At 38.9% G+C, this 144,179-nt stretch overlaps 3 protein-coding genes across 3 annotated transcripts; 2 read left to right on the top strand and 1 right to left on the bottom strand.

The window, feature by feature from the left end:
* Positions 1–12,270: 12,270 nt before the first annotated feature.
* Ttr (transthyretin) lies at positions 12,271–19,281 on the top strand. The gene is made up of 4 exons (XM_026400754.2): positions 12,271–12,372; positions 13,267–13,397; positions 15,431–15,566; positions 19,036–19,281. Exons 1-4 carry the CDS (start codon positions 12,304–12,306, stop codon positions 19,141–19,143), a joined length of 444 nt encoding a protein of 147 aa, XP_026256539.1. The 5' UTR covers positions 12,271–12,303; the 3' UTR covers positions 19,144–19,281.
* A 26,583-nt stretch (positions 19,282–45,864) lies between these two features.
* LOC113178581 (E3 ubiquitin-protein ligase TRIM34-like) lies at positions 45,865–47,653 on the top strand. Its single transcript, XM_026382833.2, has one exon. The coding sequence runs from the start codon at positions 45,885–45,887 to the stop codon at positions 47,340–47,342; it is 1,458 nt and encodes a 485-aa protein (XP_026238618.2). The 5' UTR covers positions 45,865–45,884; the 3' UTR covers positions 47,343–47,653.
* An 8,053-nt stretch (positions 47,654–55,706) lies between these two features.
* Positions 55,707–113,055, bottom strand: B4galt6 (beta-1,4-galactosyltransferase 6). The gene is made up of 9 exons (XM_026400749.2): positions 112,502–113,055; positions 97,008–97,124; positions 89,256–89,369; positions 77,157–77,281; positions 71,234–71,350; positions 62,326–62,513; positions 60,154–60,276; positions 59,794–59,895; positions 55,707–59,296 (listed from the first exon to the last, which is right to left on the bottom strand). Exons 1-9 carry the CDS (start codon positions 112,614–112,616, stop codon positions 59,149–59,151), a joined length of 1,149 nt encoding a protein of 382 aa, XP_026256534.1. The 5' UTR covers positions 112,617–113,055; the 3' UTR covers positions 55,707–59,148.
* Between the last annotated feature and the right edge of the window lie 31,124 nt (positions 113,056–144,179).

Here is a 144,179-nt window from a genome sequence, read left to right as displayed (position 1 = left end):
AAGTGAAGACACCATCAAGAGTGGAATGAGGAGCTTTGGGATTCGGAGTCAGACTGGCACCTGCAGTCGAGAACCCAGGAAACGCCAGGGCGATTGTTGACCTGTGGTCAAAAACTTCAGGTACGAGACATAAAGGGCAACGGAAGTTTCAGTGCTCTGAGGGAAAAAGTACAGTCTAGCTGGACAGGAGTAACTCCATTAATTTATTGAATCATTCAGTAAGCATTTATAGAGCAGGTCATGCCATGCACTCTGAGCTGGGGGGGATGCAAAAATGCAGAAGGCTGGCACTTGCCTCCAAGAAAGAGAAATTGTGAGCACAAACAACTCCGATCAAATGCATAACTGTTTTAAGAGGGGTGCAGCTGGGCACAGTGGCACAGGCTTGGAATCCCAGTGACTCAGGAGACTGAGACAGGAGGATTGCAAGTTCAAAGCCAGCTTCAGCCACTTAGGGAGGCCCAAAGCAACTTAGCAAGACCCTATGTCAAAATAAAAAAATAAAAAGGTCTGGAGAAGTGGTTCAGTGGAATAAAGACCCCTAGGTTCAATCCCCAGTGCCAAAAAAAAAAAAATGGCAGGAGGTGGGGGGTGCAAAGCATTCACAGGAGAGTGAACTCTGCCTGGGAAAACCTGTTTCAGGCTTCTCTGACTTCTACCATGAATGCTGGTTTACCCTGGAATTCTATCATTGACTTTTTACTGTTAAAGTCTGTTGGTGACCTTCAAATGCTGGACTCTACCTCACACTGGTGAGCCTGGTTTCTTCCAAGTTCCATCTCCCAGGCTCTCCTTTTGAGTTGCCATCTGGAAATAAATGCCTGCATATCCACCCCTCACCCTCCAACTGTCGTCCAAGACTAGATTCATTTTCTTTCATATTTCTAACTAGAGAAGCTACAGTTCTCCTATTTAAATATGCTCCAAAACTAAAGAAAGCACCAAGTCATCCTTGGCTCTTCCTTTCACTCACTTTCCATGTCTGATGTCTCCAAAGCCTCTGATTTCTACCTCTGTGACTGCCTCTCCTGGGGCCTTTTGTATGAACACTGCCCTCATCAACACTTTCCTGGTGTGTGCTCCTTCAAGAAGTTGGCAGTGTGAGGAAGAATGGATGAGGAAGAGGATGAGGGCACAGGACTGGCCTGATACAGGACTTTGCCCACAGTTCAGCTGGTATTTGAAGGACCATTGCAATAAACCAAGATGGAGCAAAACCAAGTCATAGCCCTCTCTGAATGTCAGACAAAGGACAATCGGACTTATTTGGCTAACCACAGGGAGTGGGGAAAAAGCTTCTGAAGGGAGATGTGATGTAATCAGAGGTATGCATTAAGAAGATTAATTTGGCAGTCGCTTATAGAAAAGATTATATGGAAAACAGATTAGCATTAAGGAGATCAGCTGGGACATAATGGCAAAAGGCTATATGATTAGCAATGAAAGTTGGAACTCGACTGGCAGCTATGGAAACAGAAAGAAATAGAAGAAATACTTGAGAAATCAAATTGATGTGACTTTTTAAAAGTCTGGTGCTAGGAAGAAGAGTGATTCAAGCATAACTCTTGAGGTTCTAGCCCTGACTAACCAGGGGAACAGTGAGTGATTCCACTTGGAGAAGGGGTGATGGGGTAAGGGGAGAAGGCTTTGGGAGCTAAGATTTAGACATGTTCAACTAGAGGCCCTGTTGGGATGGCAAGAGCACTGAGAGATTCAGAAGATAAGGTAGGGCCAGAAAGAAGAGGTAGATGCCCCTACACAGAGGTGACAGAGCAGCTCTGGGAATTAATGACCAAGGTTGGAGACACAGAACACTTTTGGAATTGATGATGATAATAATATCTTGAAGTCCAAAAATTCTTGAAGAGGAAGGGGCCGAGACTGCTGGTACAGCTGTGCATGATGGAACAGGAGAAGAAGGGACCTAGGCCAGCCTGTGGCAGGGATAGGAACCAGAGAGGTGGCATAATAGTCAAAGGCTGTAGAAAGGTGGAGAGGGAGGTGTCGCCTTGAAGTGACATGAATTAGTTTTCAGCATAGAGGCTAGGACGAGATAAGAAGATGGAGGGTAGAAATACAATGAAGAGTAGATCACAGATGATTTCGGAAGAGGACAAAGATTAAGGTCAAAGTAGTCTTAGAAGGATAGAAGATAGGGGGTAGCCTAGAAGAAATAATGTACTCTCTTCTGAATCAAGGGACAAAATCAGGAGAGTCAGAGAATCGTTCACAAAAGAAATGAAGTTTAAGTGTTTAACTCAACTCTTCTTGTTTTTGAAATGGGCATCTCACTAGGTTGCCCAGGCTGGTCTTGAACTCGTGATCTTCCTGCTTCAGGCTCCGAAATCACTGGGATTATAGGCAGACACCACCACATCCAGCTTTAACCCAAGTCTAAATAGATAAGTAGGAAATGCTACAAGGAGTCAGTAAAGTATGAGTATAGATATAAAATTGCCAAGCCTGCAAAGAGGGCCACCCAAGAATTAAATGCATTTATTAGGGCAGGATTAAGATCATTTTGTCACTTTTCCCTTAAGCAAACTTAGCACATTGCCTCCTTCCAGAGAAACTCTGCAATCAGATGGTGCAATCAGACACTGAGGATAGGGAAATGGCAGAAGACGAAGACAAACAGCATTGAGAGTGCCTGGTGCAAGACGGGCTGGGAGGACTGACCGTGGGTCACTGGCTGGGAGGGAAGGCAAGCTAATCCTCAACAGGAATATCGAGGGTTCCAAGGTGTCTTGGTCAGATCAGGGAACTAGTACCACTGACGAAAACTCAAAAGAAGCTAAGTTACTGGGAGAGACCACATTCCAATTATGATGGAGAAGTAGACAGGACACCAGGGCACTGGCTGAGGTTAAGGGGAGTTGGTACACAGTGGCATTAAAGTTATCTGGAACTCAGTGGAAGGAATGGGTGAAAAGTGATCTAAGTGGTTATAATCGAAAGTGAAGAAAGGTTGGAAATTAGAGGGAGGAGTTTGTGTCTGTATGGATAAAGGAGTATACACCTGGTTTCTTTGTCAGTCTCTTTTGTTCACTTAGTAGGTCTTAGAATCCTGTCAACTGGAAAAACCAGTCATCCTTCTCCATCTCCAACTAGTGAAGCAAATCACCCTAAGAGTGTCCTCATTGTTTATTCTTATGGTCCATTTGTCGGGGATAATCTCTTCCAGGTCAAAACCTTGTTTGGAGAAAGCATGTAATTTTTGCAGGGACATCTAACTTGAGTTATATGTGCATTGCCTCCTTAGCCTTTAAATATTCAGTTACTACCCTTTTCATAAATGAAATCTTCCACTTATTCAATTGCTATTTTGATTCACTGCCTTCGTCTTTCTGTCAGAGAGTCCTTCTCTAATCCTCTGAGGTTCTAACCTGAAGAAACATTTCAACCCCTCCATCTTTCTCAACACCCTGTCCTCCAGGCACCGCTCCTTACTTACATTCTCTATTGCACACACCCCTTCAGTCTGTGATGGGTGGCTCTCCATCAGCCCAGATTACTATTGTTGACATTGCAAGAGTGGTGCTCACTCAGGTCAGAGTGTCTCCAGGTAAAGCCCAGCTGGCCCTCTCCCTTGGGGGGGGGGGGGCGTTACCTGGGCAAGTTTGCTAATTCACTGGGCTGATCAATGTCCAAAGTCAACTGTGGAGGCTCAGAACCACAGTTGCATCAGAAATCTCAGAGATGGTTCTCAGTAACCAAGTTTACAAACACTGAAGTATCTTAGAACTCTAAGGTAGCAATATTCCATTAAAAAATCCAGCAGTCAGCCAGGCACAGTGGTGTAATCCCAGCAACCTGGGAACCTAAGGTGGGAGGATGGCAGGTTCAAATTCCACCTCAGCAATTTAGGAAGATTGGGAATGTAGCTTAGTGGTAGAGCACCTGTGGATGAAATCCCCAGCAATGGAAAAGAAAGAAAGAAAGAAGAAAGGAAGGAAAAAAAGAAAGAAAGGAAGGAAGGAAGGAAGGAAGGAAGGAAGGAAGGAAGGAAGGAAGGAAGGAAGAGGGAGGGAGGGAAGGAGGAAGGGGGAGGGAAATGGAAGAAGGGAAAGAGGAGGGTTGGAAGAAAAGTGTCAACACAGATCAGAATGACTAGGAGGTTCTCTTTGTGACATATCTCCACAGGAAGTCTTAGCAGCAATCTTTCTTATTCCAAGGAAAGTTCTGCTAATGAAACTAAATCTTCAATCCAAAAAGCCAATGCCACAACTTCCTTTTTATTTCCCTTCCACTGTCAGCCAGAGATGACTGCCATTTTCTTTACACATGCTGGTAGAGTCCATTAGATTGCAGTTAAGCCTTGCTGACTTGGACACTATTTTTCTCTTTGTTGGGGTCCTTAAACTTGTTTGCATAAAATTAAATATAGGCGATTACAAAGGAAATTAATTACCTAAAACTACGATTTAATTTTTTTTTCAAATTGTGATATAGCAATGATATGTATCTATATTAATTATAAAACTCAGCCCCAGATCTATAATTTCAAAGCAGTGATGAGCATAAAGGATATTTCCAAATATGTCTCTCAACTAGATGTAATATGAAAATATCTATAGTATCTACTGGTAATAAATTCACAGGTACTGCTAATTATGACTCTTATTTTTTTTCTTCATTCATACTTTAAGGAAATGCTGGATTTTAATCAGATTTGTAAAAATAAAGAGGTGGTATTTTTTCTATCCAAATTGAATATTTTCTGATTTCTGCCCACAGACACCAACAATTTGTGGACCTCCAGGTGATTAAGGTGATTAAGCATGGCTCTCTTTTTTTATTATTTTTGTTTTTCTTTTTCTTTCTTTTTTTTCTTTTCTCATTGCATGATGATTTTGTAGTGTTTTTTTTTCCACATCTTAATTTCTAAGTTATTGGGCAACTCATTTCATTTCATATATATAACCTACAGTTGTCAGATGTGTTCTTCATCTTTTCAAGAAGGTATAATTTGCATTTGAAAAAGTATGAAATAATCACCAAAAAATGGAAACAACTGAAGTATCCATTGAGTGGGAATGGATGAGTAAATTGTGTATATCCATTCACTTGAATACCTTTCACAAATTAAAAGTTACTAAAACATGGAATTACATGGATGAATGTTTAAAAGAATTATACTAACTGAAAGAAGCCAGATTCACAAGGGTGGGATAGTTGATTCCATTTGTGTGGCATGTGCAACAGACAAAATCAAAGGGACAGAATGCAAATCAGAGATTGCTAGGGGCTAAGTTGGGGAATCAAATTCACTACAAAAGGAAACTTATTAGAGGAAAATATTCTAACTCTTCGTTCTAGTTTCACAAGTCCATGTATGAATTTTGTCAAAATTCATATAACTGTATTCCTTAAAAAGGAGAATTTTATTGTGTGCATATTATAATGCAATATATCTTTTAAAAGTATGAGAAAATATATGCAGGCCTTCGTCTAATAGAAATTGTTATTTTAATATCCATTGATAGAGAAAATACATATGAAGATAAGACTCAAGATCCATAACCCCAGAAGGACAAGAGTGCCAGTAGATTTGACCCACAGGTTGGATCCTGTTATGGTTTAGATATTAGGTGTCCCCCAAAATCTCATGTGTGGGACAATGCAAGAACATTCCAAGGTGAAATGATTGGGTTATGAGAGCCTTAACCCTATTAGTGGTAGGGATTAACTGAGCGGTAACCGAAGGCTGGTAGGGTATGGTTGGAGGAGGTAGAAATTGGGACATGCTTTTGGGTATATATTGTGTAGCTGGTGAGTGGAGTTCGTCTCTGTTTGGTGATTATCATGTGGGCTACTTCCCTCTGCCATACTTTCTTACCTTGAGTCCCAAGGAATGGAGCCCACTGTCTATGGACTGAGACCTCTGAAACCATGAACCTCAAAGTAAACTTTCCTTCCTCTAAAATTGTTCTTGTCGGGTCTTTTAGTCACAGTGGCAAAAAAGCTGACTAAAACAGTTCCTGCTGATTCATTAGACATCTAAGTGGCCATTCAGCTTCTAGAATTTCCTCCTCCAGCCTCCCTCTTTCTTCTGGCTCATCTTCCTATTCTTCATACTAGTCATTCTACCACTCACGGATCTCAATAAACCCCTTGAAGACTTGTTATTGGAAGGGACTTTGCAGGTCATGTATTCCCAGCTCTAACCATTGTGGATCCCTAAACCCAGTGTGCTTGATTCATGGTCAAGGAGCTCCTACAAGGGTACCCAAAGGGATTCCTCACCTCACAACAGAGTAATGGGAAATAGCCTGAAATTACCAGAAAGGTTCATGTTCTTTCTTATAGGAAAAACACGAGCTTCTCGGGAAAGTTAAAGAGGCTCCACAGTCTGCTCCAAACTCTTTCTGGCTCAGCCCTGGAGGATTGTAAAACCCAACAGAGGCATCGCTGTGCTCCTTGTTCTCTGGCCATGCCTGGTACACTTTTTCCACTTCTGTACCTTTGCTCCTCCTGATTTCATGTCTTGTTAGGAAAGGTTGCCTATCCTATGAGCTCAGCCCAGAGCAATTCCTTCTCCTTCTTTGAAGAGGCTCTAGAGCCCAATAAAGCCAACAATAGCAACAGCAACTATCATGCACAGAACCCCTTAAGACCTCTGTGTGATATGGACAAATTCCTAATCCATTATATAGGGATGGTGCCTTCTGTTCTTGGAATTGCCAGGAGGGACTTTGGGTGGCTGAATTCCCTGGGCTCATCACCTCCAAGTGAAACAATCTCTTCCATCTATGCAAAAGGGCTGTTTTTTTTTTTTTTTTTTTTTTGTGTGTGTGTGTGTGTGTGTGTGTGAGAGAGAGAGAGAGAGAGAGAGGTCTAATTATTCTTATGTGTGTGGAAATCACAGCGTCCAGAAGCCTCTCAAGCCAGAGTTCATCAGATCGCAGGCTTCAAAACTGATCCTATTTTTAACCTGCTTGATCTTTTGTCTCCTTACCATTCCATTACCTCCTGCCTACTTTAAATCTGTCTCACCCTTTAAAACTGATGCTTTTGACAGATTCTATACTTAGTATCTGATCCTAGGTTTGGGGTTTTCCAGGTACTTGGGCCACTAATTTCCCCTTCCACTAAGATCAACTTGAGGATCTCAAATGCTTCCCCACTTGTCTGGGAAAGGAGTTGCACACACTGTAACTCCTTTTCTGCTAGGCAGATTATATTTATCCTTGATAATCAAGCTTAAATCTCATCTCTTCACGTAAGATTTCCATGATCCCAAAGTCATTTCCTCCTAGTGTGGATTATTGCTTCCCATTTTAATGGGACAAATATATTTTATTAATATTTAAATTACAAGCAACTCTAAGGTGTATGTCTTTCAATAACTCCCACCATAGTGGCTAACACATTGACTTATATCCAGAAGGTGCTCAATGGTTGCTTCTTTTTGTTAGTTGAACTTAGCTTATCTCTTTATTAATCATACTTCCAAAGTCAAAAGATACTAGAAGTGGCCAAAACCTAAATCTGTAATTTTGGACTCTGACTTTATGGCCACAGAATCAGCACAGCTGATTTTAAGGAAGCAGTGGATATGGAGATAAGATCAGTCAAATCTTTTTTCATTCTAGTTGGAGTTTTTATCCAAACCTCTGTGCAGACTTCTTGTAAATGGTACTAAGCTACAAAGCATCCCAAGGATGTGATTGGAAAGTTGTCGGTTCACTGCCATTTCTCCATCATGGTGGTTCATGCTTATCCTTCACAGATCACAGCCAGATTGGCTCATCTAAGTGCCACACCCCCTCAAGCCTGCCCTGCCACATTCGCTGGTTGAGAGATGCAGGGCCCGACAAAAAGAAGCCCAAGGAAAGTGGGCCAACTAGACAGAATAGTCTTGAACTTCCTTTTCTGTCTGCATCTCTCCCCCTCAGTGTAGGTGGGTGAACTTTGAGGGACTCTAGAATCCAAAACTCCAACTGCATCTAATGCCTATTTGTGGATAAAGTCCTTAAAATACATAAGATCACCAAGACAGTTGAAAATGTAGACTAAAGCATGGGTGACTTGATTGGGTATCATCTAAGCTAATAATATAAGACAAATTAGGGTCTCCCGGATAGAGACAGGGTAGGTTCTCAAGCTAGTAGTGGGGCTAAGATCACTGCTTTTGATAATATGGCCCCTGAATATGAAATCTGGCAGCATGCAAGATGTCAGTTGTGGAAGATTCTCATCCTAGGGGGTTCTCAATTGCTACTCAACTAGGATGAAGACTTCTAAAATTCAACCACGGGAGTGAAACCATAATTACTAAAAAATAAAAAGGGGTCTAACTTACTAATTACTAAATCATATTGGCTGTAGCTTGGATAGGTAGGCAAACCAGGAAGGCAGGGGACATAAAGGAAAAGATGTTTTCAGTGTTTATGTAACTCTCTGTGGAAGAAAGACACGTGAGATTAGGCACACACAGCCTTCCCAGCCTGGGAAACATGTTCTCTGCAGCGAGGTAAGGAAACTTCTCTGGCTCTCCCACAGCCTGGAGGAAATCTTTTCACAAAATTAGCCAGGTCCTTTTCCTCCAATTCCTCGCTTCCCTAGCAACCATCTAACCATTCATTAAATTGGTATTATGGTTTTAAAATGAGCCTTTTATGATTTGCTTATCATTAATCAAACCCTTAGGACTTATCCACCTCAAGGGGAGCTGACAAAATTGAATTCTTTAACTTACAAAGATCCAGGGCCCCCACACTGTCACTGCCCTCCCCCTCCTCCTCACACCTGGGGAGGCCCAGTCCAAGTACTTGACCAGCCATGTGGCTAATCGGCTTATTCACAGTAATGTTAGAGAACACTCCGAGTGGACAGACCCCTGACTAGCCGTTTGACATGCACCCTCAGAAACCACGTTAAGGAGAAATGGTTTATCTGTGATATGAAAAAAATATATAATAAACGAGGCTGTTCATTAAGAGGGAGAAGAATCTTAAACCAAGAGAGGCCCGAGTTGCTCATTAACCACCACATAGTCTGAAGTAGGAGGAAGAATGTTGTTAACAAATTAGTCTTCTTCACCTCTATTAAACATCTAGATGGTAGCCACAAGGCCATAATGTGAAGAAACACAGTACATGGGGAGGAGAAGACATAAACTTGTAGCTCCAGTGTTGCTCTAAGTCTCCTCTGGTTTCCCAGCCCTGGATCCTGGTTACCTATAGTGTCGCCATAGCTCACACAGCATCTCCAGCAACCACTGAAAACTCCAGGAATGTGGTGACCCTTGACCTCAACTGGCTGTGTTTATCCACATAACCCTCTCTCATCCGCAGACTGCCTCTCAGGCAAGAAGCAATGGACTTCTCTTGTATGTGTCATTGCTATTTATTTAACACAAGCAGCCCTTTGACAAAGAATGCTCTTCTTCTCTCCTTTTCAATTCTTCCTTCCTGCCTCAGCCTTGTTCTCTCACCTAAAGCATGCATGCTTCCTCTCTAGAAACTGTCTGGCTCTGACTGCAGCCTACCTATATTTGTCTTCAATCCTCTGCACAAATTTTTTCTTCTTTTGATATTAAAATAATCTCTATCTCTATATGTTTTATCAATGATTTTCCAATCAGATTTGGGATCCTCCTGTACTCTGAATTGCCTCACTTGCTCTCCACCTCTTTGTCTGGTTCAAATTCAAATTTTATTAATGATTTCCAGATCAATGCAGTGGAGAAGGCAAGCAAGTTGAAGTGTCCAAGGGCATGTGGCTTGGGGGGTGCTCTAACTCAGTGACTGACAGAATCAACTATTAAATAGGATGAGGTGGTAAGTTAAAACTAACTGGATTAGATAAATCCAAGATAAACTTGAGATTCCACATTTAGGTTAAACTGGAAAAATGAGCAAAGCACAGGACAATGGAAACTCCATGGTTATTTTAGATCTTTGTCACCCGTAGGGTCACAATGGGTAGTGTTATAATGAAGAGGTGAGTCATAGCAACTACAATTGTAATGCCCTCAGGGTGCACATTTTACCCTAGTCCTGTGAGTTGATCTGATCTTATTTGGATGATGTATCCAGTTTAGTGCATCACATTTGAAGAGGAACATTGACTAATGGGAAAATGCCAAAGGACAAAGTTCTGGTGTAGATTCCAGAAGAGAAAGCATTCAAAGAAATAGGGATATCTATTTGGCAAAAAGAAAATAAACTGTCATTCACTACTTAACTTGCTACGGAAAGACCCAAAATCACAAACGCTAATTTTCAAGAGTTTGGGCAGGCACATAGACAAGGAAAACAGGACATGCATTAAAAGAACCTCAAGTATGACAGTGCCACTGGAAATATTACCTGGCCTCTGACATGAAGGAAGGTGTGTGAACAAGATGCTGCTGGTTGCTGTCCTGTGGATATAGGCCAACTGCTGCCGTCTTTTCTGATTTCTTAAGACAAGCCAGAAATCCAAATTTTTATGCAACATATCTCAATTTTAATTTTAGCAACTATTTCAAACCGTTTCAAGAAACACTGGTGTCTCTGGGCCCGTGGCAGCCCAGCATTGCCAGTTCACAAGGTCTATAGGAGCCAATTCTTAGTTTCTACAGGGTGTAGTACTAAACGTATGGGTGGAAGATTTCTGGGTTGTGAAAGAACTCTTGAAGATTTAGTATTTGCAGTCAAGGAACAAAAGACTCTATCCAGGTTCTAAGCAACAGGAAATAATCAAGAGGATAATAGATGACAACACATGATATTGAAGGATTTTCTCCTTAGGCATAGATGTTGAACCAAATCATGTTACAATTGTGATTTTACAGCAGGAACATGGTTTCCAGTGTATAAAATGCTTTTGTATCATCTAATATAAAAGTTACTAGAACAGTCCTTTAAAGTAGGTGTTTTTATTTTACAAATGAGTAAACTGAATGTCTAAGATACTAAGTAACTCACTGAAGTGTCTAGGAAACTGAGTAGCAGAACTAGAGTCTGATGATTCATGGCCTCTAACTCCAAATTCAAAACTCTTTCCACTGCTACTTCATCTTCAGACTCTGAGGCTACAGGATTCCAGCCCTAGTTAATGTTCTCCTTTGCTACAGTTAACCCACTCTCCTGGAATCTCCTACACCCATCCATATTCCTCGAATACCTTCCTGTCCCTTCCCCCACACCCTGAAAGCTCTTACCTTTCATAATTTCTTATTAAATTTCCAACCGCACTCTGTCAGCTGTGGGAATGTTCCCCCAACTCTAGTGCTCCAAACTGGACTCACTCTTGAGATGCATTTGTCCAAAATGTTTGTCTTCTATTTCTGATATATTTGTCTTTATAAGGACAAAGACCTGTCTTAATTTATGCATAAACAAAGCCACACAGACATGCACATACACACTAGAGTTGGTACTTATCAATAAATCATCAAATTATTATAATTCCTAGACTTGTAGGTCATCCAGGAGGAAGAGATGTTGTCAACACTAGTTTCTATTTCTAACAATCATCTCTACCTCCTTCCAGATATTTTAATTCTGACAGAAGCCAGCTGGGTAGCCTTATTCTTCCATGTTCAGTGAGGAGACACAGTAAAGATTTGGTTCTCTGTATTTCAGGCTCATCAATGCCAAATTGAAATATGCTATTATTCCCTGGGTTGAGGTGAACCTTATCTGGAAAGAATACACCCTCACATATACACACAATGTAGAGAAATCACTAAGCAGGGCTTCCAAGTGACTAAATGACTATTTGGCTAAAACATGTTTTTGAGAATGAAGCACTGCTGAGGGTTTTTCTTGTTGGCTCATGGACATATATCTAGTGCCATGATGTTTTCTAATGTACTATTATTTAAGCCAGTGCAACCTAATGTCATTCAACACACACACACACACACCAAAAAGAAAAAGAAAAGAAAAGAAAAGAAAAATCACAAATTACATCTGTCATCTAAAATGAAAGACAAAAATGAATAGCAAATGGGAAACATGAACAGAAATAAAGTGGGGGGGGGGTAGAAGATCTCAACAATGCTGCTTCCTTTAGTCAAGCAGGGAGAGGCTAATTTTGCTCTGTTTAGGTTGTGTTTTTAGTGATCCAACTAGTCAAATGACCAGTTAAGAATATTCCACAGAGCTAATGTTCCGATGTTCTAATCTCTGTAGACAAGGTTCATATTTGTGTGGGTTACTTATTCTCCCTTTGTTGACTAAGTCAATAATCAGAATCAGCAGGTTTAGAGTCAGATTGGCAGGGATCAGCAGCCTGGATTGGAAAAAAAGGGTATAAAAGCCCCAAACCAAGAGTAGCCATCACAGAAGTCCACTGGGTCCTGGCAGGATGGCTTCTCACCATCTACTCCTCCTCTGCCTCGCTGGACTGGTATTTGTGTCTGAAGCTGACCCCGTGGTGAGTGTTAATTCTGTCAAGTCCCTTTTGGACATTGCAGATGTAAATTAGATTAAATAGAAGTGACTTCTTCCAGCTTTAACAACCAGTTTGTGTTACTAGGGCAAGGGTACTCAGCACCTACATTTAATATCATTGATTTGAACTTCAAAAACAGCTTAGGGCTTTTTTCTCTGTTGTGTTCTTTACTCTGTTGCTTTAGTGCATTAAGTCTCAATGCCTAGCACACCACTGTCCTCAGACACATGATAGAAATAAAGATATCATCTTAATGAAGCTGATAATATTGAATTTTCCTAAAAGCATCCCTTTATAAATATAGTTAGGGGGCAAACTACAGAGATTATACTCTGGCCCTTTGGCTAATCCGAGTGTGTTTATGGATTGATTAATGTTTGTTTGGTGAACAATATTCCAGTCAGATATCTGACTCTTAAATCCTCTGGAAGAATTAACTAATACTACCAAAGGGGCCAGGAAGTACTCTGACATTATTTGACAAAAGATAGTAAGAGGGAATTACTATAGCAACCACTTATTAAAACGACCTCAGGAAAAACTATTCAGTCCTATGACACATTGCATCTTTTCAGTATTTCACTCAAATGGAGAGGCTGAACAAAGCAACCATTCTCAGAGGGCCCATTTTCTCCTTGAAAATTCATTATGCACGTCCCTGGTTGATAGCAGTGTGTCTGGAGGCAGAAACCAATCTTGCTTTGGAAACAATTATGCCTGTAATATACTGAGTGGGAAAGCTCATTAATTGTCAACACTTATGTTACTGGTAATTGGATCAGCATGTATTTCCGGCTTTGTTGTGGATTTCCAACACCATAAAGAATAAGTCCTTTCATTCTGGGTAATTTTGTTGACTTCTCACATGTCTTTCAGGGCACTGGTGAAACCAAGTGTCCTCTGATGGTCAAAGTCCTAGATGCAGTGCGAGGGAGTCCTGCTGTGGAGGTGTCTGTGAAAGTGTTCAAAAAGGCGGCTGATGGCACCTGGGAGCCATTTGCCTCTGGGTAAGCTGACAGAGAACCCTGCCATGGGATTTGGTTCAACCTTTCCACTTTTTCCATCACCAGCTAAAGAACCTACAAGTACCCAGTGGCTTGGAAGCGGAGGCAGGAGGATTGTGAGTTCAAACCCAGCCTTGGCAACTTAGCAAAGCCTAAGCAATTGACCAAGATCCTGTCTCAAAATAAAACATTAAATAGGGTTGGGGATGTGGCTCGATGGTTAAACGTTTCTGGGTTCAATCCCTGGTACCCCTTCCCCCCCCCAAAAAAAAAAAAACTCTATGAATAGATTGAAAATGTAGACAAAATATGGCCTGAAAAGGATGTCCTCTTGCTTTGCTTAGCTGGAAGTGACCAGAGCATCATTTAGGGCTGATGATAAGAAAAAGAAAAAGATGGAGTGAGTAACTCCTCTACTCTAGCAGGAGTCAAACTTTTCAGGTCACAGACTACTTGAAGAAAGTGAAAAAACTATAGACTCCATTCCCAGAAAAATGCACAATAAACACACTATACAGAGATATACATAGAATTTCAGGATTTGCACAGATTCCTAAGGTGAATCTAAGGTTCCCTAAAGTGACATCCATGTTGGGAAAATTCTTAAAATTTTAAGCATGATGGACAATGTGTGTTAGTTTATCAATGAAAAGAAAGGAATTTAGAAAGAGCATTAAGGGGACACCTAGGTGGAGTTTTATAGAATCCAGGGCTTTTGTACCTATTATGTACAAAACTGGCTATTGTCAAGCTTAATTTAAAAAACAACATCTAGGAGAAGGACATGTAAGGCAAATTCTAGCCACAGACTAATCTCTCCATCACCCATCAGTATGGAAAAATGACTTCTCACCTTTTATTAACCACTTTACCATTTTCATAGAGCTTTTCTACCTCCACTAGCAAGAATTTCAAATGAAATCCATATTAGTAAACCTAAACAAACTAACCAAAGGAAGCATCACTAAGAAACCCTCATCACCAAGCAGAAAAGAAGCTCTGAAGTATTTCATCTCCTGGAGAAGAATTTCTGTTGGGTTTTAATTGATTCCCAAGAACTACTTTATGAATCTTCTTCATCCATCATTAGGAAGATCATTTCCCTCATGCAGTTTTAATTGAGATTTTATTTTTTAACTCACTCATGTTTATGTAAAATGCCAAGCCCAACATGGGAGATATTCTACATGGGAGATAGACTGGACACCAAAAGTATTCAGATGTTCCTATACCAAGACACACACACACAACACATAAAAAAGGAACTGAAAAGTAAAAACAGGGGCAGTCATAATCAAAATCACTAAAGACAACTTCCATTTTTATCTGTCTTAGGTGTGTAGTCTAACTGGGAGCCATTTCTAACATTTCAATGATTGAGCTGGTACCTAAGTAGAAATAGAATTTCCCTAGTATTTGTTTTGGCAAAGAAATACCGAAGAGATCAATCGTATAAAAGAAACAAGAGTCAATATAGGCTCTTCTTTGTATTTTAGATTTCCCACAGTGTGAACAAATAGTACTCTCTGAAAGGCAGCCACATGCCAGTGGGGACAAAAGTGATACCTATGGTCCTGGGGAACAGGAGAGTTCCTTATGGCCACTTCCAGGGTGTGTCCTGAACTTTCATCCAATCACCAACCATGAATCCCAAGATTTTATTGTTGTGGTTGTTGTTGTTGCTCTGAGGATAGAATCAGAGCCTCACACATGCTAGGCGAGTGTTCTACCACTGAACTACTTCCCCGGATCTAAGACTTTTTAAATTAACATTATACCTGTATTTTGTTCTTATAAGAACAAAAATCTACAATGAGATATTTGGTAAGTTTCAAAAAATTTCTTGCCACTTGATTTCAGAGAGTTACTAGTTTGGTTGAAGGGGGAAATATATATATATATAAAATATCACACATACATATGTGTACATATCACACACAAATACATACATACACACACATATGTGTGTGGTACCATTTTGCTGGGCCATTTACTCCCTTCATGCCTAACTTAACCTAGACTTATGTACCTTATAGGAAGACCGGTGAAAACGGAGAGCTACATGGGCTCACAACAGACGAAAAGTTTGTAGAAGGGCTCTACAGGGTGGAATTAGACACCAAATCCTACTGGAAGACACTTGGCATTTCTCCGTTCCATGAATATGCAGAGGTGAGTACACAGACCCTGGAGTTGTTTGGGATTTTTTTTTTAAGCTCCAGGATATGCACAGTTTGCACTTATCATACCATGGAAGTAAGTATACTTTCTTTAAGTGTCATAAGGAAAGTTCTGAATGACCACAGGTTCCCTTGCCCATGTTACCATCAGAAATCCACACTCTGAGAAGCCAACCCTGTTCTGAGTTTGGTGAAAACTCATTTGGCAGCATAAACTTCTGAAACACTGTGGTGGTCTATTCATCCCATCTCATGTGAACATTTGTTTATTTGCCGAAGAATTATTAATGTTTCATGATGAGGCAGCCCTCCCGTCCTCACTTAAGGTGTTAGGTAACAGAAGAAAGGATGCACCATTTTATTTCTCTTAAAAGCTGGGAAATGCTGTATTCAAAACACATCTGGCTCCCCAGAGGTTTGAATAAGCCATTCTTGGCAATGCATAGAAAGACAATAAATCCAAACTAATAATGGCAACACAATAGATAAAAATCACTAAGTGTACATCACGTGTCAGGCGCCAGGGTGTTTTCTATTAACCTAGCTCAACCTCATGACCAACCCACTGAGGTTAGTCCAATTATCCTCACATCCCAGATAAAAGCGGAGCATGGGAGGTTACATGACTCATCAGAAGTCACATGGCTAGTAAGTGGAGGAGCAGGCCTGTTTACCAGCAGGGGCTAGGCTGGGTTTGGCCTCAGTGCTGATGTCCTCACACTGCCTCAGGAAGCCTTTTTCCTGTGAGAAGCCAAGTTAAAAAAAAAAAAAAAAAGAAGAAGAAGAAGAAGAAGCCATATTTGTAAACTTTGGTTCATTCTCCTCTTTTCCTTATGAGGTAAGGATCTACCAGCAGTTATCCATGGGCCCAGTCTCCCTGCCTCCTCCTTGACTGAACTCCATAAGTCATTTAAAACAGATGGCTGTCATGGAAATAGAATCCAGATTTGTTGGTCAGAGTTAAAGATCAAGTAATTCCATCGAAAATAGCTCAGCATGAAAGGCAACCATTCTCTGTGGCTTAGTCATGGTTGAGAATTTCAATTAGCATAGAACAGTTCTTTTAGCAGACAGTGTTACCAAGGAAACTGTGGGTGACTGTTTGACTTCTGGGGCCCACAAGTCACCAAGCGAGTCCCCTCTACCAGGAAGTGTGTCTCTGGCTACTCCTCAGCCAGGCAGCAAGACAAGAGTTTTGAACAAGGGAGTGCAGGGATCAGCTTGGGCACAGCACAGGAGGCTCTCAGCCCTACCCTTCAGCACTGGATTAGCCTCCCTGGGCCCCTTGTCCATCCTGGGTCACAGCCTGAGGGGACCATCTGAAAAGGTTTACCACTATACAGTCCACGAAAGGGCTGCTCCTATTCAATAGAGATCAGCTACTATTCACTCTTGAACGATCATTCAACAAATATTTGAAAAATAGAATCCTGTATGTGTTGAGATACTAGAGATTTGGAAATGAAAACACACCCCTGCTCTTGGAATGGAAGGGAAGTGGATGATATTAGACATAGTAGGAAGAGTCATAAGCCTAGTTTGGAACCTGAAAGAATAAGGGGAGCGAGAGGGAAAGAGAGTAGTGAAGCATGTGTCCCTCACACCTCACTCCAGGGACAGTGCACAGGGCCTTCAGCCATGAGCTCCATTCCTGCAGATAAGCACCTCCCAGAGACTCACCGCCCTTCAGAGGTCACTGGTCCTCTCCTCCTGGCCAGTGATCCAGGTAGCCATATTAGACTTACCAAGGAGAATTAGAAAATTTCCTATGGAACTAATATGCCTCTTCACTTCATGGATTTTTGATTACAAGACTATGCCTTTTACAATTTTAAGGGAGACAGAGCCAGAGGCTATTGTCACCAAAAAAGTTAGGAAACTTTCCCTAGTTGCTTCCAGGGTGAACCTGAAGGAGTCCCTCTCTTCTTCAGAAGAAGATTCTTAGGAGATTCTCACCTCCTTTTGCCTGAATGTTCTTTTTATGTTTGGTATGGTTCACTCAGACATTTTTTTTCCTCCTGTCCCTAAGTCTTCCAGTCTTCTTTGATTGGGACAAAAAGTCTATTAAACACTCAACCCAGGGCCTGCATACAAAAATAAATAAAATTAAATACCCCATTACTGCCCTCCAGCTTTCTCCTCAATCAAATCAACCCCCACCTCCCTCCCTCCTGTCGCCTAGGCCACCTACTCCAGTGACTTTGAGAAGTGTGACTAATGAATTACAACAGCACTTTGATCTAGTCGGCCCAGTCAGAAAGCTCAAAAGCATTCGTACACATTTCAGAATTCCAATAGGCTTTTACACAATCTCTTTGTATTATAAGTAGAATTCTATAATTCTATGATTCTATTATAAGTAGAATTCTTTTAGTTCATATTCCATTCCTTGGTATATACATATACTTGTTCCTTTTCCCTGGGAGGGGGTAGAATCTAAATTTCTAAGCTAAATACAAAGAAAATCTCTGGGTTTGGAGACATGAGACTTGCCTTCCTGGTGGGGCTCTGTCATTTTATGAACTTGGGTAAACTAATTCAGAAGTCTGGTTTTCTTATCTGTAAAACGGGAAAAACAGTTCCTCCCAATCCAAATTTCTAGTTCTCAAAGTAGGACTGTTAGTCAACCTTCTCAGCCGGTCTCTAGTGTCGGGATGCTGGTGTTCACCTTCTCCTCACCTTTTTTCTGAAGCCAAGAAAATGGATAAGAGATGTTAGGCTGTGACTCCCCTCAGTCAGGTGAGGGCCATCCAGACTATGGGGTGAATTGCAAAACAAGAGACTCATCATGCAGGCAGTAAAAAACTTACTTACTTTCTTCTGATTTGTTATACATGACAGAAGAATGCATTTCAATTCATAGCACACATATGGAGCACAATTTTTCACTTCTCTGGTTGTACACAAAGTAGAGTCACACCATTGTGTCTTCATATGTGTACCTTGGGTAATGATGTCCATCTCATTTCACGGTCTTTTCTACCCCCATGTTCCCTCCCTTCCCCTCCCCTTTGCCCTATTTCAAGTTCCTCCATTCCTTTCATGCTTCCCCCCCATCCCCATTATGGATCAGCATCCACTTACCAGAGAGAACATTCGGCCTTTGTTTTTTGGGGGATTGGCTAACTTCACTTAGCAAGATATTCTCCAACTCCATCCATTTACCTGCAAATGCCATGATTTTATTCTCTTTTAATGCTGAGTAATATTCCATGGTGTATATATACCACAGTTTCTTTATCCATTCACCTATTGAAGGGCATTTCTGAGAACTGCACAAGACTCCAGAGGCTTAATCTTCCAGGGTATTTGAATTTTTGCTTTTTGTTCTAATTGTTCCCCCAAAATGAGATAATAAAATAAAAATAATTAATTTTGCACTGGATTTCCAATGATCCCCCTGACTGTGCCTCACACTTCTGGGCTCTTGTTACAAACAGCTCTGTCTGTCCTCTCCCCAGGTGGTGTTCACAGCGAACGACTCTGGCCACCGTCACTACACCATCGCCGCTCTGCTCAGCCCCTACTCTTACTCCACCACCGCAGTAGTCAGCAACCCCAAAGCCTGAGGGGCTTGACGGAGGAACAGGATCCCACACAACTGACAGTATTCCCTTTGTACAAAAGCAGTGTTCCTACTCGATAAGCTATGTTAGAAACTCGGGAAGAGACAATAAAACATTCCCATGAAAGCACCTCCCATTTCATGTGAACTGATTTTTTTTTTTTATCCATTTGTTGTTCCTTTCCCCTGTTGGAAAAAAAAAATCAAAAAAAAAAAAAAAAAAAAAAAAGAATGCTGGCAATTTTCTAACCAGAACTCTGGGAAAGATCCAAATTTCCAATGTCTTGCAAGCAAAGCACATATTAAGCATGATCTGCAGCTGTTAAAAACACAGATTCTGCAAATGAGAACATTTCATTTTTCTGTAACCTTCACTGAATAGCAAAAGATGAATGGTAAGGACCCATTTCTTTACTCCAGGCATTTCTTTTAAGTGCTTTACTGATTTTAAGAGTAGCGCCGAGCCAGCTGGATATATCTGCAGCAACTCAGCCCCTCTGATCCATCTGGCACAATCAGCTGAGTAAGGGACAAAACCACAGAGCCCCTCACATACCCAATGTGCTTTGACGAATCCAAAATCTATGTAGGGAGGACTCTCACGGGCCAGGCACTATTGCAGGTGCTCAAAGCATCAAGAATAAGACTGGATGCCTGCATTTATTTAAAGTGCCCACAACCTTTTAAGAAGATAATTATATCATCCATCCTGCTTTGACAAGGGGCGATGGTACAAAGCACAGATAGAGTAGGAAGGAGGCAGAAGCCAACAGCCCGAAGAAGTCTGAGATGATCTCGGAATAGCCTTCACTCAATCTGAGTTTTGTAGTTAAATAGAAAAGGGAGAAGGGATTCTAGGTAGAGAGAATAAAGACTGCTAGGCCAGGTCAAGGTAAACAACTTGATAAAAAGAGGAAACAGCTTGATTCATAATGTAATTGTGTTAAGGTGGGTTGAGGCTGTGCAGTTATAACAAACCACCCCAATTCTCAGTGGTGTCTCATTCATACCAGGTCCAGTGCAGAAATTCTTGCTCTGGAAAGTCTTCAGGACCTTTTTCTTGTAAATGGTGACTCTGAGATGCAGCTTAATTTAGTCTGTGACTTCAAGGGTCACTCTGGTCACATCTAGCCAGCAGACAGAGGGAAGAGAAAGAGTGTGGTATTAGGCCTCTGTGTGCTGACACAAGATCAAACTGGCGTTTTACTGGTCAGAGCTAGTTACTTGGTATCGTAATCTGTTTTCTGTCGCTGAAATAGAATACCTGAGACAGACAGGATGATTTATAAAGAACAGAGGTTTATTTCGGTTCATGGTACTGGAGGCCAGGAAGTCCAAGAATATGGCCCCAGTATCTGCTCAGTTTCTGGTGAGGGCCTCAGGCTGCTGCAACTTATGGCAGAAATCCAGAGAGCAAGTGGGCACATCTGAAAGAGCCAAACCATGAGAGACAGCCTTGCTTTATAACAAACCACTCTCATGTAAATAATACAGTCCCTGCAGAGGAGGAACTGGCTTACTGTGAGCATTATCCCGCTCAGAAAGGCATGATTCCATTCACAAAGGCTCCGCCCTCATGACCTCAACACCTCCCACTAGGCTCCACCTCCCAACACAGCCTCATTCAGGAATTAAGTCTCCAACATGTGAACTTTTATGGGACGCATTCAAACCCTAGTCCATGGTCCCATCTAGAAGCACTGAGAAATAGGGTTCCTGGCCAGAGCCTTTTCCCAGGACAACTCTGCATTCTGGAAGAGCAGCGTGAATCTGAGTTGGTCAACACTGTCTCTCTCTGCCACAGTAGAGTTGGGGTGGTGGGAAATGAGGTCCCAGTGAAAGCCAGCTTTGCCTGTCACCCACTACAGCTGGAAATTTTATCTTAAAGGCAACAGGAATCTATTGAGGGAAACCTTGTTGTCAGTCACCCCCTGTGGCTAGAGCAAGGAGAGTTATTGCTTGCATAGAGTCTCCAACCAGAATCCTTCAGTGAACCTGAGCCAAACACACAGCTTAGGCCTAAACATCCCATGAAGTCTTTCCACTGTCCTCCAATTTCAAATCTAATATCTTGATACCATCTAGAGAGAAAGCAAGAAATTTGGAAAGAATGAAATGTAAATTTGGACTTTTTTTTGGGGGGGTACTGGGGATTGAACTCTGGGGTGCTTAACCATTGATCCACATTCTCAGCCCCTTTTATTTTATTTTATTTTTTTGAGACAGGGTCTCACTAAGTTGCTTAAGGCCTTGCTAAATTGCTAAGGCTGGCTTTGAACTTACAATCTTCCTGCCTCAGCCTCCTAAGTCACTGGGATTACAGCCACCATGCCCAGCTGGACTTCATAATGTATATTGAGATTTCCTAAAATATGTGGCAAATTGAGTCTCTGATTCTGTTCAATGTTGTTAGCAAATCTTTGTCCCACCTATGTTAGATTAATCCATATCAAATTGCCATTTTTGAAGATTATTATTATTCTTCTAAGAGGAAAATTTGAAAGGAGACATAGGGAGAGCTCCATGTGAGGACACAGGCTGAGAATGGAGTGATGGAGCTTCAGAGTGGGAACACCAAAGATGGACAGCCATCAACAGAGCTAGGAGAGAGCAAGAAAGGATCAACCCTTCCCGCACGTTTTTTGGAGGGAGGATGGTCCTGCAGATGCCTTGATTTCAGACATCCATCCTCTAGAACTGAGACAACACATTTCTGTTGTTTTAAGCCACACTGTTTGTGGCACTGTTACTGTAACCCTAGAAACTATTATAGCCAGATAGCCTCCTATGGGGTTCCTTCAAATTTTATTCTGGGATTGTATTCATTGAAACCTTTGCCACTCTGAAAAGTTAAAAAAAAAAAAACATTTAATACATCTAATGTTTATTTCAACTTTTTATTTATTTATTCACTTTGCTTAGTAATGTTGAATATATTATCTTGTGTTTATTGGGCATTTAAACATCTGTGAATTTCATGGCTACACACTCAGTCAGCCACATAATATAGAGGAATATTTATCTAATCCTGATTATAAGAATTTTGTGTATATGAAAGATAGTATGAATTGTATTTTTAAAGTAGATGTAATATGTAGAGGAATATTTGTAGTTGTAAAAAAAACCACATCAGTCAAGACACCTAATATATCTAGGAGTTTATATTGTCTGTTTTTGTTTGTTTGTTGCAATACAGGGGATTGAACCCAGAGACACTCTACCACTTGCCACATCCCCAGCCTTTTAAATTGTTGAGACAGAGTCTCCCTAAGTAGCCTAGGTTGGCCTTGAACTCATAATTTGCTGGGTTTACGTATGCACTGCACCATGCCTGGTTAGGAGTTGATATTGTCAATATATCATATTCTGTGCCCCATGTTTGATAAATAAAGCCTTATGCAATTCACTGGTGGGGGCAGAGGAGATAATCACAAGGCCGCATGAAAGAAGAATGGGAGAGGAAGAACCTAGAATATACACGACATTGTTGCTGCAGAATTGTAGGCTAGTGAGGATGAAGGACGAAATTCAACTAAAAATGGCAAGGAGAGAATGGCGTCAATACTCCACAGCCCAAGTCCACCAGAGCACATCAATGCAGGTGAACCAGTGTGCTTATTATTCTTTTCAAGAAGAAGAAACACATACCAAGAGATCCAGAAGGCGGCTCACTAACAAGGTGTCAGAGAGGAACTGTCAGAAAATCTGGACTTTGGATGGGTGACTATGGGGAGAGACTAAAGAAGTGGGGGTGCAATCTAACTTGGATGCTGTCAGAAAGTGGGTGCAATTCTACAGCTGGGTATCTACCTATGGGGAGGGCAAACCAGAGCCAAGATAAAGCTGGTAATTGGTCAAACAGCAGTAGTTACTCACTTCAGGGAGATGTAAGTGTGTGGTATTTTATAGGTTTCACAGTAATTTTGTCTTTGTGTTACTTTGTCATGGTCTCAGTGACCTTGTTAGGTGCTGATGTTCTGTGAGATTGTTATATCCAAGGAGACAACACGGCCAGTTGTTAGAGTTAGATTAGCTCCTAATAACATCGAGGCCAGCCCTGGGTGTCAGGAGCTGTTTTTTACATTTCCCTCTTTTGCTCAATGTCTATTTGAAATAGAAAATCAACAGCAAGATCAGTCATAGCTTTGCCGTAGGCTGTGAGAGAATTAGAGGAGTCTCGGGCATTTTTCCAGGCAAGCAGGTTGAATTGGATGAGCAAGTGATTGAGCTCAGGAATATAGGCAGAAGCACAGATTTGTAGTCATTTGAACATGAAGTTCAATTTTAATCAACTTGAACTTGAAGTAGTCAGGCCTGCTTTTAATCTTATAACTTTGAAGTTGACATTGTGTGCACACACAGAAAAGAAAATTAAGATATCTCTTGAAAATAAAAATCATGAATATGAAAACATTTCCTGAAACATTTTGATAGTCCCTGTCAAACAAGGAAATGTAGGGCACTTATGCCTCCAATTGCACTTTTCTACCAAGAGTGACAGCAGAGGCAGCACTTCCGAAGAATAATTTCTCACCAAACCCTCAGTTTTACAGTCAATTCCTTCCTTTTACTTCATGGTTCACAGAACACACCCCTCCTGTAACCCCCTTACTTCTTCTAAATGCCTTTCAAAATGGAAATAAGCTCAAAATCAACTCCATTTTCCTGGCTCCCCCATTCTCTCTGGGTTAGAACTGCCCCCGTTAATTTAAAGCCAAGGCAGATGGTAATTCATCTTCAGCAATCTATACAAATACCGAAGATCTGTTCCAGAACCACTGTTAGCAGAGACAGGTCACACGCAGGTTTTCTTAAATAAACCCTGGAGATGTGCAGCTGCCCTTGGGCTCAGCAGTCACCCACCTGCTGTTGCTGCAGCTAATGTCACTCCCCAGGAGGCTGGAGGTGATGGAACTGGGTAAGAGGCTTGGTGGGAAACTCAGGAGAATACTGGGACTAGTGCAAGAGCCCTGGGCAGCCACCTGTGTACTGAGCTGAATGAATATCACACCCCAGGCTTCTTCATGAAGGTAACACTAGGAAAATATATCAGACACATTCTGGAGAGTACTGCCTAGCAGATCAGTAGGTGATTAATAAACGTTTGAGCCCATGGAATAGGAGTCCTTTCCAATATGTGGAAGGAAGGAATGAAAAAGGTTTTGCCCCAGGTGGGCAAAATGTTCATATCTGTGTCGTTACAGATCCCTGGGCTTTCCAGGGTGTTTTGTTTTGGTTTTGGATTTTTTTTTCCTGTCACACAGACATGTGAGAAATAGAACCAGAACCCATCAAACACAAGAGATTGAGCAGTTTATTGGGAAACACTAGAAAACTACCAGCTCCTTCAGGTAAACCTAATTCAAATGACAAACTCCAGGTTCTGCATACTTGGGCTGGTTTCAAGAGCTTAGCCACTCAGAATATTAAAAAATAGAAGGAGTTTATTTATTTATTTATTTATTTATTTATTTATTTTTATTTATTTATTTTTTTTATTGTTGGTCGTTCAAAACTTTACATCTAACTTGATATATCATATTTCACAGTTTGATTCAAAAGGGTTATGAACTCCCATTTTTACCCCGTATACAGATTGCTGAATCACATCAGTTACATCAATTACATTTCCATTGATTTACATATTGTCATTCTAGTGTCTGATGAGTTCTGCTCTCTATCCTAACCTCTACTATCCCCCCTCCCCTCCCCACCCCTCCCCTCTTCTCTCTCAACCCCCTCTACTGTAAAACATTTCTTCCACTTGGAAGGAGTCTATTTAAAATGTGCTTCTGAGTAGACCCAGGACCAAAAGAATGACAGCTAAAGACTACTGAGAGGGTTTGGACCAGGGTCTTGAAAGGCAGAGACCCTCTCGGTTCCAGGCCTCCTGGCTGAGAAGCAGCATGAGATGGGAGCCTGACTGAATTTGGCACTGTTGTGGGCACAGCCCTGTGGGGGGATTCGGGGTGCACAGGGAGTCCAGGCCCTCATGGGAAGCTGTAGTTCTGCTCAGAGAGGCAGAGTCTTTGCCTGGGGCTCCCCTAAAGTAGACAAACACACAGGAAAACTCACAAATGCTCCTTAATGGATGTTACAGCTACATCACTTACTCCCATTCCATCTCTTTCCACTGAACAGCAATGGAAATCATCTTAGCCCTGAGCTCCTGGGGTCGGGGAGTGAGAATAAGAGGCTGATTTTAGAAGCTGGTCTAAATCAACCAGTGAAATCTCATTTGCTGTGATATTTAGTTTAGGGATGGGCAGGAGAACTAAAATGGCCAAATCAAAGGGGCACTCAGGACTTCTCTTTTACAGATAGAAAAAAAAAATGAGACGCTTCCCAGGAATAATACCACCTGGCTGTCTGGCAGCCACCCTCTGTGATGAGGAGAGTGATCCTCAGGAGGGAGCCAGTTCAGGAAGGTGGAAAGTGAATCTCCTTTCCCTTTGTTCCTCTGTCCCTCCCCCACCCCCTTTTTGTCTCTTATTGGATATGGAACCCCACTAAGCTACATCCCCAAACCTTTTGAAGTTCTGAGACAGGGTCTTGCTTAGTTGCCAAGGCTGGCCTCCAACTTGGGATCCTCCTGCCTCCGTCTCCTGAGCAGTTGGGATTACAGGTGTGCACCACCTCATCTGGATTTCTTCTTTTTATTTGTAAAATGGGAATAATCATAGCATCTACTCCAGAGGGTTGTTTTGAAAGCAGTTTTCATAATACATGTAAAGGATCTCACAACAACGCATAGCACATACTGAGCTCTCAAGAACTGTAGCTTCTGGGGTCCTATTAGTGTCTGAACACTAATATAATACATTCTACGGCACTGCAACCTTACTAGTTCTGCCTATTAACAAGGTGTGGCCACTTCAATAGACATACCATTCTATCTTGGGATTGTGTTAATTTTTTAATTAGTGAAGGTGAACATTTCTCTATTTATTTCTATGTGTCTTGTCTCCATGTTTCAGTAAATAATTTTATGAAGTATGTCTAATACATTGATAGGATATGTGACTTAATTCACATGGGCATATATATTAGTTTCCTATTGCTACTATAACAAATGACGGAATTCAGCAGCTTAAATCAACACAGAATTATTATTCTGCATTTCGGGAGGACACAAGTCCAGAACTTATGGTTGTCAGGGTGCTTCAGAGGGAATCGTTTTCTTGTCTTTTTCAGCTTCTAGAGGTCACTTGTACTCCTTGGCTCATTGCTCCTTCTTATAAGGAAACCTGGGATTACATGGGGTCACCCAAATATTCCAGGAAGGTCTCCCAACTCAAGATCCTTAACTTAAAATCATACCGGCCAAGTCTTTTACCCTGTGAGGTGACACTTCACAGGTTCTGAGATTCAGCCTTTGGGGGGCATTATTCAGCCTATGACAGCATGTATGTCTTCAGCCATTCACCACAGTTATCAAGCACCTACTCTGGACCAGGTACTGGAACAATAAAGATGCATGAAGATACAGGGTCTGTCAGGAACATGTTACTGGTGAAAGAAAAGGAGAGGACCCAGAGGAGAGGAGGAAAAAAGAGAAAGAAACAAAGAAGAGATGGAGAGAAAGGAAGGGAGAGAGAGAGAGAGAAGAAAGCAAGCAAGCTAAAGGGGAAAAGAGGGAGGAAGAGTAGAAGGAAGGCAGGCTAGACAGCCAACTGGTCAACATTGCCATATGAGTATTCAAAATGCTACGGTAGCCTGGTGTGGCTACCGTAGCAGCTTGGGAGGCTGAGGCAGAAGGATCTTAAGTTCAAAGCTAGCCTTAGCAACTTACCAAAGCTCTGACCAACTCCACTCACAAAAAGAGTTCAGATTAAAATTACCCTGAAATACCAATTCTGACTTGTTGGATTGCCAAAAATGCAAATTCTTCACAAACACTATTGATGAGGCCATGGAGAACCAGGCACTCTGAGGCATTGCTGTCAACTGTAAAACATCACTGCCTTTGCAAGGGGCAGAATAGCAATGTCCCAGAAATCTTTTAGGCTTGTGTCCTAAAGACATGTCTCTACAAATAAGAAACGACGTGTTCAAGGTTATTCATGGAGGCATTATTTAGAGCAGCAAAAGATGAGAAGCACTTGAATGTCTCTCCAGAAGGGACTGGTTGAATAAGTTCTGGTCACACACAGCGGAACACTCTGCAGCCACGTAAAGGAGGAGGGGTGAATTCTATGCTCTCATGAGGCGTATTGGTTTCCAGGTTAAATCCACATGAGAACATAGAATTCAGGAAGTGGTGTGGGGAGGAATAAGGCTTAGACACTTTATATAAAATGCTCTTTTGTGAATGAAAGAAGGAGAAATAAAAATATGCATTTGTATTTGTTGTTTTTTACAACAGAGAGAGTGGCAGGATAAACCAGAAACTAATAACCATGATAGTCTATAGGGGTGGATGGCAGTGGGGGCAGGGCGTAAAGATAGGAGACTCCTTTCAGTATCTTTCATATAGTTGTGAATTGGAACCAAGTAAGTGATTTTGCTTATCAAATATTAAATTTAAAAAGCAAACCCAAATTGATTATAAACAAATTTTAGAAAGTATTTGGACAAAACAAATATTTAATAAGTTTGCCATTAATGATTAACCTTAGCAAGTGTAAAGAAAACTTTCATTTGATGATTGTTTTAGCTGAATTATATAGATGTCACTAATACCATTTTTTTGTGTTGTGTATGGTTTTTATTTTTCTTCCTATTATAATTTTGCATTTTTCTTTTCATACAGTTTATTTGATAGTTAATGTGAGAAAAGTAGCATCTACCCTTTGGTGGCCCTATTAGTGGGCTTGGCAAGCACTCTACCACCGAGCTATAGCCCTTATATAAACTTTTTTAGAAATGAATTCCTGACTCTACACTTTAATTCCAAAGAAATCCAGTACACAATGATTGTTCTTAGTCTGAAGGGTTTTGTTGCTTCTATGAAAAAAAAATTGGCATTACTTTTATAGTGTGCTTTTATAAGGACATAAAGCTATACAAAGACATGTTAGACTACGCTGGAGGAAATAATCAAGTAATTTTTCAATAATGATGTTTTAGTAGCTACTTACCTAAAAACCTCCTTTAAAAGTCATTGCCTGAGAGATGTAATTTCACTCTAGGCACAGAAGCTAAAGTACCATAATTACTAATCCCATTAGAGGAACAAATTGAATAGGAATCATGAAATCACAGAATTTTAGATCAGGGAGGAAACTTTAAAGTTATCCAGAGCATTTTCTTTACTTCTTATTAGCTCTCCATTAAAACAAAAGGAAATACAGATGGAATCTTCTACTCTGGGTGGTAGTACCTGCCTTTTAATTCACCATATTCAAACTGTCCAGGGCATGGGACTGGACTTCTGAAAAAGCTGGATGACCCTTCTCACCTTCGCTGGCTTCCCCAACTTCTTTAATCTCTTAACTAAGCTCTTCTGTCTCTCAGGAGGAAATGTTTGAACCTCTAGCTAGGCCAAAATCACTTGCCTTTCTTTCAATATTGACATTTTCAGCTTCAAATTTTTGTCCCTTGGCTATTTCATCTTTTTTCAGGAATAGCTTTTTCTTACTTATTTGCCTGCTGTCTCCTACATATGCTTCTAAGAACCAGCACACTTCTGTCCCTTCTGTGAGTTCCTCTGTTTCCCAGGAATCAGAACACAATTTTTCTATTATACTACCGTAGCGAGATTTTTTTTTTTTTTGTACTGGGGATTAATTAAATGCAGGGGCACTACTTAACCACTGGGCCACCATCCCCAGCCTTTTTTTTTTTTTTCGAGACAGGGTCTCCCCCACATCCTCCCCAGCATTGAGCACAGTAGGTGCTTAATAAATGCCTGAAGTATTGAGATTGGAGAGACTAGAAATCAGGTGGTCAGAAGTTACTAAACAGGCTGAAAGACTGTATGACCAGCCTATGTAAAATGACATTTATACCAAGGTCAAGAGGAAGGGCACGATAAAGTGACCCTCTTTTGCCTGAATGAAAGAGTTCCAGTATTTTATGAAGACTGCAGGAAAATTATAGCCAGCATTTTTCCTGATGCTAACAAAGATGGTGGTGGAAGACGGAAGAAAAGGACAGGTGAAGGAGAAGCTTAGGAGGAGGGAAAACATGTCCAAAAAATGTTAGAATCATCAGAAATTGGATACATTTTTAAAACCACCTCAGACAGCACTTATATTCCAGAGGTAAATGAACACCTTCTCTTCAAGAAGCCAAACAGGCATTTTTAGCACCTGCTCTCAAGCTTTTATCAAAATATTTGTGTCACCAATTTCTTAAAAGCTTATAAAAAATTAGTGTCATGTAATATTCTTGTGAGAAGGGTGGCTTTAAAAATTGTTTGATTATTTTTTAATTTAATAAAAACTATGATAGTGAAATCTTTGCTTTCCTGTAAATATTACTATCTATGCTTAACAGTAAATATTTTTAAACTTTTAAAAATACACTGAATTAAAGAGAGCTTGGATCTCTATTCAGATACATTTGTAGGTGAATCACAGATTTTTAAGATGGCCCTTAATAGTCAAAATACAGGCACTGATCCTACTCAATAAAATCCAGTAGTTATGAAGTAAACCTATTAATGGAACAGTAATTTAGAATGCAGTGGACTTCTTTCCTGTTGGCAAATAGAGCTCGCTTGGTGGAATAATTCCTTCGCTGAGCACTATGCTGGATGCTTGAGTATAAAAATGAGGAAGACAGAACTGCTACTCTCAGAGTGAACAGTCCTCAGGAGAAAAGAAATCCCTGTAATCAAATAAATGCAATGGTGTAAGCCATGCCTTAATGAGGTTTATGTACTGTAGGGCAAGGATACAGGTAATGAGTGGAAAGTTTTCCTTTGATTAGAGGAAAATAATTCCTAGAGGAGGAGCTTAAATGAGTCTTGGGAACGGTGTGGTAGGTCCCCTGGTGGATACGTTAGATGGGAGTTTAAGGACACCAAGATGGTGGAGGCAAGGTATAAGACAGATGCCACTGGAGGATATAAGACAGGGATATGAGTCATGTCCCTGCTTAAAGTAAGTTCCATTATCATGACAATTCCCACCACAGATTCAGTATTTTAAATTGACCAATGCGGGTAAAGTGGGCAGTATTCTAATTCAGTTTTCTAAAGTAACTAACGGGGAAAAATTGGACAATATTCTAATCAGGTATCATAAGGTAACCAATGAGAGCAAATGGGGTAAGGTCTTCAGTCCTGTCTGTATACAAAAAAGAACACCTCACAGATAAGCATATAAGACACTAATTTTCAGACACTGGGGTCTTAAGTCTTTCTTTCTTGTCCCACTCCAGTTTTCCTTAGAGTGCTACTCTTACCTCCATTTTCAATAAATCTGTACTTTTCCTGTCACTTAAGTGTGTCTTGCTCAATTCTCTGTTTGAGACACCAAGGACCTGGACCCCCCGACTGGACACTCAAATGATAACTTATTGGCAAGCCAGCCAGTAGGTAAGCCCACCTAAGTCTCCTTGTCTTTTTTATCAGGCTCTCTGTGAGTACCATATGCAGACTGAGGAGCAACTAATCACATCCTGAGGCCATCAGAAGGCACCTGTGCTCAGAACACTGGACCCTACAGCCTGGAAGAGTGGAGGCCCTGAGACTTTATCAAACTCTGTGGTACTACTCAACCTCCCTGCCATGTGCTTGACCTAGCTTGTTGACATTTTGGTTCGTGGGTTTAATCACTGTTTGTGGGTTTAATCTCCTGGTGAGTCAATGTGCTCTCATCGGCTTTGCTTGCTTATAATGTGACTTTAGAGCTCTTGTCTTTTTTCCACCCTCTCACAGGCACAGGTCAGGCAGCTAAAAGTCAGGAAGACTCCTGGGACAGCATAATCTGGTAGTGAACCACAGTTAGACTTAGTCTGTGCCAGATTCAAGACCAAGCTCACCATTGCAGGCACATTGTACCATCATCCAACTAGCCCAACTCCAAAAGGAAATGAGCTGAATCAGAGCTCAACATGGTGCTGTCTCCACCTCTGCTCTGTTCCCTGCCTTCTCCCACTCCTATGGACTTTCACTCCTTCTCAATCAATCACTTATTTCTCTTGTGGGTGTTACCGCTTCCAAAACACCTATTGTCTTTTCTTAATTGTTCACCTGAAATTCCCTCTGAGGGATGGGGACTATTAGCTATGATGGCTACCTATCTCTTTAACCACCAATCAAAATAAAATAGGCCAAGATAAAATTGGTTTTTCCCCTCTTTTTCTGGGCTTAATAAGACTACAAAAGGTAGGATAGGGACAATTGGGATGCCATTTCACATAGGACTATATGGGTCCTTTTTGGTCCTATGAATAATGAGACGAAACACCACTGTTAAAAAAAAGAAAAGAAAAGAAAACATCAGGGAGTTACATGGCCCCTGGAATGGGGCCAAACCAAACAAAGTCTATATTCAAAAGGAAATGAAGAATGCAGGACTCAGTGGTGCACTTCTGTAATCCCAGTGGCTCAGGAGGCTGAGGTGGGAGGATGACAAGTTCAAAGCCAGCCTCAGCAACTCAACAAGGCCCCAAACAACTTAGCAAGACCCTGTCTCAAAGAAATTAAGAAAGGGCTGGGTTCAATCCCTAGTATCAAAAAAAAAAAAAAAAAAAGGAGTGAAGAAAATTGTGTCCAAAAATTGGTAGACAGGGGGCTCATGGTCCTGGTCACAGAAACTCAAAGGAAGTGGTGCACACCCAACATGGGGGCCAGAGATTCTGACTACAAATATTATTGTGGGAATTCTATGGGGACTCCTGTGAAACACTCAACCTGAAGGCCTTAATTCCCCAGAGGGATGACTTGGGTGGAATTCATGGCTATAGTTACAGGAACTAAAAACTCTCCTCTCTCCCAGCATAGCCAACATGGAGGGATCACCTCCATTCCATAGGACTTCCTGCTCAGATGTATCCTAAGTCATTGGAAATGCTTTGGCCCTGACAATTTGAAAAAAAAAATTCAAAAAAGACATTTTTTTCTAATAATTGTTGGACAAAATGTGAGCTAAGGGATTCAGAGCAATGGCCTCTGAGTAGAAGCCAAAATTATTATACCATCCTACAACTAGACCTCTTTTGCAGGAGACAAAGCAAGTGGTCAGAAGTCCCCTATGTCTAAGCCTTCATGCCCCCCCCCAAATCCACTTCTATGTGATGACAAGATCCCACAAGGGACCCCTAAGGAAACTGCCCCAGATCCTGATGCCCTAGATGATTCATTATTAAACTGCTCTCCTGTTTCTCAGGGGAAGCAACTATGGCAACCACCTCCATACAATCCTTCCAGGGAGGAACCCTACAGGCCATCCCTTCTCCAAAGCTTTTAAGCCCTCAACATACCAGAAGTGGTAGACAGGGAGCTCATGGTCCTGGTCATAGGAACTCAGAGGAAGTGACCTGCTGCCCTCATGTTACCACTCAGGGAGGTGGCTGGAGCAGAGGTGACTGTGAAGGTGCAAGTCCCCTTGGACATTACAGACATCCAACAGGGTAAGGAAAGACTAGGGAAATACTCAGAAGACCCAGATTTGCCAACGGGTCTCAAATCCTAACCATGGCTTTTGTTTTGTTCTGGAAAGACATTTAGTTTATCTTGACAGTATGCTGCACCCCACCAGAGAAGGAACGGGCAGCCTCAAGGGAAACTGATGAAATTTTGGCCCAGGAGGGAAATCCCCACCCAAGGCAGAGAGAGTTCCAACAAAATATCCCAATTAGGATTATAATACTCCCACAGGAATGACAAGGAGAATCCAGATGACATGGATGGAGAAAGGCATACAAAACCCAATAAATTATGACAAATTAAGAAGTATTGGAGCTGGAGTTGTGGCTCAGTGGTACAGCACTTGTCTGACATGTGTGAGGCCCTGGGCACAGCATGTAAGTAAATAAATAAAAGATCCATTTACAACTAAAAAGTATTTTTTAAAAAAGTATTACCCAAGGAAAAATGAAAACCCTGCACCATTCTGTGACAAGTTAGAAGAGGCCTTCCAAAAATATACCAATATAAACCCCTTCTCTTTAGAAGGCATGGCCATATTAGGCCAACATTTCATTAGCCAATTTTCTCCCAGGCATTAGGAGAAAATTACAAAAACTTCAGATAGGACCTCTGACAAGCAGAAACCAATTACTAGACTCTGCCTTTGTGGTTTTCAACACCAGGGATTTGGAGGAAGTTAGAAAGGATCACAGCAAAGATAGATGGCAAACCAGACTTATGGTGGCCATAATTGGCAATGCCTGCAAGACCCATAAACCATCCAGAGCAAATCCAAGAGGACCTCAGAGAAAGACCACTTTAAATGCAAAAGCACAGGGCATTGTGCAAGAGATTGCCAAAGGCCACCACTGGATCCTTGTAAACGGTGTAAAAACACTTCAGAAGACCCCTGGCACTGGGGAGTTGACTGTCCCTATTCCAAAAGAGGGACTAGGTCAATCAAGATTCAAGTGGAACAGGCCCTCCTGGATGGAGAGAAAGCTGATCGAGGATGCCCAAGGTGGCCACTGAAGCCCCCATGTGACATCACCATCTGTCTTGAGGAATCTCTGGTAACCTTGGAGGTTATGGGTAGGCAGATCCAATTCCTTGTTGATATGGGGACTACTTGCTCTGCTAGACCACTTATGCTGGAAAGCCTTCTTCCAGGTCCATTTTTGTGATAGGCCTTGAAGGGATCAACAAAACAAGATACTTCACCCTTCCCATACCTTGCCTACTTGATGATCTTTTTACTCATGAATTTCTTATCCCCAGCTCTCCTCTTCCACTGCTAGGATGAGACATAATGGCAAAACTAGGGGCATTCTTCAATTGGGATACAAACCCCAAACATTCTTTGGGGTCATTAGTGACCCTGTATCTGAGGAGATTGATTCTCAAGTAAATCTTTTGGCTTGGTAAGCAGGAAGCACAGGGAAACCTTTTTATGCTCCCCCAGTACATATAACCCTAAAGGATCCTGGCCATTACTCACATAAAAAACAATATCCTTTAAAGGAAGAGGCAGAAAAGGGGGATTACAACCTATTATCTATGAGCTAGTTCAATATGGACTTCTTAAATCTTGCCAATTTCCCTGTAATCCCCTAATTTTGCCTGTCCTAAAACCTGGCAAGGAATACTGGCGACAAGATCTGAAATTTAGCCGGACGCAGTGGCACACACCTGTAATCCCAGTGGCTTGGGAGGCTGAGGCAGGAGGATGGAAAGTTCAAAGCCAGCCTCAGCAAAAGTGAGGTGCTAAGCAACTCCATGAGACCCTGTCTCTAAATAATATACAAAATAGGGCTGGGGATGTGGCTCAATGGTTGAGTGCTCCTGAGTTCAATCCCTGGTACCCACCTCCAAAATCTGAAACTTATTAATGAGGCTGTACACCCCTTAGTTGCAGAGGTGTACCTATACCCTGCTCTCCCAAATACCAGGAGACTACTTTGTTTAAGGTGCTGGATCTCAAGGATGTATTCTTTTCAATCCCACTGCACCCATCATCCCCATATCTTCTTGATTTTTGAATGGGAAAATCCTTTTAATAAGGAAAGACAATAATGTCCACAGTTAGTCCTCCCTCAGGGGTTTAGGCTTAGCCCTCATTTCTTTGCTAAGACCCTGGCAAGGGACTTGAAGGATCTCAGGCTCAAGCACAGGAGGCATCCTTCAATATGAGGATGACCTGGTAATATGTAGCCCAACCAAGGAGGTCTCCAACCAGAACATCATGGGAACACTCAATTTCTTGGCAGAAAGAGGGTACAATGTATCTGAAAAGAAGGTTCAGATATGCCAACAGAGGGTACAAGTCTCCCTGGACAGGATAGGGGCCATTGTGATTTGGGTCCATCATTAATAAGCAACAGCTCCACTCCATTTTAGGAATGGCAGGTTTCTGTCGAATCCAGATCCCAAACTCGAGCCTTATCACAAAACCCCAAAACAGCCAGACTCAGAGCCTCTAGAGTGGAGTGAAGAAAAAGAAGTGGCCTTTGGGACAATAAAGCAGGCCCTTAGCCAGGCCACAGCCCTAGGAATACCTACCTACCTAAGCCATTCATACTTAGTGTGGCAGAAAGAAAAGGGATAGCCACAGGGGTCCCGACCCTACACCTGGGGGGGCCAACACAGGCCAGTGGCTTATTTCTCCAAGAAACTAGATGGAGTAACTACAGGGTGGCCAGGGTGTTTGCAAATGGTGGCAGCTTTAGTCCTCCTGGTAACAGAGGCCTCTAAGGTTACTTTAGGACAATCTCTTGAGGTCGTCATCCCATACCAGATTAAAGCCTTTTTGGAAATAAAAGGGCATTTATGGATGACAGGAGAGAAATTCACAAAATATAAGGCAGTTCTCTTGGGTAATCCTGATTTCAGTATCAGTACATGTAATACTCTCAATCCAGCCTCTCTCATGCCAACTGACCTCCCAGCTGAACATTCATGTGAGAAAGTAACCCTTCAGACCTATGCCAGACCTTCCTGACCAACCCCTGCCTAACCCCAAGGAGGAGGGGTTCACAGATGTCAGAGGAAGGCTGGATATGCAGCAGTTAGCCTAGAAAAAAATAATAGATGCTTCTCCTTGCCCCCTGGGATTTCAGCTCAATAGACTGAGCCAATTGCTCTAATTAGAGCCTTAATAAAAGGATAGGGTAAAGTGTTTTATATATATATATATATATATATATATATATATATATATATATATATCCAAGTATGTGTTTGGTGTTACACCAAAATGCTCAAAGAGCCCCTCTGACAAGTCGACAGTCCCCCCGTTAAACATAAGAAACAAATCTTGCAGCTCTTGGAAGCTGTGACTCTCCCCCAAAGGGTAGCTGTCATGCACTGCTGGGGACATCAAAAGCATATATCAAAAGCATCCTGAGGCAACAAAAGAGCTGATCAAATAGCCAAGGAGGCAGCCACGAGAATAAGTCCAACCCTGGCTATGGCTTTGCTACCTTTCCAAAGTACACCTAATCTGTACTTCAGGGGAGGAACAGGCTACTCTCGGGGCAGAAGCCACTCAAGGGAAATAGTGGGAAAGGGATGGACAACTTTATTTATCCATGTCAACTCAATGGAAGACCACCTTACATGACTCTTTCCACCTAGGGTGAGGAACGACCCTTAATAGCTACTCAAATTTTTCTGGGTGATGGTCTAAACAAAACAGTGAGGGCTTGCTCTGTTTGCTCTCATAACAACCCCAGGCCCAGGCTCCCTCAAATGGTTGAACCAACACAACACAAGAGAACACACCCAGGAGGAGACTGGCGAATCCAGGGATTTAAATATTTACTTTTCCTAGTGGACTTTTTTACTGGGTGGGTGAAGCCTACCCTACAAGGACAGAAAAGACCACAGAAGTAGCAAAAGCCCTATTAAAAGAAATAGTCCCTAGATTTGGGTTCCCCCAAAGCTTACAGAGTGACAGTGGACCTTCTTTCATGTCCCTTTCAATCACACAAAGGGTTGCCAAAGCCCTGAGAATTAAATGCCACCTACCTTCAGCTTGGAGACCCTAGTCATCAGGAAAAGAGGAAAGAACCAACCAGACCCTAAAACGGGCCCTAGCTAAACTCTGTCCGGAGACTTCTGAAACATAGGAGACCATTGCTCTCATAAGAATTCAAAATGTTTCTAGGACCCAGCTAAATAAAGCCCTTATGAAATGCTTTATGAGGGACCTTTTCTGTCAAAAGAACTTGTGGCAGATCCAGAAGCTACTGAACTCATTAAATACTTAAACAATTTGGGCAAATTCCATCTGGCTATTCAAACCATAGGAAACCAAGTCCTTCAGCTCCTAAAGAGAGAGGGGCCCTATGAGTAAAATCCAGACAACAGGTGTTCATAAAAACCTGGAAGGAAAGATCCCCAGAGGATCAACTGGGGTCAAGATGGAAAGGTCCGTATCAGGTAATTCTGGCTAGTCCACAGATATTAAAGTCTATCAAGGGTGAAGTGAGCACTGCCCTGGCCATCACACCCCACTTGAGGAAACTTGGACCAATTATCCAGTTGAATACCTCAAGTTCCTTTTGAAGGGAAAGTAAGGAATGAGAGATGGAGAAGTGAGAAATGAAAGACTGAGACCAGGCAGAGATACACACAAGAGTTTATTTGTCAGAGCTGACAAATAAAGGTACATCTCTCCATAGATGAAGAGAGGCAAAACAGGCTTGGGGTTTGGGACTTTTATGCGGCAGGCTCAGGGATTAGAGCCAGGTGGGTCCTAACGCAGGCGGTGAAGGGTTGGGTTGTTATGAGGGACTGGTGAGCCTTTCTCAGGAACGCCCTTGGGCAGGAAAGTGAAATTTTTCTTAAAATGGCGGCTGTCACTTAAGATGGCCGTCCAGATGCTAAGCAAGGACCTTACACCTTTTCAAAAAACAACCACCAAAAGATAAGTGAATGTCTCCTGATTCTTTACCCCACCTGAGGTGGGACTCCAATTTGGGGAATTATCATTCTCCATGGGTTTATTGTGTGTGGAATCCTGCTATTCCTAAGATTGTATTGTCAACAATAAGACCTTTACTGTCTCATTAACATGAGGTTACTATTCCAGAGGACTGCTACCATATTTAAAAGCCTCACTCTGCTTTTCCCCATTTCTCTCCCTGACTCTGGCCTATGGCCAGTAATTGGCTCAAGTCAACATCTAGGAAGACTCTTGGATCCAATGTATCTGTTAAAAACTTTAAACCTTACCCACCATCCACTAAGCCAATCAAATACGGGGTTGGCTAAATTAGACTGTTGGATATGCCTATCCCCGACCTCTAAAGAAAACACTGTCATCCCAGCAAAAGGACTCACCATCCTAAACATGAAGGTAGTCCTGCATTCCAGCTAATGACTTTAGATGATTTTTACAACTTCCAAATTACAGAGATGACCAAAAACACAAGGACTAGAAGGGCACTTGAGCTCCTCCAGTCCTATCAAAATAATATGACTAACACTTCATTTTATCTGCCAATATCGGGACCTATTACAACCCAAACAAGGCTCAAGTTCCAGGTGTCCTGTATCAAAGGTATAAGATTCTGGGTAGTACTTGGAAACTTTAGAAAGCCACCTTTTCAATCCTACCTTAAAAATTATCCCACAGGCCAGGTGCATGGGCAGAAACACAGGCTTTGGAACGGGAGTTCCCCATGTTTCTCCTTTGCTAGCAAAGCAATAAACTTTCTTTTGCTTTTTTTTTTTTCCTCCCTCAAAAACTGTGTCCTGGTTACCGGATTGGCATTGAGGACAAGGACCAATGGAAACACCAGGAATCTTTTTCTTGTGTGGAACAAATTGGGTTACTTGTGTCTACCAGCCAACCGAACGGGGACATGTACGCTGGTATACCTAGCCACAAACATAGATACAGCCCCTAACGATCAATCTCTAATCACACTTTTAATGACATCTACTAGAGCCAAAAGAACTATCCATTGGATTCTGTAACTTTATGCTTTGAATATAACTCTTGCTGCTCTGCCACTTGTTTTTAAAATGGACATGTTTCTTTTTCTTCCTCTCTCCCAGCTCCTCCCTAATATCTCCCCCTCCCTAATCTCAAGGGAAATAGGATTACTTTTCTTCCCCATCCTAGATGGATTATCTGTCTCTGAGTACACACCCACCCTAGGAATGAAGTAATCCAGACTTTGGGGCTGGTGCCAGAAGATCTCAGAAATGACCATCTCCCAAATTAACAAGTGAATTACAACTCCAACAGAGAACACATGGAATATAGTCTTTGAGTCACCTCTTTAAAAGCCCTCTGTTCCAGCTCATGGGCAGAATCACAGGCTTTGGAGCAGGAGTTCCCCGTGTTTCTCCTTTGCTAGCAAAGCAATAAACTTTCTTTTGCCTTTTTCTTTCCCCCCCCCCTCAAAAACTGTGTCCTGGTTACCAGATTGGCATTGGGGACAAGGACCAAGTTTTCGGCAACAATTCCCTTCCTAGTACGACTGGTAATAGCTGCAAGAGTTGGCACAGGGGTAGGGGGTTAACCATTTCCCTCTCCTATTTCCAGAATTTGTCTAAAGATCTCTCTGACAGCCTAGAGGAAAGAGCAAAAAGCATAACCACCCTCCAAAATCAGATAGACTCATTAGCAGCACTCTCCAAGATAGGAGGGGACTTTAACCGCTGAAAAGGGGGGATTATGTCTCTTCTTGGAGGAGAAATGCTGCTGTTATGCAAACCAATTTGGAGTTGTTATGGATGGAACAAAAAAAAATTAATAGTCAGTGCCTCCAGATTCTGACAGCCATTGTCAGAGTCATGGAGATCATGGTCAAAATTGTGAAATTGGATGTCTTGGTTACTACCCCTGACAGCATCCCTTTCCATACTCCTTCTGGTTTTGTTGTTTGGACCCTGCCTGCTAAACCTACTAACAGGGTTTATTTCTTCTCATTTAGAAGCCCTCAAACTCCAGCTGATACTGCAGCATGGCTACAAACAGATCCTGCAAGTGGACCCAGGTACTCTGCTGTCTCATTTTGATCGGATAGGGCAAGAAGTCTGTGAATCCCAAATAAGCAGGGACAACAGTCCATTGTCAGCCTGCAGCAGCTATCAGAGGAGACCTCCAGCCCCTCAGCTACCCAAAAAGAACTTGGAGATCACTTCTCTCAGGGGAAAATGTTAGGTAGAAGTTCAGGGACACCAAGATGGTGGAAGCAGGGTATAAGAAAGATGCCACTGGAGGATAAGACAGGGAGATGAGTCACATCCCTGTTTATTGGTAAATTTCATTACCATGACAACTCCCACCACAAATTCAGTATTTTAAATGATTAATGGGAGTAAAGTGGGCAATGTTCTAATTCGTTTTTTTTTTTTAAAGTAAACCAATAGGAGCAAATGGGCTAAGATCTTCAATTGGTCCTTATAGGACAGGGAACGCTTCACAGCTCGCCATGTAAGACACTAATTTCCAGATATTGGATCCTTGAGCCTCTTTATCAGTTGGCCCACTCTGCTTTATCTTACAGAGTGTTACATCCACCTTCAACTTCAATAACTTTGCACTTTGCCTATTGCTTCTGTGTGTCTTATTCAATTCTTCATTCGGAACATGAAAGACCTGGACCTCAGTGCACACCCCAATGATAAAAGGTGGGGTATGAAAGATGGTGTGCAAAGGCAGGCACAGGACACTGGCTCCTCAGGGCAGCTGGCAGGTGTTGAGCGGATGTAGAAACAAGGTGGCAGTCCCTAGAAAGGCAGCCAGGGGTTGTGTCATTAAGGCCTGATGTGAGAAGCAGAAATACTTGGACCTTATCGGTACGCTACAGGAGCCACTGAAAGGTTTTAAGCAAGCCGGTGAGTGCTTTGAAAGGCCAATTTCTGTAGCATCTGGGAGATGGATTCAAAGGAGACAAAGCCTTCTGGTAAGAAGAGGGGGAAATCCAGACAGTTGTTGAGGAAACAAAGGACCAGATGGACAGAGAAGTGAGGTGGGGTTAGTTATGACTACAGAGGGGAAAAAACAGATGACTCATGGGTTTGTCTCTTGAGTTACTAAATTGAGGGGAAAACAGAAACAGACTGGATCTTGAAGGAGAATCTGATATATTCAGCTTCATCAAAGTGAGTTTTTGGTTTCTGTCAATAGATGGGAATGAACAATAGATCGATAGTATGAGACAAGAGATAGGAACTATGAGCTGTGCATCTGGACTTGGGAGTTTCCTTGGTAGGGAGTCCATGCAGTTAATGCTTTGGAAGTACAAGAAATCACCTGCTGCATTTTGCTCTTTTAATTTAGTTAAAATTCAACGAGATCCTAAATCCAATCTTCATTCCTGCTACTTACATTTCAAACACTTAAGAACCACGTGTGGCCAGTGAACATTCCATCAGATAGCACAGATGTTGAATTTTCATCATCACAGAACATTCTACTGGACACTGTTAGAAAGTGAGTATTGATCAACAGAGGCAGTGGGAAGAACAGAAGAACTTCCTTGAAGGCAATTATGTACACCAGAGATAAACTATTCTCACCACTTTGGAGGAAATTCTAGCCATAGTTTTCCAGGAAAACTCAGGAGAAATGAAAACCAAACAAACCCCAAAACCAAGATAGGAAGGAGAAAGCAGGTGCTCAGATGCACAGGGACATTTAATTTCTTCAGTTTTGAGGTGAGAGAAACTTCAAGTTACTGGATGCCTCCCAGGTGCTACATACCAAATAGATGCTTCCCATGTTGCCCTTAATTCCACCAATCTCTGAAAAAAAAAAAAACAGAGTCTGGAAGCCAGTATCACATTCATACCAAACTCAGATAAAGACACATCAAGGAAAGAAAACTATAAACCAACATCCTTGATGGACTTAGGTGCAAAAAATACTTAATAAAAATATTAGCAAATTGTGTTAAACAACATATTGAGAAAACTGTATATCCCAACCAACTTGGTTTTATTCCAGAGATGCAAAAATGATTTACCATAAGCAAAACAACAAATGTCTAATTCATCACATAAATAGAGTTAAAAACCACTTCATCATCTCAACAGATTCAGAGAAGGCCTCTGACAAAAGTGAACACCCATCCATCATAAAAACACTGAAGAAATTAGAGACAGAAGGAACCAACCTCAACATCATAAAAACTATATGTGAAAAACCCAAAGCCAACATCATAGTAAATGGGGAAAAACAGAAGCATTTCTTTTAAAATCTGGGACAAGAATGTCCATTCTCACCACTCCTACATAATATGGTGCTAGAAATTCTAGCCATAGCAATTAAGCAAGAGAAGAAAATAAAAGGGATGAAAATAGAAAAGTAGGAGGATCCAAGATGGCAGGCAAGGGGGAGGCAGCATTCTGTGTCGTTCCATGACCTGGAATTCAAGTAGCAGGAATATTACTTCTCTGAGAGATAGAGGACCTCCTCACACACACACATCTGCTCCCATGCAGGAATCACAGGCTGCCATGCCTGTGAAGGATTCCAGGCCTCAGTGTCAGAGCAGCACTCTGACTACCCTGACTGTCCACGTAGGACTCCCAGGTGCCCAAGTGGGACCACTGGCATCAGCACCTGTGCAGGACTCCTGGCCGCCCACCTGAGCAGGAATCCCAGATGTGGATCCCACACAGGACACCCAGCCACTACCCATGCTCAGGAACTCTGGTCGTCACTCCCGTGTAGACCCCCATCTCCCAATGTGCTCCTTACCCCGTTCACCTCCATCCTGGGACTCTGCAACCACTGCCATAGTCCCCTATGCATGGTAGCCTGCCTGTACCTGGGGCCATCACACAGGCTCTGAAGACAGTTTACAGCCATAATACTGAATGCCACAGAGCTACATCTCTGAATACATTGCCCAGTGCCATAATCCGGTCCCCCTACCCCACCCGACAACCCATCAATGAATGCAGCTGCCTCCATCTTAGGTCAACTTCATCACCATCTTTAGGTAGGGCAACTCCCAGTTTGGAATACCAGCTGGCAGGTACCACAGTTCCCAACTCCCCCCCCTCCCCACCTCTGCAATCACTAACCCAGCACAGTGACTGCCCAATAGAAACAGCTCTCCAAGTTAGGTGTGAAGTCCCCAGAGTGCAACCCACAAGACCTTGGAAGAGAAAGGTTTCTAATTAGAAGGTAGAAAGGGAGAGGGTGAGTGAGATACAGTCTAGAGACTAATTTAGAAACCAGGAACTGTGAAGTCTGCAGGCAATATAAGGAGATAAGACCAGGTGCCCACATCAAACAAGTGGGCCCCAAAGGAGATCCTTGGGGTACAGTCTCCCATTGGGGACCAGCAGGCATCATACCCCACTTCCAGGTGCCCTCCACCCAATACCAACCCTCTCACCCTGGTAACAATCACCATCCTGAGGGTGGAGATACGGCTAACAACAGAAAACCCCATACACTGGATAAGAAGGAAAGCAGGAAAGCTACTGATCTCCAACCCAAACAATCCTTGTTTCTTCCTTCAAGATTTTTTTTTCTTTTCTCTCTCTCTATTTTTGCTCCCTTACATCCCCAACATATGTGAAACCAAGTACTTTGCATCAATTAGGATACAGAGGACTGGGATGTCTGAATAGTATATCACAGTTGTATAGTATATTCTTTTATCCCTATTTTTACATTTTTAAATTTTTCTTAATATTTATGTGTGTTTGTTTTAAGTATTCTACTGTCTTCCCATTTACTTGTCTACCCAAAATCACTTCCTCTCTTTTCCTGCTACTCACCATCATCTTTAGATTTCTCTTTCACACTTCCTAAGATATAATAACTCTATATCCTCCCCTTCAACCCCCTCAGCATCTCATCCTACACCTCACCACTTGTTCTTTGTCCACCATCAGAAAAGGTAAACCCTTTTGCAAACCTACTGTTTAGATTGTAGATAATAATTGAAATCATCATTTCTATATATGGTGACCAAACTGTAAACATCTTAATAGCAACTATTTGGTTTAAGGTTGTATATTGTTTGCTTTGGGAGCTGTTAACATAGTTCTTCCCCTCAACAAAGAGGTATTGGAACCCTGCAGGGGCACTATAAGCCTATAGGGTAAAAACAGTAATGCAGTGCTACAAGGGAAGACACACGAACAACATGAAAAAACAAGGGAAGAAAGTGCCCCCAAACAAAGCAAAATACTACATTATTGGAATACTGGCCAGCACAACAGAAGAAATGACAGAGGAATTCAGGATATAAATAATTAAAGTGTTCTGTGAACTAAAGAATAATATAAGAGAGCAAATACAAGGCTGGAGTTGTGCCTAGCATGTGTGAGGCACTGGGTTTGATTCTCAGCACCACTTAAAAATAAAATAAAGGTATGTGTCCACCCACAACTAAAAAATAAATGTTTTTTTTTAAAGCAAATACAAGCAACAAAAGAATACTTTGAAAGGGAAATAGTGGTTTTGAAAACATACCAAACAGAAATCTTTGAAATGGAAGAAACAACCAAATTAATAAACGATAGAAAGCATCGCCAACAAAATGAGACTATTTGGAAGACAGGACCTCAGAAAATGAAGACAAAATATACAATCTTGAAAAGAATGTAGACCACACAGTGAAGATGGTAAGAAACCATGAACAGAACATTCAAGAAATATGGGATACCATAAAAAGACCAAATTTAACGGTTATTGGGATAGAGGAAGGCATAGAGTTCTAAACCAAAGGAATGAACAATCTATTCAATGGAATAATATTAGAAAAATTTCCAAACATGAAGAATAAATTTGAAAACCAAATACAAGAGGCTTACAGGATGCCAAATGTACAAAATCACAACAGATCCACACCAAGACACATTATAATGAAAATGCCTAGCATACAGAATAAGGAAAGAATTTTAAAAGCCACAAGAGAAGGAATGGGATTACATATAGGGGGAAACCAATTAGGATCTCTGCAGATTTTTCCCATACCCTGAAAGCCAGAAGATCCTGGAACAACATATATGAAGCTCTGAAAGAAAATGGATGTCAACCAAGAATCTTATATCAGCAGAATTAAGCTTTAGATTTAAAATATTTCATCCATCAATGAGCAAATACACTTTCTTCTCAGTAGCACATGCATCCTTCGCTAAGATAGACCATATATTATAAAAAACTTTTTTGATAAACAAAAGTTTAAAGAATTTACAACTAGAAAACCTATACTACAAAATATCCTTGGCAAAATATTCCATGAGGAGGAATGAAAAACAACAATGAAAATCAGCAGAGGGAGGGATTATACTAAAGAAAAAAGGAATCAAAGGAGAAACAAAGTTAAGTTAAATAACAAAAATGGCTAAGAACATAAATCATGTCTCAATAACAACCCTGAATATTAATGGCCTAAACTCACCATTCAAAAGACATAGACAGATTGGATTTCAAAAACGGACCCAAGAATATGCTGCCTCTAAGAGACTCATCTCATAGAAAAGACATCCACAGACTGAAGGTGAAAGGTTGGGAAAAATCATACCACTCACATGGACTGCAGAAACAAGCAGGGGTTTCCATCCTCATATTAAATAAAGTAGACTTCAAGCTAAAGTTAATCAAAAGGGATAAAGGACATTTCATACTGCTTAAGGGAATCATACACCAATAAGACATAATGATTATAAATATATATGCCCCAAACAATGGAGCATCTACATTCATCAAACAAACTCTTCTCGAGTTCAAGAGTCAAACAGACCACAACACAATAATTCTGGGTGACTTTTACACATCTCTTTCACCACTGGATAGAGCTTCCAAACAAAAGCTGAACAAAGAAAACTATATAACTCGATAATACAATAACTTGGACTTAACTGACATATAGAATACTTCATCCATCAATGTGCAAACACACTTTCTTCTCAGCAGCACATGGATCCTTCTCTAAGATAGACCATATATTATGCCATAAAGAAACTCTTAGCAGGATTCCACCTCTTGGGTCCCCTTCTTCCTCGGGAGAAGTCTTTTCTGCTGTCCTTTAATAAACTTCTATTTTCCACTCTGACCTTGCCTCGGCGTGCTTCTCTGGTGTTATTCTTCAACATCGGGGAAGCAAGGACTCGTCACGGGTCAACAAAGGTAACATATTGGAGGTTCCCAACTCAGATTCTACACCGAGTCATCCAGAAGGATTTACACAAGAAAAGCATCAGGAGTTATGACCGGAGGAAGCCAGGGAAGAAATGCGATGGCTTCAAAAACCCTGGTGAACACACAAGAAAAGGCAAAATGTCCCATCTGCCTAAAGCATTTAACAGAGCTACTGACTCTAGGCTGTGGTCACAGCTATTGCCAAACATGCATCTCTAGGAACAAGAAGTCTGTGACCAGCCCAGGAGGGGAAAACAGGTGTTTCCTATGTAGTATCAGGAACTTATTTGGAAATACCAAAGCTAATCAGCCTACAGCTGACATAGCAGAAGGACTCAGGGAAGTCAAGTTGAGCCCTAGCACTGTGCAAAATGCAGACTTATGTGCACGCCATGGAGAGAAACTCCTACTCTTCTGTGTGGAGGATAGGAAGGTAATTTGCTGGCTTTGTGAGCGTTCTCAAGAGCACCGTGGGCACCGAACGTTACTCATGGATGAAGTGACCAAGGAATGTCAGGACAAGCTCCAAGCAGTTCTCAAGAGGCTGAGGAAGGAACAAGAAGAAGCTGAGAAGTTGGAAGCTGATATCCAAGAAGAGATCACTTCTTGGAAGTGTCAGGTAGAGACTGAGAGAAAAAGGATACAAATGGAATTTAATCATCTTAGAAGAATCCTGGACAGCGAGGAAGAGCGAGAGCTACAAAGATTGGATCGGGAGGAGAAGACGACACTAGATAGCTTGGCAGAAGCAGAGGATGAGCTGGTCTATCAGAAGCAGTTGGTGAAAGAGCTCCTCTCAGATCTAGAGCGTCGGAGTCAATGGTCAACACTGGAGCTACTGCAGAACACAAGTGGAATCATGAAATGGAGTGAGATCTGGACTCTGAAGAAGCCAAAAACTGTCTCCAAGAAGCTGAAGGCTGTATTCCGTGCTCCAGATCTGAGGGGGATGCTGCAGAGCTTCAGAGAGCTAACAGATGCCCAATGCTACTGGGTGGACTTAACATTGAATCCAGGCAACTTAAATTTGAATCTTGCACTTTCGGAAGATGAGAGACAATTGACAAGTGTGTGTATTTGGCCACTTAAGCGTTATGATTGTGGCATCTTAAGCTTGCAACATTTCTCTTCAGGCAAACATTACTGGGAAGTTGATGTATCCAAAAAGACCAGCTGGATCCTGGGAGTACACTGTAGAAAACGTTCTGCAAAGTATGCTGAGAGAAAAGACGCAAATCATACAAATGTGTCCTCCACATACAGACCTAAGTACGGCTACTGGGTTATAGGTTTACAGAATAACTTTGAATATATAGTCTTTGAGGATTCTTCCAGCTCTGATCCTAAGGTGTTGGCCCTCTTTATGGCTATTCCTCCCCGTCGTGTTGGGGTTTTTCTTGACTATGAAGCAGGCATAGTCTCATTTCTCAACGTCACAAACCATGGGTCACTCATCTACAAATTCTCTAAATGTTATTTTTCTCAGCCTGCTTATGCATATTTCAATCTTTATAAATGTCCAGCCCCCATGACACTGTGCCTACCAAACTGCTGAATTTTCTTATTCCCTCATCTCCTACTTTAGGATTCCTTTTCTAGAGGCTCCTCTCCTGCTTCTGAACACATCTGCACCTTTCATCCTGTGGTCTTTCATCCCTGTGGTCTCCCTTCTGTACTTGAGAATTTCTACTCATCCTTGAGATGAGATACACTATGGTGTATTTGGTTTGAGTTAGGAGAGATGCTTTTGTACCCATTTATTCTTCCTCATATTCTCAAAGATAGACATCGAATCCCTTGTAAAGATGGAGAATTGTTATGCTGAGCGTGGTGGCACACCTGTAATCCCAGGAGCTGTGGCTGAGATAGGAGGATCACAAATTCAAAGCCAGCCTCAGCAATTTAGCAAGATCCTGTCTCAAAATTTAAAAAACGAAAACAGGGAGTTGGGGATGTGGCTTAGTGATTAAATACTCCTGGATTTAATCTCTGTCACCAAAATAAAGATGGATCATTGTTAAAAAAAAAAAAAACTCTTAGCAAATACAAAAAGTATAGATACTACCCTGCATTCTATCAGATCATAATGGAATGAAATTAGAAATCAATGATAAAATAAAAAATAAAAGCTACTCCAACACCTGTAGACTAAAAAATATGCTATTGAATGAACAATGGGTTGCAAAAGACATCAAAGAGGAGATTAAAAATTCTTAGAGGTAAATGAGAACACTGATACAACATATCTAAATCTCTGGGACATGATGAAGGCAGTACTAAAAGGAAAGTTCACTGCATGGAGTTCATTCCTTGAAAGAAGAAAAAGTCAACAAATAAATGACCTAACACTACATCTCAAAGCCCTAGACAAAGAAGAACAAATCAACACCAAAAGCAGTAGAAGAGAGGAAATAATTAAAATCAGAGCTGATATCAATGAAATTGAAACAAAAGAAACAATTGAAAAAAGTGACAAAACAAAAAGTTGGCTCTTTGAAAAAAAAAAATAAAACAAAATTGACTAACCCTTAGCCATGCTAATGAAAAGAAGGAAAGAGAAAACTCAAATCATTAACATCTGTGATGGAAAAGGAAATATCATGACGGACACTACAGAAATAAAAAGATAATTAGAAATTATTTTGAAAATTTGTACTCCAATAAAATAGAAAATATCAAAGGCAAATTTCTAGAGTCTTATGATTTGTCCAAGTTGAATCGAGATGATATACACAATTTAAACAGATCAATTTCAAGCAATGAAATTGAAGATGCCATCAGAAGCCTACCAACCAAGAAAAGCCCAGGACCTGATGGATACACAGCTGAGTTCTATAAGACCTATAAAGAACTAATACCGATATTCTTCAAATTACTTTGTGAAATAAAAAAAGTGGGAGCACTTCCAAACTCATTCTATGAGGCCAATATTACCCTGATTCCAAAACCAGGTAAAGACACATCAAAGAAAGAAAACTTCAGACCAGTATCTCTAATGAACATAGATACAAAAATCCTCAATAAAATTCTGGCAAGTCAAATACAAAAACATATCAAAGAGATAGTGCACCCCAATCAAGCGGAGTTCATTTCAGGGATGCAAGGTTGATGTAATTCATCACATCAATAGACTTAAAGATAAGAATCATATGATCATCTCAATAGATGCAGAAAAAGCATTCAACAAAATACAGCACTCCCTTCATGTTCAAAACACTAGAAAACTAGAGATAACAGGTACTTATCTCAACATATGCTAAGCCCCAGGCCAACATCATTCTAAATGGAATCAAATTGAAAGCATTCCCTCTAAACACTGGAACAAGGCAGGAATGTCCTCTTTCACCACTTCTATTTAACAAGGTTCTTGAAACACTGGCTAGAGCAATTAGATGAAATAATTTAAGGAATACAGATAGGAACTCAAATTATCACTATTTACTGATGATATGATTCTATACATAGAAGACACAAAAAATTTCACCAGAAAATTTCTAATAAATAATAAAAACTAATAAATGAATTGAGCAAAGTAACAGGACATAAAATCAACACCCATAAATCAAAGAATTTCTGTATATCAGTGACAAATCCACTGAAAAGGAAATGAGGAAAACTACCCCATTTATAATAGCCTCAAAAAAATAAAAATAAAAATATTTGGGAATCAACTTAACAAAAGAGGTGAAAGACCTCTACAATGAAAACTATAGAATGCTAAAGATAGAAATTAAAGAAGACCTTAGAAGATGGGAAAGATCTCCCTTGTTCTTGGATAGGCAGAATTAATATTGTCAAAATGACCATACTACCAAAAGCACTACACAGATTTAATGCAATTCCATTCAAAATCCCAATGACATTCCTCATAGAAATAGAAAAAGCAGTCATGAAATTCATCTGGAAAAATAAGAGAATCAGAATAGCTAAAGCAATCCTTAGCAAGAGTGAAGCAGGTGGCATCACTATACCAGACCTTAAACTATACTATAGAGCAACAGTAACAAAAATGGCATGATATTGACACCAAAACAGACTTGTAGACCAATGGTACAGAATAGAGGACACAGAGACAAACCCACATAATTACAGTTATATTAGACAAAAACATACATTGGAGAAAGGATAGCCTCTTCAACAAATGATGCTGGGAAAATTGGAAATCCATATGCAACAAAATGAAATTAAATCCCTCTCTCTTACCATACACAAAACTCAACCCAAAGTTGATCAAGGACCTAAAAATTAAACCAGAGATCCTGTGCCTAATAGAAGAAAAAAAGGCCCAAATCTCCATCTGTCATATTAGGCCCCAAATTGCTTAAAAAGACTCCTAAGAATTAAAATCAAGAATCAATAAATGGGATAGATTCAAACTCAAAAGATTCTTCTCAGCAAAAGAAACAATCAGTGAAGTGAATAGAGAGCCTACAGATTAGGAGCAAATTTTTACTACACACACATCAGGTAGAGCACTAATCTCTAGGATATACAAAGAACTCAAAAATCTTAACACCAAAAAACCAAATAACCCAATCAATAAATGGACCAAGGAACTGAACAGTTACTTCTCAGAAGATGATATACAATCAATCAACAAATATATGAAAAATGTTCAACATCTCTAGTGATCCGAGAATTGCAAGTCAAAACTAAGATTTCATCTCACTCCAGTCAGAATGGCAGCTATTAAGAATACAAACAAAAATAAGTGTTGGGGAGAAAGTCACACTCATACATTGCTGGTGGAACTGCAAATCGGTGCAACCAATATGGAAAACAGCATGAAGATTGCTTAGAAAACCTGGAATGGAACCCAGTTATCTCACTCCTCGGTTTATACCCAAAGGACTTAAAAACAGCATACTATAGTGATTCAGCCACATCAATGTTTATAGCAGCATAATGCACAATAGCTAACTTGTGAATCCAACCTAGATACCCTTCAGTAGATGAATGGGTAAAGAAAATGTGGTGTATATATACACAATGGAATATTACTCAGCATTAAAAGAGAGTAAAAATCATGGCATTTGCAGGTAAATAGATGAAGATGGCGAATATTATGCTAAGTGAAGCAAGCCAGTCCCCCCCAAAACAAATTCCAAATGTTTTCTCTGATATAAGGATGTTGATTCATAATGGGAATGGAGCTGGGGGAGCATGGGTGGAATAGACGAACGCTAGATAAGGCAAGAGGAGGGAGGGTAAGGGAGGGGGCATGGGGGTAGGAAAGACAGTGGAATGAGATGAACATCATTACCCTAAGTACACATATGAAGACACGAATGGTGTGACTCTACATTATGTACAACCAGAGATATGAAAAATTGTGCTCTGTATGTGTAATATGAATTGAAATGCATTCTGCTGTCATATATAACAAATTAGAATTAAAAATAGGAAAGGAAGAAGTAAAATCATAACTATTTGTAGATGATATGATCCTACACCTAGAAGATCCAAAAAAAAAAAAAAACTCTATTAAAAGGCTGTCAGAGCTAATAAACAAATTTGGCAAAGCAGAAGTTTACAAAATCAACATACAAAAATCAATAGCTTTCCTATATACCAACAATGAATCTGCCAAGAAAGAAACAAGGAAAACAATTGCATTCACAATAGCCTTTAAAAAAAATTACCTAAGAATAAATCTAACCAAGGAGGTGAAAGACCCCTACAATGAAAACTATGGACACTGAAGAAAGAAATTGAAGGAGACCTCAGAAGACAGAAAGACTTCCCATGTATAGGCAGAATTATATTGTTAAAATAGCTACACTACTAATAGTAATATACAGACTCAATGCCATCTCCATCAAAATACCAATGACATTCTCACAGTCCTAAAATTCATTTGGAAAAATAAAAGACCCAGAGTAGCCAAGTCAATTCTAATTTAAAAAAAAAAAAAAAGAAGAAGAAGCAGCAGCAGCAATGCTGACTTCAAACTATACTACAGAGCTATAGAAACAAAATCTTAATGGTATTGGCGTAAAAACAGACATGTAGGTCGATGGCACAGAATAGAAGACACAGAGATAAACCCACCAAGAGTCATCTATGTGAAAAGGTGCCAAAAACATACACTGGAGAAATAACAACCTTTTAAACAAATGGTGCTAGGAATACTGGTTATTCTTACGTAAAAGAATGAGATTAGACTCTTATCTCTTACCCTGCACAATAATCAACTCTAAATGGATCAAAGATCTAGAAATTACACCAGAAATATGCAATTCCCAGAGGAAAATGTAGAGGAAACAGTCTAGCATAGAGGCACAAACAATGACTTTCTCAATAGAATCCCTAAAGCTTAGGAAATAATGCCAAAGAGTTATTCAATGGAATGGCATAAAATTAAAAAGCTTCTTGGGCTGGGGATGTGGCTCAAGCTGTAGCGCGCTCGCCTGGCATGTGTGCAGCCCGGGTTTGATCCTCAGCACCACATATAAAGATGTTGTGTCCGCCAAAAAACTAAAAAATAAATATTAAAAAATTCTCTCTCTCTCTTTAAAAAAAAAAAGCTTCTGCACAACAAGAGATACAATTAGGAATGTGAAGAAAGAACCCACAGAATGGGGAAAAATCTTTGCTAGGTACTCTTCTGACACAGGATTAATATCTAGAAAGAAGTCAAAACACCAAACCACCAAGTTAATAAATTAACAAATGAATTAAGCAGACACTTAACAAATGGACAACAAATGCATGAAAAATGTTCAATATCATTGGAAATTAGAGAAATACAAATCAAAACTATAGTGAAATTTCATCTTACACCAGCGAGAAGAGCAGTCATCAAGAATACAAACAATAAAAGCTGAAGACGATGTGGAGAAAAAGGAACACTTTCACAAAGTTGGTGAGGTTATAAATTTGTAAAACCACTAAAGAAATCAGTACAGAGGCTTCTCAAAAGAGTAGGCATGGAACCACCATATGACACCCCAACCCCAATACCACTCCTGGGTACTTATCCTAAAGAATTAATTATGCATAATCATACTTACAGCAACACAATTCACAATAGCAAAACTATGGAACCAACCCAGATGTCTACCAACAAATGAATGGATAAAGAAAATGTGGTATATATGCACAATAGAGTTTTACTCAGCCATAAAGAAAAACAAAATTATCTTATTTATGTAAAAATGAATGGAACTTGAGAGTATTATGTTAACCAAAATAAGTCTAACTCAGAGGGTCAAGGGTCATCGTTTTCTCTCATACACAAAAGCTAGAGAATAAAGAGGAAAAAGAAAAATGTGTGTATGGAGGAGTCCTCATGAAAATCAAGAGAAGATCAGTAGAGGAAAGGGACCAGAGGTGGGAGGTTTAGACGGAGGGGGAAGTTCTGGGGAGTGATATTGGCCAAATTATATTGTTATCTTGTGTGCATATATAAGATACATATATATACAAATGTACAATAACAAATCATTCTTATGTACAACTATAACACACCAATAAAACAATGTGGGCAATAATGTCAACTTTGGGATTACAAATGTGTTTGCAAGTCACACAATAAAACTTAACAGGTGAAAATATAAAGAGGGCTGGGGTTGTAGCTCGGTGGTAGAGCACTTGCCTGGCACGTATGAGACACTGGGCTCAATTCTCAGCACCACATATAAATAAATAAATATATATAAAAATGTATTACATCAGGGGCTGGGGTGGTGGCTCAGTGGTAGAGCACTTGCCTAACATATGTGAGGCACTGGGTTCAATTCTCAGCACAGCATATAAATAAATAAAAATAAAGGTCCATTGACAACTAAAAATATTAAGAATATATGTGTGTGTATGTGTATATACATAAAATTAAAGTATCACTGTAGTGACACTTGTATATTCATACTTACAGCAATACAATTCACAATAGCCAAATTATGGAACCAATCCAAATGTCTATCAACAAATGAATGGATAAAGAAAATGTGGTATATATGCACAATAGAGTTTTATTCAGCCATAAAGAAAACCAAAATTATATTATTTATATCAAAATGGATGGAACTTGAGAGCATATGTATATATGCATATACATATATGTATTATATATACATACACACATATATATACATATATATATTACATCATTAAAAAAGAAACAAAAGACCCTGATTAATACTTGCCACATTTCTTCTCATTACTATACTGACAAATTTTAACTACGTACCTTTGCCAGATTTATTAATTGTTTACATAATTTCATATCATCATCACTGACTCAATTTCCTAGAATTCGAGAATGCAGCATCATTCTTTAAATATTATCCAGAACAATTTGCACAAAAGAAAAGGTGGAAACTAAAGGTGGAAACTGACTTAATATGAACCATGTTTTTGTTCAATGTGAGGCACTGTGCTAAGTGTTTGATTAGGGTTACCTTGTTGAATAATTTCAATGATCTTCCAGTTGTTCCTATCAACCTAGATTGAGAGAGCAGGAAACAGAACTATAAAGCTTTCAATTTTTACTAATTTCTCACAGATAATGACAGGGGAGTCCCCTGAATTCAATTCAAATCAGTCCAACTCCTAAGTCTTAACTTACTATTCCAACCTCACCTTCCACGGTCCTCCTCAAAGTTTACTGCAAATTGTTAAGGCCCATTGCCAAAGAACATTTCAACTACCCTTCTGAAACATATACCCTTCAGCTATACATTTATAGCTGAGAAATATTACATGCCTGGAGAAAAGCTGTTCAATAAACACTGCATTAGTGAAATACAAAACCGATGTTTTACATGGGACACAAACCAGCACCTCATTAGATGGCATGCAGTTTCCACTCCATAGGTTCTGAACGAACAAATGTGGTAAATACCAGTAGATAGGAGTGTTTGATACTGCTTAAGATCCTCCAAAGCACAGAATCTCACTGATGAAACTGGGAAGATTAAATTAGCAATGGATTTCAAGTCTATCAAAATGTTATAGGAATGTGTTAAGAAAGATTCAAGTTTTATTTTTCAAACCATATATTTTTCTCTTAATTGCAGAACAGATGAGTGATCACTTTTTTTTTTTTTCCTGAAAGTCACTTACATCAAGAAGAATAGCACATGGTCCTTAAGAGCCTTCTCCAAAACACATTTTTGTCTAGAATATGCTCACAAACTTTAATACATGTGTTTAAAGAATATATGTAAGTGTGTGTGTGTGTGTGTGTGTACATGGTTATTATATTGAGTTAGCCTGTTCTATCAGAGGACATATTAGTCCCATATACAGGAATCTAGGGCATACTAACCTAATTGAATTTTATGATTTTAAATGATTAAGTGACTGAACTATTATAATTTAACAACTGGCTTTATGTGTGATATATAGTGGTCATATCCTTATAGATCATGCTATGCAAAAAAATTAATAGTACTTAGAAACAGTAAGTTAATAAAAGTCATGATCTCACAATCTAGCCCAAGTACTCGTCTTTTAAATCTAGTCTCTTAAGTATTTTTCAAGATTTGCCTTAAAGATCTTCTTGACTACTGATAGCTGAAAAATGAACTGTCCATAGTTAATGTCAGCTTAGTTTTCTGAAATTTTGCAGGGAGAAGAAAATTTATGTTTAAAGTGAATTCTTAAATATTTGCCTTGATATAACAGATTACCAACCATACTAATGAAAATATTAGTCTTTTTTGACGTACAAGCTATGATGTGATCGCTAAGTGTATTTAACTATGGATGCTTTATACTCATGTTGCAACCCTAAAGTCAACCAAGACTGTCATCAATAACTCACTGGATATTCAGGAAAACAAACAAAATCACCAGCTAAGCTGGGGGAAGGTGGAGTTCCTGAGAGAAAATAATTACATCATCACACAAAGTCTGTAGAACATTATATTTCATAAAAGACAATAATAAAAAAGTACAAACATTTCCATGAGAAGCAAAAAAAAGAGTACAAGAAATTAATAGCATTTATTTCAGTGCATTTATGTAGAAGCCTTTTATATCTTAATAAATAAAATAATTCTAAGTACACTTCCTCTTTCTGATAAATACCATGGTCACTTGTTCTCTTAGTTGGCATACTTGCAAATCCAAGGCAATAATTCTAGAATACTATTTATTTGAAAAGTTCATACAGGAATATAACAGAGACAAGCAAAGGCCAAATAATATGACATTAAATCTGCTTTCACTTATAGGGACCCTCCAAAAGGAGTATATTGCATTGGATACTTTTCCATTTTGTTTTAAAGAGGATATCAATATTGTGGCTTGGACACAAGTGTAAGTTTTTAACACACAAATTTTGTACTTATATAATATTGTTAGTAAGGTTTTTTGAGAGAACATCTTTCACAAAATACAAACAAAAATCTAAATTTAGACTTTAAAAAAATACTTATCATACCCTAGTTTTGGCAAAGAATTAAATGACTATCTTCACTGTGAATTAGATATAACATCACCACTGTGTACACCTTTCCCTTTTCTCTTCTACTGACAAGCCCATTAATTATGATTCCTCCTCTAGTAAAAGGCACTATATAGTTATACAGTAGTGCCATGGGAACCCTTAATATGTCTATGTCCACAAATAAAGGAAATATAATAGATAAGTTATCAGATGATGTCTTCATAATTTCAGAAATGTTTCACTTTGCTTGACTTGATTTGTTTAGAAATGACATAATACTTTCAAACAGACATACCTAGCATTGCACCTGATACAGAATAGGCAATCAATACATATTCATTAATAAGTCTGCCAAACATACCATATAGAAGAGTATTTGCATTCACAATTATTTGTTAATCTTTAGGAAATAAATTCATTGTCATACAATGAAGACAACTGGGCAAATCTCTTTCATTCTTTTCATTTATATGGAAAACATATAAAGGTCACTGTTTATAGCCAAAAATAATTTTAGGTCTGTACTTAATATTTACATCCCACTCCTAAACCAATATTAATGTCACAAGAAAATAAGGCAGATAGTATAGAACTGAGTTCTCTAAAAACTGTAAAATAGGCATCAAAATGAAAAGATGTTTTTGGACAGTCACATTAAAATGAGAAAAATGTTTCCCTAATAAGACTCAGAAATTATCTTGATTTTGCCCACCTTTAAAATATTTGAGTATTACTGGGTTATTTATGCTCCTATATCCCTACTATCTTGTTAGTGGTCAGCAAACATTTGTTATCATTACCATTCTGCTTTCATTTCATCCAATTTAAAAAATTATGTTGGCTTGTGGGAAGCAAAATGACCAGATACACAAATTAAATACAAATATCTTAATTTGCAGAACGTTTGATTTTCACTATTTTGAGTACCACAAAAAACTAAAAGATGAAAATATTTTAGAAAATATTTGAAAATATTTCTTGAAAATATTTCTAAGAAATCAATATGGGAAATCTGTTTGGTATCATTCTAGGCTATCAGTTTTCTCAAAGTATAACAATTCTGATTATTTTATGACTTGGCTTGTGATCATTTGTATTACCAAAACTGCCACAGAAAATGACATTTGAAAATTAACTTGCAACCCAAGATAAACAATCATATTTCTGTTTTAGGTGAACAATCCACAAAACTAATATGACCCAAACATTTCTCAAGTGTAGAATTCTATCATTCTTCATTGTTATTGAAGATTCACTTTATAATAGGTACACAACTTTTTGTCTTAAATTTGTGAAAATACGCAGGCCTGGTGGCACGTCTCTAATCCGGGGAACTCTGGAGGGCTGAGACAGAAGGAACCAAAGTTTGAGGCCAGCCTCAGCAATTTAGTGAGACCCTCAGCAACTTAGTGAGATCCTGTCTCAAAAATCAAAAAATAAAAAGGACAGGGGATACAGTCCAGTGGTAAAGTTTGACTGGGTTTAATCCAGTAACCCCCCAAATATTGTAGGATATTTTAAAGAATCTACATAACTGATAAGTTTCAAAGTAAAAATATTGTTTGGTTTTTGCCATGGAAAACTCTGCCCAATTTTAAGATAAATATACTTGGTATCAGGTAGTTGGAGCAGTCTTCAGAAGTGTCATATTAAAAATAACTGATAATGCATTTTAAGATAACTCTATTAACTTTTACTTTTAACAAGAAAATTTTAGTAATTAACACCCAATTTTTTGAAAATGAAAAAAAAACCAGTTTGAATGAAACCAGCTGACATTAAAAGGGTCCTTTTCAAAAGTGAAATTCTACAAGTCTGAGGATTAAAATTTGTTTTTTATCTAGTAAGCATTTATCTTCATAAAAATAGAACATTTAATTTCTTATCTAATAGTATAACTCATTTATATAAGTACTACTGGGTTTTCCGTAGCTCATTCTTGAAAAAGAAAACTAATTTTTTAAAAATGAAGATACTGGGGATTTTTTTTTTTTTTTGGCTCTTTTGAACTAGAAATAATAAACTGCTATTCATTATGAATTAAAAAAAAATACAGTGTATAAACAACCTTGGAAACATTTTTTGAGGCACAAAATCCCTGACACACCAGAGGTACATGAAAGACATTTAACAAAGAGGTCCTTTATATCATGTCACATCACAACTTTTAAGATTTTCTTGGTAATACTCATGCAATATGCATAAACAATATGGTTGTGATTTAGCAAAATCTGATGAGATTGCAAGCAAGGAAAAAAACAGGTAATCCTGGCAGGAAGAAAAGCTGTTTAAGTCCTTTCTTCTTTCCCTTTAAAGCCCTACAAAAGCTGTGACTTCTTCCATACGAGAGGCTGGAGACCTAAAGCTGAAAACTAGTATAACAGTTTACTGTATTAATTTACTGTCAACTATTGACAGTTCCTTCATTTCACACAAGGTTTAACCTTTGTTTAGTGACATCAATTTACAGTGTTTTATTTTTTTTTCCATGCAAATAAAAAATGTCTATAAAAGTCCAAGGAAAGCATAACCAATTACATGCAAAATTGTAACACATCTTATTTCTCAACAATTTGAACACATTAATTTACATCACATATGTACAAAGTATGTTTAAACGGAAATAAAAGCATTCTCTTGAATTAAATTATAGATTTCAGTATAAAAAAAAAACTTTCTCTTTGTGGGGAGCTCTCTCAACTTCCAATCTCAAGCAACGGCTCTGGTTTCTGCAGTGCTCGCCATGGGGTGTGTCTTGAAGTAGAGAGGAGGGGTGTGTCTCGAAGTAGAGAGGAGGGGTGTAAGAAGGATGAATGTATGTAATCCCACACTGTAAACATTGAGGATTGCTGGCTCTTCTCAGAGATCAGGGCACTGAGACATCCAATCGCTGACCTCCACTAAGAGTGCACTCCAAGTTTATGATCCAGTACTGTGGTCTACCCTGCCATGATAGCTACTTCTTTTAATAGTCTTCGATTGGAGCTAACTCTGGCATGAGGTTCACAGATATATTTGTATACAACCTATCAACCAGTATTTTTGGCATGTATAATAAATTGTTCAACCCATCGATGTATTGACGCTCCTTAGAATACCTTAGTAATTTATACCTACAGTGTGAAAGGAGAAAAAGAAATAACAGAAATATGTTCAAAAATGGAAAGCTGATGTAAAATATAATTCTAGATTAACTTACAATTAAAGCTCTTTATAATTTCAAGTTTTTATGAATAATTAAAAATCTCTAAAACATTATTCTAAATTAGTATTTTTACTGGACCAAAAAAAAAAAAAGCCACCTAAAAAAATTATTTTGCACTCTTACAACTTAGACATCCCTGAAATAAAATGTGTTATTTTATGAAATGGAAACACTTTTAAAACAAATAGTTAACTTAATTCCTAAATATAACATATCTGGGTTCTTTAATATAATGTAAAAAATATGTGTGTATGTATAATTTCTTTTCAAAACAAGCACAAAAAGTGCTTTCCTTCCATAGAGAATATTCTCTTTGGCAAATTTTTAACCTGCTAAATGTTAATGTTAACTTCATACATTAAATACCTTTAAAATGTTGGTATCCAAAGATGACAAATAACTTACCGTCCTAAAAATTGGACTTCCCCTCGATGGTGATGAGGAATAGACTTGTACTTTCCTAGGTCTCCCTCTGGTCTGGTTACATTATATCCAGCATAATGAACTCTACAGTACAATATAAAAATGCATAAAAATACATTTTGTGAGTTCGATTTCAAAATAAAAAATATGCTGTAATGTGTACACTACCTTAATTTCAGAAGGTACTCTTAATGAAATAAGGAAAGAAATGCAAAATATGATTTAAGAACTTCAAAATTTTTCCATCCCAAAGAATTCTTTCTTGAAGCAAACAAATATGATTTACCTAATAAAAATGAAATTTAGAAATTCTATTATCAAGGAATTTGTACCTCAACATACCTGTTCCAAAGGTCATCATCTTCTCCTCCCCATCCCCAGAAGGCATTAGGAAAACCATTGATCTTTCTAAACTGTTCCACTGTCAGTCCACTTACACCACCAAAAAACTCTTTATATGGCAGACTAAAAAAGAAAGCAGAACACAGCATTCTATAAATGAAATCATAAGAGTTTATCACATGAGATCAAATTTTCAGTCTTTCATGTGTTTCACAAAATGTACCTGTATCTTCCAAATAAACAAATAGGCAGATGAAATTGTATTCTGGAAAATGTAAACTAATGAAATAAGAACATGTGTTATGTTAAACACCAAATAAAACATTTGTGGCAACTGAAATTCAACATTTAGTATCATTACTTTATATGATTCAAAACTGTGTTCAAAAAATGCATGATATTTTCACAAAAGCAAACTTGATTAAATACATTCATAACTGTCAATTCAATGTTACATCTTTCTAAACTAGTAACACTTTAAAAGTTAACTGAATTTATTAAAAATACATTATAAGTAAATAATTTATCATATAGAACAGCATAAATATAAATTTTAAAAAACTCTTCCAGAGATACCCCAAGACAGTAAGAACAACACTAACCCTAAAGACACTACCTCAGGAGACCCTACAAGGCCCCCATAAGAGCTCAGGGTGTCTTGAAATAATGCTGGTGGGAGTTCCACAGAGCCAATGTCCAAGCAGTGCTGTCTTCTCCATACCACTTGGACTGTTCTTGCCCAGCTAGTGGTTTGGAGAAAGCCAAAATCATTGAATCTAATATGTGTATGCTTACTGACATGTATAAATCAGCAAGCATATCAATTCTATTAGCTGTTCTGCTGGAGTGGAAATACACAATTGCATTACATACACAATGGGTAAAGATTTGAGAAAATGAGGGTAAAACAGAAAAACTAAAGGCAGAAAATGGAGCGACATTTTTGTAGTATTTATCTTAAACTATCCAAAGTAGGAGAGGTTCTAAATATGGAGGACCTAAGTTTTACATTCAGTAGGACCAGAGTGTGATCAGCACTGTGGGCAGGGATGCTGCCTCAGGCTTCTCTACAATGACTGCAGTCTATACATGTCCAGCCCAGGCCTGGACCTGCCACCACCTTCCCTATGCTACTTTTGAAGGGATAGGAATATTTTGTTTATCAGCAATTGATATTTTCAAGTATTAAAAAATAATTTAGAATTTTTAGCTTATATGACCTTTACGGTATTTTATAGTGAAAACAGTTATCCTGGAACCCATCTGATTCTAGCAGGCTAACCAAATTCAAGTTTCCCGAAGAGCCAAGAACCAGATCATCAACTCTGATGGCCTCTCCCAAGGTTACCCAGAACCTGAAATTCAGATATAGCACTAAGAAGGAAAAGGTGTTTCTAATGACAGTGGGAGGGAGAGAGGGAAATCTTTCTGTTCTGATGCCAATCCATGGGCTTGTGTCATTGAGACTTTGTGCCTCTCTTTATTCTGTAGGTCGGACACCAGCCAAAGCTATGATGCAGGCAATATCTTCCCTGCTCCAGGCAACAGACTTCTATTTTCTCCATTTTCATTAGCCAGTGAATATTATGATCTCTTTCTCAGATTAGACCTGGTTTCTTTGATGTCAATTTAAGTTACTCTCACAGCTCTGAAAAAATAACTTCACATTTTAAGGTATCTCCAATCAGAAAATGGAAAGATTTGTTTCTTATTATTAAAAAACTAGTCAAGAATCCGTGATTTAGGAAGAAGATACACTGCAGAAGAAAGAACTGTCACAAGAGGGAGGTGAAGCAGAGGCCAGCATGCCACACCTAAATGGGGCAGGCTCTGGGCATGTGTGATTCCACAGAACAGCCCTACAGACAGCTGTTCCAATGAAAGGGAAACCAATCTTCAGAGGTCCAGGTAACTAACCAAGTCCTGCAAGTCTGAGAACCTAAATTTAAATCTACATGTGCCTGACTGCTAGGCTCTCCTTTCCCCCACACAGCATTCAAACTTCTACATAAGGGAGGTGCCCAGATAGATGACAAACTACTCTACATCCTGGTTCCCTAAGACGACAGGCTGGAGTTAAAGATGTTATTCTCAAGCTCTCTGATTTAGGTGCCTAATGCTGCTACCATTTTAATGCAACAACTGATACAGGGAAGAGTGCACACTACTTACATATACATGTATTTATCCAGCTTTGCTGCAAAGTGACGAGGCATTTCACCACATCCATAATAGTTTCGGTCATTTTCAGGTAGATGATCCACATCATGGAAGATCACACAGTCCCAGACATTGTCTTTCATGGCCTCCTTGAAGCCCACGTTGAAAAGCATTGCACGATTAAAAGGTTGTGTGCCAGTCTTGAAAGAGCAGAGAGAAAAGCAGAAATGTACTAAGGCTTTGTCATCTTTTTCCTATAGTTTTCTAATTTGTTGACTCGTAGGCAAATAACAATAATAATCAGGCCCCAACCAAATAGATAAGTCACGATCATACATCAGGATTTTTAAACAAAGCTAAGAGTCATGTTACAATGGAGATACATTCTGAGAAATGTATCATTAGATGATTTTATTGTTGTATGAATATTGCAGTGTACACACAGGAACCAAGCCAGCTATGATGTCACCAGGCATGTAACCTTAGGGACCATCCCTGTGACCTGCTGCTGACTGAAGGAGCACTACATAGTATATGACTTACAAGATTATTTTATACTTTGGTAACAACACTTAAATAACTGTTATGATCTAGCCTATTGGTTCAATGTCATATTTATAATATAATTTACATTTCTGCTTTACACCAAACATATTGAGTCACAGATTATGACCAAAAAAAACTTATGTTTTATTTTTTAGTGACACTTTCCATATGCCATCAATACTAAGGCAGGAAAGTGAAAGCAACTCAAAAGGCAGTAACCTTTCTCTTCTCCCTATATCAAAAGCCAGTGAGGTCAAACTCTGCATTACTAATGCTTACAATAGAACCAAGATCATTTTAGAGACAAAAACATCATAATGTACTACATAAACCCAGCTTCCTTTATTACAAACATTTTCCTTTATTAGAAAAAATAATAAAGTACATAGGCAAGAGTTTATTTTTTTATTATTCTTACTTATATAAAAAAACAAGAGCATTTTAATGGATAAAATATAGAGATTTATTACACAAAACCCAACTTCGTATATTATGACCATTTTCCTTCACTTAGTAGTGAAAATATATTGAAATGTACTGGCAATAAAAAAAGGTATTATCAGCATCTAAAGAAAACTAGGGTGCATTTATTAATGTCTTAACATTTCTCAATTCTCCAAAATATAAAAAGAAGGTTACGACAGAAGTGAATGAGACATGAAAACAGAAAGGAGATCAGCAGAGTAAGTGAAGGAAACTGGGTGGAGAGAGGAAGGAAGGTTGTAAAGGGGGAGGTGCTGACAAACAGACACTGACCAAATTAAACTGTTAAATTGTGTGCATGTGCAAATATGTAACAACAAATTTCGCTGTTATATGTAATTATAATGTACCAAATAAAAAGGAAAATAAAGAAATAAAAGAATTGATCTTAATGACACACACTATTGCAGTGACTCGAGACTGGGAAATTACTCATTTTTAGTCCTGGTTCTTGCACCAACTTGAGGTCACAGAAATCACTGTATTGGGCCCTAGGTGCAGTGGTGCATACCTGTAATCCTGGTTCTGAGACAGAAGGATCAACAGTTCAAAGCCAGCCTCAGCAACCAAGCGAGGCCCTAAGCAACTCAATGAGCTGCTGTCTCTAAATAAGATATAAAAATGGGCTAGGATGTGGCTCAGTGGTTAAGCACCCCTGGGTTTAATCCCTGGTACAAAAAAAGAAAAAAAGAAAGAAAAGAAAAGAAAAGAAAAAGAAATCACTTTACTTCTTGAAGCCTCTTTTTCATCAGTGAAATGGAGAAAATAAAAGGGAGATAATTTATAACATTACTTGTACTGGTACCTCAACGTTGGCTTTAAACAATTTTCCTTCAAGATTTAAAATTTTGTTTTTATTAAATGTTGGCATAATACTTTAAAACGCTTATAATAAAAATAAGTTCTATGTTTAACCCATCTTCATCAGCCAAGAGTAATACATTTCAGTTCTTCTGGCTGTTTATTCTGGTATTCATCTCCATATTCTGAGGTAATGAGAAATGTGGCTATTTCTTGCCTTCTTACCATGGAGGTAGAGGAGGTAAACACCACGACTGCTGTCCCTCCCTCCAGTCTCCCACTACAGTTAGAGCACAATTTTTTGTTAAATCAAGAGTTTACTACTAATTAAAACAAAATAAAAAAATTGTAAGTTGAAAAAAAAGCTTACTTTATTAGAACTATGAAAATATTTCTTTGGTAATGAGTAAGTTGTTTTCTTTGTTAAGCTAAGATTAACTATTATTTTCTGTATAAAAGGCCCCATAGATATGCCCTACACTTATTAATAAGTGATGCAATCACAGAAACACATCAGATTATCTCTCAGCTCCTCTCTCTCTCCCAAGCTCAACTCTACTACCGTCATTTCTTGCTGGAAGTTGGACTAGGACCATGTGTGACTACCATCTGGGGCTTCTACTTCATGCCCTAGATCATGCACATCTTTTACTCGGTTTGCTTAATTTGCTGAGGCACAATGTATAGTAACTTTCTAAGTAAGAGAGCTTGGGCAGGGGGTAAAAATGTGTGTTTGTGTGTGTGTGTGCGTGTGTGTGTGTGTGTGTGTGTGTGTGTCTAGCCAAACAGTGATTGAAAATGACACTGTCTACCCTCACACCTGAGTTGGCATTTTGGGTAAAAACTTCTAGGTTGACAGCATGTGCAAGGTCCTAGGCTTAACCCCCAATATCACCCCCACCCCACCCCACCCCCAAAAAAAAAGAAAGAAAAAAATTAGGCCAAAAATTACTTTGCCCTAGAATTTAAAAAGCATGACTCCATAATCTTTTAGCTGTCAGCATTGCGAATTGCGGATCAGTGGCAGTCTGTTCACCTAGCATGCATGAGGTACTGGGTTCAATCCTAAGCACCGCATAAAAAAAATAAAATAAAGATATTGTGTCTACCTATAACTAAAAATGAATTTTAAAAAAAGAAAATTCCCACGTTTCTGATTGATTTGTCATTTTTCCTATAGAACCTTTTAAATATCTTCCTTTTCATTTTTATTCTAAAATTTCAAAATAACATGTTTCATAATGGATCTACACTTCATTCATAAGTGCATGTGGGGTCTCTAAAATCTAGCTTTCACGTCAGGAAAATTTTCTTATATTTTTTTCTTTGATCACTTCCTTCTACTACCAAAAAAATTTCTTTCTGCTATAGTTTTTCCAGAATTCTGATCAGTGAGTGCATAATTATCTCCATCTATTACAAATCACAGCAAAACTTAGGGGCTTAAAAATGCCAGAGGCTATGGCTAGAGCTCAATGGTGGAATGCTTGCCTAACATACATGAGGCCCTGGGTCCATCCCTCCAGCACAGGGTCGGGGGCCACAGTCATTTATTATGCTGACTGCTTCTCTAGAGAGAATTCTGGGAGCAGAGAAGAGAGCCGCATCTCTACTCCCAAGTGCTCAGGGATTCAGCGGGAAGACTTGACTCAGGCAGGAGGATCCACTTCTGAGGCGGCTCACTCACATGGCTGGCGCCAGGTTGCAGGCAGGTCATTTCTTCCTCAGATTATCTGAGCACCCTCATGACATAACAGCTGGCTTCTCCAAGAGCAAGTGATCCAAGACAGCAAGACACAAGCAGTGCTGTCTTTTATGACCTCCCCTCAAAACCCACTTCCACAGAATTTGGTTCCTCAAGCAATTCACTCTTACTCCCAGACCCTCTTAGAAGACAGTTATCCCCAGAATATACAGGTACTCTTAGATCCTCCTCTTTTCTTACCTTTGGGTTCAATCTTAAGCATTATTTTATCTTCCAGCTGTTCTGTTCAAAGTTTTTGGGGTTTTTTTATCACATCTTTTATCTTCAAAAATACTCTTACTCTGATTGTTCTTTATGATGTCCTGTTTTTGATTCAGATTATCTTTCACTATCTTTTCTTTAGTCTCTGTCGATTCTAACTATGAGTTGTGTTGACCCTCCCACCACCTTAAGGATCTTCTCTGATTATCTCTATTTTCCATGCTCCCTTTTATTGGTTGGTTTTGTCTCTATAGTGGAAGATTTCTTCAAAAGCTGGGACCCTTGGCTGCCTAATCATGTTGGAAACTAAGGCACTGCAAAACTAACAGAACTCTACTTATGTACCCAAGAATTGTTTGAAATCCCAACCCACTTGACCCACACCACATACACCCCTAAACCAAACTAAAACAATTAATCTCCACTGCCCTTCCTCCAGCATCCTTCACATCTGCTGCTCAGCAAACAGCAATGTCCTTCCCTGTGCAAGACAAAACCTGGGCATCATGTCTGACGGTCCATCGCTCACACTTCATGTCTACCTTATCAGCAAATAATAACACTTTTAAACCAACACAGCCCAAACCTGACTGCTGCTCACCACTCCCACAAGAGCCCAAGTCATCATCATCTCTCCTACCTGGATGACTACTCAAGTTTTCTCACTCCTCTCCTTGTTTCTGCCCTGTCCCATTTGTAGCTTATTCTCTACACAACACCCAGTGTCTTTATTTAAAAACACTAGTTCAATCATGTCATTTCTTCACTCATAGCCCACGACATCTTTTACCTCACACAGAATACTTAAAGTCCTCACCCTGACCTGATTATTAAGCCCTTCCATAAGAGCTTTTCACCCACTTTTCTGACATCACTGGATGCTATGGTGACGCTGACCTCCCAGAGCAATCCACATGCTAAGCTTCCTCCAGCCCTTACCTGCTCCTTTACTTTGTATTATTCAGGATGCTCTGAGCTCACCTTCTCAAAACTCTCTAGAGAAGGACACACCTCTCCCTACTCTCCTGTGCTCTCCATCCACCTGAAACAAAATTATCTACTCTTTCCTCACCAACAGAATGGGACCTTATCTGGTGTGAGCACTGCAGTACCCTTTTTGTTCAATGAAGGAGAACAGGCTGCAGGGAGGTGACAGTGATGAGCTGCCCTGTTCCTCTGGAGACCTCCAAATATTAGATCTGGAATCTTCTTCATGGGCCTAATCTACTTCTCTGATGAAGTCACCACCACCCATGGCCTGCCCCAGTTGAAGGGTAGAGGAATTCCTACCCGACAGCTGGCCTCAAAGAGTTAAGACAGGGGAAAGACCTGAGGGTCCCTGGCATCAGCCTGCAGACTGACTTACCACTGTGTTTAGGCCCCACAACACAGCTGTGTCAACAGTCAGGAGCTGCTCCTAGTTTCTCCAGAGGATAAACTCCTCGTTTTGTATAGAATACAAGAGAGTAAACACCTAGCACTGAAAGCAAAGCCAAGAAACTGGGGATTCTCACTGTTTTGTAATCAGACTTCTAAACCATCTCCTCGCCACAGCCCAGGACTTCAGCCTATTTCTCAAGAGCAGAGGTTTGACTCCATTCTGGTCATACTCGCCCCCTACAAGAACCTGGTTCTCAACATTCTCTGCTTCTGGGGGAGCGGTCAGTTCCATCACCTACTCCCAATCTCTCTGCCCCTGTGGTTTAAAAGATTTTTTTTCTTTCACTTCCATTTTTGGAGTCTGGAAAGGAGAAGAGGTAAACCCATTCACAATCCTCCTTATTTAACTCAGGTTTCTGAGCTGCTCTTCAATTTCTTAGCACTTCTCCTGGGCATCCATCCAGCAAAAAAAAAAAAAAAAAAAAATATTCTTCTACTTCATGCGTACATATGTGAAGATATTTCTAGTCAGAACCACACATTATCAAACATGTGGTCCTGAATTAATATTGATCAAGGCTGAGATTCAGGCTTAGCTTTGAAGGTAAAAGTATAGATCTTAGTTGTTTTGCAAAGATGTCTTCTTTGCATACACAAAATACACCAAGTAATGGATGAATATGCCTTGAAAAACACAAAGACATCTATGTTCTGTCCAAGTACATGATGGGGAATATAAAGTTAAAAAAAAGGGGGGGGGGAACCTCACAATTGGTAATACTGACCTAGAAATCCACAACTAAGGCTGACAAAAAAGTAGCGGAAAATTCTGACTTTTTATCAAGAAGTTAAATTTTCATAGATGGGTTGTTACATTAAAAAGTACCCAGGGGGCTGGGGCTGTAGCTCAGTGATAGAGTGCTTACCTAGCATGTGAGAGGCACTGTCTTCATTTCTCAGCATTCAACATATAAATAAATAAAAAATAAATAAAGTTCTACCAACAACTAAAAAAAAAGTTTAAAAATTTAAAAAGTACCCGGACATGATATACAACATTATACACAAATGGAAGAAAACTTAAGGATGATTTCCATACACAAAAATATGTTACACTAAATACCAACTACTCCAGAGAAGAAAAGCAGAGGAAAAAAGTTGGGGAAGTCGGCGGGGAGGGAGGGAGCAGATCTGGAATCAACCAATAAAACACAAAGGAGATGGGCTGGGATTGTGGCTCAGCGGTAGAGCACTCGCTTAGCACGGGCGGGACTGGGGTTCGATCCTCAGTACCACATAAAAATAAAGGCATTGTGTTGTGTCCATCTACACCTAATAAATAAATAATTAAATATTTTTAAAAAATACAAAGGAGGAAAAACTAACTTAGGAATAAAAATTTGAGTATCTGCTAACAAAAAGAAAAAAATAGCAATATCACTAGACTACTTTGTCTATTATTCTATTATTTACCTATAGAAAAACAGGAAAATAAATCCTAGCAGGTCCCTTTAACAAGCAGATTCAAGAGAACCGAACAGAGAGATCAGAAAATAGACCTCACAGATGATACATGTATGTTAACTCATTTTCAACAAAGGTGCCAATGAGAAAAAGCTAATCTTTTCTAATAAACAGTGATAAAATAACTAAATAGCCATATATTAAAAAAATGGGGGTTGGGGATGTGGCTCAAGTGGTAGCACACTCGCCTAGCATGCATGAGGCACTGGGTTCGATTCTCAGCACCACATAAAAATAAAGATATTGTTTCCACCTAAAACTAAAAAATAAATATTAAAAAATGTATTACCATATATATGCCCTATATACCATATATAAAGATTAACTCAAAATGGAGTAGTTCTAATTCAAAAAGCTACAACTATAAACTTCAGGAAGAAAACACAGAAAATCTTAGAACACAATTTCACAAATACAAAACAAAAAGCATAAGTTATAAAAAAATTGAACTGGACTTCATCAAAATTAAAATCTTTTACTTTTCACAAGACACTGTCAAGAAAATAAAAGGCCAAGCCACAGACTAAAGATAAATAATTGCAAAACTTATGTCTTACAAAAGACAGTTGAAAACACAAGGAGTTCTTACAAACTCAATCAGAGGACAATCCAATTTTAAAATAGGCAAAGATTTAAATAGAAACTTTCCAAGTAATATACCCAGATAACAAATAAGTATATGAAAAGGTGATCAACATCATGAGTCATGAGGGAAACACTAATTAAAACTTCAATAAGTTACTACTACAGGTACTCTAACGTGCCAAGTGCTGGCAATGACATAGAGCAATTCAAAAGGTCAGTGTACATGAATATAAATTCTGATGCATCACACACAGACGAGGTAACAATGTTAAAAGTGGTATAAGCTGGCAAAGAGACCTGGTCTTCAAGTGTTATCACACCTTTTTTTAGATTTTTGAAACATGATTTTATGCACATTTAAGAGGAACACAGATTAACTAAATTCTTTCATTATGCTTATAATTCACAGCCTTTAAACAAAGACACAGACTATAAAATCAGGTCAAGGTCATTTCAATTCTGTGTAAACCATGTTAAGGGAATATTATTTACTTAGCTTTAACAATATCTGTTGAAAACATTTGGAATAAACTTTTTTGGTTTTGCCATTATTTGCTAAATCCACTCTCTTCTGGTTATTTCTATTTCTAAAAGAATCATGGAACCTCTGAATTGGAAGTAATCCTGGGCATCACATGGTTTGGACCTCTATGCAATGTGTGGCTTTTTGACCTGTCAGTTCACTGGATGCCTATTTACTTGTCAGCTATTGAGATGTGTCTATCCACTGGAAAGGCTAGTGCTCTGCTGCTAACGCCAGGCTAAGCAAGGTTAGCAAATTAAATATGTATGGCTCCAACAGAGACAGACCAAATTCCTCTACCAGGAAAGATGACTTTCAAACAATACAAAAACACAACAGCAAATGTTCAATGTACACCACTTTTTTTTTTTTTTTTAAGGATTAGTACCTGACTTTCATTCAGGTACCCTTGATTACCTAATAAAGTTGATTCATTATTAATTTTCAGGGTTAGCCAACAACTACTTCACAAAAATCACAATAAAAGAACTTATCCTTCATTTTCTATATTTAAATTCAGAAAGCAAAAATGCTCTTTCAAAATTAAATACTATGAATGCATCTCAGGTGATCCTAGAGTGCCTCAGTACAATGTGGAACAGGACTTCCAGTGTGCACCCACTGAGTCCAGAAGCAATACACAAGTTAAGCACTCATGAACAGTTTGCATCAAAAAATAAGCCATTTCTCAATTACGTGAAACTCCACAAAGTTTTCAGGAATAAACAAAAATTATAAACCTAATGAACACATAAAACTGGACAATAGTATGAGTCAAAGGAATATTCATCCTACAAAAATCAGCTATATAGTTATTTGAAAATAATGGTATGACAATACAATATTTATAATGTCATTAAAATATACCATAGCTATCATACTAAAGTCAAACATAACTGCTTGTCAATTCATCTGATCATGTTAAAATTATTACAAGAAAATTATAATAATTACAAGAGAAAAAAATCCAAAATATAATTTTATTTAACTATAAGACCAAATTATTTGCATTACCTCATTAATCATAGCTAAACATTTTTAATCAAGCCATATCTAAGAGTTTAAGTTTTGAAGAATATTAACATTCTGGCTATTTTGAAAAATATTCTCACCTGTTCAATGACATAAAAGGCAAATTCCAGGCGCTGTTTCTGAAGCATTGGAATCAGGTGTAAGAAAAAAATTGGAAGATGTTCATGGCGATTACGGAAAGGAATGAGAACTGCCACCTTTAAAACAAAAGAGTCACAATTGTAAATAAATACAGCAGCAAATCCTGGAGGTAAAGATAAAACAGATCCTTAAAATTTTCTGATAGCTGGGCTGGGGTTGTGGCTCAATGGTGGAGCACTCACCTAGCACATGAGAGGCCCTAGGTTTGATCCTCAGCCCCACAAAAAATAAATAAATAAATAAAATAAAGGTATTGTGTCTGACTACAACTAAAAAATAAATACTTAAAAAAAAATTCTGATGGCTTCAGACTCATACCCTCGTGAATGTTCTCACCAGACAGAAGAGTGAGCCCACACACTCACCTCATGCTACTTATGGTTTTAGAAAGCTGGGAGGTACAGATGGGCTCTAAAGCCATGTAAGAATTGTGGTCTCTGTCCTACAACATCACGGAAAATTATTGAAAGATTTTAAGAGGGTGAAAAATTCAATTTTGTCGTTACCAAGACTCCTGCAGTGGCAGTATAAGGAGCAGACTGAAGGAAACCAAAGCTGGACTCAGGGAGCCGGTTAAGAAATGAACGCAACAGCTGAGGCAAGAGGGAATGGCAGCTTGAACTAAGGTGAGGGAGGAGGAGAGGAGAGGTACGTGAGTTCTCAAAACATTTAAGAGATAAATTAAGAGGATTCAGTTATGTTGCATGTGAGGAGTGAAGGAACGGGGATGTGGCAAGAGTGACTTTGAGGTCTTCAAGTTCATAAACAAAAAAAATCTTGTGAAGGACATTATGTGAAGTGAAAAATGCCAGGCACAGAAGACAAAAATCTCATGCTCTCATATGTGGAGCCTGAAAATGTCGATCTCAAAGAAGAAAGAACAGTGGTTACTAAAAGTTAGGAAGTGCAGGGGCGGGAGGGATAGAGAGAGGTTAGAAAATGGGTACCAAGTACACTTAGATAAGAGGAAGGAGATTTATTGTTCTAGAGCGCAGTAGGATGACTACAGTTTGAAACAATCAATCATGTATTTTATGATGAACTAGGAAAAAGGAGTTTCTAGTCTCTAAATACTAAGAAACGACAAACATATAAGGATATAGAAATGCTAATTATCCCGATTTGATCTTATGTATTGCATACATATTGAATCTTCACACCATACCCCATAAATATGTATAGTGCACTACAGAACTCAACCATATCTAATAGGACCACAAAATATACATTGAGTTTGACAATTACTATTTTCCACTTAATCAAAAGGCACAAATTAAGCTTTTGATATATTTGTAAATTTATTTTAGTGGTAGCATAAACAGTTTAAAATGCAATTGGCAACAAAATTATGTTAAAATGTTAAGCTTAACAAAAAGGATCTGACACCGTGTACAAAAAAGAAAGAAGTCTGTCCTGTATAAACCAAAGAAATTTGCGCTCACCCAAAAAGTAGAAGAAAAAAACATGCATATGAAAATCAGTCTTTCCTTTAATATGAAAAAAATGAGCTGGAGATTTAGCTTAGTGGTTGAATGCCTGCATATCATGAGCAAGGCTCTGGGCTGGAGCCCCAGGACTGCCAAAAAAAATTAAAAATAAAGTAAATTACTTGGAATCCATTAAAAAAAAGTCACCTACATAAAAGGTGTTAACTACTACATGAGAGAGTAAGTTAAAAATTATCAAACATCACTTACTCAAATCCTCTCTCTTGGACCCAACCTTTGTCATACAAGTTAAAAAGTTTTTTTCTTTTTTTACAATTCAGATTTCCCCCTTGAAAAAAAGCTAAAATGTTTTCTAAGTTACTTTCCTTAGCAATTTCTGAGCTAGGTTGTTTTTATTAAAATCTGTGAATTTTCTAATAAAATTTGGAATTAAAACAAATTTTCTACAGATTATAAATTCTGAAATTATTAGCTTTTCAAAGAATCTAACAGTAAATTATATGTAACTAAAATACCACAGTATCACTCTATATTCTGGATTTTTTAATACAATCTAAACTGATTATACTGGAAAATTATATAAGAACATTAAATCTAGAATTGATTAAAATTTTCCCATAACTAATTAAATTTTACTAATGAATGAACACATGAAAATAATTGAGAATTCCTAAGTTTACAGAACCCTACTTATAAAATCAGGGCAACATTAGATATCATCAATCAAAAATAGTAACATTGAGGCTGGGGGTATATAGCTCAAGGTAGAGAGAGTACATTCTTAGCATGTACTACAAGGCTCAGGGTTCAATCCCCAGCACCAAAAAGGAAAAAAGAAAAACCGTGATATTTATCCATCATTCTGTATTATCAGAATCATAAATGGGACAAAATTCTAAAAAAAGGATCAGGGCTGCTTGGACACTAATGTTCTCTTGTTTATATGATTTTTTATTGGGTAGGTGGTAGGAACTAAAAAGATTCTAATATTTGGGCCTGGGGATGTGGCTCAAGCGGTAGCGCGCTCGCCTGGCATGCGTGCGGCCCGGGTTCGATCCTCAGCACCACATACAAAGATGTTGTGTCCACCGAAAACTGAAAAATAAATATTAAAAAAATTCTCTCTCTCTCTAAAAAAAAAAACAAAAGGATTCTAATATATGTCCCTGCCAGCACTATTGTGGTTCCCACTACTATTATTTATCCAATTATGTATATCTTAGCTCAGGAGCCTATGGACCTTGAGAGACTGCCACAGCAATACTGGCCCAATATCCAAGACACCCGTTCTGTCCCCTCTGTATGTCTGCCTGGACTTGCTAATGTGCTTAAGTGTAGTTGGAATACTCAAGGGATTCCTAAATCAGTTCAGGGGCCACTCTTAATACAGGAAATGATTAGTAAAATAAGGGAAGAGCTTGCCCTTCCTGATTTTGTTCTTGGCCACAAGTTGGCTGCCTACGACATAATGTGAATGGGCTATAAAAGTGCTTAAGGCAAATTATAGCTATTGAAAGGAAGCTACCAAATGGCCACAGTCTATATTAATTAAATACAATTAGGCTAACTGGTAAGTTGAACATAAGGATCAACAAAGGCAAAGTTGTAATCCTTAATACAGTAAATTCCTCAATGAAGCACTTAAAGTACCAAGAACTCTTTTTTTTTTTTTTTTTAAATCTTAGAAGTTAACTGAGATAGAGAAAGAAATTACAAATGTCTTGGCAAATTCAAATAAGCTAAATTGATATTTAATAGCAAATAAATGTCCAAATTGTAATGAGATGCCAAAGACTATAAACAATATGCCTAAAGCTAAGATTTTTTTTATTAAAATAAAGCCAGATAGTATCTTAAAAATTCATTTGGCATGCCCCTTGTAGCTGTGCAATGACATTCTCAATAGTTTACAAATTCATTATCTAGAAAAAGACCTCAGTGTTCTGGGATCATTTATTTTAAGGTTTAATAGCCTTTCTTTCAGGACATTCATCCTTCTCTGTGCCCTAATTTGCTGTGTGAGCCATTCTGTTGATACAAACCCAGCGGAGGCAGAGAACATCTGGTCATTGTCTTCTGTAAGAACATCATTTCATCCTCCCAAATCTTTCCACACCACCTCTTATTCAAGCATGATTGATTATCCCATTCAGTTTGTTCCCACCTTCAAACCACTAATCTTACTGAATTTATGCACTGATTTTATTCTTTCTTATTTTCTCCCAAACATGCTATGAAGAGGTAAGAAAGGTGTCTACCACATAAATTTCTTCCACCAAGTTTTTGTCCCACTTTCAAAACTTAAAGCACATGACCAGCTATGTGCCCTTAAACAACGTGGTTTTAGATGAGGTTAGTTTAGGGCACATCTAGCTATTTGCCACTGCGTTAGACTAGAGAAAGGGATACCCTCATTCTCCTGTGGTATTTTCAGTTCTGCCTGCCTCTTCCTCCTTGTTTCTAATACCTACAGGAACAGTTCCCAAACTGGTAGCACTTGATTTTAAAATGCAGGTTCTTGCCACTACTAGAGTCAGAGTATCTCAGGACTAAGTTCAAGAACCTGCATTTTTACTGAATGCCTTGGGGAGTTCTGAAACAGATGGCTTGGAACCATCCTTAAGGGACCTTGGACTAAAAGTTATATTCCTGGTCTCTGTATAGGTAAGCAGCACCAAACAGTTATCTGGTTCTTTATGCCTGTGTTATAAAATTTAAAATCTATCTGGTATGGACCACAGGCAAAAGGACAATAAATCTCAAGTTTTCCAATCCCCAATTATCACACTAATATGATATACAGTGCCCACCAGAAGGGTACATTATAAATCTTATTCATGTCTCAACATCAACCCTCATGGCATTCCATGTCCTTGATAATTGGGTGTTTTTTATTCCATTAGCATTCAATATATACACTCATGACTCAAGTAATAAAAACATTTTTTTTTTGCCTAGAACATTTTAAAAAAGTGGAATGTATGTAAATTAGGCTACATTTCATACAGTCAATGAATCTGATCTTGGAATATGGCATGAGGCAATTATAAAAATAGAATACTTTGCAAAAAAATTGTACTGAAATCCATTTAATCAGATTCACAACTTGTTTGAGGCAATGAGAAAGGTGAGCATTTATTTAATCACTTGTAGCAAAGCCAGAGAGGCATTTATTAGTCTCATGAAGTCAATGCAATAAAACTGTTTCGCTTCTACCTTGTACAAAACAATATGGTCTGCATTAGGGATGCAGATATAAATTTTATGCATTCCTAGACACAAAGAGTTCAAGGTCAATGAAGGCAGAGGATCTTTTTCATGAGTTTAACAACAAATAATTCTATCAATACCAGTGACTTTTGGGGGGCAGGGGTGGGGGGTAGGGACTAACATTCAAATGTTAGAATTCTAATATACAACCAGATATATGAAAAATTGTGCTATATATGTGTAGTAAGAATTGTAATGCAAAAATAAAGAATACGAATAACAATAAATGTTGGCAAGGATGTTGGGGGGGAAATAAATAAAACTTGCTTTCTGAAAAAAAAAATGTTAGAATTCTATTAATATTTTAAAAGAGAAGCTGAAAACTATTCCCAGACTAAGGTTATAGCACATTCTTTTAGGATATAATTTGACTTAATAACCTGTAGTTCTCCTATGAATTACACAAGTGCCATTTCCTACTGAAACATAACAACAATTTCACAGTATTGAGAGAAATTCTAAATCAGGGTTTTCAAAAGTTTTAAGAGCAGAAGAGGCAGACCTATCCCCTTACAGATTTTCAAACAAAACATTAAATAGAATTCTGACATATCAAAAAACCAAATGCTTGTTCTCTATCTTCTGAAACAAGTGAAGAGCCCAATGTCCTCCCTTTCAAGTACTGCAGTGACCTATGAGTGGCCTCCTTGGGATTAATGACTCTGAGAAACAACTTGACAATGCTGGACACAACTGAAAATCAGGATATTAATATCCTCCCAGTGAGTTCTCATAGATCCAGGAATTGGTGGGGCTATGCCTGCAGGTCTATAGTTATTAGGGGCACCTGCAGGAGGCAGAGAACTCAGCCTCCCTTCCAAACAGAAAGGAAAAAAAAAAAAAAAAGAACCAACCAAAAAGGAGGAAAAAAATCTGTCTTCCAAGTCAAATTCAAGTGATGTATTTTTTTTACTGTGGACTCCCAGGGACTGAACACATAAGCGTATGTTTTATATGTGCACAGGAACATTTACAGTCTTCACAAGTAACACTGTTATATCACAGTGGAACCGTAAATGCCTATGCATTAAACACTGAATTTATCAACAGTTAATGATATTCTACTATATATTTTGAACCAAGTGCAAATTTTTTCAAATACATAGTAATAATCACATTATTAAAAAAAAAAAAAAAAACTCACCTTCCATCTGGGTTTACAGTCCTTTGGCCTCCAGTGACCTCCTGGTTCAATATCCAAATCCTTAGAGAACAACTGGTGAACTTCATCAAAACTGACTTCACTTACATTGACACTGAGGAATCCCCCTAGAAGTCGAAATCATGAAAAATGATTTTAATATTTTTTTTGCCTCTAAGATGCACAAAGGACAAACAATGATCAGTAGGGTGATGGCATAATCTAGTTACTAACACAGTAAGGTCTACTACTGTTTTCACCACATAATTATTTCACCTTTCACTTTCAGCTGACAATTCATATGGCCACCCCAAAGAAAGTAAAGTTCTTTATCTAACCTTTTGCTTTTAAGTAATATACTGGATATTTAATATTTTTTTTAAAAAATGTTTTCATGTTGTTATAGCATATTGTTGCAATTTAACAACCATTCAAGTGTTTTAGAACTATTTTTAGGTGTAGCCTTTTCAGCATAGGGGACACAAATGAAACAGTACTTGAGAGTTAAATAAGTAGTCAGATTGAGAGCTGAATCCCAGCTTCTACTGGGACAATAACTTAATATTTCTGCCTGGGCTTCTTCCTCTGTCAGGGAGTGCAGGGATGCCTGTCTCCCACTGTGGTTATATCCATTACGTTAAATACAGCTGGCCCTCTGTATCAGCCAGGTTTCACAGCCACAGATTCAACAATCTTAAATGTTTAAACATTCCAGGGGAAAAAAAAGAATTGCACCTGCACTGATCATGCACAGACTTTTTTCCCTTGTAATTATTCCCTAAACAATACAGCATGACAACCATCTACAGAGCATTTCCATTATTTTTGGTATGGTATGTAATCTTGTTTTGGGATATATAAAGAGGATGTGTGTACATTACAAGCAAATACTATACCATTTCTATAGAAGGATTTTCATATTTTGGATAGGGATGTTCCTGAAACCACTCCCCTCAGATACTGAGGGAGGACTGTGATCTGTGAGATCAAGTACAGTGCCAGGTAAAAATCAATAAATGTTAGCAACTGTCACAATTATCTACTGACATTTATTTTTTATTTTTTTGGTGCTGGGGATTTAATTCAGGGCCTCTTGCATGATAAACATATGCTCTACTACTGAGGTATACCCCTGCTACTGACATTTCTTAAGAGGAGATATTTGCAAATACCACTTATTTTGAGTATCAGTCCTCTTGGTCCCCAAAACTGAAAAACCAGGGACTTCTAGATGTTCCTGGTCTAACTAGTGCTCACTCACCAAATTAACAAATACATATTACTGGAGATGCTTTTCACTAATAGTGTTCTAATGTACCCCTTTGAAACAGGAATGAATCTTGATGGAAAAATTTTTTCCTTCCACTCAGTCAAAAACTGATACAGGAAGCTCTGTATCTTTGCCTGAGCATTAAAACAGCTGCATGATCACTATGCCCCTTCAAAGCAATACTGTCCATGGTGTTTCCAAAAGGCTAGGTAGGATAAAAACCACAGTAGTCTTTTTACAGCCAAACTGTTAATGCCCACGTAGGTACAAATTGCTCTAGAATTCCCTCTGGGCCAAATTCTTCCATCCAAGTTCCTCCTCTCATAAAATACAAACCAACCAATGTTGAGGTTTCCCATGTCAAGTCTTCTGAGCCTCTTGTGGCCATGGTTTCACATAAAAAACACTCAGTTCCTCTCCAGAGAGCCCCTTCCCTCCTGCTACCGTACATTCTACAATGTTTTTATAATGGCCTCTCTTTCCATTCCATTTCCTTCTGATTAGGCAGGACCATCAGTAGCACGGAGGCATGCCAGAGAGAAGTGATTTTAGTTGCAAACGCCTATGATTCCAAGAGTAAGCTCGGAAAAAAAATAACTGCAATCTGCTAATGTTTGCCTGTTCTGCTGACAAATTTACGGTCCTATATGAAATACCACCCTTGAGTGTAACAAGATATATACAAACTAGCTAATCTTGGAAAGGTCGAATTTACGTAATGGAATGAGACCTATGAACTTGTAAAGAAAGGGAAAGTTAAATATAAGAGTGATCAGTCAACACAAATACAGACTACCATGACTCAGCTGACAAAAACAGAATCTAGCACTGTAATCAAATAAAATTCACGCAAATAAATCTGATGCATTTAATAGTATGCATGATTGCTAAAATGATAGTGATTAGGCTAAATAATAAGCAGTTCATGTAAGTAACTGAAGCTGGCAATCTTTATGCACTGTTAATCCAAATTTTTTTTCTTTTTTCCAGCTTTATTGCTTCAACAGCTGTAATCATCATTGTCAGCAGTTTTCTCCAGCATCATCTGCAGTTTAATTATCATCTTCAATGCACAGGCACTGCCAAATTGAGGGGCCTTTTATCTTTCTCCTCAACAGAGAGGGCTTCCTGTGTCCCTCGCTATTCCTGACGCCTGAGGTGCCTAAGTTCACCTTCCCTGTGACTGCCTCCCCATCCATACCCCTCAGAGTCTGACAGCAGTGTCTACAGGCTTGTTGCTCCTTGCTCTGAGCCCTCACATCCTGCTGGGTGGTCCTTCCAGTGGTAACAGCAACGTCACCACACTGGGGAGGAAGTGGGGGAAGAAAGCAGTCTTCCCAAGACAAGCACGGCCACCACTAGGTATTTAACTCAAGGGTTAAATAAGCAGTCAGATTGACTGGAAACTGAATCCCAGCTTCTACTGGGACAATTACTTAATCTTCCTCTGTCTTGGCTTCCTCCACTGTCCAAGGGCTGTGATGCCTGTCTCCCATGGTGGTTATATCCATACATGAAATACAGTTGGCCTTCTGTATCAGCAGCAACAACTCAAAGAGGAGATCCTATGCATGGCCAGAGAAGGGAAGAGGGTATGCTACAAGAGGGGGCCAAGAAGCAGCACTCAGCAGGTAAGCTAGTGGATATGTGCTATCCCCAAATTGCCTTCAGTAGAAAAAAATCTCTCCTGGGAAGTCTGTGAGGCTCGGGGAACGTAGGTCCCCCACCAAGGCCACTTTCACCTCTCTTACAGATTGGATATCCCCTCGGGTTGAAGTGTGTCAGTGCTTTACGAAAGCATTTGAAAGCAACTGCTGTGAATGAAGCAGGAGAACATACATCCTTCTTCAAGGTACTTGGAAAGAAAGCCACTTGCCTAGCCAGCCCCCTGATTTCACTAGCTGAGGTTTCAAGGGCAACTAAAGAGGGAGGATCTGCTGGGCTCCATAGGACTCCCTTCTCTCCCATCTTCACAGTCCACCTGTGCTAAATCTGACAGCTTCAGCCAGGAAGAAGTGCTTTCTTCCTTCCTTTGGAGATTTAAACTTCAAAAATAAATAAATATATTGACTGAAAGCTGTTTTACCTGGTAGTGTGACCAATCTGTAAATAATATAATTTACTGGACTAAATTTCACTATTTGGTGGTGCTGGGGTCAGAAAGGAAAGAGCACGAGAACTGAGAGTCTGGAGAGTCGGGGAGCTGCAGCCTCTCTGGAGGGTAAAGGTGAAGAACAGGGATTCCCACACAAGGTTAGGCAACCTGTTAGTCAGGTAGCCAAGCCAACCTGCTTTACTGCTGTTCCATGAGCAAATAATGTGCTATGCTACTGGTTATGTGGGAACATTTATTATTATAATTTCCTAATGCTGAATTTGTAAGACATGGAATGATAATGGCCCTGGGCCTGTTAGGTATACATGGGCCCAAGTGGCAGGCTTACTGAGGTGTGGATTAAAATGTGTCACATGACATGATTCAGGATTTTTCTATTAAAATATAATTCTTAAAATAACAAATCCTCAATACACATCAATTGCCTATACTTTGTACATTTTCAAGTAAAATTTAAGGCATATATCATGTAGGCAAAGAGTTCTTTTCTCTATAAATCAGCAGTTTTAAATGGCTTCTTCACTCAATCTAGGGCCTGTATTTTTTGTTATCAAAAGCCTAATTCTTTGGCCTCTGTCACTGTTTTGCCCTCAGGGTTTTAAATGTGCACAGCCCAAAGCTCTGGTGACAGCATGAAAGACCTGAATATCCCCCAGAAATGTCCCTTCAGATGAATTCCTCTCCAAAGTCAGAGCTGAATTTTTATGATAAGATGTCATGTTCCCTCCCCCATCTCTACGCTACCTCCTGGGTAGAGCTCTGAGGCTGAACAGTTATGAGTCATCCTGCCATTGGTCACCTACTGTACTCTTTGAAGCCAACATTAGCAACTATCTATTTCAAATGCTTTACTTATGCCTGTCCATTTCTAGAATTTTAAACTTCTGCTTAACAAATGATTTCTTACTCAACTATTCTTTAAATGACCAACCTCCAAGCATTCTAAACTTGAGACAGTGATGGCTTTAGTAACACAGGCTGTGCCAAGTGCAGGCCTGGGCACAGGTTGAGTGGGAACAGCAAAGCTGGCCATGTCCATTCCTTTCCAAACTCTACCCTCCTCCCTACATTTCTATTCCTTGTATCAGTTGCTAAAATATGTCTTTTAAGGCACTTGTGCAAAAGGTGTTCTATGTGTAGGTGACCCAAAATAACAGCCCCAAACTTCCCAGACTCTTGTCTCCTAACCTGACCACAGCACACAGTTCCTAACACCTGTTTTCCTCCCTTGCTTGTGGTTCTCCTTGATTTACTCTGAATGACTAACTGTTCCTTGGAGTCAATGGTCTTTGCTCTCTGTCTGCCTCACAATCTAACCAATGAGCCCTTGGTCCACTCCTAGAGGCCTCAAACCCTTCATTAAATGTATTCAAATTGTTTTCCTACTCTCTATAATAAAACTGACAATCTCCTTCAAAGTCATAATTCAGACTTCTACCCTGTCTCATTTCCGAGACACATCCGTTCATGTTTTAGCATGCTAACAAAGGGACATACCCTGTAATGTGTGCATGAAATGTGCTGCTTCGTTCTTGTTCCCAAATAGCTATTATAAAATTAATAACATGTCTTTCAAGAAAATACAGTTTATCATCGACTCCTACTGCCTTTCCAAATGTGTTTTTGAACCACTTAATTGCCAAGAAATTTCCATATGTTGCCCCTCAACGTTCCTTCTAGAATGCCCTCTCCAGTTCTTCATCTTAAGGATACCATATTCTTCCCTTTTAATGTGTGCTCAGTGAAAGGTGCTCCCGTTCCCAGGTCTATAATCTTGAAGGCTGCCACAAAAAACGTATTTACACAGACTCATACCTGCACTTTACAAATCATCAAATTCACCCTCTTTTAAAGTTTGTGCCGGTAGTCACACCACCTTCCCCATGAAGCCGTTTCCTGACAGGTAACCTTCTCGCCCTGTGCACCACCCCTGAGCAGCACCTCTGCTTCTACATAGTAACAATCACCGTTGCCTGGCACCAACTGCCTGTCAATTCTGCCACCACTACACCCTCTCATAAACCTTTCCTTTCACTTGCCCACCACTTGCCTCCCATGAGATTCCTTCTGCAACCTTATGAGATAGAGGCCTCTCTGCTTTATCTCCATCTTTTTCTCTCTACCTATTCTCCAAATAAAGTGGTTTGCTTATTGGGGGGAGGGGGGGTATGCTTGTTTAAAATGTAGATCCCCAGCCTCATCAGCACCTGTGTCAGTAGATGCCCAGGGTCATGTTTGCGGCCATCAGCTTGATCTGGATACATTTCAGCTACTTGAACTGCTGATGCAAGTCCTGCCTGCCAGACGAAGACACCATAACCCATTCTCCAAGCCCCTCTGGCAGGAACTCATGAGGCCATGCATATCCAATGGGACTGTGGAGCAGGAAACGGCATGAGGACAGGGGCAGTTTGCAACTCTATCTTTCAGGAGAAGTGGAGGCAGAAGCATGTGCCTTTAGGGGTACCAGATGGTGGCACTTCCATCTCCAGACCTGAACACTGCTGGTGGGAGCCATGAGTTCTGCCAAAGGACAGAAGAGACACTTCACAAGGTGGCTTAGGCCTTGTTTCAGCTGCTCAAATTCTGAACCTAACTCTTCAGGCAGTTTTTCAATAGATTCCTTATATTCATAATTCACATAAAGTATATTCCATGGTGTGCAACCAAGAACTAAGACTTTTGCTATAGGTGTGGGGTTTGGCTGTTAGAAGCCTGCTTTTTTTTTTTTTTTTTTTTGGTTGGGGGCTGGGTAGGGGAAGAGTGGCAGGTAGCAGGATTGAACTCAGGGGCACGGGCCCTGAGCCACATCTCCAGCCCTATTTTGTAGTTTAGAAACAGAGTCTCTCACCGAGTTGATTAGCCCCTCACTTTTGCTGAGGCTGACTTTGAACTTGCCATCCTCCTGCCTTAGCCTCCCAAGCCGCTGGGATTACAGGCATGCACCACTGTGCCCAGTGTAGAAGCCAGAATTTTTAACAAGCATCCCAGCTGATCTGGGTACAGGTCACCCCCGAACCACCCTCCAAGAAACAAAGCTCTATGGCCTTCACTCTATCATAGCACCCACATACTTACCATCACCCTAAACCCCCTCTCTTCCAGACCTGCCACACAGGGGTTGCAATCCTACCCTGGAGCATATACTTTCCATTCTTACATTCTCTACCTAAAAAACAGCACTGAGGAAAACCACATAAGCACAATTTTAACCTCATCATTAGAGTGAGATACTTCATGTATGGCCACACACATAGCAAATGTTCAACAAAAACAGGTGTCACACCATGTGTGCCTTTGGTCCTCCATGGGGGCTTTCTGACTCCCCTTTTCTTTTCTATCATAACTTTCTTAATATTTGTTCCTCCCTCCTGAGCTGCGTGGAGCAAAAATCCTTGGCTGCTTCTGCATATGCGCAGTGGGCCCACTTCCTCAGACGGGGAAGCAACACCTCCTCCACTGCACTGCCATGTGGCCTCGGGGGGCTTCCACCTCCTCCCACAGGGAAAGCTTCACCCTCAGGGAGCTTCTGTTTTCCTTTCACGTTCTCTAGGGACTCCCCATCTGCCACTCTCCCTTATCCTTCTCATCCCTCTTCTCCCAATCCTTTCTCTCCATAAAGTCTACAACCCACGCTCCTCTACCTCTTCCTAAGGAGTCCTTCCCTGAGCCCCACCTCCCAGGTTCCTTACCCTCATTCCCTTTCCTACCAAACTTTTTTTTCAACTAGTTGTTACATACATCTAATCATTTTTCAGGACTATATACTTGACTTTTTACCCCAGTGGACTAAACAAAATTGCTTGCATTAGCTTCCTACTTGCCTTTCCACAGTTGCTCATTCTACCTGCTTCTTTGAAGAAGAAACAATCTCTCCTTGAAATGCTTTTCTCAGTGGCTCCTGGGACACTTGTTCTCTGACTTCTTTCTGTCTTGATGGTTTCCTCTTCTGAACACTCGGCCCCAGGAGTGCTGTTCCTCCTAGGGCCCCACTCTTCGCCTTCTTCCAGTTGCATTTCCTCTTGTCTGCAGTCCAGATCTCGCCCCAAGTTAATTTTCCTGAACTTCAAACAAAACATGCCCAACCAAACTCATTAACTTCCTCATTCTATTCCTGTGATGTTTACCCTGGGCTGCTTCTTTCAGTTAACCATCACCAAGTCAGGAAGCAGAAATCAACCCCAGTCCCCCAGTCAGTCTTGACATCTAGCCCTGGGCACCCTGAAGCTCCTTTCTTGCGCCTCTTCCTCTCCAACACCACAGCTTTAGCTCACGCCCTTGTCCTTTGCTCTCTAACCTCTGCAGGAAGTTCCTCACTGGTGTCCCTGATTCCAGAATTTCCCCACACTCATCCACTGTTCAGTTCTCATCTGAATCATCTTTCTGAAGCACATTCCTAGTCCATCATTCATGTGCCTAAAGCCTTTGATGGTTTTCCATTCCCCTACAACAGTGTTTTTGCTTTGAGTTTTGTTCCACCTTTTTTGCCCCAGACCCTTTGAAAACTGTGTGCTCTCATCTGACAGAAATGCACACAGGCTCATAAATCAACCCTGCATACAAGCTCAGGGCTCTGCTCCCCCTGAAGCCCAACTCACGGACACCGAGGGATACCTTTACACAGTGCTTTGCACAGGGCATTGCACTTCCCTGAGCAGTGTGGCCTCCTGCACACCCCACTTACACACCCCCCTCCAGCTGCAGCACGCTCCCTGTTGCAGGAACACACATAGCCCCCTCAGGTGCTGATGGCCTTCACAGCTACCCACTGAGCTATCTTGAAGACCCAGCTCCAGTGTCCCTCTCTTACTGCTGTCTTCCTTGAGCCTCATCTATTACCTTCCTAGTGGCAGCTGCCCTTCTCAGTGTGTTGCCTGTTTCTAGCCAGCACCCTGAGGATCCTACCCGGCTTTGTTTCTCCTCTGCCTGCCCCTGTGAATACCCAGAACGCCTGGGCAGCTGCTGTTCAGCCATCATTTCTTTAAAATGGCTCACATCTGTCTTTTTACAATAAGCATACGCATGATGGCTTGTCATATGAAGCAGTAGTTGAATTTTCTGAAGTTTGCCCATTTTTCCCCTCTTTGATGATTTGCATTTGAATTATTTAAATTCACCTTAAAAAGCCCTTGTACCTTTTGTTATATACAGAAGCTAAGCAGCTACAGGAACTATCAGGTTAAACCATAAAGGCAACTATTGCACAAACAGCAGGAACAGCATATATAAATGTCATTGCAAATGTAATTTGTTTGAATAAGATTTAGAAGATAGGAAAACGTAAGGGAAGTCTATATATTTTAATGCAGAGCACACAGCTAACACCATCTATTTCTACCTTACCCAGACAAATCAAACTCAAACTTCCTTGCAAAACACTTAATGTTTTTTGCTCTAAATAGGATGAAATTTCTATTTTACTTGGTTGGAATAGTCTTACATACAGTCAATAAAGCTGAAAGTGAATTTTCCCTCTAGAGAATCTGCAAATAATATTAGTTAATGAAGTATTCACTCATACTCTTCATATAAGTAATACCCATTAAAATAGATTTCACAGTGTAACTAATACTAAATATCAAACGGTTGAAATCCATGAAAAGCTTTTATTCTTAATTTCAATTTGAAAAACTCAAACTGAATGGAAAACCAGTGCTGGTAGTCCCAATGCTACACAGAAAAATCATGAAGGATTGACAGCTAGATCCTCAAGCACTTTAAGTTAACTTCCCTTTTGGTAATTATATGTAAATTAAATATCACTCATACTTGAATGGTTTTCATCCAACTGGATCTCATTCTTTACATAAATTCCCTCTCCTATTTGAGAAGGTATTACATTCAGTTATTGTGTGTGATACAACATTTTACATTAGGTATTTTATTATGTTTTCTATTATCAATGGGAAATATCCTGTTAATTAAAGAAAATACTAAAGATGCTCAGTTAACTGTAAAAACAACTCCACACATTTCTCCTTGGTTTCCAATTCCTTTCATAGTAAAATCTAGATCCATCATTCAAAGAAGAAGGAAAAGGGATTATTAAATGAATGTCAACCAAGCTTCAGGTACTGTGCTTTATCCAAACACTCTAAAGATGGCATTATAATCTCAGACTTTACAGATAGGTAAAAACAGAGGCTCCCCTTTGCACAGGTTACATGACCCAGTAAAGGGGCTCTCTCTCCCAGGTGGCTTATGCAAAAAAAATTTGGCAGAATTCTCATTATGCTGGTTGTACCCATGGTCCCTTTCTCAAGTGTTACCTATGTATCGACTTATTTTCTACCAAATAACCCAGTCTCCTGGCCACTACTACCTGGACATGAGATTGATTGGGGTTGGACCCAAAGCTAGTAGCCTGAAAGGAAGCCTGCCTTGAAAAAGTGGCTGCCAAACCAGTGTGATCTTCCTTGTGAAAGAATGCAAGACTTTATGGACGGCAAAAGAAAGCAGTTACAGCACCAAGTCGGCAGAAAGGCAGCCACAGCAGCCACGAAGCAATCCCTGGAGCTCCAGGGCAGAGGTACTTACAATAAGCTGCAGGACTGGAAGAGTGGAATGCTAGCACCAGGGGGCTGGCAGGCAGACACTTTACAGCTGTTTAATTAGTACTCATAAAGCACTAATTAAGAAAATGGTAACTAAACCAAAGACAGAAAGATTTCCTAAAACCATAAATCCCTGAATATGCATATTATGAAGAAGAAATTACTGTAATCAATATTTCAACAGAACATTACCCAGTGGTTTCAGTACTGCAGACAGAAACACTCATTTTTTTTAGGAAAACAAGGCTGTAATAACAAAGTTATGAAAAACATATGGCCACAAAAATCTCTGTCAGCAGAGTTGGCAAGGTCAGAATCACTCAAGAATTTGTTCTTTAGAACAAGTGCCTAGGCCTCAGGTTAGATTAACAAAATCAGAAATTTACAGGTTGGGCTCATGAATAGTAAAAGCTCCCCAGGCAATTCTATCAAGTAGCCAGATATGAGAGTCACTATCTTAGATGAGGTGGTGGCAGGGCAGTCAAAGTGTGGCTCAGAGATCATCAACATTAAATATGTTAGAATGAAAATTCTCAGCACCACCTTGGACCTACTGAAACTGAAATTCAATCTGGCACTTTTACAAGATCATTAAGGTGATTCTGAGATAACCTCCAGTTGGAAAATCATGGTCTTAGATGACATAGAAAGGTAAATCTTTTTTTTTTTAATATCTTTTTTTTTAGGCTGGCCTTGAATTTATGATCCTCCTGCTTTGGCCTCCTAAGGCATTGGGATTGCAGGAGTGTGCCACCACATCCAATTACTTTCCTCTTAATTTTGAAAAAATATAAGTTTAAAGTATACAATATCTGGGTCACTACCACATATTATATGCAGAAGTTAACAACAAAATATTAAAATTATTAGGAAGGGATAAAGGTATTGGTATAGCCTTGGAATAAGAAAAAGCCAAAAACATTGCAGTGACTGACACACTTGAAAATCATAATTTTAAACATTTATAAAATAAAAGACTCCATTAACAAAAAGAAAAGACAAGTCCAGGACTGTAAAAAAAAAAAAAAAAAAAGATACTTCAACACACAGAGAAGACAACAGATCACTGCAGGAATATAAAGAATCCTCCAAATCAATACAAATACCTAATAACCAACAAGGAACCAATAAAGCCCAAGCAAGTCACATGGGAGAAAATTCAAAAACAAATATAAAAATTTACTTAAGCCTATTAGTAATAATGAAAGTAAAAACTAAAACATTTGTTAATCTATCAAATTAGCAACAATTAAAAAGTCCATCAATATCAAATTGGTACATTTATGGAAATATGGTATAGCTGCTTAGAACAATTTGAAAAAATATGGAAAAATCAAGCCAGCAGAGCCAGTAATTCCACCTCAAGCACGAATGCATATATATATGCACAGGAAAATTGGAACCACGCACAGATCTATATTTTATTCATTATTATTGTACTATTTTGTAATACCCAAAACATAAAAACAACCTAAATGTGTATTAGCTGGTAAACCGGTAACTTAACTATGGTACATTTATACAAAAACATACTCTTCAACAGTTAAGCAATTAAGAGAAATACTTTATATCTATATGTAACAACATGGATAGTTCTCAAAAAAAGTAACTAAAGAAAGCAAGTCAGAGTCAAATATAATTTATAAGACCATTTTTATAAATCATTAAAACTTTAGAAACTGAATATTTTTCATGTATCTAGCATCTACCTAAGTTTTAAACATTTTTGAAGAGCCTACAGGAATACACACAAAAGAAGTGAGGTGCCTTCTGAGGGAGAAGATGGAAAAACAGCATCAGAATGGTGATCCAAAAGGACTTTAGTTTAATCTGTAATGTTCTAATATATCCAATAGGAAACTGAGACTACACATTACTCTCACAAAAGCTTTGAGAAGTAAGCAAGCCAAATTATAGTTTTTAAATATGGATGGTAGGAATACGGGTATTCGTCATTTTCTCTTTTGTTATTTTTCTTCCACTTTTCAATCACTACCATCCAAAAAGTTGCTCTCCCTTGCAAAAAAAAAAAAAAAAAAAAAATTACATGCTGCATAATATGAACATTATCACCCACAGTTGTAATGTGCTCAAATCATGTGGCTTTTTTCTTTTTGTAATAACACAAGTAAACAGATAAGTCAAAATTAGCTCTCACTTACGCATGTAAGGCAGTTTTTCTGGGCAGGGAAGGAATGGTGAATATGTGAAGTTTTCCGGGAGATACGTTGTTGTTTGCACAAGATAGTCACTTGAATTATTGCCTTCAGGATAATCTTGGAGAGAAAGAAGAAAGTTATAACCAAAAAAAAATTGCCTTCTGCTTTGCTTCTAGTATAAAATGTCACTGTCAATGGGATGACTACAATAGGTAATCCACAAAAATACTTTAAAGCAATTATCTAGAAAGAACTAGAGAAAAGCAAATTGCTGATGGAACAGACACTCGGCAAGATTTCCCAAGAGACGTCTAGAAAGCAGCTTGGCCCCACCCTTTCACACAAACAGCAGTACCATTTGCAACCCATTGGCTGGGCCAGATCTAAAGGGAGTACAGAGATGCACCAGGGAATTCTGTCCACTATCTCACAGCCATACTCAACCCAGCACACTGCTACTAGCATCCAAAGAACAGAGGGGTGGGACTAATGTTTTCTTAACACCTCACAGTAAGAAAGAAAGATTCACCCACTCAACTTACTTCTCTAACACAGCCTACTCTACACCTTTAAGTCATTCTCAGCCTTCCCGCATCAGCTCCTAGGGAGCCCTGAGGCTATTATTACAGTTTGGTCCATTCTCCTTAGAGTCAGCAAGTTATGCTGTACATAGGGCAGTGGTTCTGAGCACCAAGTTCAAATCCTTGTGTTCAAACTCTTGCTCTAACATATACTAGCTTTCAGGGTAGGACACTATTCAGTTTCTCATCTCTGCCTGCCTGCTATTGTCATTTTCAGATTTCTGATAAACTGCAGTACATAGAGAGCTCAGAATACTTCTGGGCCTATAAAAATACCCAATAGTTACTGCTATGAGTGACTGGTTTAGACATGAGCACCTGACCCAGCGTGAGACAATCAGAACCTTAGGATTCTTAAATGTGGACCCAAAGAGATCACGTTTCAATCCCTCTTTGGAACAAAGTTCTGAAATGCAAATCTAAGAACCACAACTTGTCTGTTTCCTGCTATGAAGATTAAGAGAATACAGTGCATACGAGATAAAAGATGGAAGCCGCTGATTAAACTACCGTCTGTTAGGGCTAGGGTTGTGGCTCAGTGGTAGAATGCTCCCCTAGCATGTGAGAGGCACTGGGTTCGATGCTCAGCACCACATAAAAAATACATAAAATAAAGGTATTGTGTCTAACTACAACTAAAAAAAAAAAAAAAAACTGTCTCCTGGATCCAACCAGATACCACAGAAAATGAAGCTCTAACAAACACTTTAGGAAAATGGGAAGATATTCTTTCAATCTTCAATGATCAGCTCCAATGAAAGAGGTAAAAGCCAGACCCTCGGACCCATGGGAAAATGGCAGAAGTATGCTTATGAGGTACGTGAACAGAATCAGAGCAAACTAAATGTGTCCCCTGTATAAATATTCATTCATTATCAAAACCGAGTTGAAGAGGCTACAGCTGAGAGCCAGAATAGCATTTCAGGACAGAAATACACCCCACCTCCAGGTCCATCTATGAAACAGGGCCCTGCCAAGGCTGCCACATGGAGGTTGATGGACAAAGGCTCCAGACCTCTCTACCAAGGAGGAGACAGAAGCCAGAGGAGAAGGTCCAATTTCAAAAGCTGCATGGAAAGCTCTGTTATTAACTTGACAGGTCATCAATAAGGCATTAACTGTATTGCCAGAAAAAGCGAACACGATAGAGAACGATGCTGGTACAGTTGCTAAGGACAATTCCACCAGGGAGTAGGAAAACCCCAGTAAGAGAATTCCCCCAACCCTTTCCAGAAGTCCTGGAAAGCATCTGACAAGGAAAATCCTGCAGGCTCTAGGGGCAGGAGATTCAATGGGCATGGTTTTGTGTGCCCAGGGACAAAGTGGGGTCATAGAAACTCCTCTTGGGGCCCACGTTATGCATCCCACCCACACTTATCTATAAGACTGAGAGATACTGGACAAACATAAAACAAGTGTAAGGCAGTCTTACAAGGTTCTGATTCTTTCCTTAAGGTGCTTTTAAAAAATGTAGGTATATCTATTTCAAGTCCTATTTTTTTTATTTATATCTTACATACATGACAATAGTGGAGTGCATTACATTCAAATTATCCATTCACAGCACAATTTTTCGTATTTTAAAAATGGTTTCACCTCTATGGGGACTCTTATTTTGCTAGTGGTAAGCATAAGTTAGATTTCTGCCACCTTGACAAAAAATAGCTAAGATTATTACTGTTGAACTTTGCAGTATCTTTTGGTCAAACTCCTTGATTCATACCTAAGAGTTATTTATATCTCCAATCAACAAACAGATTTTACTGCTTGTAACTTAAACTTTATTTTGCATTCCTATTTCAGGTACACAGGAAGAAAAAAAATCACATACAAAGAGAATTCTTAAAAATTTACAAGTTTGTCAAAATTTGAAAAATCAAATCAAAAGATTATAATAAAGTCAAAGTAATCCCCCAAAATCTAGAAAGAAAAAAAACTAAAAACCAAAAAAAGAAAAGATGATAAACTTAGATGATTCTTTCAGAAGCCACAAATCCAAATAGTTCCAAAAAGAAGGCGGGGTGAGGAGCAGGAAGGCAAATAATCAAAGAAATAATAGAGGAATATTTTATAGAATCAAAGGACGAGAGGTTCCATACTGATAGGCCCATTGTACCCAGAGAGAAAAGAAAAACGAAGCTCCAAGATGTTCCTTGTAAAATTTCACGATCAGGAAAAAGAAAAAAAAAAAAAAAACCTACAAGTCTGCAGAAAGAAAAAAACTCATCTACATCTAGTAACTGTGATCAGAGAAAACAATGACATTGGAATATGAAATCCTCTTAAGTGTGGTCAATTCATGTTCCCAAACTGCTCAGAAAAAAAAAAAAAAAAAAAACAGTAAGAGATGCATAGAAAGCTTAGCAAATGGGAGGGGGGGTGCAGGGGGACAAGTATCATTAGTAAAAATAAAAAGATCCACAAAAGCATGTCTACTACTTAAGAAATCAAACTACCCTTAATTACATACATATGTCTTACTTCCATAACAGAAACAGTCAAAATTGATAATAAAGAAACAGCAAAATAAGGGTGGGAGTGTAGCCCAGTGTAGAGGGTATGCATGTTTAACATGCTCAGAGCAAGGGGTTCAATCTAGGAGGGAGGGAGGAACAGCACAATAGAAGGAACTTATACACAGAGTAAGTTGTTAAAAATCAAAAGTCGCTCTCTTGGAGGATTAGGACTCAGGAAGAGTGTGACAGGAGACTGCTGTTTCTGTTTGATCCTGGCTGGGTAATCTATAATCCCAGCAATTTGGTAGGCTGAAGCAGGAGCATCCCAAGTTCAAGGCCGGCCTCAGCCAGTTAGTGAGACCCTGTCTCAAAATAAAAAATTAAAAAGGGTTGGGGATGTAGCTCAATGACAAACAGCCCCCAGGTTCAATCTTCAGAACCAAAAAATAAAATATATGTGTGTGTACTACTTAAAATTTAAGTAATTTATATAATTTGCTTTTCAATATGAATACATGAATGGTTAAAACAATAACTACAGAACAGAAAGTTCTTCTGCACAAGTTACATAGCTCTCGCACTCACAAGCTCTCTTATACTCAAGACACAAAGTTCATTTACAGATTTTATTTTTGCATATGCCACCAGAACAGATGGACTAGCTACATAAATATGATGCTTTTTCTTAATCTTTTCAGTCAATTTCTCTTAAGCACCTAGTATATAATACACATTTAGAGCAGCTGGAAATGGAGGTTAAATAATGTTGTCCCTATGGTCACTGCCTTTTTCTATTTCAAAAACTCATTTTCTTATAATGCTAAGGCAAAAAAATATTAACATTCTCATGTATCCTCAAATGATTTATTAGTGTTGTATACGAACTTTAAATCAGAATATTTACTCTTCATAATTTACTAATTTTGTCATTAATACTGGGGCCCCTCTTCTTATCCACATACTATAATTCCATAGGCCTACATCCAACTCACTGAAATTCCAAGCTCTCTAGACATTTCCACAAAACAAACTGTTAAAGTCACTCCCTCTGGGGAGTGTGGTGACAAGAAAACCAGAGAGAATTGTTTCACTTAGTTTATTCTAATGCTAGAGTAACTGAATCTTCATAAAAGAATACATTCATAAATAATTTTTTTTTAAAAAAGACATGCAACATTATCTTCATTTCCTTTCAATACAGTACTAGAGCTAAACATGTTATTTAGCCACATCATTATAAATGATCATAAGGGCTGTAACACTTACAGAAATGTTTCCACAATCCGGAGCACTTTGTCCAGTGGTATTTACCTCATTCCAATGTATGTTAATATATAACTCTATCCACTACCCGGGTCCTTTGTCTGTATACCTCTTTTAATTGAAATTCAATTGTCTTTGATTTCTACCATCCAATAAAGTTGTAGGGCACAACAGGAACATGCTGCAAATAAACCCTTTACAACTGATAATAAAGCCAATGATGATTTAAGCTCTTGGAGATTATACTGTAATAAACCCATAAAAATCATGATTCCTACACAAGTGGTTAGGTGAGCCATGTCCATCAAATATAACCACTGCTTTCAAAATAGGTGACAGTTTTAAAAGGTTATGCATGCCAGAAGCACTTGAGGTCCACCACAATGCTGTTAAGAGGCAGACATTATTTCTTCTAATGAATGAATGAAAATGAAACGAGTTCTGGGCCCTTTCCTCTTTCTTCCCATGGAGAACCACACCCAAAGAAAAAGGAAACAAAATGAAAACCTCTGGACAGGTCCCCTACTCCACTCTCACTGGACCTTATCACTTAACAGAAAAGAAGAACAGGACCAACGGATACCTCCTAAATGGCTTTATTTCTTCTACAAAGGGCACCTTAAAAGGATGGCAGAAACCCCTTGAGTTCTTTTCTGTTCATCACCAACTTACCCCATCAGGCAGGACATGCCCGAGGGTCTCCACGCATATATCCACTAAAAAAGCATACAAGGTTACCTCTAACCAACCCACCAACCCTGACACAGCATGACCCCATCACCTACTTCAGTAATTATTCAATGAGTAAATCTTGTTTTCTTAATTTGACTGGCTCTGCAGGCATCATTAAAGTATGACATGATTTCTGCACAAAAATACATACCTATTTACATTTGTTGCCACATAAAGTCACGTAGGGTGTTTAAAACTTCTTTTTGAAATCGAATGTACTCATAAATATAACAAGCTATGTACCCTTTATTATTAAAATTTAAATGAGCCACCATGTATTATTAGTCAATTCTCCTCTAGGGCTCAATTAAACCCTTTTTACACCTTATTGGCCATTATCTCCTTTTTGCAAAATTTTATATGTATTTGTGCAGAAATAATAACTGCATTGTAAATAACTATATTTTCATATCTCAAGTCTACAGAAAGCTGTGTGTAAAGGGAGAATGTTTTTCCTAATCTATGTCTTCCACATCGAGTTGAGTATACAAACTACACTAACTGTTCGATAAATGATAGCTAATGAACCTGGCAGAGCCTCAGGACTGACTACTTTAACTCCTCTCTCCTTAGGTAACAGAACCCTGATTTCATTCCAGCACCAGTGTTCCCAGCTCCATGACTTCATTTCCCAGTGTACTTATATGTGCCCATGCGATTAAGTTCTGGCCGGAGAGATGTATGAAGAAATACTGGGTGGGACTTCTGGGAAGGCTCCTTAAAAGGGGGTACCCAATTTGTTCTTCTTCCTTTCATTCCTCCTTCCTATTGAGTCAAGTACAAATACAAAGAACGGAGCCCCAGCAGCCACCACAGGCTGTGAGTTCACTGTGATGCTCTGTGGCAGAGCAGAAGACGAAAAGCATGGGATGACTTATGAAGAAATCTCCATAATAGCCACAGATGACCAACTTCCAGGCTTTCACATGAGAACAAAAAGGCTTTGTAGCTAAGCCATCACCTCCAGGCATCTGTTAGAACCAAACCCATTCCTGTCTCTAAGGACAGTTTGCCCATTAGTAAAAAAACCATATGAAAGGTTTTCAAAGGTACATAAAACTAAGCAAACGTCAATCAAAGTATGCACTGGTTGCTTTGTCATTATTGAAACTGTAATGGAAGAATGGATTTCTTTTTTTTTCTTTTTCTTTTTTGCATACTGCTAAAGGAAAGTTTGCCTTGCTCAGGTAATTATTTCTCCTAATTGAACTCAACATCCACACATAACTTATTCATGTCTCAGGAAAAAAACTATAATATACACACTTTTAATATTCACACAAATACAGTAACCTTAACCTAATATTTCTTTTCAGTTTAACAGACTTGTAGCAAACACTTTCACACTGGGGGCAGTGGCACATGCCTATAATCCCAGTGACTCAGGAAGCTGAGGCTCTAAACAACTTAATCAAACCCTATCTCAAAATAAAAAATTAAAAAAGGGCTGGGGATGTGGCTCAGTGGTTAAATACCCTTGGGTTCAATTCCTGGTACCAAAATAAAAAACAAACATCTTTTAAACATCTCCTAAAATTGACCTACTATTCAGTAGGCCTACTGCATCAATGCAGAAAACAGTTAATGAGATTTTTACTGTACTGTACTATTAAAATGTCCACTATGTTGAGAGTCTTCCTAAAGGAAATGAAGGCTAAAAAATTAAAGGAAAACAAGAGTGTTTTGATTAGTAGCGTCAAAAACAAATTAGGCAAATGACTAGAATGGATTTTGTAAAAGTATGTGTGACGTTAAATTGCAAAATGGTGTGCAATTGGTAGTCTTGCATTTTTTAGCAGGATCTAAAACTACTATATGCCTTAACATACTTTTAAGAAAGAACATTTATGGCTGGGAGGTAGACATTCTATTGAGAGGAGGAAACAGAGACAGCAGAAAAGTGACTGCAGGTCTACAGTGACCCAAGCAACCATCAACACACATTAAATCTTTATTTTCAATTATTTAAAATGAGAACACAGAGCATACAACAACTGACAATCAATCCCATGAATCCCTTTAAAGTAGCACCTACAATACTTGGGAAACACTGCAGGAAATACTTGGGAAATACTTGGGAAACAAACTCTTCCACAGTAGGAAACCCATTCACACCACATTCATGTTCACAGCACCAAATCATTATTAGCTTAGCCTATTAGATCTTAACTTTTTGTGACTCTAATGCAGATTCTACTTTCAGATAACATTTTGAAAAGAGCAACTACTGATTTCCAACTTTATAAAACTTCTCCTCTAGCCCTTGAAAAAGGTCATAAAGTTAAGAATATCCTATAATGTAAAACAACTAAGTATGGGGCCAAAGTAGTTGGAAAAACATTTTAGAAATAAGAATAGATATAAACAGTAGCACGGCTCATTGAGATGAATAAATTATTCTTTGTGGTTAATTTAAATACAATAGATGAACTGAAAAAGCAGAAGCTCTTCTGTATAGTTTATGTTTGCAGGAGTGAACTTTTAAGTGTCTTTACACCAAATCCCATCACCCTTGAAACCAAAGCTTTATATATCCTAAAATATGGAATAGACCTGATTTGCACAATAAATTAACCTACCAGTGCACTTAGTAGGAGAAGTCTTCATCTCTAACAGGGAGTCACTGGGAGGCAAAATTAGAGTTTCAAAGATCTGGTCAAATGCTCTATGCCTATAAGGGTAAGAAGCAGAAGCCAAGCAAAGCTGAGAGGAAGTTGTCTTACCTGTGCCATTGAGGGTGGCGTTTTTATTTGTGTACAGCCTGATCATATGTCCTATTGTTTTCACATTTTCTCTCAACATTATACCTCGAGCTTGTACCATAAAGAGGTATGTGTTGGCTACAAAAAAAAGGAGGGGGGATGTCATTAATATGATAAGCTTATTTAATAATATTCAGAATTATCCAATAAACAAAGATGGACTCCATTATCATGCCCAAAAGGAAGAAGAAATGTAAGATGACTATTGCCTACTTTTTAAAGGTACAAAAACAGATTTATTAAAAATGAAAAAATTAAAACGGCAATATCCATCTACCAAATAGACTAAATGAACAAACTGAAATACCACAACAAACTCTTTATCAAAATTATTTTCTACTATTAAATGTATAAAGTTATTTCAAAAAGTTACCTTGTTTTAAATTCCCAAACCAAGTCATAAAACTTTCTTTTTCTAATTCTACATTAATTCCCTCAAACCAAAAATTCAACAAATACAAGGATTCTTTACTTAATGATGAATATACCACAAATCATAACATTCAGTATACATGAAGATCTTGCAATGGATCCTGTATATTCTTCATGCGTTTGGGAGAGAGGGCTGTTCTAGAATCAATATCTATTTTGGTAATTTCTGTCCAAGAGTTAATTACTTCCCTTTCCATCACAAATATACCTACCACGATCGTGAAAATAGATGAGCTTAAAAAAATTAATGTATATTTTTTATAATTTGTCACCTTAGTTCTTTGTAAAAAGTGCTTTAAAAACATTTCACCCTCCTGGGGTGAAATGGGTAACTATAAACCCAGGGAACTAAAAACCCAGATCCCCTGCTGGTCCACATTCTGCTACTTTAGTATCTGCCTGGGACACTCACTGGAGCCCAGTTTCCTCACTTTACAGAGTCACCCCTACACCAGGTGCCCTCCAAAGCCTCTTCCACTCTCAATTCTGGAGTCACAAAGCCAGGGCGTCAGAACTCCACTCAAGACAAGAGGCAGAAGCTCATCCTTGGGCAAAAATCAAGACTTAGCAAGGGTCACTTAGCGATTCTTCCAACGTTAAGAGAAGTTGTCACTGAGCACAGTAATGACACTCTTCAGAAAATGAATGCTGAATGAAAAAGCTAAGAAGCTCAACTAACTTTCTGGGCTCTGCTCTACTCTCTCCAGGTGGCAGGGAGATGAGAAAAACATGACATTTACTACCTCTCTTCCCATTTTTATGTAAATGTGAACTTATCCAACTACAAACAACACAGCAACCCAGCGTGAAATAAAATGAGTAGAGAAGCAGAGTGATTTTTTTCTTTCACCTACAACCCATAAAGGATAAACAGAAACATCCAGGTTTTACATAAGCTTTACCGCAATCATTTTTTAAGAATACATCTACCCACTTACTAAAAGCAGTCCTATAATCAGATTTTACTTGTTTAGAGTTGATTTTATTATAGTAGGCTATAAATATCAAGAAATTTTATTATATTTTTCCACTTGAATGGACATGAAAAAAGAGAGAGAGACAAAGAGAAATAAGAAAACTAAAATAACAGCCATTCAAAAATGTACGAAAACTTTTGATTAAAAAAAATCAAACTAACGTTAATAATTCTACCTAAACCAGGATCTAAAGTTCAACTGAACGAGGTGGGGAAGGGCATCAAACAGATCATAAACAACAACTGATTGACAGCACCTGGACTTTTTTTTTTTTTTTTTTTTTGTATGTGTATGGTGCTAGGGATTGAACCCAGGGCCTTGTGCATGTGAGGCATCCCCAGCCCTGGATTTTTTTTTTTTCTTTTTACTCAAAACTGCATGACATTTGTTACCAGTGATATAAATACCTTATATTTGTCCTACATCAAACCATACAAAGGCCACCACAGAGTAGCAGAACTGAGCCAAGGGTGAAAAAACAAACTTCCAGAAACGATACCGGCCTAAGCAAGGAATGCTAGTGAGAACATCTGTGCATTATTGTGTGTCTTGTAAACATTATTTTACAAAATTATACAGCTGGAGAGTTGCAGGGAGGTCAGGCCACAGCTATTCGGACAACCAGGGCACAGCAGAATGGAGTAAAAGTAGAAGATTCCCTGTCAGTGGGGGATACAAGAGCAGGAACACTGTGCATGGAGGACAAACTGTCGGACATGTCATGCAGATGCAGGACAAGGGAGGGCATAGGATTCTAAAGAGAAGGAAATGAATTAGCATTTACTGAGTACCAACTTTGGTCAGGACTTGAGCTAAAGACTGTAACTAAATATATGTTCATATACACATAATTACATTTCATGTAGTTCTTGTAACTGCCTGTAGCAGGGTGAATGGGAGTCTCTAAAAGGATAGTCCACATCCTAATTCCCAGAACCTGTGAATGTTACCACATTTGGATAAAAGTCCTAGCAGATGTATTCCAGTTAAGGATTTTGAGATGAAGAGATCATTCTGGATTATCTGGGTGAGCCCTAAATCCGAGGCAATTGCTCTTACAAGAGAAAGGGAGAAGAGGATTTTTCACACACAAAGGCACAGGCACATGAAAGGCAAAGTTAAGACAGAGTAGAACACTGCAATGTGGCCACACCCATGCAAGCAGACCAGCATGTGACCCTAGAAAAGGCAAGACAGTTCACTCCAGGAGCTGCCTGAGTAAACATCCTACTAGCCTTCATTTCAGACTTCCAGCCTCCACAACTGTGAGAAAGTAAACTTGGACTGTTTTAAGCCACTCACTGTGTGGCAAGGAGCTTAGCAGACCTGGGAAACTGATACACCATCCTTTGATAGATATGATGAAAAGAAAAAACTCAAAAGTAAACTATACAAGTAGAATCAGAAACTCAGGATTTAAGCACAGATCTGAATGGGGGGAGGAGAGGGAGTGAGCTAGAAGAAGCAAAGGTTCAAAGTCACAAAGGACATGGAAAGACAAGAAGAAAGAGAAACCTGTAATGTACAAAGTCATGAGGGAAGTGACAATATGAGGAATAAATCAGACTTCAATTAATATGAGCAGGAGAAAGCCAGAAGAGACATTTAAAAGTTACAGGAGAGGGCAGGGGATGTTGCTCAGTGGTAGAGTGCATGTCTAGCATGCATGAGGCACTGGGTTCGATCCTCAGCACCACATAAAAATAAAAAATAAAGTTATTGTGTTCACCTAAAACTAAATAAATATTTTTTTAAAAAGTTATAGGAGAGAAACAGAGTTGCCAGTTTAACTACTGAAAATATAAATAAGTAACATTTTAAAAAGCAAAACACCTTGTGTCTTTACCCCTTACTATTTCCTACAGACATCAGCAATCTTCTTCATAGGGTTCATATGCTGAAAAGTTATCTTCTTTCTACATTCAGGGGCATGTTCAATAAATTCCCAGACATTACTCATCCATGTTGGTAAAGGAAAAGATTATTACCTCTACTGATAGTGGTATAAGCCCCAGGATTAGACCAGACTAAATATGAAATGCTGTTTATACTTTGCCTAGGACTAAGGTATTGCTTAGATTAAAAAAAAAAAAAAAAAAAAAAAAAAAAAAAAAACTTTGACATTGTTCCAGGCTATTAAACAAACAACTCCCTTTATGTCAAAGTACTATTTAAACAGAGACTATCTGACCATTGTCATTCCAATACAAGTCAGGTTTTGACTCAAGATCATCTGTTGTACAATTACCAGCCTATACTGTCCTCCTCTCCACCTTGCAAAGAAGTCATGAGCTGTGTTCAGAGTTCTATTTTATCAGGCAGATAACAAATAACGATGAGCACAAACAGTACAGATCTATTTCAAATCTTAGCCAACAGCTCAAACTTTGCTGCTGTAGACACTAAAAATTAGACAACAGGTCTCTATCCCTTCATTTTGCAGTTGACAGTTTTAAATTGTCTGAAGATTATCTGCGCTTGAATACATTACAGATGCTGAGGCTGAAGAGGAGTTCACCCAACAGATATTTATTGAATGTCTACTATTTACCAAGAAGAGCTAGGAAGTAAGGGGTCCTGTGGATTCCTGCCGAAATAGTCAAGATCCTAAGAGGCACAGACTGCCTAAAACATCAGAAGTTCCTTTGCAACAGATCATGAGTTCGGCCTACTCTGTACATAGTTGATAATTCAAAAAGTAGACCCAGAATCCAGCGGTTTGAAAACACTCAAGATACCTATGAGCCCTTCTGTTGATTCACTGTGGTACTCATATAAAATAATGTGCAGCTTCTTTAAAGTTTTATGGGAGCCCAAGAGAGTTAATGAACTACATTGGGAAAAAAACACAATCAGGAGGAAATGAGGGAATCAGAGAAGGAAACGTGTAGGCAATTAAACAGATTTTTAAAAATCTAATCAGGAAACCCAACCACATTACAGACCGAAAAAAAAACAAACCATAAGTAAACATGCCTAGGAAACATTATAAAATTGTTCAAAATCAGTAGTTTCAGAGTAAAGAAGATGAATGTGAAATAAATCTCCCTACCCACTTGGGAATTCTATTGACATAAGAAAAAAAAATAAAGTGAGAACTATTTGAATTATGTTTTACCACTATCCCCAATCTCCTGGTGTTTTCATGATTATAAAACGCCTTTTAGAACTTCACCCACTTAGTCATGAAAGAAAAACAAGAAGCAGAGAAAGGGATGCTGGACAGGAAATTAACTTCAAAGATTCCCAAATCCAGAGCCCATTTTTGAATCAGTAAACAAGGCACCTTATAATTCTCTACCTCAGTCTCCAGATTCAAAAGAAAAGTCCAATTTCTCTTCTGTGACTCAAACTTGAAACTGCATTCTAATTAGAAATTGTAATTTTCTTTTTTCTTTTTTTTTTTTTTTTGGTCTTTTTTTTTTTTTCCTTTCTTGAGACCCAGTCTCACTATGTTGTCCAGAGTGGCCTGGGCTGAAGAGATCCTCCTGGTTCAGCCTTCCGAGCAGCTGGCACTATAAGTATGCCCCACCACCAGATTCATTTAATTATCAAAAGACCATATATATAATATGATTTCAGTAAACTCACACTAACATTAACAAACCTCAAATACATAAAAAGGTTTAAAAACAAGACAGACTATTTTAATCATGATATGTTATAGTCACAAACTTGATACAGTTATATAGCAAAAACTCTCATAAAGATACTAAAAAAAGAATTTTCTAGCCCAATACTGGGAAATGTTATGTTGAAATTACTTCCACTGGGTAACCTGTAATGCTATACACTTTGAGAACTTTATTAATCGTTTCAAATGAATTACAACATATCTTTCTAATAATTATAAACACTAGATAACACATTTAGGATCAACCTATAATCCAAACCCCTACTCACTGCCGTCTCATAAGGGAGCACAAGATTCTAGCTATCTTAAGCAATTTATCTGTCCTTTTCCCTTCTGGAAGAAAAAACCCTCACCATGATTTATAGCTACTCCTACCTTAGAACAAGTTAACCTGGTTTTCAAAATGTAAGATTTTCTCTATAAAAGACCAAATGGCATGAAGATGATCAATTGAGAAAAGTAAACCTAGCTAGCACTTAATTTCCCCACCACCACCACCATTTGGGGTGTTTTTCAGAAACATAGTTCCAAGACTGAAGAACTACCTGAGACACATTCAAAAATAAATCAGAATTGCACTCAGAATCTCTGGTGGAATTCCTGGGAAATGAGGTTATTAAAGCAGACCACCCTAACTATGGCTTAAGCACATTAATATTTGGAAAAAAATCACTGTTCATAGTAATTCTCTAGACATAGTTAATAACATTTATAATAAGCCAAACAGGAATCTTTCCTTCTATATTAGTTAAACTTATGCATCCTCCTTTGCACAGCTTTCTGAGGCATGCACAATTCATTCAGATCCTGGAGAGTCCATCTGCGTCCTTAATAAACATACAACAACAAGGATTTGGTGGAGACAAAAACTTTTACTAACTCAACTAATTAACCTACAAAACAAAGATCCAAGCAAAAGGTCCTATTTGTTACACTCCCAGAGAAGGGGAAAAAAAAGGTGAATTAATAAATTTAAGATTTAACATTACTAAGTTTACCTTCCTAAACATTTTACTGGGCCACAAAGCCAAAAAACATGACTACTGACAAGCGAACTCCCATTTCAACTAACCAGGGTTTTGTTGTAGCTTACACCAAACTCTGACAACTTTTTTCTATGACCAAAAAGCATGTATGCCCACGGGAATGTGACCATGAAATATAACACACTGAATGGTCCCATTAAGTATAATTTATATCTAGAAAAGAGTAAAACCGGGAGGCTCCCTTTCACTCCCTAGTGAGGCAAGAAATTAGGTAAAAATACCTTGTTACAAGTAGAGGAAATGCTTAGTTTTCGACAGGCATGTTAATAGCATTGTAAGTACCTTCAGAAACGTCTGCTTTCAACCTTCAATTGACCTGATCTCCAATTTAAATCACATTTACTACTTGCACATTATTCTCTTTATTATCCTGACAAAAGTCAGAAATGGAAGGAAAAAGTCTTTTAAATATTAAATCACAGCACTGTCCACAAATTAAAAATAACAAGAGGGAGCAAGCAGAGAAAGGAAAGAGAGGAACGAATCCACAGGTCAGACTGCTCTGCTCAAATGGGCCAACTGCCAGCTCAGGCAATGGTGACAAAAGCCAGGCTGGTCCAAGGCGCCAGGACAAAACTGTAAACACTCAAGAGCCTGAGGAACACCCAGATGCAACCTAGGAGCCAAGGAGTCTCTTAGGACTCTGCCCTTGGACTTCCCACCCACCTCCACAGTTTTGGCCCAACACAAACAGGAAATGCAGGCTTGAAAGGAAAGAGGAGTCCAGCAAGGCCCGTGTGGGTGGAGAAGGGACAGGTGGCTGGGAGGCCACGGGTGCATGGAATGAAGGCACACAGTCAACACAGCACAGAGCTGAAGCCATGTTGGTGATCTGTCCTGTCTCAAGCAAAGCATCCTCGCCAGCCCTAACGGGTGGTCATTTACCCTCACTTGAAAACATGCAGGGACAGGTGGACTCACAAGGCCTCTTATTACACTGAGTGCATGTCCATGTTTCTTAACAATAATCCTAAAAGCAGTCACTCTCCTGCGGCCATGTAAGGAAAGTTTCATCATGGTTATCCCTTCAAATGGAGTTCATATTTTCTCCAAATGTTCAATTTTCCAGAGCAGAATACGTCAGTTCTTTCAACTCAGGAACAGGGGAATCCAGAATACTAAAGGGTACATTTCAGCTCTTCCACCAAGCTGGGTGAGACTTTGGGCAAGTACCCAGAGAGTCTGTTTTTTCTTCTTTCTTCACACAAAGGCTAGCCCTACTGGCTATAGCACTACCATACAAAGCGCCGGCTACCTTTGGGGGTTTGCTCCTGGGGCTTCTCTATCTACAACTCTGGCACCGGAAACACCAATGCCTCTGTGTCCAGGATTCTCATGGCCTTGGCCCTTGCAGAGAGAAGCAAAAACAGGGATTGTGATGAGGAATGTAGTCGTCACAGCTGGAACCACCAGAGCATGAAGCCTAAAAGTACTAGTGCCCCCGAGAAGCCTTGTAGCACATCCTATGATAAACAGGCTTCTGCCAGGATGATTATGTTAAAAATGAATCAGAACCAAGATTTCTGGGACTTGGAAAAGATGCTCATTAAAGCATACCACCTCAAATAAGGCTTGGAAGGGTAGGAAATTAACCACCATATTATAACACTGCCTCAAAAGGAAAATAAATGCATTTTCTTCCCAACCAAATTCCAAACGGCGTTTGGAATCCTGTTATGTTGTAAAGATGAGGTGTCCCCTCCAAAGTTCCTGCACTGATACAGGAATGTTCAGAGGTGAAATGATTCCACTGTGAGAGAGCTGTAACCTAATCAGTTCATCCTATTTTGAATGAACTGGGGGAATGAACTGCAGGCTGCCGGGGCACTGCTGGAGCTGGTGGGTCAGTTGGGGCATGCCCGGGAAGGGTTCATCTTCCCTGTGGTCCCTTCCCGGCTTTCCTCTCTGCTTCCTGGTCAGCCATGAACACAGCAGCACTTCTTCACCATGGCTTTTGGCCATAACATCCTGCCTCATCTTGGGCTAAAATGCAATGAACTCAGCTAACCACAGACTAAACTTCTGGAACCATAACCAAAATAAGGTTTCCCTCCTCGGGTATTTTGGTCCCAGTAACAAAAAGTTGACTAACACGAATACTTATCATATACAAAGACTACAAAGCTAGGTTAGGAGTTTCCCTTTTAAAGGTATCCACAGATGTGGCTATTCTTCTCTTTAGCAAACAAGAAAAGGGAGAAATGATAGACGCTGCTGCAGATAAACATATTACTACTTCTTTCTGCCACAGTGCTTACTAGATTTCATATTATTCATAAAAGACTAAGGTGCTAAACGGTATTTAGCAGTGCCAGATTTCAATGAGTCAATAAATTTTCCTAATTTCCCCCAAGACCATAGGATTTGGATTAATTTACACTGACACTACAGAGCTGGGTTACAAGCGTTACTCAAGAACAGTAATCTGAATGTGGAAGGCCATCTCTAAAAGGGCCTCCAGTCCCCTTGAGTGTGGACTGGATCCTTTGTTTTTGTGGTGCTGGGGAATCAAACCCAGGGCTTTGCACATGCTGGGCAAGGGCTCTAACACTGAGTTACCTCCCCAGCCCAGACTCCTTTTTCACAAGACAGGAGAATAAAAAAAGGTAACAGCATCTCCTGGGATACTTCCATACTACACTTGGGCCTCCTCCATATTCTGATTTAGCGCCTATGATTCCATGTTGAAGTGTAACTAACTTAGTGAGTCACTTCCACTTGCAGTAGTGAGTTTATTACTCAGGTGTGCTGGGGAAGAAATAGATAAATGTCACCCACCCATGGACTAAAGACACTCCAATCTCTCTTCTGGGCTCCACGCCCATACTTCCATCTGCCTACCTACTGACACAATCCTTCCTGGATGCCCCACAGGCACCCCAACTCAATCTCTCTAAAATCAAAACAGCCCAATCAAAACATGTCTTTCTATACTCCCGCATACTAGTTACCTGGTTGTCTAAGTTAGAATCTGAGGATCATCTTGAAGCCACTTCCTTTTCTTCAACTGCACTATTCACATACTTTTAGTTCTTCCTGGGGCAACTATCAAGTCTGATCCAGATCGAACCTTCTATTGCTTGACCAACTGCAATAACTTCTCATCAGCTGTTCCTATCCCTGGCTCTGTCCTCTATACCCCATCTTTCATGCTAGAACTATTAATCTGAAATAAAGATTGCATTATTTCCCTTTTCAAAACTTCAGTTACTCATAGCACAAAACCAGCATGGGATGGGAGGCCAGTAAGGAGGCCCAGAGAATAAATATGACCAACACCATGGGCTAATGCAGAAGAACCCCATGAAAGAGCAAGGCAGGTCAGAGCATCTGGTGAGGAAAAACCCAAAGAGCTTTTGCAATGCAACACAGACCAAAATAGCTCAAATTAATCTCCAGGATATACAAAGAACTAAAAAAAAGGTAACACCAAAAAACAACAAAAAAAAAAAAAAAAACCACAAATAATTCAATCAATAAATAGGCAAAGGAACTGAACAGGCACTCACAGAAGAAGAAACATAAATAGTCCACAAATATATTTAAAAAAAAATGTTCAACAACTCTAGCAATTAGAGAAATGAAAATTAAAACTACACTGAGATTCCATCTCACTCCAGTCAGAATGACAATTATCAAGAATACAAGTAGCAGCCAGGAGAGGTGGCACATGCATCTAATTGGGAGGCTGAGGCAGAAGGATCAAGAGTCCAAAGCCAGCCTCAGCAATTTAGCAAGGTACTAAGCAACTCAGTGAGACCCTCTCTCTAAATAAAATACAAAATAGGGCTGGGGATGTGGTTCAGTGGTCGAGTACCCCTGAGTTCAATCCCCAGTACCATCCCCCCCAAAAAATACAAGTTAACAATAAATGTTTCCCCACATAAATGAGGGAGTAAAGGTTCATTCATATACTGCTAGTAGAGCTGCAAATTGGTGCAAACACTTTAGAAAGGAGTATGAAGATTCCTCAGAAAACTTGGAATGTAATCACCATTTGACCCCTAGTATAAATCCAAAGGACTTAAAATAAGTATATACAGTGACACGGCCACATTATTATTTATAGCAACTCAATTCACAATAGCAAAGCAATAAAACCAACCTAGGTGCCCTCAACAGATGAATGGATAAAGAAAATATACACAATGGAATATTATTCACCCCATAAAGAAGAATGAAAGTATGGCATTTGCTGGTAAATGGATGGACCTGAAGACTATCATGTTAAATGAAATAAGCCAATTCCGAAAAACCAAAGGCTGAGTGTTCTCTCTGATATGTGGATGCTAACACATAATAAGGGGAGGGGCACTGGGAAGAATAGAAGTTCACTGGATTACACAAGGGGAATGAAAGGGAAGGGAGGAGGATGGGAACAGGAAAGACAGTAGAAACCGGACATAACTTTCCTCATATATGCCCATATATGAATACACAACCAGTGAAACTCCACATCACGTACAATCGTAAGAATGAGATCCTAAGTTACACTCCATGGATGTATAATATGTCAAAATATACCCTACTGCCTTATACAAAACAAAACAAATAAAAATAATAAACAGCTTAAGAACAGAGAGAGCCAGGCTAGTCTGGCCAGGGCCAGAAGGCTAAAGGGCTATGATAAGAAACCTGCGGGGCAAATAGCAACTTTCTGAGAAGCCCAAACAAAAGCTCAATCAAAATGATAGGTGAGGGTTGAAGGTGTAGTTTTTGACATATAACGCCTGTCCAGCAATGCAAAAGGCCCTGGATTTGATCCCCAGCACTGAAAGGGAAAAAGAAAAACAAAAAGGGGCTTTGAGCAAGGACCTGACTAAGCCACCTCTCCCAGAATACATATGCCTGCACCCTACCACCCAGGACCACCAACTCCACCACTCCCCGTAGGATACAAACCCCGTGGTGGCCCAAACAACCTAACACTAGGTCAGGTAATTCCTCAAAATGGACCACAGGAATTCAGACCAAAGTGGCCCAGTTAGATTCCACTACTACCCAAAATACCAAACAGCCTCTCACTAGTCTAGGAAAAGTCAGGGATGCTAGTGAGTCAATGGACTATGAAATTCCCACTCCCAGCGAGATTATTCAGTCTCCCCCTTGATATTGCCTCACTGATTACAGGCCCACTGATTTCTTTCTTAATAATAGACAGCTTAGATAAAGCTGTGTGAGCCCAGAAACTTTTCCCAATCTGACCCATCTACCACCCCACACCCTGAGTTGTAGCCAGATGGAACTAGAGTACTCCCACTTTCTGGAAGCTTACTCATGCTGTTCATTCTGACCAGAAACCCTTTGCTCAGTCTGGGAAAAGTCCTAGTGATGGCCCACTCCAACCACTAGCTGAAATACTTAACCAGTGCTCACTCTCCACCACATGCTTTCCAAGGACTTGCTGTAGCTCCTTCCCCAGGCTCATCCTCATTGATGACTGCTTCTGCCATCTATCTTTGGTATCTCAATGTCTAGCTTCTCTCCATTTGTATTTGTTGAATGGATTTTTTAAGCTAGTTCATCTTCTCCTCTGATATGACAACAGGGAAATAACTGGATTATGTTGGAAGTTATACTAGAAATAGCTTCCTATTCTAGTCTCAATCCCACCAGGTAAAAACCTTGGAGGGAAACTGCACTCATCTCTTTGCAATCATGCACAAAGGCCAACAAAGGATGAAAAACAATTCATGGCTCCCACCTCTCCTGGGTGGTATAGGGCAGTGTGTCTGTGGACTTCTTATGGGGTGACCAGGGGGAAGGTGCCTACATCTCCCTTAAGTTACCCTTAGCACTAGAGTTAAAGACTATCCTTGTGTTTCCTGAATGAATCAGAAAGGTCAGGGCAAAAAAAAGTCTCAAGTTATTCCTAAAACAATGCGCTTAAAGTTCTATGGAACTCATTGTACATTAAGACCCAAATAGCCCAGAAAATGCTAAGCAACATTGACAATCAGTGGAAACTAAACAAGAGTATGCCATCTGCAACCAGCACACTACAATCAGGTAGTGTATCAGCTCACAATGGAGAAAGGAGGGGAGACAGGAACGCAGGCAAAGGAGATCAAACAAGAGTAACTAAAATGAAAAGTCCTGTCTGAGAAGGGCACCTGGCAAACACAGATGTTGACATAATGTAACTGACACCTACCAAGCAGGTTGATGTGGTAGGATTAACAAGGACAGCTTAACAGAAAATATTTGAAACATTTATTTAAAACCAATAAAGAGTTCTACAACATATATCTCAATCTTAAGAAAATTTAGCCCCCAAGAGGCAATTCAGGCTAAAATATGATGCATTTCATGAAGAAATTTCTATAGGTCTAATGAAAACGCTAAGAAATCCAGGAAAGAATGGGGAGCACAGGTAAAGCACTTCTGCTCCCTAACAAAGTACTATGGCTGTCTCAACCCAAAGCGTGTGTGCAGAAAATGGATTGTCGCACTGTGAACTCAACTAGCCACATTTTTCATGGGACATCATGTTTACTTGTGGGAACAACAGACACACCATGATTACACTTGTGTGTCTGACCTATATTTCCTCAAATATGAAGAAACGGATCCTGACACTTAAAAAAAAAAAAAAGACAACATTTGTTGCCAATGATAAGAAGTTGAACATTCAAGCAAAATATCTGAATTTTACAAAACTGTTTCCCAATACTTAAAAGATATACAGATAAGTAGGAAGGTTTTGTGGGTTTTGGTGGGGGAAGGGGGTTGCTTTCCTTTTTTGTTTTTGTTTGTTGCTAGATGGCACAGGATTTTGAACCAGAGTCAGTTTTAACAAATTTATGGTATTTTATAAGCTTGGTTAAGTTACTTTTCTTACTAGCTTTAATGGGTTTTTGTTGTTTTTAAAATAAAATTCAAGACAGTAGTTTAAATTATGTCAACCTAATTGCTTGCAAGAAAATTGGCCAAATTTTTATGATATTAATGATTATTCTATGGGAAACATTAAACACTCAGATATAAAAGATATATTAGTATTTCACATCAATTGAATTTTAAGAATCTGCAGATAGTATATTAACACACCAACCAAAAAATTAAAAACAAATGGATGACATCAAATAAAAGTTGGAATTTTGATTTCCTTTGGTTAACTTTTCTTCCCCCACTCGCCACCCCGCTCTGATGAACTGAACCCAAGGGTGCTTTACCACTGAGCCACATCTCAAGTCCTTTTTATTTTGAGACAGAGTCTTGCTAAGTTGCTCAGTCTCATCAAATTGCTGAGGCTGGCCTCGAACTTGAAATCCTCCTGCCTCAGCCTCCTGAATCACTGGGGATCACAGGCATGCATGGGCCACCACACCTAGTTCTTCAGTTAACTTTTTGAGTAATATGACTTTAACAAGTTAAATACAAAGTAAGAACATTGTTATCTAAGAGCAAACCAAAAGGGAAAAAAAATCCAAAAAACCCTTCTCCAAAATCAAAGTTAAATGTCTAGTAAAATAACATCCCACTGGGATATCCAAATTCTAAGAAGTTACATGAGAAAGTAAAAGAAAAAAAAAAAGCCATAGAATTAGGAGTTAATGTATAGACTTCCAAAATGGCAAAAATAAATAAATAACAAACCTTAAGGAAAGTCTTTGCTGAACATGTTGGATAACATCAAGCCAACTGAGTGATAGGAAAGATTGACATCTACCAAACTAGGCAATATGGTAAGATGAATAGGGGCTTCTTAATAGAAGAGATTTGAAACTTAATATTTGGGACCAATAAAAGGTATTCCTACACACATATATTTTAGCCATAAGAGAGTTTGGCTCCAAGATGTAATTCAGGCTAAAATATGAACTACTATCAGTATTACAGGCTTCAAGGAGGTGTTGTTTGCTGTTGCTATTGTACAAAGAAACTGCATCTATGGAAAATAATATTAAAATATCCATGCTTCTACAAACTCTACCCTAAAACTTCTATTTTGAGATACATCAAGGTGTCAGCAATTTATCTTCTCAAGCATCATCATCTGAGTGTATTTCTTTTTCTTTTTTTTTTTTTTTTTTTTTTTTTTTGGTACTAGGGATTAACCCAGAGGTGCTTTGCCACTAAGCTCTATCCCCAGTGCTTTTTGTTTTTTATGTTGAGACAGGTCTCACTAAATTGCTTAAGGCCTTGCTAAGTTGCTGAGGCTGGCCTGGAACTTGTGATCCTCTGGCCTGGGCCTCCCATGTCACTGGGATTACAGGCCTGCACCACCTCACCTGGTTCTGAGTGTATATTTCTTACTTCAATCTAAAACCTTAATAAAGAAAAAGTCACATAGTGATTTCTTTTTAAGAAGTCAAACAGTCTGGATGAGGCTTGCTTCTCCCTTCTCCCAAACAATTCATAACAATATCTATTACACCCAAGATGATGCCCAGATAAGAATTGCATCTCAAAATTCTGCAGGTGTTTTCACTCTGTAATAGTACCACATTTTTAACCAACTTAGTGTCTAACGAAAAATGGTAGGAGATGCACACTGTTACTAACAGTTTAACATTAAAAACACAATAACCAAGGAAAATTCAGAAAAGTTTTGAAAATAACGATGTATTTTCATATCCATGTGAAATTCTTCTTATTCATTCATTAGAATAATTCCAGGTTGGTGGTTTACCAACAGAAGTGGGGATGAGGAATTAAGAAAGAAGCCAGTTCTGTATTTCAGACCAAAGGCCTAAAATGCTAAACAGAAGTTTAAAATTTTAAACTACAAATTGCCTTACATAATTATTTTAATCACTATTTTATCTTCGAAGTCTTCCTAACAGGTAGCTGAGGCAACCTGCCCTTGAAAAGCAGATGCACGCATACCAAATAATGGAGCACTGTTTTTTACAAGACAAGTCAGACCCTAAAAATTCCTGAAGTATATCACAAATGTTCATTGACCCCATTCTAAAAAAGTGACCTAGAACACTAGAAATAGGTACACTCTTGACCTCGATCACATTCCCTGCTGCCGGTTTCTCCATTATAATTTTACAACCAGTTATTATATCTGAGGATGTTTGAATAAAACTACCATTCAGCTTAAGATTTGACATTAAATGGATAAAGCGGGTTATGAATACTTCAGAACGCGTCCAGAGCATCCTGGGCCATCACACCTACACCTACTATGTCCATTTAATGCAATGCTTTAAGTTATTTAAACATACATTAACAAAATTCACGTAGCAAAGCCATGCCCGCAGGCAGTTTGACACGTCTGAAATAACAGTGCAAATAAAATGCTTTCTGGGGGCCCCCGTTTACACAGCCTCCAAATCCCACAAGTAACATCCTTAACGTTGGGCATTTTCTCGGTTGTGACCGTGGGAGGTGAGGGTGTGTCCCGGTACTTACCGATGCCCGGAGCCACATAGATGAAGTAAAGACAAGACGAGGACAGGGAGAAGAAGAAGATGAAGGCGAGGAGGGAGCGATTGGAGACCCGCATCATTCGCCTGAGCACAGACATCTTCCTCTTCCCAGCCTGCAGCTCGGGCTGCGCTCTCAGGCCGGATTCGGGGCCACCGTCCAGGCCCTAAACTTCCATGAATGTGCTATGCACCCCGAGAATACCGAGGGTTCCGTGCAGAGAGGCTCTGGGAATAGGGCCCGAGCGGGAAGGAGAAAAGGGGAGGAAGCGCACGGAATGAATGGGAGGCCAGGGAGCCGGGGAGGAGAGGCGCGGGAGGGCTAAGGGGAAGGGTGGAGGAAGAGGAGAGTCCGGGTGGGGGTCCCGAGGACCAGAGAACCTGGAGAGGCGGAGGAAGGGCGAGGACGCGCGTTCCCTCCGCCAGGCAGCGGCGGGAGGAGGGGCTGCAGGTGGGGAGAGGCGCAGGCTGCGCGCCGCGGCGCCCTGCGGAGAGGGGCAGTTAACTGCAGCACACCGGGGTTGCCCGCGGCTCCAGGTATCCGCCCAGGACGGAGCCCAGAACTCAGGGTCCCGCCGCCCGCGATCGCTCGGCGGGCCTGCGCCTCCTTCTCCGGGCCGCGGCGTCTCGTGCCGGCGCCGGGCTAGCGCGGGCGCCGGGGCCGCAGCCTGCTCACGCGACGCGCTAGGGCCCGCGGGGGCCCTGGGGGCCGAAGAGCTGGGCGCTCGCCGGCGCGCAACCTCCACCTCATGCCGCGCCGGACCCCGGCGCCCTGCGGCCGCCGCGGGAGCCAAGCGCAGGCCAGGGCGGCGTCCCGGCCAGCGGCGAGTACGCTCCGGCTCTGGTTCCAGCCGCTGCCAGCTGCCCGTCCGGCCGCAAGGGCGGCAAAGGCAGCGGCATTACCGCCGCCGGCAGGGGTGAGGCGCCCCCGCCGGCGCCGCCCCCGGGACACCAGGCAAAGATCGGCTCCGGCGAAGCGCGTGGCGAGCCGAGGTGGGGAGCGCGAAGAGGAGGAGGCCGCAAGCCGTCGGAGCCGCTTCTGGGCCGGAGAAGGGGGTGGACCTGGAAAGGCGGGGGCGCCTCGGAGGAAAATCCGGACTGGCAGGCGCGCCCGGAGACCCCCGCAGGCTCCGCCCGCTCGCTCCAAACTCGGCAGGCGGCGCTGCGCCGGGACCCAAGGAAACCTGGAGCCCCCGCCCTCCCCTCACCAGAAACACCGCGCGTCCTCATTGGCCCGTGCCGCACAACGCCGTGCTACCCCCTCCGCGCCGCGGGACCCGGGCTCCCGTAGCCTCCTGCGTCACCGCCGCCCCCGCCGCCTGGGGACCCTGCGCTCCCCTCGCCGCACTGGGCTAAGGAACGCGTCGCCTCCTGGCATGCGTTCCACTTTAGGAATCGATCATGAAGGATGATATACCTGGCGAGGAAGGGCATCTCGAGAAGGGATGTCATTTCCTCCCCCCAAGAACAAGATGTATTTTCTACCTGGATTAATAATTCCGCCCTCACCCCCATCCCGTCCTTCCTATAGAAACACTGTCCGAGTGCGGTATGTGCTTTATGTTAGGACTTGCCTTCACTTCTGAAGGTGGACACTGGGGTAGTCCCCCTGTAGCTTTGTGCACTCTGTAGGCCCCTGAGCGCAGCCGCCCATCCAGCTTCAATGGACAAGCTGTTCGGTGCTTTAATGGACCTTCTAGGCCATGGGCTACCGTTCTACAAATGTTCCTTCCTGCTAGATAATTTAGTCCTTAGCTGTATCACTTTTTTTTCCAACAAATGTGTGCAGGCATAATTTACTTTCTCAGTAATAAAAATAGAACACCATTAATTATGACAACCTAATGTTTTAACCAGCTATTTAAGAGTATGGAGACTCGCTCTAGTGGACTAAAAATAATAAAAGAAATGTATTGTGTAACAAATTTAGAACAAAGCTACTGCTATTATTTGCTCCGTATTCTCAGATTGAACTATCCCTGGATCGCCAGCAAGTTTGGTACCTTCTTACCAAGATTCTCTTAAATAGTCTCAGTGCTATGCAAGTTGAAGCCTGAACCACCTCGGCTTATAAAGCGTGGCCTGCCTTTTATTAACTGTAAGCTTCTACCCTCCTGGAGACTCTCTTAGTCCTCAAACAGTGGGTGTAATACCCACTGTGCGATTAAGTGGGATAACTTAAAATACTAAGCATAGTACCTGGCACAGAAAAGATTCCCTTACATCCCATTAGTTCCCTGGATGGACTCATCAAGTTCAAACTCATTTTCAATATTTTTCCTTTTGGAGTACTTTAACAGTTACTCAAGCTAATTTGATATTTAATGTGAAATGTAACATTTTTAGATGTTACATTTAAGGGGAGTTGAAATGCAAAGTGGAGCAACATATTAAATAAAACACTTGGAAAAAAACTAAGCAAAAGAAATTTGAATGATGAGGAAGCAAAAATTGTGGTATTGACTACCCCTTGACATTTCATCTCTCTTTATTTACACCAGTTCAACTGATAGTTTACAAAGTTAATTCCACCAAATCATTAGTTTAGATAGGGCTCTATACCCTTTCTTACCTACCAATAGACCATTGATCCTAGGCAAGGTTGGCTTTTTAAGATAAGTTCACAACTAAGAGAGAGGTAATATCATAGAAATTGAGGGTTAATCTTGTAAGAAATGTGAAGGCTACATCTGATATGCCTGGCTGCATAGATGACTTCCATTGGTATCTCTTCTCATTTTAACCTCATTCCTTTTGGTTTGTCTTGTTAGCCAGGGCACTGCAGACTTGTTAAAACGGTTTGGTTCTCCTCTGAAATAAAGCAGGACTTCATCTATTGTACTAGGAAGCAAAATCAAAGATACAGCCATTGTGAGAATTATATCAAATGAGTTAATACCTCTAGAGGGGCTGGTGCATGCTAATCAATATTTGAATATTTGTTAAATTTAATCTTTAAAGCTCTTCTTTCTGTCTCTTTCAGCAGAAACAAGTGATGTTTCACTTGTCCCTTTTTGTTTAAACACCAAATTTCCTAGTCTTTCATCTAGTAAGTCTGTCTCTAATACTCTGAAGGATGCCTCAAGGTCTCAGCTCTTTTTTTTTTTTTTTCTTTTCCTTTCAGGGCAAGGGATGGAGCCCAGGCTTTTGCACATGCTAGCAAGCACTCTACCACTGAGCTACCTGCCCGCTAGCCCTCAGCTTTAAAAAAAAAAAAAAAAAAAAAAACCAGGAAATATTCAAAACCTAAGAACTGCTAACTGAACCTTTCAAACCCACTCCATCAACTGATATTTCTCAGAAGCCTGATAAGCCCCACAGCAAAGGCATAACTACAGAAATTTAAGAACTTTAATATTTTATGACATTGAAAAAACTTTAAAACCTGTAATAGTAAGAATAAATTACAATGATAAGACAGAAATGAATTTTATTCAATAGCTTTGTTCTAAATTTATTACACCATCCATTTTTTAATTATTTTTGGTCCACTAGAGAGAGTCTGCATACACTCAAATGTTTGGATAAAACATTAAACTGTCATAATTAATGACTTCTATTTGTATTAATAAGAAATAAATTATAGCTGCGAGCAGTGGCACACCTCTGTAATCCCCGTGGTTTGGAGGCTGTGACAGGAGAATCTCTAGTTCAAAGCCAGCCTCAGCAACTTAGCAAGACCCTAAGCAACTTAGGGAAGCCCTGTCTCCAAATAAAATACACACACACACACACACAAAAAAAAAAAAAAAAAAAAAAAAACCGAGCTGGGCATGTGCCTCAGTGGTTAAATGTTCCTGTGTTCAATCCCTAGTACCAAAACCTAATTAATTAATTACAGAGACCATAATCAAAATGAAAAAAAAATGCATGCTTGTTTAATGAAGTAGGTAATACTCTAGATGATTTATGCTATCTGGGTGAAGCTGAACAATATTCACCCGGTGTTTTAGATTTGCACATGACCTTGGTAAAAGCAATGAAATAGTATATAGAATTTTACTTTTAAGGTGGGCATGGGGGATGTAACTCAGTGATGGAGCACTTTCCTAGCATGGAAAAAGGCCCTGAGTTCAATCCACAGCACTGAAAGAAAGAAACAAAACCTGAGAATGGTGGCACATGCTGTTTGTAATCCCAACTACTTGGGAGGCTAAGGCAAGAGGATTGCAAGTTCACGACCAGCTGGGATAATTTAGTGAAACCCTGTTTCAAAGTAAATTTTTTAAAAGATGGGGGATATAACTCAGTGGTAGATCACTTGCTCAGCATGTACAAGGCCCTGGGTTCAACTCCCAATAGCAGAAAAAGGAAAAATAATCTCATTTTTATGGTTGTTAAAAATTCAAACCTCAGTATTAAAATCACTGAATAAATACAGTAATTAAAACTTTTCTAACATGTGGTCTTAACATCTGAAATTCAGCTAAATAAAATTATCGCTTTGATGGATTTGTATTTAGACAATTGAAATTTTTTACTTATATAATGGAATGTAGATTGTATAAAAGTTAAACAGGGGCATGACTCATCAAATGAAATATATTTATTCCAAAATGTGGTACAGAAACTACTCTTAATTTTTTTTTTCATTTTAAATATGACCAACTGTAAGGATGGCCTTAGGCCTTACTTCAGCAACTCCATTTTAAAAACTTCACTTGGCAACCTGTAGTCTCACTAGTCATGTCTATGGAGCCCTCCAATATGATCATCAGGCATAGCCCTGACATAAACAAGTCACTTCTCCCCACCCTGACAAACGCAGAGGGAAGTCTCTGTCATGTTGTCCTCAGATGCTTTAACCCCAGGGCAAATGACATCACTGAGAAATATGGTGGCAGCTGATAGGGATTGAAAGAAGCCCCAAAATTTAGTATAAATGATGGAGCAAATGAACAGACATTCAGCCAGCTGACACTGAAGCCCTCATGCTGGAGAGCCTGATGAGGACCTTGAACTGACATCCCAACTCTTCTCATTGTTTGCCTGATCCTCTGCATCTTCCTCACCATTCTCAAACTCTACAGCCACATCTTGGCCCTGGTGAGAACTGCAACTTCTCCCTATGGCCCTCAACCAGCCATCAGCTCCACCCCAGGGGAAGACTGCCTTGGTTCCTGATCTGATCACGGGGGCCTGAGTAAGTGTACATCTGCTGGACTTAAAGCCTAGGGCTTCAGACTTTTGACCTGACACTTGAGCTTGGCATGCAGAGGGAATGTCTATCAGGAACCTCTGATGATTAAGTGTGTTTGCAGTGCTTAGAATTAATCTAGAATTGTTTGCTGTGAATTGATTATGTCTATTGCAGTGCCTAGCATTAAGGATTGTCGTTTTCTTGATTAGGAACCTATAGAGTGAAATTGTATTGCATTACTTGAATGAATAAAGCATTGAAAAGGGCAAAAAAAGCATGGACATTCTTTCTCTCCCTCCACTGCATAAGTCGCACCATTTGCCCATCACAACACCAACATTCTGAAAAAATTATATTTTTTCCATTAATATTTATATTATACTCAAGAAATTTTTAAATAATTGAGTCTTATATTTAAGAGAAGACACAATCACTTTAAAACCAGATCTTACTAATCTTATGTAATAGCCAGAAGTAATAAAATACTTTATAGTTAAAATTCAAAAGTAAAACCACTGTGAGAATCCCTACTTCAGTGTTGAACCCAAATTTCATACTAATCTCAAAGTGCCATAGCTCCTTTATCTTAAACCTAAGATCATTCTTTTACATCATAAGAATGCCCTTTAGGATTTTCAAAGTATTCAGATCACTTTCATATCATTTTCAGAAGAGCCTTGGGGTAGAAACGACAAGTATTGCTATGTCATTTGGGGGTGAGGAAACTAGAGCTCAGTAAAGTAAAATAATTGGCCTGAGGTCACATGGTAATGAGGCAGCCAAGCTGGGAACAGAGCCAAAATATCTTCAACCTAATTCCATGCCCTTCTGCAAACTATACCAGCTCCTGTCTTCACACAGGTTACTTTGTCATCAGGGCAGTGTTAATGTTTAGTGGTTTGTTTTTGGTTTTGTTTTTTGTTTTTTTTTTTTTTTCATTTTCTAAAAATCAATCTATGCAATTCATTATTTCAATCATTCTTTACCAATTTTGTCTTAGGCATTTGTCTCGGGAAAGTACCTAAGTTGTACCATATCTGAGGACTGGGGATAGTGCAGCTAAGTGGTAGAGTACTTTTTAGCATGTATGAGACCCTGGGTTCAATCTCCAGCACCTCAAAAAAAAATGCACCGTATAGTACACTGCAGTACATAAAGTTAAGTCCTCACTGTCTAGATGTTGCTTATAATCAGTTGGTGAGTGAAAATGAGAAAGTTAGTAGACTGTGTTATCTTTATTCATTCTTTTTCTTGGCTTACTGCTCGGTTTATTCAACAGATAGCCAGTTTTGCCTTAAAGAGAATCTGAGCTGCCAGACAATAGCAACTGAATGGCCCTGACTGAAGACCAGCAAATCCTAGGCTGACTGGGAAAAGAAGCCTGCCCAAGAAAAATGAGAATTTGTTCACAAAACTGGGGTTAGAAGGTAGGAGAACAGGGCTGGGGCTGGGGCTCAGCGGTAACGCACTTGCCTGGCATGTGTGAGCACTGGGTTCAATTCCCAGCACCACATATAAATAAATAAAAATAAAGGTCTATCAACAACTAAAAAAATGTTTTAAAAATCTTTAAAAAAAAAAAAAGAAGAAGAAGATAGGAGAACAGGAAAAGAAGAGCAGAGATAGAAGTTTCAAAGAGCTACATAGAAAGCGGTGTCCAGTGCCTTCCATGCACAGGGACAGTCTTCAACACTCACCAGATTAGATGTAGGAGGCTGCCTTCATTTAACTGAGACCTTGGCTGCCTGGGCCCAGTGAGGTCCCCCGAAGGCCAAAGGCAATTAAAATCTTGACACATGTGTAACTCAGATGCACAGGGCACCTCAGGTGTTGTGCTCACCAGTTGGACAATTCAACCCGACAGAGAAAGTTTATAAAATTGACTATATCAGGAAGATATATCACACACACACACACACACACACAGAGAGAGAGAGAGAGAGAGAGAGAGAGAGAAAGGGGGGATAGAGACATGCTTCTAAATAGTGCTTAATTCTGAGTGTTAATACATATATTCTTGTTAAAAAGAAGGGGGGGAAACAATTTCTAAAGAGACTACCAAAATAGCCCATTCTCATTTAATTTTTTTTTTTTAGAGAGAGAAAGAGAATTTTTTAATATTTATTTTTTTAGTTTTCGGTGGACACAATATCTTTATTGTATTTTATTTTTTTTATGTGGTGCTGAGGATCAAACCCAGCGCCCCACGCTTGCCAGGCTAGCGCGCCACCACTTGAGCCACATCCCCAGCCCATCATTTAATTTTTTATACATATTTTCTTTTTAAAATTTTTTTAAAGAGAGAGAGAGAGAGAAGAGACAGAGAATGAGAGAGAGAATTTTTTAATATTTATTTTTTCCGTTTTTGGTGGACACAACATCTTTATTTTATTTTATATGGTGCTGAGGATCGAACCCAGCCCCCTGCATATGCCTGGTGAGCGTGTTACCGCTTGAGCCACATCCCCAGCCCCTATACATATTTTTTAGTTGCTGATGGACCATTTATTTATATGTGGTGCTGAGAATCAAACCCAGTGCCTCACACATGCTAGGCAAGCATTCCACCACTGAGCCACAAACCCAGCCCCCTCACTTAATTTTTAAAAGTCATTTCTTGAACACATTTTGGTGATACACAGTAGGATCTCAGAAACTATTACAAAAACAAGGCGATTAATAACTATTGAGTGAGCAGATTAATACACTCTTAACCTCTTACATAATTGTGCATAGCCCTTTAAGTTTACTATAACAAATGGTACAAGTTTAGTTCACCTTACCTCACCTGGAGCGTGTCATCAAAGGCCCATCTTCATAGGATCAGAGCCATCTTCATAAAAGTAAAAGATAAAATACACAGATGAAAGGTAATATGTTATGAAAGTGTTCTTCTAGCATATCAAGAATCTTATAATTGTAGCTGACAAAAACAATCCAAGAAATTTAATTACAATACAGAGTTACTTAATAAAAATTTCTAGATCATTTTCCATCCATTTATTATCATATTTAATGTCATAGGCTCGTAGGATTTTCTCAGGCCAGTCTTTTAGTGACTAAATCACTCAGGGGAAAAAAACTACTTTTGGAGGTTTAATGTGTTAATATTGAAGTGAGAAATAGGATTCAGATATACTCAATGAAGGATTTCAGTGTTTCTATGCCTGACAAGAGAATTCTGTACTATTGATATCCTCACTTAAGCTAAAATCCACAAGCTCATAGTCATGGGAAGGACTATGTTAGTGTAAAAAGACATGTGAAAAATAAGAACTTCAGGTATGTCAGAGCTATCCAAAAAGAACAAAGTCAAATCCTATTAGCCTGAAAAGTGTGAATAATACCACTTCACCATGACCAAGGAAATGACCCAGAAATGCAAACACCTGGCAACATTAGACAAATTATTAAAATATTCCAACATATTAGGCCAAAGAAAAATACAGTACCTTTTTAAAAGGTAGATATTTATGTAAATATGCCACAATTTATTTACCTATGCTATTATTTGTGAACGGACATTGCTTTTCAATCTCAGTTAACAATGAATAAAACTAGCATCAACATGTGCACATATATATGCAGTTCCCTTGGTGTTATACCTAGTAGTGGAAACTCTAGATTTTATGATATATAGAACATTCAAATTCAAGAGATAAAGGCAAAGAGCTTTCTCAAAGTGGTGGTACCAATTTATTCTCCCATTTGCATCATTTGAGAGTTCAAGTTGCTCACATTCTCATCAATGCTGACAGCAGTCAACCCTATTACTATTAACATTTCAGGTAGAATGCAGTGATGTCTCATTTAATTTGCACTTTCCTGAGGTTTCATGGGATTGAGCAATTTTTCATATATTTATTGGCATGCAATGTCTTTTATACAGGCCAGTAAAGCATTTTATACAATTAATAATTTCTGTTGTTAAAACTTGTCATAAAATAGGGAGAAGAGAAGATGTTCATATTTCATAAAGAGTTAGCTCAAGGTGTATCCACATGATTACTATAAAATTACCCCCATCTAACTCTTGAAAAAGATACAGGTCAACAAGAATTAGCCAATGCACTTGGATGAGAAAACTAAGAGGGAAAAATAAGCCAGGATGATATCACACCCCTGTCATCCTAGTGACTCAGAAAAGCAGAGGCAGAAGGTTTTCCAGTTCAACACCAGCCTTGGCAACTGAGTAGTTCCCTGTCTTAAAATAAAAAGTAAAAGAAGCACTGGAGATGTGTCTCAGTGATAGAGTGCACCTGGGTTCAATGCCCAGTACCAAAAAGAGAAAGAAAGAGAAAAAAGGTAAAAATAGTGGAAAGAAAGTGTTTAAAATTATCATTATTGGTAGGTTATATGATTATCAGGAGGAAAAAGTATTAACTGAAAACCCCATTATTTAAAACTCATTATTTAAAATTATTGAATAGTTAATCAAAAATGCAAACTTACCCAGTTTAGCATTGGGTTATATTCCTAGAAATTAAGAGTTCTGACTAAATTTAGTTAAATGGGTTTCTGTAGTTCCTGTGGGGAAGTATTTTAGGCATTTACTTAAGCAAGTGTTCAATCATCTCAGTTTCCCTTCAAACTGTCAGAAGACTGCTATTAATCTTCTAATCATTTTTCTTCTCTGTTGTCTCAGTATGTCTTTAAAAGCATCACAAGTTGTCAGCAGATGGATTCCAATCTAGTGCCCATCCTCTGCCCTTGTTCTTTTGCAGTAGGTAGAGCACCACAGTCAGAGCACGTCAAAATCATTTACTGGAACTCAAAATAAAAATCTGGAAGGAGAGGCTGTAACAGAGGAAACACCACTTGGCTCAGGATGGTTTGTTTAGACTTTACTTTGGTATTGGTTGCATTTGGTAGCAGTATAGTGCCCAAATATATTACAAATTAAACATCATGGTGCTCAGAGCATGGAGAAAATCTCATTAACAGGTTAATATTAAGACTGCTTATTATAGAAGTGCCTATTATGCATATAGTATATTCTTATTTTTAAAATATCATAAATACAACAAATGAGATACAATATATTATTTTACAAAATGGATAAAATTTAACAACTTACCCCATACAATGTTACCCTGTGAGATCATATAATAAACAGCAACAACATCTCAAATGCTATAGCAACTATATATATATTCTAATAAAACCAAACCACCATGAAGGGAAAACATCAACAACAAAAAAGTAGAGATAAAAAAGAAGACGGGAAAGCATGGAAAATTCAATATTATAAAGAAGTGGATTCTCCCTAAATGTGATCATGAATATTGGAGGATGACCAACCTAGAAAGTTACAATCATTTATCCCTAAAATAGGGAGTTTAAGTCCAGACATTAAGCATGCTTCCAAGGCAAGATACAACTCCATAACTTATAATAGTCCCTAATTGATTCCAACAATATTTATGATAACTGCCAATTATGCGTCTAGTATTCTTCACCTGACTAGACATGAAAAATATGTTTATTGTTACAGTAAGTAAGAAGATTGGTCTATTTTTAAAGAAATATAGTCTTTCCTTCAGGGAGATGTAAACATCAACAGTTTCAAGGACAGTCTGCTACAGCCCAAAATAGAGATGCTTGTATTTACCAAATGTCTTCTTTGTAGCTGGAGCACTATTGCTTGTAGGGAGCATAACCCTTTTATCCAGAGCTGCAGATCTAGTCCAAGCAAGATGGACTTCTTGAAACCACCAGCCTCTTCAGGACAATGGAGTGCTAAATGGAAAATGACTGCTCTGAGCCTCTCCAAACTCTGCACTGGGTTAAAAGAGGCCATGTACCTAGAAGAGGACTTAAAGAGGTTTTAGACAGAGTCCTTTGCTATACAATCTTCACCACTGCTCAGAATGAAATACAGCTGTAGGAAATTTTGTTTATGTGGATATTTGCAAACTGTCAATTATTACTGAGTTATAATTAGCTCAGGCTGTGGTCTTGATATAAGCTATCTTTAAATAATGTATTTCAATAAAAATTTTCCCTATTTTTTCTTTATGATAAGAACTGTAGGACCCGGAGTATAGGTCAGTGGTAGAGTGCTTGCATAAGACCCTGGTTCAATTCCCAGCCCTGGAAAAAAAAAAAAAAAAACTGTTCACCTAAAACATCACATTACCAATACATCAACAATATGTATAACTGGTCAGGTGCAATGGCACACGGCTGTAAGCCCAGCAGTTCAGGAGACTGAAGCAGGAGGATCACAAGTTCAAAGCCAGCCTCAACAATTTAGCATGGTTCTAAGCAACTTAGTGAGAGTCTGTCTCAAAATAATAAAAATGGCTGGGGATGCAGCTTAGTGGTTAAGTGCCCCTGGGGTTCAATCCCTGGTACTTCTCCCCCGAAAAAGGAAGAATGGTGGTAATTTGTGTAACTGTAAAATCAAGAATACAAAACAACTGAAATAAATTTTATTGCTGTACATTTTACATGCCAGTTATCCCCAGACCCTATAAGTCTAAACTATAATGATGGAATAATTTTAGCAATAGGGATTGCATGGTGATTTTCAATTTTAAAAATCATAGATTTTTAATTTTAAACATTCTTGATCAACTTCCTGAATCATACTTGTAAAATTAAAATCTCCTAAGAACCTTTAACATATGACAATTGTTAACATGGTATACTACTGTTATGGTTTAGATTTGCAGTGTCCCTCAGACGTTCCTGTGCTAACACAGAAATGTTCAGAGGTAAAATGATTGGACTGGGAGAGCTATAGCATAATCAGTCCACCCTAGTTTGAAAAGACTGGTACTAAGAGAAGGCAGGTGGGGCATGGCTGGAGAAAGTGGTCAGTAGAGGCATGCACTGGGAAGGTTCTTCTTCCTTGTGGTCTCTTCCCCTCTTCCTCTCTGCTTCTTGGCCAGCCATGAACCAAGCAGCGCTCTTCCAACATTATTTTCTGCAATGATATACTGCATGACCTTGGGCCCAGAACAATGAACTCAGCCAACCATGGACTGAACCTCTGGAATCACGAGCCAAACTTTGTCTCTTCTAAGTTGCTCATGTTGGGTATTTTGGTCACAGGGATAAAAAGTTGACCAACACAACTATGGAGAGGAAATATTAATGCTTGAACTCTAAGTCATTAAAATAGGGAGGAGGGATTTTATCTTAAAGAAAAAAAAAATTTTGATAAATCCTCCATTGCTACAGGCAAAAGGAGCTAAAACCTTATTTGTAGGAGGAAGGAAGCCTGTTATCAAGAAATGGACTGGCAGAAGTTGGTTTCCAGTTTTATGAAACAAAAATAGCTCTAACACCAACCCTCATGGAAATCAATAAAAACAGTTTCAAAGTTACCAGAGAATACTTATAATCCTAAAAAGTAATCCATGAGAAGTTCTGGGAATTCTGCCCCACTGTCAGAAAAAAAAAAAAAAAAAAAGCCCTAGGAGAAGATTCCTGCTCAGAACACTTAGGGCAAAACTTAAGGGCAGAACTCTCTGAGGTTGTAGAACCCCAAAGTGGCAAAACAGCCTCTTCTCCTGGAAGGAGAGACTACACTTGGGCTGCTTAGAGCAAGAAAGAAGAGGTGTTCAACCAACAATATACAGACAGCATTTCCATAACAAGCAGGTTATCAGTGTGGCAAGGGGAGGCAAAATTTGGAAAATATGCAGTCCCCACCTGCCAATTTTTATAAGTTGAAGAGTTGTGAAAGCTAAATCAAAGGTAACCACGTTTTTATATTTACTGGGAAATTGTATCATGCAGAGATTCATGAAAAACCAGTGCTACTTCTCCTAACCTGGAATAGAATCATGTCACTGGGCAAAATACCAATAAGAAAACTTTCATAGGCAACATCTTGCAATCCTGCTGTGCCTTCAGGCACTCCCTGGCCCAAACCCATGACTAACCCAGGAATAACTCCATTCAAAACTGAACTTATCCAAAGGAACCAGGGTAAAGCACCGAGAGAACTGAAGGAAAAAGAACATGATGTATGAAAGGTAGATAACCACTTATCAGAAAAATTATACGGAGAATAAGATTGAAGCCAATGTTTTAAACATCAAAAGAATTTTTTCATACACACAAGCATGCGCACATGTGTGCACGCATACACCCATCCCTGGGAATACAGACAGAATTGGAAGGGCTCGAGAAAGCAGAGGCAAAATAAGCTGGCAAACTGAAAATAAAAAAATAAAAGAGCATCATATTGCCACAAAATCCATGGCCACATGGAGAGCAGAAACAAACAAACAAAAAATAACAGACATTGCTGAAAACACAATTAGAGGTGTAAGACAACAGAAAACTGAGCACATAAAACAATAGGGAAAGATAGGTAACGCATTTTGATATATGCACATGTGGTTTTGCTGAAGAAGAAAACAGAATAAATACAAGCAAGAGACAAACCAATATTTAAACTAACTAAAGAGGAAGAGGACCTCTATCCTCTAGATTCTAGTAGCTTCTTTTATTCCCTTCATGTCATCATTTGTAATCAAGTTATATTTCATTGACTTTTTCTCTTTACTGTCTTCTACATTCTATCATTTTGTTGGTGGTCCTTACATTTTTAACGTGCACAGCTATTTTTATTGTTTTAAGTAGTTCTAAAATTATCTTCTCTCCAATGAGCCTTCATTCCATACAGCATGCCATGCCTATTTTATTTCGGTTTGTTTTAAAGCCCATCAAACTGTTTTTTAATGAAGGGAAGACAGACATAGGAAAAGGGAAGATAGGAAGGGAAGATAGACATGGGAAAGACAGTGGAATGAATTTGACATAACTTTCCTAAGTACATATAAAAATACACCACAGTGAATCTCACCATTGTGTACATCCTCAAGACTGAGATCTTAATTAGAATAAGGTATATTCCATGCTTGTACAAATATATCAAAATAGATTCTACTGTCATGTATAACTAAAAATAATAAATAAAAAAAATTTTTTAAGTCATCTAAAAAATTAATAAATATAGCCGGGAGCGGTGTTACATACCTGTAATCCCAGCCTCTCAGGAGGTTGAAGCAGGAGGATCATGAGTTGAAAGCCAGCCTCAGCAAAAGTATGGTCCCAAGCAACTCAGTGAGACCCTGTCTCTAAATAAATAGGGCTAGGGATGTGGCTAAGTGGTCGAGTGCCCCTGAGTTCAATATCTGGAATCCCCCACCCCCGAAAAAAATAAAATAAAATAAAAACGTAATTGCTGAGGCTATTAAAAAAATTTTAAAAAGAGAACTACTATGGCTTCTGCTTTTACACTAATATACAGATTTGCCTGAGATTTTTTTTCCCCATTTCTATTCTCACCATGACTTCTTGCATCTATTGCTTCATCTAGGCTCATTTTCTCGCTTCTTAAAGGCTGTCAGTTATAACTCTAGCAGTAAAGCCCTGTGGATATTAAACTCTCAGTCATTGTAGATTTAAATATGTACAACTTTTCCTTCACCAAGTATCATTAGCTTAGTATAAAATTCTAGGTTAATACGTACACTTTTGAAAGTAATACCTTTGAATGTACTATGGTCATTGTCTTATGGTATCTATGGCTGCAATTTGTCTAATTGTCATTCTTTCGTAGATAGTTTCTATCACTATTACTATTTTCTCTTTTTTCACATTTTCTGTGGTTTCAATGTTACGTGTTTCTTAGTTTACCTTGTTAAAAACTTGGTGTATCATCTTTCTTAACTTCTGGCAAATTGTCAGCCGTTAATTCTCTGAATATTGCTTTTCTCCTACTCTACATGCTCCACATAGAGCAAAAACCAAACCCACACCCATTTGTACCTACCAGCTCACATTGAGTCTAAGCAAGAAATGAACTTTCATTTTATTAAGTGACTGATATTTTAGGAATATTTCTATCACAGCATAACATAGTCTAGGACAACTAATTAATTAGACTATTAAAATGGTAGAACAGATCACAAATTCAGAATTAGACACAAATAAATAAGGATATTTATTATTTATGAAAAACAGCATTCTTTCAAGTCATGGGAAGAAGAGTAAGATTAGTAAAATGGAGATGGAACAATGTTAGCATCTGAAAGAAATGAGATCTGCTTAATTCTTTGCACTAAAAATTTCTAGAGAGTTTACTGTTTTAAATCCCAAAATATAAAAGTAACAACTGTAAAAATACTAGAAGAAAAACAGGGTGAACTTTCAGTTGTCTTAGAATGGGGACGGGTACTAAGAAAGATATTAAGAGAAGTGACTTATAAATATTAAATTTTTTTCCTTGGAAGTTTTCCAAAATCAAAGTTAGAAAACAACAATAATCTGAAAACAAATATTTGAAATGCATATGAGAGACAAAGTATTAATTTCCTTAATATGAATAAGACTTTACATATCAATAAGAGATATAGGGAAAGGGACTTCTCAGGGAAAATATATTCTTAAATAAAATGGAAAGTTGTTAAACTTAAATATTTAATGTACAAATTAAAATGGCAATGAGATACCATCTTCCACCTATTGGTTTGGCAAAGACTATACTATATTGGCAAGACAATGTTAGTGGCAATATAAACGAATACAAACTTTAAGGAGGGTAGTTGTCAATATTTATTAATATTTTAAATACAAATACTCTTTGGTAGAGCAGTTACTACTTTTTAAAATTTTCCTGGGGGTTAGAGGTGTATAGCTCAGTGACAGAACATGTGTGTAGCATTTCCAATGTCCTGGTTCAATACCCAGCACCAAAATTTAAAAAAAAAAAAAAAAAGTAAAAATAAAAATTGTCCTGCAAGCCTGCTTATGTGTATATGCAAAGATACATGCACAACAATATGTATTTGCAGTGATGTTCAAACAGGATGACTGGAAACAACCTAATTTCCACCAATAAAGGAGTGGGTAAATAAATTATATCAATGTAGCTGAAAATTATGCCTGTAAAGGCCTAAGGTAGATCTCATGTGAGTTAGTATGGCCTAACATTTAAGCTCTAGAAAATTGTGCTCAATTTTTATCTTTGGGAATTCCTGTAAGCAATCCCTCAAACTGAATAAACTGAGTTTTATAAAGAAGCTGTTTATAAATTGAGGGTGGGAGGGGAAGAAGCCTGATAGTATGAGACTCTGTGACCACAAAAAGGTCCGAAGAAGTGAAAGATGGGCAAAGTTACCAGAGCTAGAAGGAGGGAGCAGTTAGTGAAGGGAGCAGTTAGGGAGAGCAACCAATGGAAACTCAGGAAGCCAGCCAAGGCCCACATCTCTCTTCTCCCCCCCTAGTATCTTCCCACATGAAGCTAGAGGTGGGGAACCTAAGGATGTATTCCCAATGGATCTCTGTGCAGGGATGAGAGGTAGAGAGTGAACTGGGAGGGTAAGCAGCAGGTCTACAGCAAAAGAGACCTGAAGAATTGAGGCCTTTCAGCTACGGGGAGAAAAGAAATAATGTTGTCTCTACATTGTCTCTCTAACTATTGAATAATGTTTTAACCTTATGCATGTGGTATTCCTTTGATTAAAAATCCCAGCTGGTGGCTTTCTTTTTGGTGGGGGGGAGATTTTTTTGGAATGGGGAGTGCTGAAGATTAAACCCAGGGATTACACATGCCAGGCAAGGGCTCTGCTCCTGAACTTCACCCCCATCCCAAAACTCTTGGGTTTTGTTTTTGTTTTTGTTTTGCTGGGAAGGAGTACCAGGGATTCAACTCAGGGGCACTCAACCACTGAGCCACATCCCCAGTCCTATTCTGTATTTTCTTTAGAGACAGGGTCTCCCTGAGTTGCTTAGCTCCTCGCTTTTGCTAAGGCTAGCTTTGAACTCCTGCCTCAGTCTCCCAAGCCGCTTGGCTTACAGATGTATGCCACTGCACCCAGCTCAAAACTCTCATTTAACAGAATATCTTGGAAGCCATCCTAGCTGACAAAAGAAACCCCTGTGAAACGAAGGGACAAGGAAAAACTGGAGAGGGGGAACCAACCCTCTTTTCCTAATAAAATGTTAATAATTTGGAGAGGAGAGAAAAAGCCCAGGAATGGGAAGAAAGTAAGAAGTAAAGAATTTGATTTTTAAAAAAAAAGGATGCAAGGAGCCTTGAAAATTCTGGATAGCTGAGGACTGAGGAGAAAAAGGAAAACAAGGAAGGCACTAACTTCTAAGAACAGGTGCTGTAATACTCAGTTCTGTGTTGTGTTGTGCCAATCCTTCAGAAAAACCCAGCCTTGCTTGCAGGCTGTATTTATGTGGTTAGTGTGGGTGGGAGACATTAAAGAAGAGGCACTCCATTTTCTGTCTGGATTGTCTTAGGACTGAGAATCAAGAAGAGCTACAGTTGGACAAACACTAAAAAGAGATTTAATCCTAAATCAGAAATTACAACAGAACCTGACTCGAGAAAACTTAAGGCCCTAGGAAGTCTTTAGGAATATAGGAGACATGTTGACTCTCACCACATTTGAGGTCAAAGAACAGTTTTAAGAAAAGAGTAAGCCTGGTGACCTGTGAAGAAAGGAAGGAAGGAAGGAAGGAAGGGAGGGAGGGAGGAGGGAGGGAGGGAGGAAGGAAGGAAATATATGTAATTAAGGAGAGCCAAATTAATGTATTCATGGAGAGATCTGACTCTGGTACTCCCCCAGATGTCTAAGAATTAACATTGATAAATACATAAATCTCTGGAGGTCAACTACTTCGAATTTGCTCTTTTGCACATCAGCAGGGGTTAGAAGTTTAAATGTCATTCTGGGAGTTGATTGTCAGTACTTTATGATTCAGAAAAGGCTAACAATTAGATTTTTTTCTAATCGTGATAAATCATGTAACCAGGCTCAGGAATTTAATCTTTGTTTGCTGTCTCTGTGTTCAACAAAAACAACATCAATGACAACAACAAAAGATGAATGTACAAAATTGGTCCTACAAGTTTGGCAGCAAATGATAAATTAGAATATCAAGTAAAAGCTATAATAATTATTATTACTAATCTTATAATTAGCATTAAACTGAAGTATCTAGAGGACTCTAAGATAGTTAGGAATAATAGAATAGATTAGTCAAAACTTATATAAAAGATCATAAGAAATCTGCTATCAAAAAAGGTCAGTATGGTAAACTGAGATGGGATGGACATTATTACCCTAAATACATAAATGAAGATACAAATGCTGTGACTTTACTTTGTGTATAACCAGAGATATAAAACGCTGTGTATGTGTAATATGAATTGTAATGCATTCTGCCCTCATATATAACAAATTGGAATAAAAACTTAAAAAAAATTTTTTTAAAAGGTCAGTAACTGTTTTTAGTTTGTCATACCCTATTCTTCATAGAATCTGATAAAGTCAGGTATTTGAACTTGTTTTCCTAAGAGTGATGGTGGGTTTCATCTTTCTTTAGAAAATATAATGTAAAGATTTTGTTCTTTTCTTATCAATAATAATAATAATAATAATAATTCTACATATTTGAATTAACCAGTTGGCTTAGGGATACCAGCAATGGCCTTAGAAAAGTTTTTTCATATTTACATTAAGCAACTTACAATAAGCAACCTCATTATAGATAACCAACTGAGTGAGGTGACTCAGAGTCTTGGAGACGTGAAAGGAGTCACATAATTAATAATTAATCTACAGTTTGAAAGATATATATAGAGAGGTTACATAGGCATGCAAAGTTAAATATTTATTGGTGTGACTGACTCTACATTAATATTGTTTATTTCCCAAAAGAATTTGGCATAACACACAACTTGAAAAATTACAGCTACAATACAATGCCAAAACAGTTAAACAAGACAAATAAGATAAAGTCAGGTAACAAATATGAAAAGGTATGAATGTAGTTGTTTTTTATTTATACATGAGAATGTAGAATAGAGTGGCCTGCTCAAACTCAGGTCTTTTTACTGCCTTGTTAAATACATGCAGTTGAGCATATTTTAATCTAATATATTTTCTTAACTCTACCAAGTTAATGAGGATAATAAAATACATAATAGGGCTTGCTAAGAGATATCTAATACTTGGATATAAGCAAAGAGAATTCAGGATGAGCTTTCAATGTCATCCTGGGGCATTGTTTAACCAGCCCACTCACAGATTACTTAATTATCCAGGGTAACATTTTTCTTTTGTTTGATCTATACAGATCTTTATGTATAATTTATACATGAATCAAGAGTTTAGACTCTGTGGAGTTATATGTTAACTTGTAGGTAGCTCCATCGGAGTTACAAGTAATTTCCTTAGGGTAGAAAAGTTACTTTTTTTATTGCCCTATAGAACAATCTTATTCTAACATTCCCCTTAAATGCTATACACACTCAGTTTCTCAAAATACTCTTTGAACAGCTTTATCCTCTTATCAATTCCATCATTAATGAATTGGTAAATCTTTAACATTTGTTTGATCTACATTAGAATGAGAATCATGCTTTTAGCTTTCTAAAAATTATATTTAGACAGGTAGTATACTGGTTAAATGCAACCTAGAATGCCTAGAATTATATATTAACTCAATATAAAATTTTATTGACTTTCATGTCCAATTCCTCCAATGTTATAAGAAAAAAAAAATGCAACACTGTTCACAGAGAAAATGAACATACACATGTATGTGGTATATAAATATACATATGTATGTACGTATATACATACACACAGATATATTCATTATACACATATTATACATTATACACATATATACATATACACATATTAATATACATACACAACATATTAATATACATACATATTATGTACATACATATACTCCCAAGGGAGTATATGTATGTACATAATATGTATGTATATTAATATATTATCACATTCATCAAAATTTACCATTAAGAACCTTATATAGGGCTGGGGTTGTGGCTTGGAGATAAAGCACTTGCCTAGCATTCATGAGGCACTAGGTTCGACCCCCAGTACCACGTTAAAAAAAAAAACTAAATAAACAAAATAAAGGTTAAAAAAAAAGAACATATAACTTCTAAAGAATCTTTTTATTCCCATATTGCTATGGTCAACTCTGATATTTCTTTAAATAAATAAATGACAAATAACAATTTACTCAAGCCTGACTTTGGCTGAGGATCCCTAGTGGAAAGTACCTAATTGACCCAATCAGAAATAGCAATGGCAACATCACCAAGATGAACTTCCAGAGAACCATACTGATTCAAGAAGAGACGCTTTCTGAGTGCTTTAAGAGAACCTGGAGATATCAACTGTGTTGACATACCTGAATTGCAAGAGTTGCTTATCTACAAATATGTATCTTGGATGGACATTTACCTGTATGGCCCTGGAATATATGGTGGAGACACAAAGAAATAGCACAGAGACACTTACACAACCAGAACTATGCTGTGCGTCCTCTTCCTCTCTTTCTTCATAGGAGTGGCCACGTGGCAAAGAGTCTGGGGAACTATTTGCCTCACAAATATAAATATGGAAATCAACTTTTCCTGGACTTTTTATTCAGGGACCCAGAATGGTAAACTATAATCCTTACTGTGAGAATTGGTAAACTGATTCATTTTTTAAAAATTTTAAACTTAATACCACATAGGAAACAATATATTTCTCATTCTTTTTTTTTAACCTTTATTTTTATTTGTTTTTATTTTTATGTGGTGCCTAGAAAGAACCTAGTGCTTCACGCATGCCAGGCAAGTGCTCTACCGCTGAGCCACAACAAAGGCCCCATATTTCTTACTTTTAAATAATTAATCACTCACATCCCAAGATACTGTAGTGTTACTCCATAGCAATGATATATTTTATGACACCTGAACCAAATGGTGTATCTCGCCTGAAAGGTGATCATTTCATTTCTTTTTCATTTATGACTTTGGATCAACTTATCTCATTAAGAGTTATAGCTGTTGCCACAATGAGAAAGGTGAGCAGAGAATTTTGTATTCTCTGTTGTAGAAGAGGTTAATTTACAAGATGAGTTAAACATGTGCTATCTGTAATTTACAATGTTTCAAAAGAGAAGGCTCAGGGAGGAGATGAATAAAACATTTTTTGTGTGGTAAATTATTTAAACGATATTAATTAAGGTAATCCTCCTCAGAAGCTTCTGTGACATTGTCATTTAAAGGCAGGAGCTCCTTAAGAGTCAGATTAAAGGAGGGCTGCCTTTCCAATTGCTCCAAGGCCTGGCCATCAAGCAGTGAAAGTATTGCTTCTCAGCGAAGTGGATGAAAGAGCAAATCACTGAAAATCAGTATCAGACAAATCAGAGTCTCTTAGAGACCCAGAAATTCAGGTGCATTGAACAAAGAAGAAGAAAGAGCACATGAGAGCCAGGCTAGTGGTGGCAGCAGCCATGGCTGGTTAACTGCAGAGGGGAGGATAGCCCAGAGATAAACGCAACAGACAAATCTGGCATGCAGATCAGAAAAAGCAGCCTGAACTTAGGTGATCCAGAGGCCGCACAGCAAACTGCTGTTTGAAAAATGCTCTGGGTTGCTGAACTGGCTGCAAAGGGCTGAGTCATCTTGAGACAGCCACTCTGCAGCTGCTGCTGTGGGAGCTAGTAAACCATAGCAAACATTGCCATACTGTGCCAGCAAGCACCTACTGTGTGGGCCAAGGCATGATGATAGGAATGTGAGTGAAACAGACACAGAAAAAATTGTACCCAGGGGGATTCAAGTGAGAAAAATGAAAGGGAGTGAAACTCACTTTCCCTTTGAGACTGTTGGCTCACATCATCAGCCCAAGAGTCTGGAAACTAAAGCTGTGGATACACTCAGGGACTAAGCCAGGGAAGGCCATATTCATGGGCCACAGAATATGTGGGAGATTGGCTCTCTGGCCTCTGAAGTAGAATTCTTGCAAGACTCTTGAGATCCAGGCACCTAGCAGAGCATCTACCTGACCCCAGGGATGTGTTGATCTAATCTCTCCCAGAACAGATACTGCCCAACAAAGCCCTGAGTCCTAATTAGACCTGAGTCCCACCTTCCTAAATTCCACTCAGAACTCTGTAGAGGCCCCACCCTGGGAGTGCATTGATCTGGCTAGTTGTGCAAACAAAACTCCAACTGACAGTACTTCCTCCCATTCTATCCTACCTAATATAGGTGAGAAGGGAACCTGAAGTGTCCCATTGTTTTAGGACACCCCAGCTGCAGCTTGGTGAACAACAACAACAAAAAAAAAAAAAGAAGAAGAAGGAATTTAACATACCCCAGCCCTCCCTCTTGCTTTCTTCTGGTACATAGCCCAAGAAGAAATTAAAGAAGGGCAGTTGGTAGTTTTGATTTGCATTTCTCTAATTGCTAGAGATGTTGAACATTGTTCATACATTTGTTGACAGGTTGTATATCTTCTTCTGAGAAGTGTCTGTTCAGTTCCTTAGCCCATTTACTGATTGGGTTATTTGGGGTGTGTGTGTGTGTGTGTGCGTGTGTGTTAAGATTTTTGAGTTCTTTATATATCCTAGAGATTAGTTCTCTATCTGATGTGCAAGTCGTAAAAATTTGTTCCCAAATTGTAGGTTCTCTGTTCACCTCACTGATTGTTTCTTTTGCTGAGAAGAAGCTTTTTAGTTTGAATTCATCAAATTTGTTGATTCTTGAAATTAATATAAGCAACAATAAGTGTTGGCAAGGATGTGGGGGAAAAGACACACTCATACACTGCTGGTGGGACTGCAAATTGGTGCAGCCAATATGGAAAGCAGTACAGAGAATCCTTGGAAAACTGGGAATGGAACCACCATTTGACCCAGCTATCCCATTCTTCAGTCTATACCTAAAGGACTTAAAAACAGCATCTACAGGGCTGGGGATGTGGCTCAAGCAGTAGTGTGCTCGCCTGGCATGCATGCAGCCCAGGTTTGATCCTCAGCACCACATACAAAGATGTTGTGTCTGCCAAAAACTGAAAAATAAATATTAAAATTCCCTCTCTCTCTCTCTCTCTCTCTCTCTCTCTAAAAAAAAAAAAAAAAAAAAAAAAAAACAACTACAACAACAAAAAAACAGCATCTACAGGGATACAGCCACATCAATGTTTATAGCAGTATAATTCATAATACCTAAAGTGTGGAACCAAGCTAGTTGCCCTTCAGTAGATGAATGGATAAAGAAAAAGTGGTGTGTGTGTGTGTGTGTGTGTGTGTGTGTGTACATATATACACACAATGGAATATTATTCAGCATTAAAAGAGAATGAAATCATATCATTGCAGGTAAATGATGGATTTGGAGAATATAATGCTAAGTGAAGTTAGCCAATCCCCCAAAACCAAATGCTGAATGTTTTCTCTGATTTAAGACTGCAGATTCATAATGTGGTGGTGGCAGGGAGAGGATTAGATGAACCCTAGATAGGGCAAAGGGGAAAAGGGGATGAAGGGGAAGGGTGGAAGCATGGGGGTAGGAAAGACGGTGGAATGAGATGGACATCATTACCCTAGGTACATGTATGAAGACACGAATGGTGTGACTTTATGTTGTGTACAACCAGAGGTATGAAAAATTGTGCTCTGTATGTGTAATATGAATTGTAATGCATTCTGCTGTCATATATAACAAATTAAAATTTTTAAAAAATGAAAAAAAGGACAGTTGGACAAAGGCAGTGGCCAGCCATCCTTTTTGATATTTTTTACCACCTCAGTGGAGACAATTCTCTTATTTTTCACTATGAATTTTTATATGTGTGTGTGTTCTTGCTATACTGATTTGTTTCTGGTAATAAAGGTAGATAGATAGATAGATAGATAGATAGATAGATAGATAGATAGATATTGATATAGGTATATGTTTGGTTTTTTTCTCATTTTTACCATTTTTTAATGATAATTATTTTTTCTTTGTCTTATCTTTTGAGAGTTAGGATTTTTTGTTTACTGTTGTTTTATTTCTGTTTGTTTATTTTTTGTTCCTCTTTATCTCCTTTATTCTTCCACTAACAGCCAAATTATCCATTCTCTCACCCTTTACTTTTTTTTCTATTTTCTACTCCTCCTTTATAACCATCACTTGCTACCTCTCTTCTGCATTTTCTCTGTTTATACTTTGAAAATTCTAAACTTTCTTCTACCCTCCTATCATATATTTTTTCTGTTAATGAACTGTATTTTTACCATCTTTTAGAACTATTTGGTTTATAAACTCCTGGCCCCACCATTCATGTTGGTGCAGTTATTAGTACTGTGGATGACATAGTTGACACCTATTTAATGCTTAGTCTAGTTCATGGTTATTTATTATTTTTGCTGTTAGCAATTTCTGGCCCCACCATTCCTGTTTTTGTGGTAATTGGTGTTGTAGATGTCATAGTAGGCATCGGGTATTTATTTTAATGTTGTGTGTTGTTTGCTTTGGTTGTTTCTATTGCCCCCACCCCCTTTTCTGTGAGGTGCTGGGAATCTACAGAAATACTACAAGTTCACAGGGTAGAGACTCTGCTGCTGAATTAACCCAGCCAAGAGACAGCATACTTTGCTCCACACACAAAGTAACCAAACTCAAACTTCATCTATACTTTAATACAAAGAATAGAAGAGATAAAACCTCCAAACTAATGAATAGGCCCCAAGTAGGAACTTCTGGGGTAAGGGGAGCTCAGGTCTCACTCTTGGACATCCACTCCTAAAACAAAAACAGAGAGAAATAACACAAAGGCTGTAGATACCATAGGCAAAGATAGTGAAAGTGAAAGATGGAAATTGATATATCATACAAATGGAGCCCCAAAACAAGCAGGAGTAGCTACTCTCACATCCGCAAGCCAAAATTAATAAGAGACAGGTTACTTCATAAAGGTAAAGGGAACAATTCAGCAAGAAGACATAATGAGAGTAAGTATTTATGCCCCAAATGTTGGTATGCTTAATTACATAAAATAGACACTACTCAAATTAATGACTAAGAAAGACTCCATTACAATAATACTGGGTAATTTCAATACACCTCTCTCAACAATAGATAGATCATCCAGACTTAAACTCAGTAAACACTCTTCAGACCTTAAAATATTATAAATCAAATGGACCTAATAAACATCAATAGAATATTTCATTCCAAAATAGCCAAATACATTTTTTTCTCAGAGGCTTATGAGGACAAAATAAACCATATTTTAGGCCACAAAGCAATTTTTAGCAAATACAAACAGAAAAAAGTGTAATGCCTTGACTCTTATTAGATCACAATGGAATGAAATTAGAAATCAACAACAACAAAAAAAAACCTACAGAAACTACATAAACACATGGGATTGAACAGTAGTCTTTTGAATGATGGATGGATGATAGAAAAAATGAGGAGAAATTTTAAAACACTTAGAATCAAATGAGAATAGTGATACAACATACCAGAACCTCTGGAACACTCTGAAGGCAGTTTTAAGAGGAAAGTTTACAGATATGAGTGCCTATATTAAAAAAAGAATCAGAATGATCCCAAATAAACAACCTAATGAAGCATCTCAAAGCCCTTAAAAAACAAGAACAAACCAATTATAAAACCAGTAGAAGCAAAGAAATAATTAAGATCAGAGCCAAAATGTATGACATAGAGAATTTTTAAAAATACAAAGGATCAATGAAATAGAGTTGGTTCTTTGAAAAGATAAACAACATTGGTAAGTCCTAGCCAAACTAACCAAAGGAAAAAAAGAGAAAGCAAATTAATAAAATTAGAAATGAAAAAGGAGAAATCACCCCAGACATTACAGAAATCCAGAGGATCATCATGGATTACTTTGAAGACTTAAACTCTGATAAACAGGAAAACCTAGAAGAAATGGATATATTTCTAGATACATATGACCTGTCAAAATAGAATCAAGAGGATGTAGAAAAATCTATAGACCAATAATTAGTAATGAGATAGAAGTAGTAATAAAAAGCCTTCCAAAAAAAAAAAATAGCTCAAGATCGGATAAATTCTCAGCTGAATTCTACCAGACCTTTAAAGAAGAACAAATGCCAATGCACTACAAAGTTTTCCATGAAATAGAAAGGGATGGAACACTTCCAAATTCATTCTATGAAGCCATTATCATACTTATACCAAGACCACATAAGGACACATCAAGGAAAACAAAAAACTACAGATCAATATCCTTGACAAACTTAGATGAAAAATCTTAATAAAATATTAGGAATTTATATTCAACAATATATTAAGAAGATTGTATATCATGACCAAGTTGGTTTTATCCCAGGGGTGCAAAGATGGTTTAATATTATGCAAATCAATAAATGTAATTCATCACATAAATAGAATTAAGGGAAAAAATCATTTAGTCATCTCAATAGATGCACAGAAGACCTTCCACAAAATTCAGCACCCACTCACAATAAATATACTGAAGAGACTAGAGACAGAAGGAATCTACTTCAACATTATGCAAGTGGTATATGAAAAACCCAAAGCCAACACTATAGGAAAAACTGAAAGCATTTCCTTTAAAACTTGGAACAAGTCAAAGAAGTCCACTCTTACCACTGCTATTTAATATAGTACTAGAAATTCTAGAGAGCAATTAGGCAAGAGAAGGAAATAAAACGAATTAAAAATAGGAAAAGAAGAAGTCAAATTATCACTGTTTGCACATGATTTGATCCTAGACTTAGAAGATCACAAAAGCTCTCTCCAGAAGACTCCTAGAACTAATTAACAAATTCAGCAAAGTAGTGGGTTACAAACTCAACATACGAATATCAATAGCTTTTCTATATGCCAATAATGGATCTGCTGAGAAAGAAATTAGGAAAACACTTCCATTCAAAATAGCCTCAAAAATATTAAATACCTAGAAATAAATCTAAATAAGGAAGGGAAAGACTTCTACAATGAAAACTATACAACATCAAAGAAAGAAATTGAAGAAGACACAGAAGATGAAAGACTTCCCATGCTCATAGATAACCAGAATTAATATTGTTAAAGTGGACATGCTACCAAAAGCAATATACAGATTCAATGCAATTTCCACCAAAATACCAATAACATTCTTCACAGAACTAGGAAAAAGAAAACAGTCCTAAAATTCATTTGGAAGAATAAAAACCCAGAATAGCCAAAGCAATTCTAAGCACCCCATCCTCCCCAAAAAAAGCAATGCTGGAAGCATCACAATACCTGACTCAAATTATACTACAGAGCTATAGTAATAAAAACTGCATAGTGCTCTCATAAAAACAGACAGAATAAAGACACAGAGACAAACACTCAGATACTGTCATCTGATCCTTGACAAAGGTGCCAAAAACTTACATCAGAGAAAAGACAGCCTTTTTTCAAATGGTGCTGGGGACAACTCATTTTTCATATGTAGAAGAATGAGACTAATCCTTATTTTTTACTCTACCAAAGTCAACTCAAAAAGGATCAAAGATCAAGGAATTAGACTAGAAACTATGCAACTCCTAAAAGAAAATACAGGATCAATACTCCAGCATATAGGCACATGCAATGACTTTCTCAATAGGACACTTTAAAGCTCAGGAAATAATGCCAAGAGTTAATAAGTGGGATGGAATCAAATTGCAAAACTTCTGTACAGCAAGGGAGACAATTAAGAATGTGAAGAGAAGGGCTGGGTTTGTGGCTCAGTGGTAGAGCACTTGCCTAGCACATGTGAGGCATGGGGCCAATTCTCAGCACTGCATATAAATAAAATAAAGGTCCAAGAATGTGAAGAGAGAATCTACAAAATGGGAGAAATCTTTGCTAGCTACTCTTCTAATAGCAAATTAATATCTAGAATATGAAAAAACATTCAAAAATACCTCACACCAAAAAAAACCCCACAAATAATACAATTAATAAGGGGGCAAATGAATTAAGCAGGCACTTCTCAAAAGAAGACATACAAATGGCCAACAATTATATAAAAAAATGTTTAACATCATTAGAAATTAGGGAAATGCAAATCAAAACTACACTGAGATTTCATCTTACACAGTCAGAATGGCAGTCATCAAGAATACAAATTATAATAAATGCTGAAGAGGATGTGAAAAAAAGGAACACTTCTACACTTCACTTCTGTTGGTGAAATTGTAAGTTAGTACAGCCACTAACTATGGAAATCAGTATGGAGGCTCCTCTAAAGACTTGCACATGGAACCACCATATCACCTACCCCATACCGCTCCTTGGTATTTATCCTAAAGAATTAAAGTTATCATAATAAAGTGGTACATGCATACCCATATTTATAGCAGCACAATTCACAATGGCCAAATTATGAAACCAGCCTAGGTGTCCATTGATGGACATATATAAACAATGCAGTTTTATTCAGCCATAAAGAATGAAATTATATCATTTGCAGAAAAATGGATGGAACTTGAGAACATTAAGTGAAATAAGCCAAATTCTGAAAGTCAAGGGTCATATGTTTTCACTCATTTGTGAAAGCTGGGGAAGAATAAGGAAAAGAAAGGTGCATGTGTATGTGTGTTGGGGATAAATCTCATGAAAATCAAAGGGAGATCATTAGAGGAGAGGAAAGGTATCAAAGGAAGGGAGGAGAGAAGGGAAAGGAAAAATACTAGGGAGTGATATTGTCCAAATTATACTGTTACGTTGTGTGCATGTATATAAATGTGTAACAATGAATCCCCCCATAATGTACAACTCTTATGCACTGATAAAGTATGAAAAAAAAAGGCCCAGAGCTCCTAGGCAATTTCTGATTCTAACATTTTCCCCTAATTATGAATGATTCAAAATAGACTCATTAAAAAATTCAAAAGTAGGAAATCTCTAATACCACTTCAGTATACTGCCTCTATATTCTTTCAGATATTACATTTACACACATACCCTGTTACATAATATATTATATTTTGTATGAATATGTTATATACCACATGTATGTTATGTATTAACATATAAGTGAAATTATCTTTTTTTACTTTTTTATGAAAAATTTTTTTTCAGTTCTTTCATTTTTTTATTAGTTACACATGACAGTACAATGATCTTGACATATCATACATTTGAATCAAATGGGGTATAATTTCTCATTTTTCTGAGTGTACATATAGGTTGCAGAATCACATTGGTTATACAGTCACGTATAACCAATACAGCAATACTAGTGTCTAGTTTATTCTGCTGCCCTTCCTATTCCCCCTTCCCCACTCCTCCCCTCCCATCACTTCTCTCTACCCAATCTAATGTGACACACTTCTTTTTTCCCCCCCTCACATCATCATACATGTATTCTGTATAACGATGAGGGTCTCCTTCCAACTTCCATGCAATTCCCCTTCTCCCTCCCTTTCCCTCTTACCTCTCTTCCCTATTTAGTGGTAATCTTCTTCTCATGGTCTTCCTCCCTATCCCATTTTGAGTCACCCCCCTTATATCAGAGAAGACAATATTTTAGTCAATGATGACCACATACACAATGGCAGTCCATAAGTCATATTGCCTAGTGACATTATAACCAACTTAGTTCATGTAAGTACACTCTATGATGTTCACACAACAATGAAATCACCTAATGTTGCAATTCCCAGAATGTACCCCTGTCATTAAGTGATGCATGATTGTATTTAGATATGTAAGGCCTGTGTGGGACTCAACCATCCACAATTTTCGGAGTATTCAAATAAGATCCTGGTGCAGATGAAATTATGTGCCATCATTTTTGATGATGGGCACATAAGTTCATATTTTTATATACAATATTTGCACCTGAAAAGAGAAAAAATAGAAAGTCAGGAAAGAAAAATCCCATTTGTCTTTCTCTACCTTTCTCCTTTCCCTCAAAATCTGACCTTCCCACTTTTGAATCCAGAGAAGAAAAAGTAGTAAATATTAGATGGATCTTGGGAGAAAATAAAGAGAAGAAGGAAGCTGGGGAGGGGGGAAAATTCAGTAGAAAATGCTGAGACATTTTGGCAGAAAGAAAGACAATGTTATCAAAAAACAAAGACTTCATTTATTCAACTAATATTTTGAATTAGATATAAAAATGGTCATGGCAATGTGGAAAAGAGGCCATCCTTGGGTTTTGAAATTAGTAAACGATAAAGAATGAGAGCAGGGGTGCATGCAGTGGTGCACACCTGTAATCCCAGCAGCTAAGGAGGACTGAGGAAGGAGAATCAGGAGTTCAAAGTCAGCCTCAGCAAAAGCGAGGCCCTAAGCAACTCAGTGAGACCCTGTCTCTAAATAAAATACAAAATAGTGCTGGAGATGTGGCTCAGTGGTTGAGTGCCCCTGAGTTCAATCCCCAATACAAAAAAAAAAAAAAAGGCATCGAGCCAGGTTTGTCTTTCTAGATGCATCATTATGCAATAGGAATGCCTGGTTTAAATAGGCTTTATTCTAAAAGTACTTCATTCTCAAAAATGTTGCAAAATTTTTAAAAATATTTATTTTTTAGTTTTAGGGGGACACAATATCTTTATTTTATTTTTATGTGGTGCTGAGAATCAAACTCAATGCCTCATGCATGCTAGGCAAGTGCCCCACCACTTGAGCCACATCCCCAGCCCCCCCCAAAAAATGTTGCAAATTTAATTGTAAGCAGCAGGCATGAGCTGAATGTGCACTGGATTCTAGTGCTCCTGCACACTTAGCTTAGTCTCTGACAAGCAAGTTAATCTCTCTGTGCATCAGCTCTAGGATCCTTTAATTCCATGAAAGAAAAAAAATTATTTTTTTCACTTCTATAACTAAACCTATTTCAGAAAAAAATAATTTTCAGCATTCTAATTTAAAAACTTATGGACACTGGAGTAAGTAACAGTGAGCATTCCAAACCCTTAACTATGTATCCTACTGTAGCCTTTCTCTTTCAAGCTATATCAGAGATCATGCTCTTCTAAAACACCAAGTACCAAGGAGAATCCATTGACTAGAGGAATACTTCAATGGAAATCAATTTGCAAAATCTAGTAAGTAGAAAAATGGTACTAGGACATCAACAATTTAAAACAAGTCTCAATCTAATAGAAAATTTAGGCTGTAACTCAAAAGACTACCCAGCAACAGCTTAGGGGCTTTTCTCAAACATAAGAAACATGTACATGGTAACTGTGCCTTTCTGATTAAGATAATTGCCTCATAGCAGTAAAACCATCCCATACAAGTATAAAATGAGGGAGGAATGCCTAGGGTAAAATAAATGCCACATAAGTGAGAAATGTTTGAATAACAGCAAACCTTAAGCTGATATAAATAAGCAGTGCAGTGGTCACATGTTATCAGATGGTAAATTTCTACCTGCTCACTTTGCTAATGTATTACCATGACTTCCCTTTTACTGGGTTGAATGATGGCCTTCCAAAGACATGTCCACTCAAAACCTGTGTCTGTGACCTTACTCAGAAAGAGAGAGAGAGAGAGAGAGAGAGAGAGAGAGAGAGAGAGAGAGAGAGAGAGAATCTTTGTAAATGCAATGCAACCTGCAATTTACAGTAGCCTAATCCAATGGCAAGCGTTCCTATAACAGAGGAGTTAATGTGAAGACAGGGGCAGAGGTTGGAATGAAGCATCTGCAAGCCAAGGAATGCCAAGGACTGCCAGCAGCCCCCGAAGCTGGCAAAGAAGCCT

The sequence above is a fragment of the Urocitellus parryii genome, chromosome 13, assembly GCF_045843805.1.
Source record: "Urocitellus parryii isolate mUroPar1 chromosome 13, mUroPar1.hap1, whole genome shotgun sequence".
NCBI lineage: Eukaryota > Metazoa > Chordata > Mammalia > Rodentia > Sciuridae > Urocitellus > Urocitellus parryii.
Note: the sequence above shows the minus strand (reverse complement) of the source record. Positions and strands in the feature narration are given on the sequence as shown.

Coding starts and splice junctions, on each gene's coding strand:
- Ttr (XM_026400754.2), top strand. CDS start 12,304: ATGGCTTCTCACCATCTACTCCTCCTCTGCCTCGCTGGACTGGTATTT. Junction 12,373..13,266: donor TGTCTGAAGCTGACCCCGTG/GTGAGTGTTAAT, acceptor CATGTCTTTCAG/GGCACTGGTGAAACCAAGTG. Junction 13,398..15,430: donor TGGGAGCCATTTGCCTCTGG/GTAAGCTGACAG, acceptor TGTACCTTATAG/GAAGACCGGTGAAAACGGAG.
- LOC113178581 (XM_026382833.2), top strand. CDS start 45,885: ATGGCTTCAAAAACCCTGGTGAACACACAAGAAAAGGCAAAATGTCCC.
- B4galt6 (XM_026400749.2), bottom strand. CDS start 112,616: ATGTCTGTGCTCAGGCGAATGATGCGGGTCTCCAATCGCTCCCTCCTC. Junction 89,370..97,007: donor CGCCACCCTCAATGGCACAG/GTAAGACAACTT, acceptor TTTCTCTCCAAG/ATTATCCTGAAGGCAATAAT. Junction 62,514..71,233: donor CCTTTTATGTCATTGAACAG/GTGAGAATATTT, acceptor TGCTCTTTCAAG/ACTGGCACACAACCTTTTAA.